The sequence below is a fragment of the Psittacula echo genome (genome assembly GCF_963264785.1).
Source record: "Psittacula echo genome assembly, chromosome: 4".
Taxonomy (NCBI): Eukaryota; Metazoa; Chordata; class Aves; order Psittaciformes; family Psittacidae; genus Psittacula; species Psittacula echo.
The window spans coordinates 116,439,590-116,564,581 of NC_137738.1; the positions used below are offsets into that span (position 1 = coordinate 116,439,590).

At 47.1% G+C, this 124,992-nt stretch overlaps 2 protein-coding genes across 2 annotated transcripts; one reads left to right on the forward strand and one right to left on the reverse strand.

Moving 5' to 3' along the window:
* Nucleotides 1-51,576: 51,576 nt before the first annotated feature.
* PAK5 (p21 (RAC1) activated kinase 5) lies at nucleotides 51,577-103,603 on the forward strand (the record flags this gene model as incomplete). Its single annotated transcript, XM_080616674.1, has 9 exons — nucleotides 51,577-51,635; nucleotides 63,085-63,299; nucleotides 85,412-86,209; nucleotides 92,498-92,989; nucleotides 94,678-94,811; nucleotides 97,382-97,508; nucleotides 100,311-100,436; nucleotides 102,744-102,878; nucleotides 103,448-103,603. The coding sequence occupies exons 2-9, from the start codon at nucleotides 63,096-63,098 to the stop codon at nucleotides 103,601-103,603; spliced, it is 2,172 nt and encodes a 723-aa protein (XP_080472800.1). The 5' UTR covers nucleotides 51,577-51,635; nucleotides 63,085-63,095.
* An 8,779-nt stretch (nucleotides 103,604-112,382) lies between these two features.
* On the reverse strand, nucleotides 112,383-121,287 carry LAMP5 (lysosomal associated membrane protein family member 5; the record flags this gene model as incomplete). The annotated part of the gene is made up of 6 exons (XM_080616702.1): nucleotides 112,383-112,561; nucleotides 118,764-118,952; nucleotides 120,295-120,400; nucleotides 120,486-120,617; nucleotides 120,819-120,991; nucleotides 121,248-121,287. The coding sequence occupies 6 exons, from the start codon at nucleotides 121,285-121,287 to the stop codon at nucleotides 112,383-112,385; spliced, it is 819 nt and encodes a 272-aa protein (XP_080472828.1).
* Between the last annotated feature and the right edge of the window lie 3,705 nt (nucleotides 121,288-124,992).

Genomic DNA, 124,992 nt, shown 5'->3' on the forward strand with positions numbered 1-124,992 from the left:
TTGGATCTAAGGAAGAAATTCTTTACTGAGAGGGTGGGGAGGCACTGGAACGGGCTGCCCAAAGAAGTGATAAATGCTCCATCCCTGGCGGTGTCCAAGGCCAGGTTGGACAGAGCCTTGGGTGGCATGGTTTAGTGGAGGTGTCCCTGCCCGTGGCAGGGGGGTTGGAATTGGATGATCTTAAGGTTCTTTCCAACCCAAACCATTCTATGATTCTGTGATTCTATGATATTGAGAGAGAGGGTTCCCTTTACATAGCAAAAGCAGTCAGTGCCAGAACTTAGGAGTTACGTATATGGTTTTGAGCAGCTCAGGTTCTGCTTTCAGCAGAAAGAGATAAAACCAAGGCCATAACAGTGACTTTGCTCTTCAAAATTCAAATATGCAGGGGCAGAACAGAAAATGGAGCTTGGATGGAAATGTTGTTGATGAAAGTGTTGTGGGCATGATAACTGAGCATTCACTACCTCCGGAAAAGCAGAAAGATAAAGAGGTGCCTCTTCCTTCCCATCACCTCGGTTGGCTTCCAAGAAATACCCCCATCACTTTGATTTATTGGCATGCTGGGAAAAGGCAGGGAAGTTTTACAGTCAACCAGCCCTGATCTTCTGAAACAGAAATGAAAATGGAGCCTCCCCATCTCATGTATGTGGGGAAGGACCAGTATTTTCAAAGCTCCGTTGTATGAAGATGCTCTGGGATTTGGGATCTGACCGTTGCTTATTCTCTGCTTTGGGGTTGTGGCTGACTCTACCCAAAGGGCTGGAGCAGATGTAGCTCCTCAGGAGGCTTCACCAGGAGATCTCCACAATCACAGGGTTAAGCCCATGTTAGTCCCCAAACCCACCATCCCCGGGCATAGCCCAGAGGACCCAGCTTGGAAGGCTTGAGCCCTCATCCCTCATCCACAGCCATTGTGTGGAGGTGATTGCATGCTACCAGAGGCTGCAGGACCACTACCAATGAGTGACCAAACAAGCGTTGCTGATGCTTGTTTGTTTGAGGAGGCCATGAGGATGGAGGAGCACCTCCCATATGAAGACAGGCTGAGAAAGTTGGGGCTGTTCAGCCTGGAGAAGAGAAGGCTGCGTGGAGACCTCAGAGCAGCCTTCCAGTATCTGAAGGGGGCCTACAAGGATGCTGAGGAGGGACTCTTCATCAGGGACTGTAGTGACAGGACAAGGGGTAACGGGTTCAAACTTAAACAGGGGAAGTTTAGATTGGATCTAAGGAAGAAATTCTTTACTGTGAGGGTGGTGAGGCACTGGAATGGGTTGCCCAGGGAGGTTGTGAATGCTCCATCCTTGGCAGTGTTCAAGGCCAGGTTGGATGAGGCCTTGGGTGACATGGTTTAGTGTGGGGTGTCCCTGCCCATGTCAGGGGGTTGGAACTGGATGATCTTAAGGTCCTTTTCAACCCTAACTATTCTATGATTCTATGCCTCAGCAGTTGTTTTTGCACCATGGCTACAGAGCGAGAGCACATGGGCTTTGGTGCCTTGTAGGTTTTTGCTCTCTGGGCCCATAGATCAGCAGGAGATGGTTTGTCTCATGGTGAGAAGCTGAATGCAGGCCAGTTGGCAGCCCCTGCGCTGGGAGGCCTGCGCTAATAGCAGAGCTGGGGTTGATGCACGGCGTCGCTGAAGCGGATTGACAGATTTACAGAGAGCAACTTTCATGCATCCCATATGTTGCTTGGCTTCCTCTGGCCGACTTAAAAAGAGGTGAAAGAATCTTCTGCTGGAACACACTATTTGTATAGTTGGCTGTTTTCAAGCATCTCTTTTTTGTTCCCCCTTGAGCTTAACCTGATGTAGTCAAAAAAGAGAAAGGATCTCGATGAATCATTTTAGAAGTGTGCACAGTGTAAAGTAAGTAGTTTCCTGCAGCCCTAATAGCAGGAACAGCAAAGTTTCTGTAAGATTTGAGAAGTTCTGCTCTCCGAGGTCTAAGCCCTGACTTATATTGTCAAAGGGATAACACTGCGAAACAGCATGGAAACTGCTGGGGCACTCTGACTGACTCCTGACCAATTTGGCTTCTTATCTACAGCAGAACTTCCCAGCAAATATGAGATTTCACCTTGAGGTCAAACAAGAACTTTTCAGATCAATGCTATTTCTGCTTCTCTCTGTTTCATTGAAGCAAACACGTGCAGTACAGACCATCCTGATGAAGTGCCATGGTTTAATACTGAAAAAATGCACATTTCATCTCGTTTGCGTTTCCTAAACTCTGTGTTATTGATTTGACAATATATTTTTCCTCACAAAAAGGAATATCTGCAGTTATTTATTCATTCTTGCCCCTTGGAGAGCTCGCTACCATCTGTTTTTCTTGGCTTTGTATCACCTTCTTTTATTTTTTCACTTGTTCTTCTCCCTCTGTGCACCACTGAAGGACTGTACTATACATTATCTCATAGCCAAATTATGCAGGGTATTGTAAACATGTTGTAAACTTTGCCAGCTGCAAAGTCAAGGGCTATGAGAGATCTCGCTAAGCACTGGAAATGCTCTTTGAAGAAAGAAGGCAGTGTTTTGGAAGCGGATTTGCAGGGCAGCGTGACACAAAGGTGTGATACTGCTCTTGCAAATTGTTGGGGGAAGAAAAGGGGCAAAGAAAGCTGTTCTTGGGACTTCAGATCTGATGATCTGTAGCTTTATCAACGGGGCCAAGAAGTTCCTGAAACAGTCTCTGCTCAGCACCCAGTGACAAGACACAGCAGGCCTCCTGCGTGCAGATGCTGAGACCTGAGGGCTCTGTGCCCCAGTGGGTGGTAACAGGGACTGGAGCCTGATATAGCACCAGAACCACCATCATTTTGGTCAGGACAGGACCATGCTCAGGACATGTTGCAGTACTGAAGCCCCTGAATGTCCCAGGGCTTGTCGCAGTGATATCCTGCAACCAGCATCCTGGGAGGATGCGACCACGGGGCATCTCATGCTCTGCATTGCAGGGTTAGGGGCCACTGCTGCCCTTTAAGTGAAGCAATTACGAGTGTGTGAGGATAAGTGTGTGTAAATCTACAAGAAATATCCCTAGTTATAGATCTTCATTTATCTTTTGATCATTGCACAATAAGGATATTGGCAGAAACAATACCAGGCATAACAGAAAACATGCCTCAAAAGCATACAATAACTTTAAAACTACCTTTATATGGTTTAGTACCTGTTCCCTCGGTCTTTTGGTGATCGATCTTAGTGCATTGAAGGTCATCCTTCAGGCTTTCATCCCATGTTACGCTTCCAGAAAGGGCAGAAATCTATCTGGGAGACACACAACTTGAGCCCAGGAGCTGGGACTGCAGCATGGAAATAGAGGTTAGTGCCACGTTTGCAAATAGAGGGAGAGGCCATGAGGTTGTACTGATGCACTCTGCCAGGAGCAATCCCAAGTTCCCTGAAGTCAAGAGGAGTAGGAAGCCAAGTGGATTATATGACCACATACATTGCTTATGTGTTTGTATTTATCAAACTTCACTTTCTGGTCTGTAGAACTTGTTTCAGTGGATGCTGGCCATTTAAATACCTGAATACATGTACAACTCTCAGTGAAATGCAGTTTTCTGCATTTGTTATCAATTCATTAAGAGTGCTTTTGTGCTTGGATTTTGGCTGATAGAGAAGACAAAGACATCTTCAGTTTAGAGATCTGAGGTGCAGTTATGAGAGTAACTGTTCTGGTACAGGAGATGTTGCCCTTAAACAGCCTTTTGGAAAGAAGCCAGGGTCTGCAAAGGAGCACCATGGTGCTTGGGGTGGCATGCAGCATCCTTCAGCCATCCTTGACCTCCAACAGCTCGCAGCCCTCAGAAGGGAGATGCGTATCAGGACAAGACATTCATCTGCAGTATTTAGGGAATTCAAACCCATCTTTTAAATTATTCCAGCAATACTTCATCTTCCTCTCCACCCGTGAGCGAAAAGGATCACAAGTTCAGTTGTACGCTCATAATGCGGCTGTGACTATTCTATGACTTACTGCCCTATTCCTGATAGTTTTACAGGGTTAAGAGCTTAGAGGAGGAAAATTGCTTAGCTTGGCAAGACATATTACTTTTCCAAAGCAAGGATGATGTTCTTCCAGCCCTGAAAGTATTCTTATGGAAGCTATTCATTCTGTGAAGTCTTATTGCTATTATAGGCTTATGTTCATAGGCTTGCACTCGCATTAAGGGGCACTGATTCAAATGGGGGGCTTTAATAAACAACTCTTATCATGATTTAAATCAGCTAGCAAGAAACACAAAGCTGATTATTGAAATTCACCTTGTTCTTCATTTGTAGTTTTGAATTATTTTCCTTAGGAACAACCGATGAGTCCTCGCTGGAGCCTACTGCTCTTTTTTCACTTGTGAGCAGGATATGCCATTAGCATATCTATGTAAGAATTTGCATGCCACGTTGAAAGTTACTTAACGTTTTCCATCTCATGTGCCAAGCTGATGACTGACACCTCTGCTACATGACTAATTTTAAGGTTAATTTGTGTCAAGGTGCACTGCAGAGCAGAGTAAGAAACATACATTCGTTACTGTGCTCTAATTTAAATCACATGGTAATCTTAAACATGATGGACAGGTGGGGCAAAGGGAAGAATACAGTTGTCAAAACTCAGTCTGCATTTGCAAAGGACATTTTGAGCATGGGAAATATTACCTCTGAACAGCAGGCTGGGCTGTTTGTAATCATAGGATCACAGAATGGTCTGGGTTGGAAGGAACCTCAAAGCTCATCCAGTTCCAACCTCCTGCAGTGGGCAGGGACACCTTCCACTAGAGCAGGTTGCTCCAAGCCCCTGTGTCCAACCTGGCCTTGAGCACTGCCAGGGATGGGGCAGCCACAGCTTCTCTGGGCACCCTGTGCCAGCGCCTCAGCACCCTCACAGGGACGAGCTTCTGCCTAAGAGCTCATCTCAGTCTCCCCTCTGGCAGGTTAAAGCCATTCCCTGTTGTCCTATCTCTAAATGCCCCTGTAAAAAGACCCTCTCCAGATGTCTTGTAGTCTCCTTTCACCAAATCCTCATAAAGACCCACACAGGGGAAAGGCAATTGCCTGTTCTCCCTTTGTTTTCAGTCCCTGATGGGTTTCTCAGATTTGAGTGAACTGAAGGGAAGAACATCTTCGTGTGCATCCCAAGGAGAAATAGGTCTGTATGTAATGGTCTCAGTGTCTCAAGAACCTCCTGATCCAGCTGGTTCAGCCAATACTTCAGTCACTACAGTGGCCTGACTTCACCTAAAATTTGCAGGGTTTTGTTTTCTATTTCTTACAATATTACAGCCACCTTGTTCAGTGCCACCGATTCAGTTTTATTAAAAATCATTGCATTTTAAGCAATTAATATAGATAAAAAATAGTAATTCAATGCTCTGCTTTTTCTGGGAAAAGGACATTTTGCATTTCTACCCTCCTTTCGTTTGCATCGGCGCTAGCTCAGTACAGCTGCAATGAGCTGAGGGGCTGAGTTTCTGATTCATCCCGTTGTGCACAAGAATAAGGCAAAAGCAAAATGAACCTTTTTTGTAAAGCTTTGGGGTATGTGTATGGATACACACATCCATTTTTCACATTGAAGGGATTACATCGTCCAGTTCGTGCTTCAGGTAGTTCAGTTGATTTAACTGGAGAAGCTCCTATCCAAGTTAGAGATCTGATTTCTTGTTGGCTTCAATGTCGTGGCAGAGTGCAGAGCTCTCTAGGAATGCACAGGATGGGATTTTCCAGTGCTGATGGATGCGTCCACGTGCCTTCAGTGTGAGTCTCGGCAAGGTCACGTTACTGAGCTGCTCTGCCACCTCCTTTGATTTTATCTGAGGGGGAGAAGCCGCAGATCATTGCTGCCTCCCTCCCTTGACCCTGTCAGTGGTGCAGTGCCTCTTGTCTCTCTCCTCAGCCCATTTTGCCAATTCACTGGGACGATTTCCTCCAAATCACACTTGAGACTAAAGACGGAACAGCAAAGGCTTGATTTCTTTTTTCAACCCTGCCAGAAGCCATATGTGTCGTGCCAGGATGCGATGTGCAACACCTCATGTTACAGACACATGTCATTCATTCGTGCTGACTCAGAGCAGGGAAACCTGCACCACCTCGTCCCACGTTATTTCTCGTTTGAGGCACCGGGGAAAAGCTTCAGCTCTGCGGTGAGGTCTTTTTGCTCAAGTTAAAGTTTTAACCTGGATTGGGGGTTTGGGGAGCTGGTTTGCTTGTTTGTTTCCAGAAGCATGAACATCTTTCAGTGGCCACGAACCCCAAATGCTGCTTGTGGCCACAAACCCCACTGCAAACCAATGGAAACCAGGAACAACAGAGCGACTTCAGCCCTGGCACCCACTCAGGGGGCCCCTATCAGTCTGCATCTGAATTCCATGTTCAGGGGTTGAAATTATGGTCCAGAGGTTCTGAACAGCTGTATTTTTGACTGTGTCTGTCCGTGTTCAGCCCCCTTCCAGCAAGGAGAGTGCTCAGCTCCTCATGCTGGTGCTGCTCACCACCACCATGTCTAGGTTTGGAGGCTGGAGCAGGCACTTTGCTGTCTCAGCCAACACTGAACACTGGGTGCTGTCAGACCAAAGGGAGGTCATCTCACCTCCCAGCATTAGGTAGAGCAAGGATTGAGGGGAAAATGAAGAAGGCATAAGCAAACATTATGAGTAATGGGAAAGTACATTTCATAGAAGCACAGAATGGTCTGGGTTGGAAGGAACCTCAAAGCTCATCCAGTTCCAAGCCCTTGCCACAGGCAGAGACACCTTCCACTAGCCCAGGTTGCTCCAAGCCCTGTCCAACCTGGTCTTGAGCACTGCCACGGATGGAGCAGCCACAGCTTCTCTGGGCACCCTGTGCCAGCACCTCAGTACCCTCACAGTGAACACTATCTTCCTTGTATCTAACCTGAATCTACCCTCTTTCAACTTAAAGTCATTCCCTGTTGTCGTACCTCTAAATGCCCTTGTAAAAAGTCCCTCTCCAGATTTCTCGTAGTCTCCTTTCACCAAATCCTCATAAATACCCATATGGGGGAAAGGCAATTGCCTGTTCTCCCTTTGTTTTCAATCCCTGATGAGTTTCTCGGATTTGAGTGAACTGGAGGGAGAACATTTTCCTGTGCATCCCAAGGAGAAATGGGTCCGTATGTAATGGACTTAGAGCTGTATCAACCAATCCAGCTTCAGTTTTCTTCTTCCTGGGGATCTTCACCTACAGGTGCCCCCAAACAGCTCTTTGCTGTCCATGCTCCATGTTTCCTGGTAGGGGTGGTTTATGGTCATCCATCAGCACACACTGCCACCTCCCTCCTGATTTTGCTGTGGAAGGACCAATGTACCTTTATCATATGGTTGTCTGTATAAAATACGTATATAATGACTGTGGTCCAAGTGCAGAAGGAAGTGGGTGGATGCACGGATGCATGGGTGGATGGATGGGTGTGTATATGGGTGAGTACACGGGGGGGCTGATTGCTGAGTTGGGATGCAGATGGGAGAGTGGCTTGGTGGGTGGATGTGTTGGGAAATGGGTGCATAAATTGGGGTGCTTTTGGCTGGATGTATGGGAGATGGGTTGGTGCATGCATGGGTGGGCAATATGTGGGTGCAGGAGTGCAGGGTTGGTGCACAAGTTGGTGCATGCATGGGTGGATGGGTTAGTGCATGCATCTGTGAGTGAGTGGGTTGGTGCATGGATGGATGGGTTGGTGCATGCATGGATAGATGGGTTGGTGCATGCATGGATAGATGGATTGGTGTGTGCATGGATAGAGGGATTGGTGTGTGCATGGATGGGTAGGATTGGCGCCTACATAGGTAAGTGCACAAGTTGGAGGGTGTGTGCATTGGTTGTTGCATGAATGGATGGATGGATTAGTTCATCCATGGATGGATGGATTGATGCAAGCATGGGTGAGCACACAAGTTGGTGCATTTATGGGTGGGTGCATGGGTGGGTGGATGGATGGATTGGTGTGTGCATGGATGGATGTGTTGGTGCACGCAGGGTTGTATTCATTGGTTGGTACATGGATGGATGGATGGGTTGGTGCGCACAGGGGTGGGTGTGTTGGTTGGTGCATGGATGGACAGATTGGCTGGTGCATGGATGGATGGATTGCCTGCTGCATGGATGGGTGGATGGATGGATGGGTGTCGTGGTTTTAAGCCAGTCAGCAAGTCAGCCACACAGTTTCTACTCCCCACCCACCCAGGAGAGATGGGGAGGAGAATTGAAAGAACGTAACTTCCACTGGTTGAGATAAAACAGTCCAGTAACTAAGGTATAACACAAATCACTACTGCTACCACCAATAATAATAATGATAAAGGAAATAACAAGGGAAGAGAATACGATACCACTCGCCGAAAAACAAGCCCGACAGAGCAGAGAGCGTGTCCTTCCGGGAAACTCCCAGTTACATCCCCGGTCATGACATGCTGTGGTATGGAATACCTCTTTGGCTACTTTGGGTCAGGTGTCCCGTCTCTGCTTCCTCCCAGCTTCTCCTCCTCCCTGGCAGAGCATGAGACTCACAAAGTCCTTGGTCAGGGTAAACATCGGTGTTATCAGCTCTGTTCCCAGGCCGAAAGTCAAAAACACAGTGCTGCAACAGCTACTAAGAAGGAAAAAAACTGACTGCTACTACTAAACCAGGACAATGGGTTGGTGCACACAGGGTTGGGTGTGTTGGCTCATACATGGATGGATGGATTGGCTGGTGCATGGATGGATGGGTGGGCTGGTGCACGCAGGGTTGGCTGTGTTGGTTGGTGCATGGATGGATTGGCTGGTGCATGGATGGGTGGATGGATAAATGAGTTGGTGCACACAGGGTTGGGTGTGTTGGCTGGTGCATGGATGGATGGATGGGTTGATGCATGGGTGGATGAATGGATTGGTGCGTGCAGGGTTGGGTGTGTTGGTTGGTGCATGGATGGATGGATTGGCTGGTGCATGGATGGATGGATGGATGGGTTGGTGCATGCAGGGTTGGGTGTGTTGGTTGGTGCATGGATGGATGGATGGGTTGATGCACGGGTGGATGGATGGGTTGGTGCATGCAGGGTTGGGTGTGTTGGTTGGTGCATGGATGGATGGATGGGTTGATGCACGGGTGGATGGATGGGTTGGTGCACACAGGGTTGGGTTTTTGGGCTGGTGCATGGATGGGTGGATGGATGGATGGGTTGGTGCACACGGGGCTGGGTGTGTTGGCTGGTGCATGGATGGATGGATGGATGATTTGGTGCGTGCAGGGTTGGGTGTGTTGGTTGGTGCACGGATGGATGGATGGATGTGTTGGTGCACGCAGCGGTGTGTGTGTGCGGGTGCAGGGGTGTGTGTGTGTCACCGCTGTCCTCTCGGAGCCCCCCCCCCCAGCTGTTACGGCAGATGTTGGGGGGCGAGCTCGCGCCCCGCAGCGCTCGCCCCGCGCGCGCAGGCACGCGCTGGGCGGGGCGCTGTTCCCGCGCAGGGGGCGGAGCTTCGCCCCGCCCCGGGCTCAGCGCGCGGGGGGCGGGCGACGGCGGCACCTGCGGGCCGGGCCGTGCCGTGCGGAGCCGAGCGGCGGCCGCGGCCCGGATGTAGCCGGCGGGGGAACATGGCGCTGGGGGCGGCGTGACGGCGGCGGCCGAGGTAGGGGCGGCGGGGCCGGGATCCGCGCAGGGGGAGGCTCGACCTTGCGGGGCCGGGGCGCGGTGGAGCCGCGGTCCTGGCAGCCGGTGCTGGGAGACAAAGGCACGTCCCTGGCATCCCCTCGCCCACCTGAGCGGGGCGGGCCGAGGCGCTGAGGGCTGACGCCGGGCGAGCGGGGCTGCCCGAGGGTCGGCGGCGCTGACTGCGCGTTGAGCACCTCGGCGGGGCTGTTGGCCACAACAATGGCTTTTGTTGTAAGAGGCGTTTCGGTTGGTGCCCGTGTATTGCCAGAAGTTGCTCCCAACTTTCCGTGCATGCCGTGTGCCGTTGGGTCTCACCCGAGCGCTCGCCATGCACCCGTGTACCTCTGACCGCTGGTGGGTTTGCATATAGCGGGTTAGAAACGCCTGCGGTCGGCTCCGTTCGTGTGTCTGTGTGCATTAAGCCTCAGAGCATCGCAGCTGAATAAACCGAGCTGCAGAGGGGCTGCCGTGCTGGAATACTGCTCCAGCGCCAGCCCAGGTCTGGGTATCGATGAGACCTAGAGGATTTCTTACCGCACGCAGGCTGCCCGCCTTCCTCTTTGTTACACACCAGCCCTCTGTTAGCGTAAAGAAACAATGGGCATTTTATTTCTTCCCAAATAGTCAGTGTCAGACCTAATGTGCTGTCATTGCCGTTAGGATACAATTCCCACTAACTCGAGAGGGGCCAGCAGCGAGACCACCCCGCTGGCAGCGTTTTCCCTTCATTGTAGGATTTGCTTTCGTATGCTTCAGCATCTGCAAAATGAAGGCAGAGAGTTGGTACCTGTGGTGAGATAGAGCTGTGTGGTCCTTGCTGCCCAGGCAGCACTTAGGGAATCATCGCTCCAGATTTATTGCCTTTATTGTGCCGGGAAACTTCAAATGCCACTGCTGAGGACTGGAGTAGGAGCCATGCTCCTCTGCCCTGTGCTGAAGGTGTTGGTACAATGCTATGAGCATTGTACACCTCTTGTGTGCAGGATGCATTGGAGCTCTGGGGAACCGCGCTGGATGTCTGCTGAGGGTGATGCTTCTGACACAGAGAGCGGGCTCAGTGTCACTTGTGGGGCTCCCTGGCTGTCTGCACCCCCATAGCCAGCTTGAGCAGAAGCTGTGGAAGCTTTTGTTCCCATTTGAGGTTCACAAAATGGCCCTTTGCATTGCTGCTTTCTTCCTGCTGAAGTGTTGCTGCATGGTGGTTACTGACTTGTCCAGCCCCCTACGGTGAGCAGTAGCTCGCCTGTTTGTAGGTGGGGATGGAGGGACCTGTGGGGCAGAGCACTGGTGTCAGAGGTGCCGCTGCTGCAGCAGGTACAGCTTCTGGAGTTACTGTGATTTGCCTTTACTGGCTGCGGGTTAGTCAGGTTTTGTTTGTAGCTCCTCTCAGGTTGATGGAAGGTCTTTGTTCAGTGTGGGATTATGGTTTTGTGCTGTCAAATGCATGGATTTGAGATGAACTGAGTGAAAACATGGCTTGAATCAAGGGAAAGACTCGCTTTCATGTTGAGCGTGATGAAGCTGAACTTTCTGCTGCTTCAAACGTGTTCACAAATGAGCTTGATCCAGGTGAAACTGCTCCTTCAAGCAGAGATTAATTTCATCAGGGGGTGTTAGACCAGTCTGCCCTAGTCCTGCCTTCCCTTGGTGCAGAAGCTCCAAGTGCTGTTACTCCCTTTTGCAGTCTTTTAACCTTATTCTGAGGAAATGAGGGGTTACCAGTGACTGTGTGTTGCTCAGCTGAGGCAGCTGTTGATCCTCTTAACAGAGGGGGCCAGAGTGGTCAGTTCTGCACAGAGAAGTGATGTTGTGAAGAACCCCCTTACAAGTCATCAGCGAATCCCCTTGGCAACACACTCACAGAGCCAGACCCGGTAAATCCCATGGCTCATTCCATGCCCTTGTTACTTTGGCCACCCCTGTTTGCTTCTCAAGAGCTTTATTTTCCCTCTTTCCTGGACATCTTCATCAATCACAGATACTCACAGCAGGTGAATATCTGACTTTCAGTGAAGTCTGAGCACCCCAATGACTGATTCTAAAATGGAATTGCATAATGAGCAAGGTTCTGGGAAAGCGTTTTATTTCCCAACTGTTATTTGCCAAAGTAACAGTTATTTGGGCAACTATTACTTGGAAAACTAATAATTAAGAAGTAAAATGACCCCAGATTTGCTGCTGAAATAAAGGAGGCAAACTGTTCTCTTTGACATTAGTTGGGGCACGGAGTCTGGGTTTAAAACTGAGTTGAAGGAGACTCCGGCTCACGTGGCTGAAGCCCAGGTGATGCTGGCACGGATCTGTCAGGGTGCTGCGCTCTGTCGGGGAGGTATGGAAAACAGAAGAGGAACAGGAGCGGAAGAACACCTGCATCTCTGCGCCTCCTGTCTGATCACACTCGACACTTAAATCCAGTTATTGCTTTGAAGCTGCTCCAATTAAGGATCTGAAGTGTTTGGCATCCTCTTGTTCCAATACATAAACTCGCTCCGGTTCCACCGGTTTGCTCTGTGGAAGCTACAAGCAGAAGTGTGCCGCATGGCATGTGTTGGAGCTGCTGACAGGTGTCTGTGGGTAAAGCAGCTGAGCTGTGCATCAAATATGCATAAAGCTCAAACAGCAACCTCCTGGTAAAACACCTCCTCGGGATCCCTGCTCCTGGCGTTAGAGTCTGTGGCTCCTGGTGCTCTTTGGCACCACTGCAGTGGTGCTGGAGGTGTTTCTGGGGCTGTTTCTGCCTTGCTTCTCACTGATCTCAGTGGAGTTGATCTGTGGGGTCTGCTGTGGGGTTTGGCCATTTTTCCTGAGGTGAAACCAAGTGAACCTTCTCTCATCATGGTGGGGTGGGATGGGCAGTGACTGCAGCCAGGTAAAACCAGAAACACCGAGATGGAAACTGCATGTGGTTTATCATGGAATCCCAGAGTGGTTTGGGTTGGAAGCGACCTCAAAGCTCATCCAGCTCCAACCCCTGCCACAGGCAGGGACACCTTCCACTAGAGCAGGTTGCTCCAAGCCCCTGTGTCCAACCTGGCCTTGAACACTGCCAGGGATGGGGCAGTCACAGCTTCTCTGGGCACCCTGTGCCAGGGTCTCAGCATCCTCACAGTAAAGAACTTCCTTATGTCTAATCTCATGTCAGTTTAAAGCCATCCCCCTTGTCCTATCGCTACATGTCATTTCATCCCTCACACCTGGAGGACATACACTTTTTACTATTTTCCAATTATGCTCTTATGTTTTTCCATCAATTCTAATCTATTGAATGTTTCCATACAATCTTACTATTCTTAGTAGGAATTTTGAAGTATGAAAGGTGTTTTTACACAACTGTTTGCTCAAAAAACAGATGTCATGACCAGCAGAGCCTCGGTCCAACCTTGCACCTTCTCCAGTGTCTGATACAGGTTTGTCTCTTCCTCAGTAGGAGCTTTGTAAGGTACCTGCCTTCTTTATAAATACAAAGGTTGATATTTTGAGATGATTTCCCCCATTCAATTCAGCTTTGGTTAGTGCTGAGCTGCACTGGCGCGCTCCCTGATGCACAACTGCACCGGCTTCATTAGCAGGGGAAAAGAGCTGAAAACTGGAGTGTCTCAAAAACGTGAACAACAGGGCAAAAACCCCAGTTAGTTACGAGGCCATTTAACAGGCGCCTCCCCGCCCCCCTGCAGAGCAAGTTTCAACACTCTCTAATGATATTTAATGTTCAGGTAACTCTAATTAAGCCTTTAATCCATTAGGCCACGGAGATTCACTGGAGACGTGCTGTTAGTGCTGGTGTGTCAGCTGCCTGTACCAAGCGCAACAGTGCTCAGGGTTGTGCTCAGAGGGCTGGCCCCACAACCAACACAACAGAGTATTTTCTATCTAAATGAATGTTTAGCTGCTTTTTCCTTTCTTTTCCTGGGGAGAAGCAGCTCCAAGGGCAGAACTGTGGTTGGGGCTTCAGGGCTGAGACCTGCTGCAGAGTGTGGTTCTTGCATGGTTCAGCCATGCCTATTGAGAGCAGCCCCAGCACAAAAGTCAGTGTTGAGCCATGTCTTGTGCCTTAAAGGTTCAAGGAGCATCCCTTTCCGAGCAGTGCCTGTGATGTGAGAGGCACGTGCTCCCGTTGCATCCTGCAGAGCCAGCCATGCCATACCAAGTCTGCTGGTTTGCCTCTTTTCCAGCTACGTTTTCCTTTTCCTGAGCCATGTACAAGTGTTGCCACTTGTGGAAGGTGCATCTGGTGGAAGTACAGAGGTTTCATTGCAGACAGAGCTTGGATGTCTTAAAATCAAGCCAACAAAACAAAACTGTGTGAATCGAGTTGTGAACTTCTACAGGCTGGGCTGCAGCTTCCTATTTCTGACCGTTCTAAGCAAAGCTTTTATTAAAACACGAGCTGTATATACAAATTAATATTTATATCTTGCACACCACCTAGCTCAGGGTCCTTGTGGGCCGTAAGAACATGTAGTGAGCCCTGTTTTCACCCTGCCATAAGGTGCACTCTGTGCATTGCAATGTGCTGGTATTAGAATAGCCAAAGCATGGAGAAGAGTGGCGTGACTCACTCAGGGGCACGCAGAGATGGAGAGCACAGGTGAAACCCCAGCTCCCATCCTTTTCCTTGTGGGCTGTCCTGGGTTTGCGCTGTGCTGGCTCTGCTATGGAGCTTGCCGGTGGTACACGGCTCTGCCTGCAGCAGGACACGCCGCTCCAGTGTCACAGGGGTGAGGGGTTTGATTTTGCTGAACAAAGATGCTCATCCAGAAATAGGTTAAGCCAATGAATGTGAGTGCCGAAAATAGCAATAGAGGTTTTCCGTTCACCATGTGTGTGTTAGATTTATTGTTCCCTGCTGGAGGCAGCTGGAAGAGTAAGAGAGGTACTGCAGCTGTAGGGAATAGTGGAAGGAGGCATGCATGGTCACCTCTGATGGAGGAAAACCCCACATATTGGATATCACTGTTACTTTGCATTACTGTGTGTTTCTACAATGCTAATAAACGCGTGCAACATCACTAAACCCCTCCATTAGCAAAAGTTCTGCTGTTTGCCTAGCAGTGAAGGTACCCCAGAAAGGGAATGATGGAGAGATCCCCGGTGACAAAGGAGAGGACAAAAGAAATGCCAACAAACAGAAACTGGAACAAATAAATGGCACCTAAATGATCCTGGTGATAGCCCCTATAAACCCTTCATTGTGACATGCTCTGCTGCCTCTGAATGACTGACTCTTCCCAAACTGGAGGCAGTAAAAACTGCACAGTGGCTTTCCCCTCTGCTTCAGCCAGGTTGTTTGGGCAGTAGTTATTAAGATTTATTTCCTGGCATTCTCCACAGGCATTTTCATACCATTAAGTTAAACTCCAGCTTCCCCATTCCCTGAGTTGGATGCATGCGGAGAGGACAGCGCTAATTCCTTGCACTGCAGCTATTTAAGGCACTGGGCTGAGTGTGGAGTCAGGAGGCACCGTGGCTCTAATCTGGGCTGTGCTGCTGGCTGAGCACCTCAGGAGGTTACTTAACCTCTGTGTCCTGCTGCTTCCTTCTGGGGAACAGGAGGGATTGTGGCAATTGCTTTTGGAAAGCACTTTCAGGTGTTTCATTTTAGCCCTTTTTCCATAGATGCAGAGCTATCCAGGCCAGGATATCCATCCCAGGAGGTTTTTGGTACTTTACAGGATTATAACACCAATGGTTAATGCCTTGTTGGGTTGTTTGGGCCACATAAACACACCTAAAAGATTTATCATGACTCTCCTAGCCACTACTCACAGAAGGGCTCTTAAGATACACCTGAAGGACATAGAAATGACCCATGGTTCTGACCATTGGTACTTCATAACATGTAAGTAAAATGTAACAATGCTTAAATGGTTTCATTCGTAACCAAATCATACCTTTGCCACAGAAACCTCGGTTTGCATCTGTTGAACTTGTCCGTTCCTTCAATGTAAAGACCCCAAAAGCAACAGATTTGCTGCTTTTCTCATAGGCTTTGGAGGATATTTGAGTTTGTGCTTTACAGAAAGCGGTGTGAGGTGTCCCTGCCCATGGCAGGGGTTGGAACAGGATGATCCCAAGGTCCTTTCCAACCCAAACCATTCTATGATTGCCTAGGCTGAAGAAGAAGGAAGGTTTTCCTGAGAGCAAGGTGAGCACAAAGTAAATGCTCCCCGAGCTGTGCCTGTATCCCAGACTTTGAAGCTTGCAGGAAGGAATAATGGTGCATGGCTTTATCTCTGTTGCACACACTCAGCTCCTCTCTTCCAAACAGCAAAACTTCTTCCCATTTATGCTTTGTGTCACAGGGTAAAAGTAATGACAGGGCAGAAAACCCCATTGCTGAACTGCAGCTGAAACCAGCGCACGGATGGAAAAGCTTGTTTGTGGAACACAGTGCTGTTAGCGGGGAGGCACCATCCACACCATGGGATGTGCGGGCAGGCTTTGGGGAAGCCACTTTACCAGGCATTTTTTGTTGGAAACATAAAGTTTAGTGTGCTACTGGGAAGTGCTCCAGTGCCAAGGCAATGGCTGTAATCTAAGCCATCGCCTGCTGTAAGAAACCTCTGGGTGCTCTCATGTTTTATGCAGGAGCTCAAAATGATGCATCTTAAAGCCAGGGAGTCTATTGCATCTTCCCAGCACGAGGGATATGGGCTCTGTAAGCACGTGTTGAGAGGCCTGGCTGCCAAAATAGTTCAGTGTTGCTATGGTGGTTGCAGGTGGTGATTGCCTTTTAAGTTCTTGCTCTCTGTTCTGACGTTTTTAGGGCAGTAAATGAAGGATGGGAAGTAGAAAAGCAAACAAATTGGAAAAATCCCATGTCTGGATGTCTGTAATTGCATCTGTGTGGCTCAGTGGAGACAGCCCCATCCTACTGGAAGTTAGGGAGGGATTGGCAGTGAATGCAAGTAGTTATTGGCAATAGCTCTTGTGCCAAGACTGAGTTCTGATGATAAGGCTCAGCTTAAAGCAGATGGTGTAATACATACCCTGAAAACTGTTTTGGGGAAACGTGCAAACCCACGTGCCTTGCGTGCTGTGGAGGGTTTACTCCTAGGGGTGAGGCAGGAGGAACCTTCACTTGAATGGAGGTGAGAGTGGAGACCAGGTGCTGGGAAGCAAGAGAAACGCTCTTTTGAGGCAAGGCTCTTATTAGGGGCACAAGTGTGTCCTCAGTTTTCATTCTATTAGAGATAAAGTACCAAAATGGAACATTCATCCCACATCTGTGCTTTCCCTGCCTGGTCTCTTTGAGGACCAGCTCTTAGCACTGTCAGGATTCACAGGGAGAGTAAGTAGGACTTTCCAAGTGCTTAAGAAGTACAAGGCATGAGGTGAATAATTTAAACACTGATGCAGAGCATTGCCAGCTGAAAAGTGACTTCTGATCTCTTAACAGGCTGATAGTAAGGGGTTTTTTTTCCTCTTTTTGGGAAAAGAAGCATGGAATGTGCCACCCATCAGCAGGGCTGCTTCCTTCTAAGAGAAAGGTTTGCTCTAATAAGCTGAAGTTAAAGCCTTTAAAGGGCTTCTTCCAGTCTGAATTTGGGCATCACCAGTGCAACAGCCCGCTGGGATTGTTATAAGGTGGGAAACCAATACCCCTGTGGCTCATGTTTCTTATAAACTCCTGTTTGAAGAAGCGTTTTGACTGTTTCCTCACTATCTGGTAGGACTTGGTCCATAGTATTTTGTTATTGCTTTTTTTTTGTGCAACAGCCTTATTCTGCTTTTTGTGAGGGACCTTGAACTGAGGGCTAAAGGGTTTTGGGGTGGTTTTGTTCTATTACTCTTACCATTTTTATTCTAATACAGTTTATCTTCCTGTTTACTTTGCTCTTTGGTGTCTCTCTTTTACTGATGTAACAGCATCTTGCTATTGCTCTTCAGTTTCCAATTGTGTAAAAGAAAGGAAAACAGTCAACTCTTCTGATTTAGCTAGAAATTAAACTGCAACTGGGTTTTTTTCCATGGGCTTAATGGGAAAATTGGTGATAATTGTTAACTAGTGCTTTTAAAAGACATTTTTTTTTTTCCAAATGGGTGAAAGACTGTCAAGCTATCAATCAAGATAAAGACTGGATAATGCTCCATTCCCCTGACAAGTTTCCTTTATTATATTAAGCATCTGCTTCACTCTGTAAATCTGAGCTGCTCGAAATTTGCCCTTTAATGTTTACTTTCCCCATCCTTTCTCAGTATTACTTAAGTAGCTTTGGTATAGCTGTACAGCATAGTCAAATAGCTGTAGTAATCTAAAAGAAACTAACTCAAAGGTGTGAGTAACTTCATAATATCATGGTGGTCTTGAACGTTTTCCTATTCTCTTTCCTTGTCACTCTGCGATGCTCCCATCAGCGCTTGCTGAAGCCAGTGACCAGCCTTAAGTCAGGCTTTAAGATGGCAGAGTCTGGCTTTATGGTGTATTAAAGCCAGTGTGATGCTTCGAGTTACATGAACATTTATGGTCCTTATGGACTTTGCTTAGAACACAGGGCATTTAATTTTCTCTTTCTTTCCTTTTAAAGCAAATTTGGAGAGCAAATTGGAGGTTTTCTTGCAATCCCCTGATTCCAGAGGCATGGGGTTTTCAGAGAAACTGTTAAAAGAGGGAGATTTATAATAAAAGCATATCCTGGGCCATGCTGAGTAGCATTTCTCCACAGTACTGCCTGCTCTTTTCATGGGCCTGGATATAAAGCAGCATGAAACAGAATTTATCTCCACTTCAGGCAGTGCTGGCATTGCATAAAAAGCACCATGAATGTACAGAGCCGGTGCAAAGCAGAGCAGTCTTCCTTCCCCAACCATTCCTCCACCTCCAACAGGATTTGCATGTTGAAAACCATTGCTTCCCACCAAGAAGGTGTGGAGTTAGCATGTCTGTAACATGATCCACTGCTCAGGCTGGGCAGAGAATGGAAAACCACTCCAGCAATGTTCCCATCCTGCTGGGAGAGGAAATACCAGTGCCAGCGCTGTGCAAGGACCAAGTGTGGTATTGATTTTGTCATAAATAACCCTAAGAATTGCCATGATGTCACAGCAAAGCATTGCAATCGTCATGGCAAATGATGAGGAAGAATACGAATGTAGAAATAACATCTCCCTTGGCCTGCAGATAAATCAAAGCTTTAGCCCTTGATCTCCCATTGCTCACTAGCCTGGAACATAAATCTGAGGGTTTATCACTAAGCTTAACGGGTCATAAAATCTGGGCTATTTTGGTGGTAGTTGCAGAGATTTGCAGTCCAGGCAGAGAGCGGGCTCTAAGCCGCTGGCTCTTGTGTAACTGGGTAAATAGCAAGCTTCAAATAATACTATAAAGCTATCAAATGTAATAACTAATGCAGTCAGGCAGGAGTTCAGGGAGGGAGCCTCCCTCATGACAAGCTTCCCCATAATGACCATAAGAGGCCCCACTTCAGAAAGACCTTTTGATACCACGATTAAGCCCATTTGCTTTACCGTAAGTCATGTATGCGCATCCAGTTTGGTTCGCGTGTAGCACTTTATCTTCTGCACAGCAAGACTTTCTTCACCGTGGGCCCAAGGGAGAAAGGAGCAAGAACCAGGAACAGGGGAGCAAAAACAGCTCCCTTACTTTGTCATCACAGTTTAAATATTTATTCCAGCACTTCACGGTGAGCTGGTAAATACATGATAGTATATTATGTAATAGAGTTCTACACGTAGGAGCCTTCACTGCTGCCCATTTGTAGTAAATCTTCTGTGCCATCCAGAGCAAGGCCATGTAAAGGCTATGCCTCTTCTTTTCCCCTCCGTTATTCTGTGTAAAGTGGGAATTAGCTGTTTACTGCTGTTTGTAGTCACGTGGGGTTTAGAATTGCTCTTCATCTCTTAGGCAAGATTTTGGCTAAGAGTCCTGTAAAAGTTGATGGCTCTGAGTTTGTGGTGTGTGCAGGGGAAGGGATTTGGACCATCTGTTGGGTTACTTAACAGTTCAAAGTAGCTTTTGTAAGAGTTGTAGAGTATTAGAGTATGTAGCGTATCCCATTTGTACTGTGCTGCTTCAACGAAGGGGGGTCTCAGGAAGTTACGTGCAAAGTCAGTTGTGCCTGTACTGAGGATATCTGAGTTGGACTGAAGTTTGGGATGGGAACATAGTTTCCTTGAGACTTTACTGCTAAATGCTGACCATAAGGACAGAAATCTCCTGTAGAGTTGACTTTGGGACAAGTAAGGAGGTAGCCCTGTCTAGGAAACGTTACGTGTTTGGCTGTTGCCATGATTTGGGTGACATGCCGTGGCAGGACAATGCAGGTCCCTCCCCTGACCATGATAGCCTGTGGTGATCCATGCTGCCCACAGCTAATGTTGGCCAAGAGAGGTCTATGGCTTGATCAGCAGGGCAGTGTAGAGGTTTCCAATTGTATGGTCCCAGATTTCAGTCCAAGGATCAGTTCCTTGAGTTATTTTAGCATAAATACTGGAATTAAATTGGAGTTATTCTCTTAAACAGAGGTGTGTGCATTGGTGCTTTAATGAATCAAGGAGAGATTCCCTTCACCCCTCCCAGTGTTAAAGACAGTGGGGATGTGTGGCTAGTTATAGTTCAAAATTGCAGGAAAACCCCTTAGAGTTAAAGGAAAAGTAAGTTAGAGATGATTTGTGCTTGCCATGCGAATGCTATATTATGCCATGGTGGCTTCCGAGTAGTACTGTATGTGCTCGGGAAGACACTTTGGGGGTGTGTGCCAATAAAACCCAGCCTTGGAGGAACATTGTGTGAATGGATGAGGAAACAAGCCTCCAGCACGAGCACTGAGCCAGCGGGTAGCAGGACCACGGGTGGGTGGGAGGCAGGTCCACGTGCAGGGGTTGAGTGTGTGCAGGACTTGGGTAAGTTCTTTGCATGGTCACAGGGAGACGAAGCGTACGGCAGGTACTGGATTATGTGAAGTACACCCGTGTGTGTTCGGAGGAAACAATTGCAGGATGATCACAACTATTGCCTTAGTCTTTACCAAAGACATCATAAGGATGCCAGGTGGGGAAGCGAGACCTGCCAAAATCGAGAAGCAACAGTAGAAGTTGCTGACTTTATTTTGAGCCTTTGCATATGCAGGCAGCTCTAATTATGTGTGCTGTTTCATACACAAGATTGAGCACGGGGCAGCAGTTGTTTCTTCATTTATTGTCTCTCAGTACCCACTGGGGGAAACTTCCAGTGCCTTGGCTGAGCGAGGCAGGAGTGCCCCGACCCACAGAGCAGCACGGGTTCTTAAAGGATGAGACACAGACAGGGTCTATCAGCTCCCACAGTTCAGTCTTTCCCTAATGCCACATTTCTGGAGGCTAGAAAGTCTGTGCTGGAAGGTCTGGTGATGTTTTAGTTCATTTGATGCAGTTTGGACAGCAGAAGCTGTATTGGGGCGTGTGGCTTTGCTTGGGGGTGTTCTTGCTTTGACCATGGTGCCTCTGCCCAGTAAAACTTTGGTCTTGGTGCAGTGGTTCTGCAAACACTCTACTTGGATTCCAGACCTCAGGAGGCCGTAAGAGTCCTGCCCTTTGTGGGATCTGGACCTGAAAATTCCCTTGTACATTTGGAAGGGTGGCGGGATGGGCGTACCTTGGGTTTGAGTTTGGTCCATGGGATGAGCTGGATCTCACCTCCCTTTCATATTGTATCTGTCATCTCCAAAATCCCCCCAACTTTGCTCTCTCCCTCTTCCCTAAGAAAACACTGACTGCTTCTGAATCCTGCTGCTTTATATAGGCTCCTTTTCCTCCCCCTCTCACCACACGCTGCCTCTTCTCCCCCGCCCCAGTTACTAAAATCTCCTCTCCCTGATGCATCATCTTCGTCGCAGCTCTCTTATCATCTGCAGGCTGAAAGCAGAGCACGCTCGAGGGAGAAGAATGACCCTGAACCCCCCTTAAGTTTTCAAGTGGTTGGAAGTTGTTTGATCAAAGGCTGTGTGCGGGAGCCTCTCCTGCTCTTTGCTTCCTCCATCCTTTATCTGGCTGTGCTTTCTCCTCACTCCCGGCTTTGCCTTTCCAGATAAGAGGCACTGCCAAGTGCACCGGTGTATAAATACAGACTGCAGAATTCCTGCAGTCAGGGTGGTTGGTGCCTTCAGGAATGTGGGAAGCACTTTGGTAGGGAGAAAAGAAATAGGAGAGTGAGGAATTTTGGAAAGATGGGTAAAACAGAGAGGGAAAACGCAAAATAATGAAGCTCAGCTGAGTCGGCTGGTGAGAAATAGTTATCTTGATTGCTGCAGTAATCGAGTCGTGATTGAGGGATTCCAGAGGAGGCCATGAAGATGCTCTGAGGGCTGGAGCAGCTCTGCTCTGGAAACAGGCTGAGAGAGCCGGGCTGGTTCAGCCTGGAGAAGACTCCAGGGAGACCTTATAATAGACCTCCAGTACCTAAAGGGAGCCCACAAGAAGTCTGAAGAGGGGCTTTGGACAAGGGTCTGTAGGAACAGGACAAGGGGGAATGGCTTTTACCCGCCAGAGGGGAGATTGAGATGAGCTCTTAGGCAGAGGTTCTTTACTGTGAGGATGCTGAGGCGCTGGCACAGGGTGCCCAGAGAAGCTGTGGCTGCCCCATCCCTGGCAGTGTTCAAGGCCAGATTGGACACAGGGACTTGGAGCAACCTGCTCTAGTGGAAGGTGTCCCTGCGCATGGCAGGGGGTTGGAACTGGATGAGCTTTAAGCTCCCTTCCCTTAAGGGGCACAGGGGCTGCTCCAGCTAGGGTAAGTCTGAGACACTGGTCAATGTTTGGAGAGAGGATAAAACCAAGCAAAATATTTGGGTCAATGCCCAATAGAAGTATTAGGAGTGACATGGCAAGTTTGTTTTGATGTAATCTGGGCTTAATCACTGGTGCTGACTGTATTGAAAGCTTCCAGGTCCAACAAGGGGGTTGATCTAGATAAATGTATTATTTTCCTGTTTTTCATTTCCTGTGGATGTACATACTGGTGTAGCTTAAAAGCACATAAGAAGGAAGAAACAAAAGGAAGAGGACAAATTAAGTGACTGCTGCCAAATTAATTATTCCATCGTGTCTCAACTCGTATTTTTAAACCTACAACTTTGAATGGGGACATTCAAATTTATCATTGCAACGATCATCTTCCCATCTAATTTAAAGTCATTCAGCTTTACAAGCAGCAATTATGCTCCACGCTAACAAATGAAAAGACATGGCAACATCAGAAAAACTGATTATTCAAGCAGTCTTTCTTACATAAAATAGCTAACTAATCTCCCAGCCTCAGTCCTTGAGTGCTAGTGCAAATATCCTCCTGTGAGATAACTCTGTATGTTGGCAGCCTGCTTCTCATCCCTGATTGCTCTCTCTGTTGTCACAGTGATAGTTTGGGGGTTAAGAAATGGTTTTCTCTTTTGTCTCTGTAGCTGTTCTTGCAGTCAGTGCTGGTTTTATCCTCTTCTTCTGTGAGCAGTGAAAGTAATGGGGTTGGCATCCTGCTCAGGAGAATAAGGACATCTCCAGACTTACTGCTCTTCTGCTACTCCAGCCATCATCCTTGAGGCCATCACGTCTGAGGTTCTGGGGGAACCTAAGTGTCAGTGGGCTTTGTTGCCGGAGAGGGGTCTGCATTTGAAGGTGTCCTGGTTTATTGGCATGGAGGTGTTTGATGTGTCTTGGTCCAAAAGGAAGGGATCTGCTAAAATATAGGAACTTTAGAAACATATGATCAAAACCCCAAACCCTAACACCAAACCCGATTCTCGGAGTTTAAATGTTCATTTTAAGCTTGCCAGTCGCTGTAATCAGTGCAGCGTTGCACTTGAAATCTTGTTATGAGCAATAGGAAGTGCATCTTATTTGCAAAGCCAAGAATGTATTGTTAGTGTAATTGAAATCTTAACCCCGTGAAGAAACGGTTATTGTTAGTCCTACTCATTACAGGAAAAGAAAAGGAAAATAAGAAATCCAACTACAGAAGTAGTCCCAATAATAAGTTAAATGTTACTAAACACCATCTGTGCCTTTCTCTGCTCATCCTTCTACTGCCCCTGCGAAAAAGTAAGGTGACACAGGGGTAAGTTTTTGGTTTTCCTCTTCTTTGGCTCCCCTGCAGGCATGTCTGGCTTCCTGTATGGTGCATCAGAGCCTGCCCAGAAACTGAGATGGCATCAGCAGAAGGTCAATTCTAATTCAACCAAACAGACCAATTTTGCAGGTGGAAATTGCAGTCTTGTAGAGGTTTTTTATCCCCCTTTAGCCTTACCAACCCTTGTGTACATTCAGAATGCCTCTTCTCCAGTAGAGCATTTCTGCTTCTAGCCCTGACTGCTCTTCATTTCAAAAGCAGCAATGACAAAAAGGCAGCAAGTCCTCAATGTCCTGCGCTGCTTCCAGGAGGAGCACAATGCTGAGGGTAGTATTTATTCTTCCTTGCTGGGAGAAGCAGGAGGTGGAGGTTGGTGGTTTCTTCCTCTGGTCTCTAGGATCCACTTGGGATAATAAATGTGTTTATGTTTTCCTGCATGCTTTTACATGCTCTTTCTTAGTCTGCATCCTCATCTTTTACCCATGTTTACTGTATGCAGAGTGTCTTAAACACATCAAATCCTTGTTCCTTATTCTCTCTGCTACCCGTAAAACTGATTTGATTGAGATCTGCATTTTTTGGCTGTTGGTGAAATGTTTATGGGGCTCATGCAATGTTGCCTGTGGGGAGTCCAGTAGCATCCTGTGCCCCGTCTTCAATCTTCCCATGCCTGCCCTCCTCTGCAGGGCATCCTGTGCCACTGCTTGACAGTCGGTAGCTAGTTCATACTGTGCTGCTATTCCTCTGCACCACCTGATGGTGCTGGGATCATCAATGTTTCATGCTCCACAGAATACCTGCCTGTTACAGCTCTGTACAAGCATCACGGTTATGTACAAGGGTAAGCCCCTGGTCAATAGAAGAATTGCTGGTACAGCTGAACGAGCTGCAGCAAAGCCCCAGGCAGACGCAGCCAGAGCCTGACCCTCAGCAGAGTCAGTGCCTCAACACACACTGATCCATCAGGTTATTTGCTGGTTTTAGTCCCTCCCTCTGCCACAGAACAGCTCTTGACTTGATATTTTCATTTTAATTATTGCAGAACATTAGGCTGATGTTTATAGGGGATTATTTGTAAGGTTTTCAAGGTTTCTTTCCTGATCTTAAAGTTGAGAGGCTGTTGCTGTGCCTGCAAAGTGAAGGTCGCTGCCCCTGCCCTGTGACTTGCTTTGTGTTTCCCAGCATTGAATTGAACTTGACATATTAGAAGTATTTTTGACTGAGAAGCAGTCGCTTCTGATGTCAGGAGGTTCAGTCTGTACAGCCGCCGGCCAGCACCGGGAGTGCCCGGTCAACGCTGAAGTCACTGGGATTTTCCTCTTCCCTGTGAGGGTGCTGAGGCGCTGGCACAGAGTGCCCAGAGAAGCTGTGGCTGCCCCATCCCTGGCAGTGCTCAAGGCCAGGTTGGACACAGGGGCTTGGAGCAACCTGCTCTAGTGGAAGGTGTCCCTGTCTATGGCAGGGGGTTGGAGCTCAATGAGCCTTAAGGTCCCTTCCAACACAACTCATTCTATGGTTCCATTCTTGATGCCTGGGAAGGAAGAGCAGACGAATCAGAGGTTCAGATCACAGCCGCACTGATACATCTCTGCCATACTGCTGGGAACTGGGCATGGCATTGCAACTGGCTGGGGATGTGCTCATACCATTAGCTCACTTTCTCCTGGAGCTTTGAGCTTTCTTGGACACTGAACACTGTCCTTGCTCTGTCATTCCTGTGTAATCTGTGCTGTATTGTTAACCTTTTCCCTAAAAAGTTGTGCAGTACCTATCTATCCATAGCCTGTTGTAACAGTAAGCTGCTTTGAAACGTTCCTGATCATCGCTTGGGTTTTGGGTGGTGTACCACTTGTCTAAAAACATGCATCTCTTCAACCCTTGGCTGCTTCACTGTTTTACGTACATACCCTCTTCAGTGGGGTTTGCTAAGCACTGGTTTTCTCTTCTTTTGCAGATGTTACCGAATTCTGACCTTCTTTGATTTCTAGGGAATTTTGTGATCTTCAGGTCCTTTTCCAGCCCTAACCATTCTAGGATTCTATGGCATTCACTCCTGAAGGAAGTGTTATCCTGAGATGTGCTTTTCATTCAACCTGCAGGGTCCTCTCCCTCTTTATACTGCTGATACCTGCATGGACCGCAGCTACCAAGTCCCTCCATGGCATTGCCCAAATGCGATGTATCCCAAAGGATGCAGAAGATTGTCCCAGATTAAGGTTGTGGTTTTCTGAGGCTCATCTGCTCAGGATCTGTTGAAGCAAATGGAGTATTCATAATTCCAGCTAAAATTAAGGGGGGAGGAGGGAGTGGTTCCACATTTTGAATGCAAACATTTAAAACAGATGCAGCCTGCTGGGAAGCGTCCCATTAAATTGCATGACTTTTAAAAAGGAAAGAACATCCATTTCACTGAAGTCCACAATATGAAAGATGAGGAGTTAAGAGACATTTTTCACCCACTTTGAAAGTAAATGTACTTTAAATCTAATTCTTCTGTGCAGCTGCTGCTTTCTCTCTGGAAAGCCTTTTTCATGCTTTGAGCGATGCAGAGATGTGGGCTGGGTGCTAATCCAGTTTAAAATGCCAAACTTCCTTGCCACTCATGAGAGGTTTTACCACCACCACCACCACCTTTGAGATAAATGTAGGGCTGTCTTTTACTGTAATCCACCACTGGTTTGGGGAGATCTGTTGATGATTCATTGTCTAAGAATTACTTGTGGAGGGAAAAGTGAAGGTTTCATGTTATTTTAGAGTCGTTACACCAATGTAAGATGGTGTGGAATCAGCTGGTTTGGGGTTTTCTCCTTCTATATAAGTATCTGGTAGTGTCTGCACTTAAAAGAATAAGCCAAAACAAACCAGGACCTGTGAAAGAGGCTCATGGCACTGAAGATGCTGCTGGGTGGTGTTGATGGGCAACCAGGAGCTGTGGCAGGATGCTCCCGTTAGCTGCTCTTCATGGGTAGGTATTTGTTGGAGTTACTGCTGCAGCTACCACTTATTTGGGGCTGGAAAATCATCCTGCACTAAGGGTTAATCTGAAGGTGCTGGTAAATCAGGTATGCCGAAATGCTGTGGAGGCTCTAGTTCCCTGAGCTTTGTTACCACCCATTTGACCGATTTCTGATAGCATGCAACACCAAATACCAGTCTTGAGGGCATAGCAGCAGGATTTTGCTGTCTCCTTGCCTCTGCTTTCCTGATCCAATCTGCCCCAGAGACTTCCTTCTCCCAATTCTTGCTGCTTTCCTTTGGGAAAGATACCTATTTGAGGAAAGCCCTGGGCAGAGCCTCCTCCTTTCCTATTCCTCTGCTCTGTCTTCCTGAGAGTGTGTTTGGGAGATGGAGCTTGCTGATCTTGAGCTCATTAATGCTGTTATACCATTCTGAATACATCAGCTGTGCCCATAATACGCAGTCTGAAGCCATTATTCTCTATTCTCTAGAAGTGATCTTCCTTTTTTAATTACTATTAATTTTATACATGTGCTGCAGTCTGAGCGCTTTTCCAATAGTAACTCATATTCAGTGACTTATTAAGGTTTATCCAAGTCACAGATTCCCAGTGGATGTTCTGAGCTTGCTTCTTATTTAAAAGCATCATCTAAATTCAAATCAGGAATTAGCACAGTTCTGCAAACGACATTCACCCCTCTGCAGAAGGACCAGTGTTAATCCTATGCATTGCAGCAACAGTATTTCAAGCCTTGTTTGAGGGCTTTAGTGGGTCTTAAACAAGCCTTAGGCAAAGCACAGACCTCTGCAGTAGTGTGGGACTAACTGCTTACTTTGGGCACTAAGCTTAAGCATGTGTCAGAGGGGCTGTATTAGGAGGTGAGTTCCCTTTATAGCCAGGGCAGAAGACAAGGTGCTCCACAGAGACTTCTTGTGTCACCTGGTGCTGAAGTTAGTAGCTGTGGACAACATTTTCCTGTGATCCTGTTCTTAAACCATTGCCTCACTGCTGGAATCCCTGCCTTTGCCGGGAGAGGGATCAGGCCCTTGCTTCATAGAACTGAGGGAACTGATGTGGTGCTGGCAGAAACAGCAGGATCTTTAGGCTGGGACTTTCAGCTCCTAAAGGAATTCAGGTCAGGTTGAACTGCTTCCTGTTGGGCTTTCTGGAAATCCCCACCTTAATGTATTACTTTTATGCCTCCTTACTGGTTGTCACCAGCAGTCTGTGGTGTTTGCATTGCTAAAGATCCACTAAACTCATTGTGCTGAGTGTATTGAGTGGGTTGGAGAGCATCATCCATCCATCCATCCCTGTCTCTCCAGGGTAGAGCATGTCCTTGGCATAGAAATGGTGAAGTGATGCTCGCAGTAGAAGAGGAAGCTGATATACTCGCTTCTCCAGCACCCTGCTGTTTGGAAAAAGACAAACCCAAAGCAGATGTGTCATTAAATCATTTTGAATCATTGCAAACATTGCAGGGGTTCAGCGCAAACATCCATAGCTTTAAACCACCTCCACAAAGTGCTCTGTGTCTCTGTCATGAAATTTGGATGAGCTACACTGGGTAAACTGTTTTTACCGTTACCTGATAGCCACCTACCTTTTAAAGTGGAGATTTACAGGGGAAAGACAGCAATGCATTTCAGTGCACTGTGAGAGCTCACCAGAAGAGTGATGGGATTTCTTGGTCCTCATAAAGCTGCTGCCAACATGGGGAAATCTCTCCCTTTAATTCGGCGAGCAGGCAGAGGAAGCTGTCTAGTGTCTGAGATTAAAGTATATGATAATTTAATCACCAGTTAGTTAGTGATAATGAGCAAGTATTTTGCCAAATGAGCTCTTAAAATGAATCTCTAAACACGGATCCTGGTGCTGCACTGCTTAAATTGAGTGCAAGGTGCAGCCCTATGAAAGGCTCACTCATCGGTGCTCAGCCTCAGCCTGTGTTGGTGGCAAACCTGCTGGTCAAATGACCAAGCAACACGTGTACCCATGTCAGGGGCAGGATGTAGCTCCAAGAGCTTCTTAACTCATAACTGATGTTTCCTGCTTCACTGAGCTTTTCCAGCATGGATGTGTTCCTACTTAATTGTTGGACTTCTGAGAACGGCTTGACGGAAGAGCAGCCAAACAGTCTTGTTTTCCTTTTTTAGATATCTTTATTTTACCTGGATCATTACCCAGCATCAAAGAGCGCTGCTATCGCTCAAAATAAACATGTTTAAACATTAATAAGTAGCATAAGAGGTGCTCTTTTTGATGCTGTGTGGGAAAACATCGGCTGGTACTTAGAGGAAAGGTAGCATGGATGAGTTTTACCTGGTGTGTTTTAATGTCCCTCAGTAATTACTTTGCAAGTGATAAAGCAAAAAAGGGAAATTGCTGCAATCAGCTGCCCAGAACAGTGCCTTGAGACGAACCCAGCTGAGCCAACAATGCACAAGCTGGTTCCCAGCAGCAGCAAAGAGGTTTGTGAGGGTGAACTTGGGTCTGTCTCATGTCTGCCTAAAGGTACATGGAAGGTTGCTGGGAGTCTGGTGACACTGAAAGCAGTGCCCTGGACCTCTCCAGCGGTGAGTTAGCCCTGTATTAAGGTAATTTAAGAGGATACAGAATCACAGAATGGTTTGGGTTGGAAAGGACATTAAGATCATCCAGTTCCAACCCCCTGCCATGGGCAAGGACACCTTCCACTAGACCAGGTTGCTCCTTGCCCTGACCAACCTGGCCTTGAACACTGCCAGGGATGGGGCAGCCACAGCTTCTCTGGGCACCCTGTGCCAGCGCCTCAGCACCCTCACAGTAAAGAATTTCTTCCTTAGATCCAATCTAAACTTCCCCTGTTTAAGTTTGAACCCGTTACCCCTTGTCCTGTCACTACAGTCCCTAAGGAAGAGTCCTTCCCCAGCATCCTTGTAGGCCCCCTTCAGATACTGGAAGCTGCCCTGAGGTATCCACGCAGCCTTCTCTTCTCCAGGCTGAACAGCCCCAACTTTCTCAGCCTGTCTCCATACTGGAGGTGCTCCAGTCCCCTGATCATCCTCGTGGCCTCCTCTGGACTTGTTCCAGCAGTTCCATGTCCTTTTTATGTTGAGGACACCAGAACTGCACACAATGCTCCAAGTGAGGTCTCAGGAGAGCAGAGTAGAGGGACAGGATCACACTCATCTTGATGCAGCCCAGGATACTTACTTATTACCTACTACAATTTCAACTATGTTGAAAGCCTCAAAATCAGAACATAATGATGCTGCCCATTTTTCCAAATTTATTAGAAACTGGCTTTTGAAAGGAAAATTTAGTCCAGTTTCATATGGCTGAGCATGTTACAGTGCGTACCGTGCTGCTCCCTATCAGCGTGAGATGCTGAGCTGGCTTTCATCACGAAGACTCAGAAGGTCAATCCAGAAGGGACTGTTGAGTCATCTTTGTCCGTGCTCCAGCATTTTGTGAGCTGCTGTGTTTCCACCTGCTCATCCCAGCACAGGGCACGCTGTGTCTGACCACACTTTTCCTGTGCAGGAACATGTCCAAGCTTCACGTGGCATCTCCAAGAAATTAACATGTTTGCTGCTCTATTTGATAGCCTGTTGGAGAGATTAATGATTCATAGGATAAAAATACTTTCCTTGTTGGCTCTTTCTTGCCTTCAGCTTCCAGCCAGTGATTCCTTTTATTCCTTACTGCAGAGATACAAAGCCCTTATTTTGCACTGTGTTTTCCTTTGTGAAGGGCATTTTATGCTATAATCAAGTTGCCTCTTGGTCTGCTTTAGACAACCTGAACAGATCAAGCTCCACATTTCTCATTATAAGATGGTTTTCTCCTATCTAGTGATTTTTACGGCTGTTTTTGCATATCCTTTCCAGTGTTTCAACATCATCTTGCCAAGGTTAACCCCAGAGCTGTTCCAGGATCCAGCTCATCAGCTGCAATGTATGGGAGGGGGCAGGGGGTTACATTGCCTCCTGGTTTGCGCGTATTGCATTTCCATTTGATATGGGCAAGGCTTAAGTGGAATATCCCCTGTGACATGGGGAGGTTGTGCTCAGGTCCCCTGAGTATTGTCACAGAGGTGTTTTGTTCTGTGTTGTGGTCCCAGTAGTTTTCTCTTTTCATTGCTTTTTCAGTGGTTAAAAGAAGAAAACAGTTAGTGCAGAGCTGTTGCTGGAGAAAGATGAGTTACTCGCTTCATAAAGCAAGTATTCCCAATGCTTCCTTGTTTTTTGGTTTGGCAGCTAAGCTAAAGATCAATTAAATGTCTCCAGTCTTTGCTGCAGGGAAGGCTGGGGAATCATTTGTTGTTTTAAATCTCTTTACTTTTCAATTGTCCAATTCAGTTAAGGGTGAGCTTATACTTTCATTGGGAAAGGGCAGCAGCTATAGAAGACCCAAGGACCTGGGCTGTTCAGGATCTGTTGAGGGATTGTGTTTTCAGTGCATCTTCAGAGGTTTTGGCAGTAAATGCAAATAGGTATTCGCTTTGTCTTAACATATGGAGAGTTACATGTGTGTGTGTTTGTGCTTTGCAGCCCAAAGACAGAGCTCAGCAGCATCCACCAGAGCAGTGCTGGAAACCTGATTTTAGCCAGTTTGCACAGACTGTGCCTTGCCCCAAAGCCATTGAAAGCAAAAGGGATGTTTCCAGGGAGCCCAAAAACATATGTGAGGTTTTGAGGTTGGTTTTGTTTGTTTTAATTTCACTACATCCCAGAAACAACACTTCTTCAGAATCTCATTTGTGGTTATTTTCCTGTCTGTTAAAGGGGGAAAAGGGGCTTGTGCATTCATACATCAAAGCACATCCTACATAAAGGTTATGGAGTGCTTTAGTTCCAGAGGTCCCATGAAAGTACAGATGTAGTCAGGGGCTTTGTCAGTCACTGATACAAAACCAAGTAACAAATGTTGCTTGAATTCATCCAAAGCCACTTCCTAACCAGAGACTTGAGGGTTTGTGCTCTGTACCTGGCTTCACAGAAGGAGAACTCCAACATAACACACTGTTCTCAGGCTGTCAGGATTTTCTGCTGTATAACCTGCTTAGGTTTCCTTACAGCCCTTTGCAGTTAACTTTGAGCTCTTCACTAGTCTGAGAGCAGATGCTCTTTCTCACTTGCTGTCTTCATCCTCTCTTCCCCTCCAGCTAATGGTGAGAAGTATATTTAAGCACCATTGCACATAGATCTGGGAGGCTGAACGACTTAGGAGCCAGCTGGGAGGATGAATGTGTCATTCCTGGAGTAAAACATAGATTTGGGGAGTTTTCATGGTTGGGTTTTTTTCCAGCGTTGCCATTTCAGGTGGCCCAGCAGATGGAACTGCCCACGAATCCGTGTTTATCCCTGCCAAACCAGCTGCTGCAGAAGGCTGGGGCGAGGGTTCTGTGGACTCCTGTGCTTTGGAGAGCTTGTTACGATGGTATCAATGCCCCTCTGTTTGGCTTAGCAGTGATCTCCAAATCGGTGTTTGTTCTGGAAGTTATGTGAAATTCCCAGTTTGTTTATTCAGGCCAAATTACTTGGGTGAGGTACTGGAAGATTGTGTTTGTTCCTCTGAAGAAGACAAAAGGATCAGAGCAATTTGGGGGTGATGACGTCTCACCAGAGGATATCTGGTGGCATCCACTGGCATTCCAGGAATTAAAGATGTTCCCCATTGGTGTGGATGTGTTGCTGTACCCTGGCTTCCCCATAAAAGCATGAATGTAGTCATTAAAGTGAGTGGCAATAGTCCTTTAGGCATTTAAAAAAGTCATTGGAGCACCTCTCCTGTGAAGACAGGCTGGGAGAGCTGGGCTCGTTCAGCCTTGGAGAAGAGGGAGCTCCAAGGGGACCTTATAATAGACTCCCAGTACCCAAAGGGAGCCCACAAGAAATCTGAAGAGGGGCTTTGGACAAGGGCCTGCAGAGATGGGACAAGGGGAATGGCTTTAACCTGCCAGCGAGGAGATTGAGATGGGACATTAGGAATAAGCTCTCCCCTGTGAGGATGCTGAGGCGCTGGCACAGGGTGCCCAGAGAAGCTGTGACTGCCCCATCCCTGGCAGTGCTCAAGGCCAGGTTGGACACAGGGGCTTGGAGCAACCTGCTCTAGTGGAAGGTGTCCCTGCCCATGGCAGGGGGTTGGAACTGGATGAGCTTTGAGGTCCCTTCCAACCCAGACCATTCTGTGATCTGTCACTGGTCCTGAGAGGTCATGGAAAGGCAACAGCAGCCATTGCTACAACCAGGAGCACCCAGGCCAGCAGCAAGCAGGCACTGGGCTGCACAGGGATTCTGTAAAACCTGTGCCTGCTGGGAAACCCTTTGGAAATGAATATTTAATAGAGAAATGAAATGATTATATGTACGTGTAAATGCTGTATTTATCTCCCTGCAGGCCTATAAACTGGTAGCTGTCAGCCCAGGAGGGCTATAATAATTATGGCTTCACTAACTTGGCTAATAACGTATCCATTCCATTGGGATGATCTTGTGCTTTCCTTAATGGGAGGTGTGGGAAGCATTATTCCCATTTTAAGAAGCCACCTACAAGGAAAAGGGACTTGTCCTGTGTCCAGCTTTCCCCAAAACTGGAAACTTCTGAAGATGCTGTTTTTAACTAAGCTTCAGCTCTCCATGTGGGAGCCGATACTGGGGCTGAACCCAGGAACAACTGAAGTCTTCAGTACATGCTCTTATATCAACTTTCTCTATTACTCGGGGTCGTGTTGTCTTGTTTCCTAGTGGCAATATATAATTTGTTCACTAATAGACTGTCCCATTTAGACAAATTAGACCTTTTAACACCAGTCTTATTAATTGGTTTTGACTGCACTGCAGTAATTACAGCAGGGATTGGGACATTGTAATTGCAGAGAATTGTTCAGACGATGCTCGGCACCCGGTTTCCATGCGAGTTTGTTAACTCTCTATTTAAACGTGGTACTTGAAGCATTAACATGATCTTGGGGTGGCTGTAATTATGTGGATAAACCGGTGGGAAGGAGTCGTAACGTGGCATCAAAATAGCACTAGGGAGTGCAAACTTGGTTTCACAGATAGCATAAAGGAAGGGATGGAGATGGGATGCCAACGCTGCTGCATCCCGGGGCTGGCGTGGATGGTTATTGTGGTTTATATTGAGTATTGGTGGGTACTGGGTGTTGGCATTTCCAAGCATAGTCCCGCATTCCCTATCCTGCCAGTGGGAATTTGAGGTTAATTGCCTGTTTAAAGTGGCTGGGAATTCATTGAAGGCTTTGAGCAACACCCACCGCTGCCTCTGGGATACATCTCCCTGGTTGCAGCATTGGTTGCAGCAGGAGCAGCCTTCCTGCCCAGCAAGATCCTCCATTTACCTTCATTTAATTCCATTCCTCCCATTTCCTTCCCACCATGCTGATGGTAGAGACTCTTCTCACAGCCCTCTGCTGAAGCTGAGAAGACCCAGACCTGTTGGAGACGGCGTGAGCCCTCACAGTGTGCCTGATACTGAGCCGGATGGAAAGACTTTGCTGCCCATGTCCACATGGACTGCAGTAAGCAGTGCACACCAGAACGTTGGTTTCCCAGAGCTTGTCTGTAGTATTCTGTGTTCTGGTGCTACTAAATCACTATCTGTACAATGCTGCAAGGATGCAGCACCCGAGAGAGTTGGGCTTGTTCATCCTGGAGAAGGCTAAAGGGAGACCTTAGAGCAGCTTCCAGTGCCTAAAGAGTCCTACAGGAAATCTGCAGAGGGACATTTTACAAGGGCCTGTAGTGACGGGACAAGGGGGAATGGCTTTAATCTGACAGAGGGGAGATTTAAATTAGATATTAGGAAGGAATTCTTCACTATGAGGGTGGTGAGATACGTAGTACAAAGGGTTCATTCATTGCTGCCCAAACAAAGCCACTGATCCCCTTACCACCCTGTGCCTGTGCTTGAAACCATCTTAATGCACTGTATCATGGCACGTTAGAAAGTCAAATCTCCTTTTAGCCCAACTTCCTAAGGAGGATTATGTGCTCATGCTGTTTATATCTTCATCCTTCCATCAAGAACTTTTGACCCTGTGGGCCCAGATCAGCCACGTTTATCAGCTGAAGGTGTTGATGGTAGTAGGGCCACAGGGGGGGGTTGGAGCCAGATAAAGTGGTGACACTGAAAGGTGTCTGGGTCAGCTCACTGATCAGGCATGATGTCCATGGGAGAGGCTCACAGGCACCCAGATATGGGAATTGCCTTTTTGCTGAGCCCCACTGTGTGTCCTGCAGCAGAGGTGCCTCGGCAGCACTGGGGCTCGCAGGGCTGCCCCATTGCTGCTCCCATGGGGCTTGGCCATGCAAGAGGCAGTTGGGCTGTAAATAGCAAGCTTCAGTAAACAGGTTTTCTGCAGCGTTACCAAACATGGCAAGATTTGGGACAAACAGAGGAAAACCTGAGTTCAGATACTGCATTGGAAGCATTGAGGTTTTCCAAAGCTTTGTGTCTTGACACAAAGTGATGGGGATCTCAGGGTTTGGATTTTCACAGAGGTTTTCCTGCACTTCTGATGCCTGAGAAGATATTGAATGAAGCCAAGTCCATAGGTTCAGACACAGGGAAACTTATGAAAGCTGCATCTGGTCATGCACGTGTGTGTATACATGCATGTGTGTGCATTTATATGGACATATGTGTGTGTATATATATCTGTGTCTATATATATCTGTGTCTATATATGTGTGTCTATATATATGTATATCTGTGTATATATCTCTATACATAGGCACATGTTATGCAGTGCTGTGTATTTTGAGCCATTCTAATGGCAGACTGAGATTGATTATTTTTAATCTCAAGCTTGAAAATACAGTGCTAAGAGAAAATTCCAGTGGGGTCTCATGCTGAGGGGCAGTCCAGGTGAGTTCGGGGTACCCTGACAGCTGAACTAGACTTTACTGTGCCCCCCAAACCCATGAGCTCGTTCAGGTTTTGCGCCTTTTTCCTGTGGACGCAGGAATGATTCCCTGTGGTCTCACCTGACTTGAGTAAAACAAACCCCACTTGCAGCGCTGTGTGCAGTTCTGGTGTCCTCAACATAAAAAGGACATGGAACTGTTGGAACAAGTCCAGAGGAGGCCACGAGGATGATCAGGGGACTGGAGCACCTCCAGTATGAAGATAGGCTGAGAAAGTTGGGTCTGTTCAGCCTGGAGAAGAGAAGGCTGCGTGGAGACCTCATAGCAGCCTTCCAGTATCTGAAGGGGGCCTACAAGGATGCTGGAGAGGGACTCTTCATCAGGGACTGTAGTGACAGGACAAGGGGTAACGGGTTCAGACTTAAACAGGGGAAGTTTAGATTGGATCTAAGGAAGAAATTCTTTACTGTGAGGGTGGTGAGGCACTGGAATGGGTTGCCCAAAGAAGTGATAAATGCTCCATCCCTGGCAGTGTTCAAGGCCAGGTTGGTCAGGGCATGGATCAGCCTGGTCTAGTGGAAGGTGTCCCTGCCCATGGCAGAGGGGTTAGGAATAGATGATCTTAACGTCCTTTCCAACTGAAACCCTTCCATGATTCTATGAAGTGCACACCCGCTGGGTTGTACCTCACAAGCAGAAAGCCTGCATACACTGAAATCTCTCAGCAACAACCTCAATAAAGTAAATCCTTCTCGGGGAGCAAGAGGTAATCATACAAAGAGGCTCAGTTTCCCCCCTGCTGTGCATCTGTCAGTCAGCACCCGCAGAGAGGGTGGAAAGCTGCTGTGCTGCCCATGGGGAGAGATGGGACCAGATGGGTGCGGGATTACATCTGTGACAGCAAGAGGGGAATTGGGAGCGCCGTGCTGACAGTTCTGTCTGCAGGTATGGGGAGGTACCCCCCACTGCAGCTGCTTTGATTCAGTCCTGGGGCCACATCCAGCCCTCCTGCACAGAGGTTTGAGGCACGCACTGTTGTTTGTGTTGGTTGTGCTGCGGGCTGCTGAGGATGCTAATCCAGTTCTACTCAAAAAATGATTGCATTTGGGACTGGAAGGTGGAATTGAAAGTGGTTATCCACTAATCTGTAATAGCTTTTTTCTTTTCCTTAACTTTTAATCTTAGATTTAAAGCCGTGTCTTGCGGTTTTGATGGGAGTAAGCTCTGTTTCTGTTTCAAATCAGTGTTTGTCGTGACAAAGATTGTCTGATATCAGTGTGTAATTGTGAAGTTAGCGCAGGAAAAGAATGCCAATTAACCTTTAGTAAGTAGGGCTGTAACTTCTTGTTCCTAATTTCTAGGACATGGCTCTGAGCCTGCTGTAAACACAGTATTTTCTGGCCACTTGAATCACTGCTTTCCTCAGGAATAATTAAAACACCCTAAAAGAAATGGCGTGTAACATCAGCAAAAAGGCAGCGAGCAAAACTCTCAAGTGCCTCGGTTCTTCTTAATCTCCTCTTATTTTTAGCCTCTTTGTATCTTCTGGGATCTTAAAGCTGAGTTCCTTCCATGTAATTCTCAGATACGTTTTGACCACGCTCTCATTGCAATATTCATCAGGGATATGTTGCATGACTCGTCCAAATGTCATTTAGGAGGAAGACTGCAGGAAAGGTTCTCCAGCAAAGCCTGTATCATCTCTCTTTTTTGCCTTTAGTTATTGCCACATCATCTTGTATCCTTGGCTTCCAAAGCATTTTCTTCCTTACTGCATGAATCGTATTTTCAACCTTTACTCTTCAGCCTTCATGAAACTAATTACAAATCTCCAAATTTAGATAGTTTTCTGCTTGGAAAGTCTTTGAAGCTTGAGTTTCTGCAGCCTTCATTTTCCTGCTGTTTACCTGGTAGCCTTTTGCTTGGATGGACGTGGGTCTTCAAGTACCCTGTTCTTCTACCAGCACATATGCCAGATGTCAGTACTTTAATAACCATATTACTGACTCCGGGACCTTTGGACTGGCTTTCTCGTTCATCTCTTGTGGTTTATTACTTGTGGCCTATTAACTCTGATAGGTGGTTAAATTTAATTATATGAAGTTGACCTTGATTATTTAATGTTAATTAAACCACTCTGGGTCTCCATTCTTTGAATCTCTTGAGAAAGAATTACAATATTCCCTTTCCAGTATAACCTACATTAGGAGCATCAGTTAAACTTCTTAATACTGAGGAAGAGAGGTAGATCTCCTTGGTTTCCTGAGGTCAACATGATTAAAGCCTGATGGTCGAGTTTGATGTGATGGAGATGTTCCCCATCTTAAATATTGGGCAGTGTTTCGCCATAATAAAAGCTTGTAAATAGGACTTTATTTCTTAGGGATTTTCCTCTTCCTTTCAAGAACAGCGTTCCTGGTTATGAATTGAAGAGTCTGCTTATATCTCATCCAAGAGATACAAGCCTGCTTATATCTCATCTCACACCAAGTGTGTGAGACCTTTTCCACAAGTGTGGTATAAATCACAGATGAAGTAGTAGGGGCTGCCTAATTTAAACTTACAGCCCATCTTATTTTAACCAGGGGCCTCAGAGCTGACTGTTAATAAATACCAACCCAGATACAGAATCAGTTGTAAAAATATCAGTTATAAAACAGTTAGGGTTGGAAAGGACCTTAAGATCTATTTAATTAAGTGTAACATATAATGATGTCCTAGATTGATTTGGGAAGGATTGAGCAGTTATGCTACTTAGATGTTCATCTGTTTTCTGTTTATGCGCCTTCCTATGTGGCATATTGTAGACAGTTCTTACGAGATACTTCAACTCTTTGCTACTTTGATTTAATTACTTCAAGTGAATGATCCATCTTTATTGTGTGGAACGTGCAGCAATTAATCTACCTTGATGAAAGAATTAATCAGTGAATAAAGCTACAGGGCTTGGCCATTTGGAGCCCTTTGGTGCTTGTTCAAAGAGGAAAGTAGATCCAGATCTGGAAAATAGAGCCACATAGACCTGCAGCCCCTGGACCTGGTCTGGGAATGCTTTCTGTTATACTGGTGGGGGCTTTTGCATTTCTTCCATTCCCAGCCAGCATGATCAGGCATCCTCCCACCTGCAGTGCTGCAAAATACAGCTTATCCAGAGAAAAAGCTGGGCACCAGCTGACTGGATTTCTAGGATGCTCTGAAGCAGGTTTATCCATAGCTATGTACAGCTCGAGCTTTCTCAGTTCTGTTTCTGGTACCGGTTCTTCAGCTTATTCTAAGTGTTTCCCAGGTGTCTTCTCTAATACTTGCATGAAATTCACTGCTTTTCAGACACAGCTGCCACAAATTCTCAGGCTCATGTATCCCAAAGAAACAAATACGAAGATTAAGTGGAGCATTTTGTACCTGGATAGATGCTACAGAGATCCTACCCGGCTCTGACTCAGCCTGATCCCTATCTCACATAGGAGGGAAATTGGAGATTTACAACAGATTTACGAATGACTGCATCCCATTGCTGGGTGATCACACTGGATTTATGTTAGCCTTGGGGTGCCTGCTAGAGAGCTATGCTTTGTCTGACTTGCAGCATATATACGTTGTTCTTAAAGTAGCCCATCGCTTATCAGATAATGAGGAAGTGATGTAAAATGTATGACCGGTTGGTTTGCCAGTCGAATAAGAAATGGTTTCTGGAGGCCGTGGATTATGCGCTGAGTTATTTTTAATATTCATTTTATTGGTGCTTTTTAAAGTGGCTCCAGCAGTGGCATTTTGAGAAGATTCCAAATAGAACCTACGGCAAAGAGCAGCTCTGAGAAGGTGATTACCTCCCTGAGAAAACCAGTGGCAAATTAAGCTACTTTGTGCCTCAGAGGAGAAAATCAGACTTGGGTCCTGTGAGCTTTGGTACCTGTTTTGCTTTGAGCACAGGAATGGTCTCGTTAACCCTTGTAGGACCAAACAGCAGGAATAAAGTGTGTGTAGGATGAAGGCTTAAACCCCCCTCAGCTTCAGACCTGAAGCTTGTGGTTTCCCAGGGAAACACTCACACAAGGAGAGGTGGACTCAAAGGTTTGAAATCAAACCCCGCCTCTGGGCATAACGTAGGCAAATCACCGTGTGGTCAAATGGGGCTTGTCCCTCCAGGCTTTTCCTGCTCTGCCCTTTCCGTGTAGTCAGCAGGCCCTCCCTGCATTATATGTGCAGCAGATGCAGCTCTCACCTGGTACCTACAGTCGTTATAGTAACAGGGATGAGTTTGGCTCTTTGACATCAGGTTCAGCCAAAGCCCCTCAGAAGAGTTAAATCAATGTAATTCCTTAGCAGAGCTGGGGATGTTGGTGCTGTCTGGTTTAGAATTGTATTTTGCAAGCACATAACCAAGTAAGAGGTTTTCTGGGCCAGATTTTGCAGTTACTTGAGCTTCAGTGATGTGCAAAGCCTCGTGTCAGCTCGAGATCTCTTCCCTGTCTGCACTGGTGGTGTTTTTAACAAGCGTTCCTGTTTTTTTCCCTGTGTGTGGAAATACCATTGCTCATTGAATGTACTGTTGCTGTTGAGGGATTGAGTCATCTGTGAAACTCTCTAAGGCGAGATGCCAAGGTGTAATCAATGGGGCCTCATCCTGTGGTGTGCGGAGGGCTCCTGGTACCCAGTGCAGCAGTGGCTGGTGCTGGCAGATGGGTCTTGAGCCTCATACCGGTGAATGGCATAAGACCTGTTGGTTTTGATCCTGCCAGAGGTACTTAGTCTTCCTGTTGGCTTTGGCAGCTGTGAAGTTTGCTTCACCATTCCTGAGTTTGGGATTGTGAGCAGCAAATGTGGGAAGGATGGAAGCTTCCTTGGCAGAGAAGGAGAGAAAAACCTGAGCTGCACTGCTGGCGGGTGACTGACCTAGGTCCCAGCCTCAGTGTTTGGAGGAGACACTGAGAGTTCCCATTACCAGAGAGTTTATAGATGATGGTAAGGAAACTCCTTCTGAAGATCCTCTGTTAGATCCCTGCTTTGAATAAGAACTTGAAGAGCTCTGGACCAGCTTCTCCCACCTCAGCTGAGCTGTGTAGCTGAATAGCCTTTTGGCATAGGAGCAGTGTTGTCTGGTTTTCTTCCTTAGCAGCTGTTTCATGAGCAATCCCTGCATTTCTGATGAAGACAAGGGATGAATCAGTGCACTGAATTCAGCCCAAGTCCATAAGTAACTTCAGATCCTCCAAAACAGTATTTATTGACAAATAGGCCATGTCCATTAAAAGTAGGTCTTTCAGTTTTCATGTGACACATGGCTGATGTTTCTGTTGGTCTCAACATCTTTTCCATACCTGTTTTAATCATTACCAGCAGGATGCTTTCCCTTCCCAGCTGGATCGAGTGATTGCCCTCAGAAGATGTTTCTTCAGCCTGCAGTAGCCATGAGCCCCAGCACATGTGGGTCCCCTGAGTCTCAGTATCATGGGATGAGACCTATTCAGCTCAGCCCCAAGGTGGGTCCATGCTCAGCCTTTCCTTCATGAGCTCCCCAGGGCCTTTGTGCTGTGTTTCTCCTCCTTCACCAGCTCTGTCCTTGCTTGAAGGCACCCTGCAGATGCCAGAGCAGCCCATGATTGCTGGGTATCTGCTGCTGTAGGTGGTGTTCCTGTGTTGAAAGGGAAAATATTTAGCAGGCAGCAGAACACTTGCTGGTGGGAAAGCTACAGCATCTGCAGTCCCTGGTTGTGTTTATGTTAGCAATTTCAGCATCTTTGCCATAATAACAGTAATTTAAACAGGTGCTGCTGACTGAAGGACAATTAGGGATTGTTGAGTTTCGCATTTCCCTAATATTCAACCACAAGCATTCACCAAGCCCCATTCTGCTGGTATTTATAGTACTACAACTGAGCAGCTCCTTTGCTGTCTATGGCAGTAAATCCAGGTGTAACCAGAGGAGCACTGGGACTGGCACCGTGATGCTGTAGGAGGTCACAGCACTCCTCCTCCTCCTGCAGAGATTCCTACACAGCTGCTCTCCCCAGCAGCCTGATTTATGCTCTGGGATTTATGGAGCTGAACAAATGATGATAGAAGATCTATGTGGTTTATTACACTTGGGCCACTTTTCCGAAGCCAGAGGGCAAATCCGCTGTCTCTACCTGTGCTCTGGTTGTGCAGCTGCCGTGCATCCTCTTTGATAGTCTGAAAGCTGCAGATTACAGGATTCAGAGGCTCAAAGGAGTAATTCATCCTCCTTTGGAAGCTGGGCCCAGGAATGGAGTAGGTGTTGCTGCAGTTTGCCACCACCCTTAGAATCACAGAATCAACCAGGTTGGAAAAGACCTTTAAGCTCATCAAGTCCAACCATAGCCCCAGCGCTGCCAAGGCCACCACTAACCCATGGCACTGAGGGCCTCATCTGCATGGACTTTGAACACTACAAGAGATGATGATGCCACTACTTCCCATGCAGCCTGTCCCAATGCCTGAGCACCCTGACCTTGCTGGGGGGATGCAGCAGGGTACAGGGGGCAGAGCCAGCAGAGCACACGTGGAAGCAAGCTTTTCAAAGTGAAAATTGCAGGGAGTTTTAAAAATTTCATTTACATTTACTGGATGCTTGGTCTCAGAGCTCATTACAGGAGGGAAACTGAACGCTTACCTTCATCTCCATTCACTGCTCCGGTGGCCTAGGAACTGCATTAACGCAGCCAGAGTTAACCAAGTGTGCAAGTTAAAAGCTTTGTCTGGTCCCTTTACTTCCTCAAGCATCCCTGAGGCCTCCCTTGGCTCATTCCTCAGCAGTTGGCTTGCACAGATGTGGCCAGATGTGGGATCTGACCCACTGAAGCTTCACTGGTGGTGCCCAGCAAACCAGAGGAGACCTGGCTGGGCTCTGGGATCCCGGCCTGAGGTTTCAGCATTTAGAATCGAGAAACACAGAGTTCCATGTTTGATCTGAGCCCATTGAGCCTGGAGCTTTGCCAGCACCACAGAGTAGCTGTTTCCATGGAGGCAGCTGTGCAAGCAGATAGTTCCTTTTAAAGAAAGGCAGAGCATGGGACAAACCACATGTGCTCCAAACGGGTGGAAGTTCTTCCCCAAACCCTGCAGAAACACACTGGTACTGATAAATCTGTGCAGAAACAAGTCCCCTTTAGCTGCTCCTGTGTAAATTAATAACCTAGAGGCCAGCTGCAAGCATGTTTTTGCAGAGAGCAAAGGGTTCCCCACATGTGCTGAGTGATTTCTGACGTTCCGGAGGCCATGGATGGAGATGGGGTGCTACTGATCTCTGAAAGTCCTGCTTGCAAAGAGCCAAGGCCAAAGGAGTTTTATGGATGTGTGAAGCCCTCCTGTTGGGGGAATGGAGCTGTCAAGGCTGGGTCTGTGTCTGATTAACTCAGTGCTGAGTGATCAGAGTGCTGGGAGAAGTACACAAGGGCAGACCCAGCAGAGGGAACTTGCAGCCGTGTAACACCAGGCTGAGGGTGCTGCCATCCCTATATCCTGTGTAAAGCATGGCTGCTCCAGTCTTCCTCCCTGTCCTCTAAGAGCCACTCAGCTGGCTTTCCCCTTCCATTCTGGATCAAGTCAAAGCCACCCAATTGACTCAGCTCCTTCTCACCACACTTCTCCTTCCTTATTCTATTTTCTATTGCATCTGCCCCCCTCCAGCTCAGCCTCCCCCTCTGCCAGCCACTCACATTGATACCTCTGTGCTGATCCCATCTTCCCGGAGAAACCCAATGGGATTTCAACATTCATGCCCTCATCACTCCTGCATTTCCCATTCCAGACCCTTCTCTTCACTGTCAACCTGTTGCCAAATGCATGGTTTACCTGTAAGGATTGTCCTTGTGCCCTTGCTACATGTGGAGGAGCTTTCTCTTAAATGCTGGGAGCATCCTTTAATGCAGTCAGTGTCATGGCAAATACATGTGAAGTGATGCTTTGGCTGGTTGGGGGTTGTCAGAGTGTGGTGGTGGCTCCCCACCTTCCCCATGAACATGCTGAAAACTTCCTGCAGCTTCTTCTAGTGTTCTGTGTTGGGGAAAAGAACTTGGTGCCAGTAGGCACTGCAGAAAACTATACAGGGATGACTCTGGCAATGGATAATGCTGCTCTCCCTGTTCTCTGATTCAGCAGGATAAGCCTTTAACAGACAGAAAACCTTACCACAAATATCACATACACCGCCGAGCGGATGCGACATGGGGCGAGGAGGAAGGTGTCAGTGGGAAGCAGATGGGCAGCACTGTATGTGGTTTGCCTGGCATTTGCTGCTTTGCTATAGGAAGCTCAGAGGTGAGTTACAGTGGGACCAAAGAGAGAGCAAAAAGCCATTGAAACCGATCAACATTCGGAAGAGCAGAAGAAACAAATATATTGACCTAAATGACCACTGGTGACTCAAAAGCTTGAGGGCAATAAATGTAAATGATTAAGGTGCCGTTAGGAGAAAGGGAGAAGGGGCTGTGAGGGCAGAGGTGTGCAGCTGCTGATTCCTGGAGGAAAATGGAAATCGGTTCTTTGAGGGTCCGCACACTTCTGCCCTGAGCACAGGGACTCTTTCCAAACCAGACTTGTAAGTTAAAGTATGAACTTCTACCAAAAGCACTGCTACCTTCCTCGCAGGAGAGTGTTTCTTTGGGATAATTTGGGGAATAATTGGGTCTGAATCATCTCCACGTGATTCATCCATATGAATTGCAGACTGATTGCAGTTTCTGCCTGTGCCTCTCCCAGCTGAAAGCAAGCTGACCTGTGGGTTTCTGCTCTGGTGCATCCATAGGAGAATTTTGCTTTGCTGGCCTAGCGTCATCTTTCCCTCATCCCAGACTTTTTTAGATAAACAGAAGAGATTAGTGTGAGTGGAAGGCTTGATTGACCTCTTTCAAACAAATCTCTTCCCTGGAGAAGCTTGAATTAAACCCCCACTTCTATTCCTGCAATTTAACTGACTGGTGGTATCTCATCTGTGGAACAACATACTCTGATTTATTGAACTCTTAGACTTTCAAAAGCTGATTTTGTAGCAATACAGAATGTGTAACACCGCTCTTGAAACCTGCCATAGTAATTTAGTAATGTTCTGTCCTGGTTTTAGGCATCTGGTTGTGTCTTTTACATTTGTTTTTGCTTTTACTCTGTGTCCTTGTAACCATGATTTGGATGTATTTCCTATCTAGTCCTTGCAGTGCCCAAGTTTGCCTCTGTTTTGCCTTGTTGTATGTTTATTAATTTCAGTGCATGATGATTTTAAGGAAAGCCCTTTTTATCTGCCGTGGTGAGAAGCTGTTCTGCCAAAAGCAGTTCCTTGGTCTCGTGTTATTTTGCAGCAAACATCAGGAGTCGAAAAGAGAGAGTGCAGTAACTTTGCTCTCAATAACCCGAGGTGACAGTGAGGGTAGGGATGAAGGAATGGTTGGTGATGAAGTTGGGTTTAAGATGGAAGTTTGGAAGGTTATTGCGCATAAAAAGGTAACAGAGGACTGGTGCAGGGAAGGATAGATAGGAGGTAGTCCTTTGCCCTTGGCACAGGGAGCAGGAACACGGCAAAACTGAGAGCCCAGGAGAAACGGGTGACATGGAAGAACTGCAGGGAGTCCTGGCTCTGCTTGGGAAGTGGAAATGGAGGAAGCTACTACTGAGTCCCTTTTGTGCACTCTTCAGATTTAAGTATGCCTGTAGCCAAGAGAGAAAAAAAACATAGTTCCTCCTCCCCCCGATCCATAATTTCCTTGCTCTGATTATTACCAAGTGTGGAAGCATTTGCCTCTGCACATGTGATGGATGCCAGCGGCACTGGAAAGCTGTCAGTGGCGGGGAAAGAAGAAAGAAGTCTTCTCCTCTGTTTCCTGGGGCGGAGTTCAGTGGAGCATTTCAGATGCTCACATTCAGATTATTGCTCTTCTGCTTTGCCTTTTCCTCTGAGTTAGAAAACTGCCTATTAAAGACATGATAGGCGAGTAGTTGCATGTTAAATAGCAGCATTGCTTCATCCCAGTGGGACTATACATATATTGGTAATGAAATTAGACTTTATTTATAAATATTGGCTTGGAGATTTTCCAGGTTGGAAATTCCTGCCTTTCCTTTCCTGATGAACATAAACTTTGCTGGATTCAGAGAAGATAACATGCAGGGCAGCTCGTGTCCAGCTTTAGGACAGAAAAAATTGATGAAGGGGCACAGTTTGAGTTGCTGAGCTTTGGTTTCCATTGAGACATGGGAGATAGTGGCAGCAAACGGGAGGGAGGGAAGCATCATCTCCTCTAGCCTGTGTTACAAAGACAAGGGAATAGAAGATAAGCTTTCTCAAATAAAGTCAACCATGCTCCCCCTCTCCCTCCTTTTAAATGTGCTGTCACCATGTACGGTTATTTTTCTCATCCTGTTATCAGCAGAAGGAAATGGAGAAGAGAGTGGCTATTTCTAGGGTCAGAGACCTCCCACTGAAGCTGACAACAGTTGAATGGGGACCCAGATGATGCTCCAGAAAGCCCAAGACTGTGATGATACAGCTGTACACCAGGCAAAAGATAAATGGCATTTGAAGATGACTTCTAGTGAGGTACCAAACATGCTGCAGTGGGTACACAGCTTTGCTCTCATCATGTACAGAGGAGCAAGATTAGTCCTAACAGATCTGATAGTGGCCCTTAGGATGAAGTCTGAATTTTAGAGTTTCCTTTAAGTTTTGAAACTCCAATAAGTCAGACTCTGTTAAAGAAACAGTCACACCCCCTGGTAAATATATATATATATATTTCTCTGTAAAAACCAAATGCATATTTGTCACTTAAACAACTGAATCAGTATATACTGAATGAACTGGTGTTGTTAAATGGCACCAAGGGTAGTTAAAGGCTGCGTGGCAGCTCCTCTGCAGATACAGCTTTTCCAGCCTGAGCCCCCACTAGTGAGAGAGAAGCAGCTCACATGGACTTGGCACTGATTTATTCATATCACATCTCCATGTGGGCGAGCTGAGCCTTCAGCTTTTGGCGTCCTGAGCGTTGGGTACTTTCAAGGACACGCCACAAGTAAGAAACACAGGGGGGCAAGATGATGTTATATGGTTCTATTTCCATTTAAAACATTAGCCTGTATGTAATAAGGAGAAAGAATAGTTCTAATAACATGATTGATTACTGTCAGAGTACTAAAAGGGAGGTGTATTGGAAAAGGTATTATACAGCCCACTGTGCTTTGCATAATCATTTTAAAAGATATCTTCCTGCCTTTATCCGGAAAAAGCTGGAAATGATGTGGAAAGCCAGGGTTGTCAGAACGGCTGAACTCGCGACTGGGCACTGCACACGATTACACACACGGGTGGGTGCCCAGGGTGCAGCCACGGGCTGAGTCAGTAGCATGTGTGGAGTGCAGAGACTAACTTAGAGGGATGTGTTGTGAAGATGCTCCTGTCATTCGTTTGTGATGGCTCCCATAATTGGAGTATAATGGCTGCCTTAAAAACATCTTTCTAAAACCTTTCTATTGCCCCATGAAGCACTCAGAAAGCGATCTCTGATGCCCAGCCAGAGCACAGACAATTTTCACATCAGCTAAAATAAAAAATAGCAGGGAATTTATTGAATTGTATGCCCAAAAATGTGAGGAAAAACCTAAGTTACCATTTTGGGGACTTTTATCTTAAATAGCTTTTGAGGTTTATGTGATTCCATATTTAAGAACAAAAGCAAAATGGTGAAAATGAAAGATTTCATAGGACAAGGCATTTCATTTGACCAGAAACAATAACTTTGTTCTGGTTAGAAACTGTTTCCATTAGGATCTGAACTCCTTCTGCTCACTTAATTCTTATCTCAGCCAGCAAACTTTGCAATCCGAAGTGCTAACTCCGGCTCCCACCACGTGGCATTACCCGCCTGTGTTTCCTTAATGCATTTTTTTGCAGTCGCTTTCCCAGCTCATCTTTGATTTCCCAGTTGTATCCAGCAGCTTTGCTGGAGTCATTCTGGAACAAAGTGGATAATCAAAGAGAAACGAATCTCTCTGCCTCTGGAAACAGCAGTGGATGCAACCAGAGTCAGCAGAAATGTCCTTTTTAATTATGATCTTCTAACTGATGGTGCATTTTTGCTGCAGAGGCTTCAAGAAGGACCTGCAAATCCTTTCATCCCAGATGCAAATATGCTAAATATGTGTTTTCCTGGGACATAAACAGAGGACTCATGGCCTGCTGGGCCCCTGGCACCATTTCACTAAGCAGGATGGGAGCCAAGTTCTTCACCTCTGCATAGGCTCAGCATCTCCCCCTCTGCAGTAAATAAGGTTTCTCATAACATACATGGAGAAGATCTTGCCTTCTCTCACAGGCTCCCTGTTACCAGCAGGTTGAAGGAAGTGATCCTGCCCCTCTGCTCTCGTGAGACCTCACTTTGGAGCATTGTGTGCAGTTCTGGTGTGCTCAACATAAAAAGGACATGGAACTGTTGGAACAAGTCCAGAGGAGGCCACGAGGATGATCAGGGGACTGGAGCACCTCCCGTATGGAGACAGGCTGAGAAAGTTGGGGCTGTTCAGCCTGGAGAAGAGAAGGCTGCGTGGAGACCTCAGAGCAGCTTCCAGTATCTGAAGGGGGCCTACAAGGATGCTGGAGAGGGACTCTTTGGTAGAGACTGTAGTGATAGGACAAGGGGTGATGGGTTCAAACTTAAACAGGGGAAGTTTAGATTAGATATAAGGAAGAAATTCTTTACTGTAAGGGTGGTGAGGCACTGGAATGGGTTGCCCGGGGAGGTTGTGAATGCTCCATCCCTGGCGGTGTTCAAGGCCAGGTTGGATGAGGCCTTGGGTGACATGGTTTAGTGTGGGGTGTCCCTGCCCATGGCAGAGGGTTGGAACTGGATGATCTTAAGGTCCTTTCCAACCCTAACTATTCTATGATGGTGTTTCCTTGATGTAACAGTCTCCTTTGGAGCTGCTTGCAGAATCAGTTGGTCTGGGCTGCGGGCTGGGGAGGGATGGTGCCGTGTTGTTTGTGTAGGAGCATTTCTGCTGGGAGAGAAGACAATTATGCCAACAGAAGTCTCTTAAGAGGTTGAAAACTGAACCAGCTCATAGACAGGGTCATGGGGCAGCTTCTCTTGGTGTTTCCAGACCAGTATTTCTGAGAGTCATTTTAGCTGGTCACTTGGCAATCTCCTTCCCTTGTCCTTTTGGGTCATTTTAAATGAACCCCCTCATCCTGGAGAGGCAAAACAGCATATGAATGGGCCCCGCACAGTGCAGCGACTCACATTTGTGCATCCAAAGGAAGGAATTGGAGCCTCTTTCTGTTGCAGCATCAATTCTTGGGAGGTGCTCATGGTGGCCATCCGAGATGCCATAATTCCTCTTGGTGCTCAAAACCTTCCTGCAGTCAAAAACTGTCTCTATTTTTGTCGTTAAAAAGATGGAAAACAATATAAAAATCACAGTAACATTCATCTTTCTGGATTTGCACTGATTGCCCAGACATAAAATAGTGTGGGTTTTTTCATTCAGTTTACAGTGTATTACAGTTTTGGTTTGCTTTTCTGTGGCTGCTTTCAAGTCTTTCACAAGTTTCACGTATACAGCATAAAGGGCCTCCATTTCTCCCCTATAACTTTTATATAAGATATCTTATGTCTTATATAAACAGAGATCAGGTGAAACCCATCTCTTCCAAACTGGTGTTTGGAGGTGACAAAATGCACTCTGCATGGCAAGGTCGCTCAGCTCTGAAAAACTCAATGTTGAGGAATTACTCAGTTGCAATTGTTGGTCATTAGGGGTGATCCAAAGGGAGGAGGATGGGGCAGACATCACTTTATACACATTCAATGTTCTGTATGAAGAGCTTATGGTAAACTCGTTGAAGGCGATAATAAATAGTAAGCTCCAGCAACCCCTTCAAGGGATCGGTTCTCATTTTTAATACGGAAACAGAGAATGACATGAAAGCAACTCAATAGGATAAGAATTGACTTTCAAACCAGTTTTTCAGTGCAATGCAGAGTGAGGAAAAAGACCAGGAAATATGTAAGTAAAAATTTCAAGTAGAATCTGTGCATTTCTGATTTATTGCAGACTATGGAAATGTTTTCCCTTCAGTTCTATGTTAGTGATAGAGAGCAAAACCTGATACTAAGGTAAGAAACCACCAAGTGATAACAAGAAGGCAGGATTTTTATCTTCCAGGCACTTGCTGTGGATACATTAATCTATGGGTATGTTTATATTCTAAAGTTATTTTGACATATCAGATAATCTGATTTGGTTCCATTTTTGGTAAGCACAGGTCAGAAGATGTGTTTCATCTTAAAGAATATTCTGATCAGAGGCTTGCCATTAATAATGCATTAAGAAGCATTTGTTTCTGTTGATCATTCACTGGAAAGCAATCTTTATTACAAATGTTATGGTAATAGAGCAATTCCTGAGGGCCAGTGCGGCCTGTTCTGGTTTGGAAGTAAAATACACCCAGTTAATATTATTATAGAAGAAAAAAATCAGTGTATAGAATGCAATCATAGCAGTGAGGATTTATGGCAGGAGGTTGGCTCTAAAGCCCCCTCCTCATTCATGTGTCTCAGTAGCACGTGATGCTGTCGCAGACACACATCCCCGTCTGGTCCTGTTCCTGCTCATCCCTGCCTGCCTCGTGGCACTCGTTGGGTGCTGTAAAACAACCTGTGCTGGGGCAGGCACCTCCTCGATGCCATTTTGGTGTGTTCATGGATGCAACCAACACAGGATAAACTGGTTCTGAGACCTAGAAAGCATTTTGAATCCCTTTTTTAAAATAAAAGCTGTTTTTTCTACAAATTATAACAATACATCAATAGTAAATACAGGGCACTTGTGACGAACAGTGTGGTCTTGTGATTAGTCTGAAAAGCCTAACAGACTTTCATCTTTGGTATGTTTGTAATGCTGTCTTTACGACTACCATCAGGCATTGGGGAGGAAACTCCATTTCAGAGGGTTAAAACTAAAGCTTTACATGCCAAACCGAAACAAGACACTTCATGTCCCCTTCACTGTGCTAGAAGTTGGTGCCAATCCAGCTTTGCTGAGGGTTTGCCAGCAGAGCACTGAGGACGCAGTCCAAAATGCAACAAGGTGTATGTAACCTGGTGCTTTGCTCAGTCCTTTCTCTTGACAGATGTTAGGATTTCATATCCTTGCACTCCTTATCCTACAGCCACCCCAACCTATAGGAATAATACTCAGAATTAAGAAATATTGTGTCATATTGCTGGGTTTGGTATTTCCTGCAGGCTTTCCTGTCTTCTCTCCCGATACATCATCACTTTCATTCTTGATAGGATTTCCTTTTATTGCTTACTTTTTTCTAACTCAAAGCATAGATTCAGAGTATCTACATCCTTTATAACGTTTAACTCTCTATTTAAAAATAATAACAGTATCAACTCAGAAGAATGCTATAACTGCTTTGAAGTTTCAGATTTGTGGTGTCTCAGTTAATGGGTGACTTGTTTAATACCCCCTCCCTGTGGGTGTCCAGCATTTCCTGCAGAGTTAATGCCATTCATTATCCCGGAGGACTGTTTGTTTCTGCAGATCTGGAATCCTTTCAGTCGCTAAGGATAGAAATGATTTGTGTTACCTCCAGGGGCTGGTGGGATTTGGGTTGGCTTGTTTTCCTCTTTCATCTGCCCAGAGCTGTTGCAGACTGATTCCTCTGTCTGTACATTGCTATATATGTGCTTGTGTGTAAAATAATAGAGAGTGACTGACTACAATGCATGCATTTAAGCTACTCAGCTGAAAATTACTGAGCATTAAAATCCACTGGGAATCACAAGACTTCTAAATTAGGAAAGCACATGTCAGTCAGTGTGTGGAAATGAGTCCTCGTACAAGAGTAGCTTTCAATAGGAAGAATGAGTATTGTTCCCTGGAGTACATCATCCTAGTTTGGCCACTCGGTACCAGCTTTTACTATTTCTCTGGAAGCATGCATTGCCTTTTGCTATTATTTTTTCCCTGTCTTTTGTTCCACTGTGCATTTCTATTAGATATGTCTCACGGGCCAGCTATCAAGAGACACCCTGCTGTGCTGTGACGAATGAAGGCATTTTCAACCATAAACAAGGTATTGTGGGATTGAAAGGAAACACGGACAATGACAAGTCCTGGACAGCTTGTAATTGTTTAACTGTATTTTTATTAGATTGTGCAGTGACACAGGAACACTGAAAAACGGGTTGATCTGACCTAAGGTTGAAATGAGCAGAATGCTGTCGGGTAAATGGGGGACTTCGGGAGCGATGGCACTTCTGTACGTGTCAGGTGTGGTCCAATCCATCAGTATATATTTTTCCATGATTAAAGCGTGTATTTTAATAGTGTTTAAATGACTTACAAGTCCGTCCTATCTCAAAAATAGAAGGCACCTAGGAAATCCATGGGGATGAGTTGAGTCCTATTGACCATCAAGCTTTTTTATTCCTGAAACTCCTGTGGACATGCATTGAAAATGGTATTTCTGTATTTTCTTTGAATTAAAAATGATACAGAATTTGTCCTGAAAAACTATTTGGCCACAGGGGATTAGTTCGTCATCAGTGACACTATTTATGTCTGGAAGAGCTTAGCAGGGTGGTAGAAGACTCTCAATATTTGGGCTGTGTGGGCTGACTTAGTTCATTCGGGATTTGTAGATCCTTTCTCTTGCTGCTAGAGAGTCAGTGTTTAAAGTCATCATCTTGATTCATTAGTAAGGTATGCCAGAACATTATCTAAGGGTTTATTTTATCATTCCCAAGTTGAAATGCTCCAATCACAATGGGTAAAGGCAGAGGGCTAAGCAGGGATCATGGGAAATGGGGTCTCCAGTTAGATGAATCAACCTGGTATTCCCCTTGCACAGGGTGTTTGTCCATCCACATGACAAAACAGTATCATTCTACGAGGTCTGAAACTACCTTGTTTCTAAAGTAGTAGTGAGATGTCTCTCTATATAAGACCAGTAAATGAATTAATAAACACAAGGCATGACCCACCTACTTGCAGTTTGAGTGTGCTCTGTAGGCAGCTGCCCCTAGTTCCATTCATCTCCATCCTGTACATCCAGGAAGATTCTCTGGGAATTAGGGAAGTATTTAGGAGTATCTTATCTGGGAAGTCAAATAGGATATCTCCTCTGTTCCAGAATCACATTGGTGTGTCAGGCTTACCTGAAACCAGTGAGGTTTTTAAGAGCCTTTCCATTAACTTTATGGAAATGGCTTTTCATTTAGTCCACTCTGCTTTTCCAGGTATTGCTTCTTGATTCATTTCCTGGAAAACAGAGTAGTGTTCTCTGTATGTTCAGTTAAAAATAGAAAAATAGAGGTAAGTTCTTTTTAAAATGTATGCCTGCAGTCAAGACATGGGGGTTTTGTCTTTGCGAAGGAAACTCATGCTCTGATTGCAGCCAGCAGCAAATGGTCCCCACTGAGAAGCTTAGAACCATCCTTAAAGCGAACAAAAAGGAAATACAGAACTAAACTATTGTTGGTGCTATCCCATAAATAAATAAATACGCATCTTCCTCCTTTTTATAGCTATGGAGATACACAGATATATGTTGGTCTCCTTCCATTTGGCTCAGCAGCAGGGACTTACACCAGTGTGAGCTGAAGAAGAACCAACGTCATTTTTACGTCTCACACCCTATTTCTTTGCAATTTATGCTGCCATCAGTCCCTACCAGACATTTGCTTTCTCCTCGAGATGGAGTATCAGCCCAGCTCCCATTTATCTGGAGCAGTGGCTACGCAGGCTGGCTCGACACGTTAATTCAATTTGTGCTTCTCAATTCATACTCTTTCATTTACGATCAAATATCAGGAAAGGTTACAATTAATCAGAGCACGGGAACAGAAGCTGGCGAAGCTAATGATGTATTGCTGTGCGTGGCTGGCTCTGGAGGGGAGTAATTGAGGTCCTTGTGCTACAGAAAACTGTTATTAGTAAAAATTATCAAAGGAAAGCACCCTGCACCCATCTCCCATTCTGCACTCTCTGTTTTCTTTAAAGTTCTTAAAAATGAAGCATTTTATTGACACTCTTGGCTGTAACAAGTTGTTTTGGCTGGGTGATGGGACTGGGGGTTTGCAGATGATGCTCAGTGTGCATGAAGGCAATTTTTAGATGCTAATAGCATGCCATCCCCGCGGGAAAAGGGCTCTGCTGCTGGTTTGCTCAGCAGAGAAACCACAGGGAATCCCTGCAGACAAAATACAGGCTGGTGGACTTAACACAGTGTGCGCCTCCTAATTGAGAATGAACTAATTGCTGGTTGTTTCAAAAGCAAACATGTTGCTGGGCTGAGGCAGACAATGAACTCCGAGTTCTCCCTAGGGAATATCTATAGCCCAGCTACGTGCTCGAGCAGCAGCAAGGTGTGCATAAGAAGTACTTGCAGGCTTCCCAGGATTATGCGGCGGCTGGACGCAGATGATCTCCTTGAGTTAATGGGACACAACATCTGGCTGCTGGAATTCTGTAATTAAAAAATATAGGGCTTATGTAGCTATGCTAAACAATCATTAAAAGGTTGGTTTTCAGTTAAAAACACCCATCTCACTGTTATTCTAGTTACTAACTTTATATAGTAATTGTATGGTTTTATGTATAGCTGAATATCACAGTGCTTTGCTCAGTGTTAGTCTGTGGGTTCATCTGAGATGGCAAGTTGAAGTGGTGGTGTCAGTGCTTAGTGGATGCATTTGGGACTTTGGTAGGTTTCAAGACTGCAGTCAAAATAAGCCTTTCCAACTTTCCTAGTTGGAAATCTAAATTCCCCTTAACCTAAAATAGCTACTGAGAGGGGAAGAAAAAAGTGGCTCTGACTTTCTCATTGGGAGCAGAGTCTGGCACTGAGGCGGAGTTGAATAGACTTTTATTTGCTGGCTTGACTGAATTGCTCTTATTTAGGATATGATAAAAGATATAGAATGCAATTAATCTTAGGATTGAAGGCATCCTTTTTTCCTTTCATTCCAGCTGCCACCCTCTTGCTCCAGGATAGGGCTGTAGGATACTTCTTGCTGGAAAAAGATACCTTCATTTGTGGTTGGGAGGCAGCACGATGGTAATGCAGTAGCTGGCAGAGTGGATTTACTTTGCTGGTCTATGTCCCACACTTTGCACAGGCAATGTCTTGGACACAGGGAATTATCTCTGCATGTGGGGACCTGATCTGTCATTGAAAGTCATGCGTGAAATTTGGACCAGTGTGGGAGTCCATGGCTCTGTGCATAGGAAGGAGTGAAACGAAAGGGAGCCAAGTCTGGGATGGATCTAACAGGCAAGGTGTGCTGATTAGTGTGTAATTCAGTTTGTTAGGCACTACAGTAAACAGCGTTAAATGCAAAATGCAGTGATTGCTCCTGAGAGCACCCTTTCAGCATTACCTCGTTCCTGCAGCAGCTGGATGGAGCTGTGTTAGAACTGTTCAGCAGGCACCAGCAGAGCTGGTGGTGCTCCTTTCTTGGGCAGAAGCTGCAATAGCACCAATATCACCATTATAAAAAGGTTTTGGGTAGCTGTCTCTGCAGAGCATGGCTCACACATTTCTCCTGCTATCCCTACTCCTTTCACATTCCCCAACGGCACAGCTGGGACCAGCACTGCTGTGGGTTGCGCAGCTAATGTCAGCAGGAGAGGTGGTGAGACAGTCTGATTTTCCCCAGCAGTATTGGATTTTCTCCATAATGGCTTTGGTAAAGCAAGTCCCTTGTGCCACGGTTGGACTGTGGGTTGGAGGAGCCCTTCAGCATCGCAATCCTGAGCTGAAAACAGACTTATCTCCTGGCTCTCCCACTCAACAACAGACTTGCTTTGGTCTCATGCTGTTGCATTTATTAAACTCTTTGCTGTAGCTGAAGGACTTCCCCCTTCAAACCCCCGGTTTACAAACAGAAGGACTGTGCTGCATCAGTTCAGCGTAAGACTTGGTAAAGTCTTTCTATAGAAAAACCCCATTGAAGCCTTGTACTGATGAGTCCTGGTTTTGATTCCCCTTGCAGCTAGCTCAAGCCCACTGGCATCAACAGCCGCCGTAGTTAGAACAGGCTCTCCCAGCCTCCTCGTGTTGACTGTCACCTTATGCCACATATGTGGTGTTGAAGTAGGCCAGAGCATTCATTGGCAAAGCACTTGCACAGGACAGACATCCTGGTTGTGCTCATCCCCTCGAAAATAGCAACTTGCCATGAGCAGGATACCTCTAATTTCCTCTTGTTCTGTGGGGGTGAGCACAGGAGGTGCTGGATGGAGGGATGGCATTTGCTGAGAGATGTGGCACAGCCAGCAGTACATTGGAGGCTGTCAGGAGGAATTAGTTAAGGATGAGTACTCTGGTGTGGGGAGGATGGCACATGGCAGCTCTGCAGAGCTTCCCTTTGCCTCTGCTCAATACAGGCAGTTGCCCTGTTGTCTGTAGGACGTTTTCCTAACTAATCCCATTATGAAATTAGGGTTTCTTAACTACTGTGAGAGGATTGCTGGTTTGTGACAGGGAGTGAATGGATAGGTGCCTGAATGAACATTAAGTTCATAGCATTTTGTGCTCTTGATAGTAATCTCGTAACACTTTTGTTGCACACATGTTATCTGGCATCCTGGAAAAGTTCATCATTTTTCTTCAAAGCGCTCGGGTACCTCTTATTCCTGAAAGTATCTGATGAGCCTTAGAGAACGTCTTCATTTATTCACTTGCCCAGGATGTTTTCTGCTTCCACACCTGGTTAAATGAGTAAATGCTGTATTTTTTGTATTGTAGCAATGAAGCTATGGCAAAATGAAATAATTTCTTCTTTCCTGAGGCCTGAGAACCAAGCACGTTAGTGGGGACTGAATCAGGGCTTTTACGAGCCAGGAGCAAGAGGTTTCATAGGCTTGGCTGCCCCAAACCCACATCCTCACACAGATAAGGAAAACAAGGAGCATCATTCCCATTCTTTGGGGAAAGAAAATGAACTTTCCTTGCAATTGCTGTGTGTATTAAAGTTATGTAGAGGGACCGTGGTAAAGAGAGGTCAGCTTTGCTTTGCAGTGGAATGGAGAGACCTTGCTGGCTGATGGAGCAAGGCGACAGTGCACAGCATTTAATATTGATACCCTTCAGAGCTGGTCGAGGCTCTGCTCCTTTTGGTAGGACCAAGCAACTGTTTGCAGAGCTGATAGAGAGATAGCACAGCCCAGGAGGGCTCCTGCTCTGCTCCCGTGGGCCTGGGGCTGCTATTGCCAGGTTTCCTGGTCACTTTCCACAGGCACAGCCCCACAGGAGATGCCCTCTAGCCACCGAGATGTATAGCATGTGTGCATTTGCCCCCCCGGCTGTGTGAGGTGCCAGTGTCCCTGTCTCTCCTGCTACAGCTTCATGGTCAATTTAAGCTGATCTAAGCATGAGCTGCAGTCAGAGGGGGGCAGGTCTCACTGCCCAGACGTCAGACACCATCCCAGTGCAAGACTGGGGCCTTGGCATCCAGTTTTAGACTGAAATATTCTTCTGAGAAAGTAAAGGTCCTGCTGGGCCAAATTTCACATTTGGTATTGAAACGAGAGGGTACAACGCATCAAAGCAGTTTAGAAACAGGAGTAATATCTTACTGAGTCAATTGTTGTATGTTTCTAAAAGGCAGTACCCAGTGTGCCAACTGATGTGCTTTTACTTACCTGATGTTGTCTGGGACTCTGGAGGACTTCAAGCATCCAACACCTGCATTAGGATGCAAGTCCAGTGGGAAACGCTATGAGTACTGGCATCGATCAGATGAAGAAGTACATGTCTGGAGCTGATGGTTTCAAATGTGACTCCGATAGTTCTCATAGATTCACATCCCAGAGGGTGAATGAAATCAATCCAGTGCCACTGATCTGCAGCCGGCTGTGATTTGTGGAGCCCCACGGGTAAGCAGGGAATTCAACAAAGTACTGACTGAACTGACTGAACTGCTGACTGCTTCTGTTTGAGCTTGAAAATAGTCTTTGGACAGAGACCAATTGTGGTGGCTTTGGGTTGGGTTGGAGGGTATCCGACATGCCACCAACAAGGCAAATAAAAAGATTATGATGCGGGAAGTGGAAAAAGGGCCCCATACCCAGGTGATGCTAAGAGGTTCAGGAGGGGAAGGTGAGGAAGATATGCAAGGTAACATAGATAGGGAAAGACTATCAAAAGGTCAGGAGATTTGGAGTTCAGAGAAAGGGATAAAGCAGAGGGAGGTTTAGAAGATGAGACCTGAGAAGAAAGGCCAATGGGAGCAAGTCTGCTCCATGTAAAGACGATATGCACAAGGGGACTTTAAAACAGCCAGAAGTTAATTCTCAAATAATGGACTTGATCTTTAAATAAACCAGTAAAAGGGAATGAGGGTGGAATAAACACCGGAGTTATCATCCTGCCTTCTGCAGCAGCAGCAACACAACCGTATTTCCTTTCATGAGCTTCTCCTCTCCACCTCCAGAATCATAAAGTCAGGGCAGCACTTTTACAGCTGGGTCTCTGCTGTGATACAAGAGGTTTGACAGAGCTGCTGCCTCTTCACTCAGCTGCTGTTTCAGACAGATGCTGCTCAAGGGCTTGTGAAGTTCTGCTTGAAATGGCCACGAGATCAAGGTGGAGAACTATCTTGAGACAGCAGGCAGGGGACTTTTCCAGGACAGGATGGTATTCTGTTGCAAAGCAGCAGGACCTCCATGGGTTTCCCTGGGACCAGGAAATTCTCTGCGCCTTACGCAGCAGGTGTCTGGAGTCCTTCAGAAAGTCAGTTCTGAATTTGCTTTAATACAATCATTAGGCTCCACTTGTTAAGGTCAGGGCCACCAAACCCAAGGATTAATTGAGATTGTGAGTGTTTTGGCTATTTCCTGTGCCAATAGAGTGAACAAATACCTTTATCCCTTTCAGTTTGCCTCTGAAGCCTCTCTTGCCTTGCCTGTCAGCCTGTGCTCCTTGTGTCCTGCAAACCCTCCTGCTGCCTTCCTCAGGAGGGGATAAAGCAGACTGGAGGAAGGCAAACAAAGCCACTCTTGTCAGGAAATAACAACTGAAGAGTTGACCACAACACTTACTTTGTGTAGAGTAAGTGCTGTAATGATCAGCTTTACCAGGCAGCCGGTGCAACCGTGTCTCTCCTGTGATGCACAAGCTGCTCCCATTGCCTCCAACAGCCTCCAGTTCCTTGCTTGTACAGCTTTGGAGGGACTCCTCCATGTTACCTGCACAAAGACCAAAGGAGCTGATCCTTCCTTCTGGACCTTACAAGGGGTGAGGCTGTTGCTATGATGAGTCCTACCTGATTCTGCTGGTGGGGACCTAGCGAGCTGTACCCACCCAGGCTCAAGCCCAGGCACTTCAGGCATGGGGCTGTCACAGCAAATCATTTCTCTCCCTAGGAAGAAGTCACACCATGTAAATGTGATGATGATAGCGACTGATACATGGTATTGTTTTTCAGCAGGACCCTTTATGAATGAAGATAAAGGCCTTTTGACCAGGTTGGAATGAGATCTGAGCTCTCTGTCTGTCTGCATCTCTGAAATAGCACAGGAATAATCCCCCTTTCACTGCAGTTGGGTGAGATCTAGATATGATATGCAGAGTTGACCCTCATCATAGGGAAGTGTGTAGTCTGCCTGGAGCCCGGATCAGGGATATCACCAAGGCGCTCCCCAGCCTGGTGCGCCCGACAGACTACTACCTGCTGCTGGTCTTCCAGACAGGTGGGGGGGAAGCTGCTTCCCGCAGTCTGAGGGGGATGAAGAAAGACTACAGGGCCTTGGGGCGGACGGTGAAAGAGTCTGGGGCTCAAGTGATCTTCTCCTCACTTCTTCCATCTTCCGGTGATGATGTGGGACTGAATGGGAAAATTCAGTCCGTAAACAATTGGCTATGAGACTGGTGCTTCAGGCAGGGCTTTGGGTTCTTAGATAATAGCTGGTTTTATAAGGCTCCAGTCTGGATGATGGCACGTGGGAAAGGTTTATCTCACAGAGGCAAAAGGATGCTGGGGCATGAATTAGCAGGGCTCATTTGGAGAGCTTTAAACTAGATTCGAAGGGGGATAGGGTTGTAACTGGGCTTGCCCCAGTGGGGCAGCACTCTAGGATTGATGAAGACTGGGAGGCCTCCTATAATCCTAGGGTGAAATTGGTGAGCTCATCTCCCTCCTTGAAATGCCTGTACACCAATGCGTGCAGCATGGGAAATAAGCAGGAGGAGTTGGAGACCTGTGTTAAGTCAGGAGATTATGATCTGGTGGCAATTACAGAGACGTGGTGGGACAGCTCGCATGACTGGAATATACTCATGGAGGGCTATGTCCTTTTCAGGAAAGACAGGCCAGCCAGGCGGGGTGGTGGGGTTGCTCTTTATGTGCGAGAGCAGCTGCAATGTACTGAGTTCTGTCCAGGAACAGGGGACGAGCGAGTTGAGAGTCTGTGGGTGAGAATTAAGGGGCAGGCTGGCAGGGGCGATACTGTTGTGGGTGTCTGTTACAGGCCACCAGATCAGGGTGAGGAAGTTGACGAGGCCTTCTACAGGCAGCTGAGAGCGGCCTCACAGTCACAGGCCATGGTCGTCGTGGGGGATTTTAACTTCCCTGATGTTTGCTGGAAGGACTACTCAGCAACCCAGCCACAGTCCAGGAGGTTCCTCCAGTGTATGGATGATAACTTCCTCATGCAAATGGTGGATCAGCCAACCAGGAGAGGAGCGCTGCTGGATCTCATCCTCACTAACAAGGAGGGTCTGGTGGAAGCAGTAAAGGTTGAGGGCTGCCTCGGTTGCAGCGACCACGAGATGGTGGAATTCAGGATCTTGTGTGGTAGGACCAGTACAATAGCAAGTAGAATTGCAACCCTGGACTTTAGCAGGGCAAACTTTGGCCTTTTCAAGCAATTGCTAGGGGAAATCCCATGGGCAAGGCTGCTTGAAGGTAAAGGGGCCCAAGATAGTTGGTTGGCATTCAAGGATTGCTTATTCCGAGCTCAAGAGCAGAGCATCCCGACACGTAGGAAGTCAAGGAAGAGGGCCAGGAGACCTGTGTGGCTAAATAAGGAACTGCTGGGTATGCTCAAGTGGAAGAGGAGAGTTTATAGGTCATGGAAGGAGGGGCTGGCCAGTTGGGAGGAATATAAGGCTGCTGCTAGAGGATGTAGGAAGGCAGCTAGGATGGCTAAGGCCTCCTTAGAATTAAATCTGGCAAGAGGGGTCAAGGACAGCAGAAAGAGCTTTTTCAAATACATAGCTGATAAAACTAACACCAGAGGCAAGGTTGGCCCACTGGTGAACGGGATGGGTGCCCTGGTGACAGAAGATACAGAGATGGCAGAGTTATTGAATGCCTTCTTTGTCTCTGTCTACTCTGCCGGAGGCAGTCCTGAAGAGCCCTGTACTCCTGAGACCTCAGATGAAGTCAGGTCACTGGAGCAGTTTGCGTTAGTCGACGAGGAATGGGTTAGGGACCAGTTGAGCAATCTGGACATCCATAAATCCATGGGTCCAGATGGGATGCACCCGCGGGTGCTGAGGGAACTGGCGGAAGTCATTGCTGGACCACTCTCCATCATTACCAAGTCTTGGGAAATGGGAGAGGTGCCTGAGGACTGGAGGAAAGCAAATGTCACTCCAGTCTTCAAAAAGGGCAAGAAGGAGGACCCGGGTAACTATAGACCGGTCAGCCCCACCTCCATCCCTGGAAAAGTGATGGAACACCTTATCCTTGATGCCATCTTAAGGCATGTCAAGGATAAGAGGGTTATGAGGGGCAGTCACCATGGCTTTACCAAGGGGAAGTCATGCTTGACCAACCTCATAGCCTTTTATGAGGAAATAACATTGTGGATGGATGATGGCAGAGCGGTGGATGTGGTCTACCTTGACTTCAGCAAAGCATTTGACACAGTCTCCCACAGCATCCTCATAGCTAAACTGAGGAAGTGTGGTCTGGATGATCAGGTAGTGAGGTGGACTGCAAACTGGCTGAAGGAGAGAAGCCAGAGAGTTGTAGTCTATGGGGCGGAGTCCAGTTGGAGGCCTGTATCTAGTGGAGTGCCTCAAGGGTCAGTACTGGGACCAGTATTATTTAATATATTCATCAATGATTTAGATGAGGGAATTGAGTGTACTGTCAGCAAGTTTGCTGATGACACTAAGCTGGGAGGAGTGGCTGACACGCCAGAAGGCTGTGCTGCCATCCAGCGAGACCTGGACAGGCTGGAGAGTTGGGCAGGGAGTAACTTGATGAAATATAACAAGGGAAAGTGTAGAGCCCTGCATCTGGGCAGGAACAACCCCAGGTTCCAATATAGGTTGGGGAATGACCTGTTAGAGAGTAGTGTAGGGGAGAGGGACCTGGGGGTCCTAGTGGACGGCAGGATGACCATGAGCCAACACTGTGCCCTTGTGGCCAAGAAGGCCAATGGCATCCTGGGGTGTATTAGAAGGGGGGTGGTCAGTAGGTCGAGAGAGGTCCTCCTTCCCCTCTACTCTGCCCTGGTGAGACCGCATCTGGAATATTGTGTCCAGTTCTGGGCCCCTCAGTTCAAGAAGGACAGGGACCTGCTGGAGAGAGTCCAGCGCAGGGCGACAAAGATGATTAAGGGAGTGGAGCATCTCCCTTATGAGGAAAGGCTGAGGGAGCTGGGTCTCTATAGTTTGGAGAAGAGGAGACTGAGGGGTGACCTTATTAGTGTATATAAATATATAAAGGGGGAGTGTCACGAGGATGGAGCCAGGCTCTTCTCAGTGGCAAACAATGATAGGACAAGGGGTAATGGGTATAAACTGGAACACAAGAGGTTCCACTTCAACTTGAGAAGAAACTTCTTCTCAGTGAGGGTGACAGAACACTGGAACAGGCTGCCCAGGGGGGTTGTGGAGTCTCCTTCTCTGGAGACATTCAAAACCCGCCTGGACACATTCCTGTGTAACCTCATCTAGGTGTTCCTGCTCCGGCAGGGGGATTGGACTAGATGATCTTTTGAGGTCCCTTCCAATCTCTAACATACTGTGATACTGTGAACATAGCGGGGCCAGGCTCTCATCTGCATGGGTGGCCCTTTCTCCAAGACCTGGTGTATAGATTTAAGATGGAAAGCTGGGTGTGCATTTGCTCTTGTGGTGTGTCAGAGTACACTCACCACTTACACCATGTGCTGTCCTCCAAGCAAAGGCATGCATTGCTGCTAGTACTGCTGTGAGCTCTCACAGAGCACAACTCGGAGCATGAGCAGATAGCGCAGAGAGGAGCAGAAAGCAGGACCTAGGGCTTTCTCTCCTTGGAACAGAGTCATTTCCTTGCTCCATAAGGTATTTGGAGCATATTTTGAGAGTGGATTAATATCTCAAACTCTCAGATCCTGTGAGAGGAGGTCAGATATGTGCTGTCCTTGCATAGATCTCAAAGCCAGTATGTGTGGAGTAAAGTTCATGCAGGTATTTGGCTAATAACATCTACTAAATTTTTCTATGCAGTTGAGAATGCCTCCAGGTTGCAACAAAGCGTAAAGATGGATTTTCCTTTCCTCTTTCCCTGTGGCTTCTCCAGATCTTTCCACCATGTTCGGGAAGAAGAAGAAAAGGCTGGAAATTTCCGGGCCCTCCAACTTCGAGCACCGGGTTCACACTGGCTTCGACCACCGGGAGCAGAAGTTCACGGGACTACCTCAGCAGTGGCACAGCTTGCTGGCAGACACGGCCAACAGGCCAAAGCCTATGGTGGATCCCTCATGCATCACTCCCATCCAGCTCGCTCCTATGAAGGTATTGTGCAAAGTCACTTTTGAACTTCCTAACCTCCCTTTAATTGCATGTAACTTTAATGAAGCGACACAAATAGTGGCTGTCCTGGGAGACAAGCACGGCTGGGGGGTGTGCAAGTACAGCAAGAGCTGTAAATCCAAATATTTAATAGTAGAGCTGCAAGGAAAAGGAGATATATATATATATAGAACTCAAAGGAATGTCCCAGAAGACTGTGAGTCATGGGTCTTGCAGGGCTTCATGCTGCTGGGCTGCAGAAGGAAAAGCCACAAGCCCTGGTGGAGGCCCAAACCGATGCAGCATAAAGCTCCTTGATAATTAATTTAGGAATGGTGCTTTAGGCAAAGGCAGTTTTGGAGCAATGGAGAGAGGGAAAAGTACACCAGAGGAAAGAAATGAAATTGCTTGTTCAGCCGGGCAAGGAGCTCAGGGAGGGATCTCATTGCCACCCGCTGCTGCCTGGAGCAGTGATGGTGCTCAGCTTCTCACTAGGTGGTAAAAGGAGGGGAATCAGCCCTAGTTTGTGGCTTGGGAGGTTCAGGCTGGACAGCTGGGAAAGAGAACTGGGCTTGGAGGACAGGGCACCAGAGTGGCTCTGGGATCCCCATCCTTAGAGGCTCAGGATTCCAGTAGACAGATTTGCCCCAATTTAGTGGTGTTTCTGGGACTGTACATCCTAACATCCCACTAAACCACACCTGTGTGATGGTGGTAGCCTACATCCCACCGTCATGCAGCTGCAAAAGAAATCTAGGATTTCATTTTCATGTGGGTTTTTCTGCAGCAAGGGAAAATCACATAATCCTGGGAATGCAGACCCTGTACTTGTATTTGATAGCGCTCTTTGCTAGATTTACGTTTACTACCTCTCCTGAAGGATGCATCACTTCCTGATCAGGACTGCTGGGTGTTGCTACAGGACAAAGGGATAAAACCAAAGTCTTGATTTTTTGCTATAATAAAATATCTTACTCTATAATAGAGGCCCACAGTAATGAGGAAGAAAAAGCAGGCATATCTTTTCCTGCTAGGGGAGGAGAGTGACTTTGTTCCACAGCCCTCCTTAGCATCAGAAATATCCCTAGATGTCTTTTCCGCAGTTCTAGAGCCACAAATTCATAAGCTTCAAAGGCTTTAAAACTTTCTCTGCGCCATATAGGCAATGCAACTCTGGGTCTCAGCCTACAAAATCACATTTAGAGTCCCATTGAGGCACTACACACTGCAGGGTATGAAGGATCAAGCCCTAATTGAGTGATTGCCACATTTTGAAATGGAGAAAATAACTGTCAGTTGCTTCCAAGACATAGTCAATTCTTGCTTTTCTGTCTGTATATCAGGGGTCTATATATGTGCATATTCCAGGGATGCACTTCTGAACTAATACATCCTGTGCCAGGAAAGGGCTGGGACCAGGAGCCAGAATGCAGCTCCCAAGCTGAGCTTATTCTTCCAGTGTGGCCTTCAGCCATGGTGGTCCTTGATGCAGCCATGCATCCCATGACATCTTCCCAGGATGCATGTGCTGGGGACAGGATTCCTGCAACCTGGTACCCATCTCAGCAGTGGCCATGGGGCTGAGCACTTATGGGCCCATCTGGTAGAGGCACCAACAGGGAGGATGTTCTGCATAGATGGAAGGTGGGAATTTGGAAGCAGATCACCCAATGGCAGTTAATTGCGTGCCACTGCTCCAAAGGTATAGTTAGGCAAGGAAACGGAGTTCCTGAAGGAATCAAGAAAATGTGCTTTCACCCTCCAGTTACTTTCCCTATCTGAGTCTCAATTATAGCCTGTTGAAATGGGCCTCCATAATAGTGTGAGAAAAGACAGGTTAGTTTTAATAGCAACTGAGAGGCATTGACTGTCATCTGAGAACTTGCTTTTAACTCCATTGCAGGATACCGTTTTCCTGTATATTTAATAAGAATTGACATGCCTTGTTTTGATATAACTTATGGAGAGAAACTCAGTTGCAGCCCCTTCAAAACTAAGAACATCTAATGTTGTTAAACTAGTTCAGCGCAATCATTCGATTTAGATGGAATCCTTTATGTGTGTTTTCAGCTTTTCTCTTTTCCACCCGGCAGTTGATAGTTTAATTAACCCACTTGTGAATGCACTGAGGTGTAGCAGAAGAAGATTTGTAATCGCATCCTGAGTCACACTATTAAGCCAGGCTGAGGCATTTGGCCAGAGTTAGTTCGTGCTGTGGTTTCAGGTCATACAGCAGCTCTGTAACTCCCCTGTTGTGCACTCCTGAATTATCCTCTATTCAATTACTTCAGTATTGACTACCTGTATGGTGTGAGGCAGCAGTGTTCCTGCTAACAGATGCTCCTCCATGCCTGAGGAGTTGCACAGATCATAGAGGTGGACTTTGAGAGCACGAATCTTGTTTTTGAGGCAGAACTGGTGTTTGGTTGCTTTGGGCTTCACCCAGAGCTGAAGAAGGGGAAGGGAAAGACTCTCTTCTATAGGTTTTGCATCTTTCGTGGTAAGCGGTGTTTGTCTGTTTCTCAGTCTGCAAAGCAGATAGGAGCTGATGGTACATAGTGAATCCCTTTGGGTAAAACCAATAAATGATAAGTATTCTCACTGCTCCATCTGTATTCGAAGGCAGCAGCAGTTATGATGAAGAGGCAGTTCCCTGGCCTCCCTGATATCCTGGGGGAAGTCATTGCCATGCCTCTGCATTCACTGGGATGAAAGGCTTGTAGTGCTTTTGCATGTGGTAGGTGGTGGCTCGTCATGGTAATACCATCGTTTGAATCCAAGCCTGAGCTGACTGGACAAATCCATTCATTTCAAATATGAGCAGAGACAATAATGGGATTCCCCTGCTCAGTGTGGGTGACCCAGATACCAGCAGGCTATTGTGTATTTCAGATTCTAACCCGAGTCAGTAAAACACAGCAGAAGACATCATGAGAAATGGAAAGCAGCAGTGATCTCCATAGGTTTGGCTATGGAGGCAGGGAAGCTTGAAAAAAGGCTGATTTTTCACTGAAATGACTACAGGAAAAATGTGAACTGCATCTTCCTATACTTAAAACAGGCTTCATGAAGCCTGACATCCTGATAGCAGGCCTTTCAGTCCTCTTGCATTTAATATGCTGTAGTTGTCCCATGTACCTGGAGCTCATGGTTTGGATGTTTGCCCTCAGCACACAATATGCTTGGCCTGTCTTCACCATGACACTACGGAGGAGCTTCAGTTTGTTGCCACCTTTTGATTTTTGGAAAGCTTCAGAATCAATAACTAATCAAATGCATGGTCCTGAGGCAGCAAAACTTCATGGTTTCTCCACTCTGCTCCAAATATTAGGAAAGCAAACACCAGAACTCTTACTTTGGGGATTTTTGCCAAAAGAGCTTCACATTGGCTTTGTAAAGATGCTCCGTTAAGATGCTTAAATGTCTGCTGCTGCCAGTGGGAGCAGGACTGCACTGAAGATGTGTTAAAATCCCTTCTCGTGTTCTCAGTGCTGTGAACAGCCGAGTGTCCTCACTCCTGCCAAGTTACTGGAGGAAAAAATACCATTTTCTTCTGGAAACACACCATGCTGGGTTTATTCGTCAGATGGGGGACGCTGAGCATCTACACAGAGCCATGTACAGTGGTGCCAAGTGACCAAAGACCTCAGAGAGAGGAGATGAAGATCCCTTGTCTGGGCTTGAGCAGTCAGAGATGTCCAGGTGTCATTAGATAACCCCCAGCCCTCTCATCCCACGTGGAATTGCACAGGGGAGATGCCTAACCAGCAAAGGGAGGGTTCGGAGATAAAGAGCTGCTCAAAGGCTTTGTCTGCTGCTTGGTGTAGATGGACAGAATGGTGGTTGTCCTGAATTCTCTTCCTCACCCTCCCAAATTACCTCTTCTTGATAGCTTCTTCTTTTTACTGATTCTTCCATGGTACTCTGTCTTCCATGGTACTGATTCTTCTCGTGGTACAGTCCCACTCTGTAGGTAGGACTGTCTGAAGTTGTTGCTTGAAGAAGGTTGGCTCCCATCCCATCCCACAGCATTGCTCTTTCTGGGACTGGACCTGGAAGACTGCTGACATCTCGTGGGCCTTCCTTGTAACCACATCATGAAAATGCATGCTTAAGAGCTCACGTTTCCTAATTACACACTTTGCAGTCGCACATTGGGCCTGGTGCATGCTCAGCAGGGAGAAGGTGCAGGGGGTGCCTACAAACAGAGCAAGAGCCAACACATTGTAGCATAGGAAATCCTGGGTGGAAGGAAAATGTTCTGCCAGCAAGCATGGTTGAGTGGTAGGACAGCAGCCTGCAGGGACTGAGGGATCTCAGGCTTTCATAGAATCATAGAATCAACCACACTGGATAAGGCCTTGAAGATCATCGAGTCCGACTGTTACCCAGCACTGCCAAAGCCACCACTAACCCATGGCACTGAGGGCCTCGTCTACACAGTGTGTGAACACTTGCAGGGATGGTGACTCCAGCCCTGCCCTGGGCAGCCTGTTCCAATGCCTGAGCACCCTTTGGGGAAAGAATTGTTCCTAATATAGAGTCTAAACCTCCTGTCACGGAGCTTGAGGCTGTTTCCTCTTGTCCTATCACTTGTTACTTGGGAGAAGAGACCAGCCACCTCCTGGCTCCATCCTCTTGTCAGGTAGTTGTAGAGAGGGGGCAAAACTTGAGCAGTGCCCTTAGCAGCCTGACTGGACTTTGACTAGTCCTGCTCTGAACAGGAGGTTGGACTGGATGACTCCAGAGGTCTCTTCCAGCCTAAGTTCTTCTGTGATTATCTTCTCTGTGAGTGGTTGTGGTCAGATTTGCAGTTATTTGCAGTTCTCTACTGTGAGGGTGGTGAGGCAGTGGAATGGGTTGCCCAAAGAAGTGAAAAATGCCCCATCTCTGGCAAGTGTTTAAGGCCAGGTTGAACAGAGCCTTGGGCAACATGGTCCTAGGGTGAGGCGTCCCTGCCCATGGCAAGGGATTGGAACTGAATGACCTTAAGGTCCTTTCCAACCCAAACGATTCTGTGATTCTATGATTCTATTCTGTAAGGCAGCCCCACTTCCAGTTAATGTGATCACTAAACAGGAACGTGTTTGTTGCTACATGGAGCCAGAAGAAACTACTGGAACTTATTTAAGTAGGTTTTTTTCCAAAGGGATAATGCTTTACTTTTGACAGCTGTTTGATTTACCAGGTTTTTACATGACAATACTACTTCAGTTAATATCTATGCTCCCTTGTGCAGATACAATACAAATATGCCACCTAGTGTCCATGGATGTGTCTTACTGTGACTCACTGTGTGAGAAGAGCCAAGCTGCCAATGTTGTATAATCTTGCAGGAAATCTATCACTGTACAAGTAAGAAAATCAGCCACAGTATAAATAAATGGCAGAAGTAGACAGCTCAGAAGTTTTGTATCACTTATATCACTAGGTTAATATGTTCTCGTGCGCACTGGATTGTGCAGAGGGAACTTTTGGTGTTATTTCTTATTGATTTCATAAAATTACAGGTTTTTAAGTAAGCCCTTCAGAAGAATATTGGTGCTGCCTGTCAAGTTGAGTTTCACAAGAGAGAAAATGCCTGAATAAGAGAATAAGACATTTTTTCAGATCAGTAGTTCGTTTTATGGGAAGTGCAGTTTCACTGTAAGGAGTGTCAGTTAGAAGAGATGCATTTTGGAGATCAGAAATTGTTTGTATCAGGTTTTGCTATCAAAACACTGCCCCAGGAAGCAGCCCTTCTACAGCAGCTTCTCTTTTGATACCACCATGGCAGGAGCTACCAATGGGTCCTGGGCCAGAGGGCAGAAGTTAAGGGACAGGAGTGCTATTGCTCTACTAATAGTAGTTTCTCCTTTCCTTGCACCCTCCTCAGGTCTTCTCCTTACCCATGTCACGTACATGCACTGACATTAATACACCTTCATCTCTGTCAAAAGTACATTAAGTGGTGTATGGGGTTTTTTACTACAGGGTCACATTGCCAGCCCAGAGTCATCATAAAATGAAGCCAAGCCTGTCTGTGTTTAAGAAGCATTTGGACCATGCCCTTAATAAAATGCTTCAACTTGGTCAGCCCTGAATTGCTCAGGCAGTTGGACTGAATGGTCATTGTAGGTCCCTTGTAACTGAAATATTCTACTCTATTCTATTCTAAGGAAGCACCTCTTCCCATAGTGCTTTTAACTGATGCATTCTCAGCTCTTCTTTACAGTTTTGAGTTCCAGGCTTTCTGAACAGCAAAGTTCCCGATCAGCTTTCTAGCAGCAGCTCTTTCATTTTCATACCTCTGTGTTTCACAGTATTGAAGCACTTGATCCAGCCTGACTTGAAATTGTTTTTCTAGAGCCTCATTTGGAGAAGAAAAGAACAAGATCTTATCATTTCAGCTTGACTCAAAACACAAAATAATCCTCAGTTTTTCAGTTCAACTGATAAACCAGAAAATCAACTATTCACATTATGTTTCTAACCAAGATACCTGTTTGGAGGGTTTGTCTGCAGCTGAACTGTAGACACAGCATTCAAACAGGACCTGGCCATCCTAGAGAAACACTGAAGTTGCCAGTAAAAAACCTCACCTGGCAAAGAGAATAAATACTGTAAGTGGCAAAAAAGATGTTTTTCACATTCCATTTTATTTCTGTCCTTTAAATGTGCTCAGATGACCCAGGGGCGATGCCTGCAGAAATGTGGTTTTCAGAGGTGATCCCTCTAGCTAGCACAGATAGTACTGGGTACAGAACGATGCTCTGGTCCATGTTGGACTGTGTAGACAAGTTCAGCAGTGAACTAAGGCTTTAAGTGCATCATTTTGCCCCACTGCCTTGGAGGGGTGATAATCTGTTACATGCTGATCATGTCGCTCATTTAAAAGGTCTTTGACATCCTCAAAGAAGCTTGTGCTACTGATACCCTCCTCCTGCAGACACCTGGAGGCAGGCTTGCACCTACACCTGCACAGTCCACCCGAGCTCATTGTGCTCGTCCCTGGAGCAGTGTCAGAGTTTGCTGTCTGCAGAGTGCAGATCTAAGGGTATTGTTCAGAATTCCTTCATTATCTGGGTTCATGTAAGAGTTGGCATTGGTTTGAATTTGTCTGCTCACACGAGAAAGGACTTCCTTTGCCTGTGCCTGCAGCAATAGCAGACAATAATATAGATTAGAGATTTCAGTGGGCAAAAGTCATTTTCTCCAATATGATTAGAAAAGAATGTTTTTAAACACTGTTTGCATCAGCACATTGGGATTTTAAGTAATACTAATGTTGGAGGAATCTTGCAAGAGCAAGAATTAATGAAAGCTTATGTGGGTGCACAGAACTTTGCAGTAGTCCGAGTAAAGATTAGCAGTAAATACAGAGTTCACAGTGTACATCTGCTGAGGTGGACAAGCCTGCTGAAAAACCACATTAACCTGTAGGTCTGTACATGAAAGGGGCAAACTCAATATCAGCATTTCAGAAATTGAATCTGGTCTCTCCTGGGAATACCATACTGGGAATACTCTCCAGGTAGCACTCTATAACCTGAAATGAGCCAGGAATTAGATCCTGAGCAAGGACACTCATAATCAGGTTCTTTTTTTAACATGGAAGTTGGTCCCCAAAGACAAAGCTATAGGAGAGTGTTCCAGTAACTCCTCTCATTGGCTTGCCTGCCCTGAGAAATGAGCCATGCTCCCAGCTTCCTGCCTGGAGGTGACTCTGGCCCCATTGCTGCTAACATGGCTGTTGTTTCCTTTTCCTTTGTTTAGCCAAGCTTTTTGCCTCCAGAACTTTCCCCACACTGACCCAGAAGATGTCTGGGGCCAGAAGCAGGGCTTGGACACATGAAGGACCAGGCAGGTGGTGGTGATGCTTCAGGGTGGCTGCTGAAGCAGTAGGATGTTTCTGGTGTCTGTCCCATGGCAATGACCCCCTGAGCAAAGCGTGGAAAATGAATGGTTAAATAAACAAAGTAATGCTGCTGGAGTGGAACACCCATGGAGCATGGGAGGTTTCTTACTCCATGGGCTGGCTTCTGAACCTCCACTAGTGCTGCTGAAGTCCCTCAGATGCAGTTCTGGTGTCCTCAACATAGAAAGGACATGGAACTGTTGGAACAAGTCCAGAGGAGGCCACGAGGATGATCAGGGGACTGGAGCACCTCCTGTACGGAGACAGGCTGAGAAAGTTGGGGCTGTTCAGCCTGGAGAAGAGAAGGCTGCATGGAGACCCCAGAGCAGCCTTCCAGTATCTGAAGGGGGGCTATAGGGATGCTGGGGATGGACTCTTCATCAGGGACTGTAGTGACAGGACAAGGGGTAACGGGTTCAAACTGAAACAGGGGAAGTTTAGATTGGATATAAGGAAGAAATTCTTTACTGAGAGGGTGGTGAGGCACTGGAATGGGTTGCCCAGGGAAGCTGTGAATGCTCCATCCCTGGCGGTGTTCAAGGCCAGGTTGGACAGAGCCTTGGGTGACGTGGTTTAGTGTGAAGTGTCCCTGCCCCTGGCGGGGGAGTTGGAGCTAGATGATCTTAAGGTCCTTTTCAACCCTAACTATTCTATGATTCTATGATGTTAGGAATCTCTTCTCACTCTGTCGATGGGTAACACTAGGTGGCAGCAAGAAATCTCTGGAAGTTCATGTCCCTGCGTGTCAAAAGCAGACCCAGACAGCAGAAGCAATGAGAAATCTGCTTGGGCATCCCAGTGGCATTTGTTCAAGGCAGAGATTTTAGCCCACTTCAGAACAGGTCTGTGGAGGGGATTTCCATGCAAAATTGGTCACGCAGTATTTGCACTCTGCATCAGCACTAGGGCAGTGTTTGCTACTTCCATTTCCATTTAACATGCAATGGCAATAATCATTCAGTAACCACACATTCTGCGTGATATATTTGTCTGCTAATGAACTTGATGTGGTCCGTTGTAGTCCAAAACAGAAACTATTCTGGTTATAGTCCCATTAAGTTACATTCCGTACTATAACCAAACAACCAAATTTATTCGATCCCAGCAGAGTTTAGCTCAAAAGAGTAGTAGGATCAGGGGGAAATAGTGTTGCCAAGCAGCTCACTTACCTGTGGAGCCAAAGCTCCAGGAGTAAATGTGTTTCTTCTATCTCCTGCTCCGTCGTGATTAGATCTGGGCTTTGGTGGCTCTCTAGGATTTGAAAGTGCATTGCTGCTCACCCTTTCTTGTCTTCCCCTTCACGCAGGATCCAATTACATGAGACAAGTACATGGGGAACAACACTGCATCGCCTGCAGATACTTTTAAATGCCTTTTCTGTTGTCTGTGGGATGAACTGTGTGGGCCAGGAAAAAAAAGATACAGGTCTTTGGAGAGAGAAGAGTGAATAGGAGTATTTAGGATGAGCATTTCTGCTTTTTAGTTGCCAGGATCAGATCCAGCAAGCTTTAGTTAGTTACCAGGATCACACAGTTAAAAGAAAAGCAAGGGATTGTGGATTTTACATTTCTGTAGAACAAAGCAGTAGCTGCTATCTGTGTCCTAGTTTGCATTTTGTAATTCCCATCAAGCACAGCACAAGTGAAGATCCTCACTGCTAAGGCTTAAGCTTCCATATGAAGTAGTATTTGCCAGCATCATTGGATATATAGGCATAAAAAACTGGTTAAACACACTGGCTTATATGCAGCACCCTGGGAAAACACTGTGGGGTGGGACATTGGGTCTGACTCCCATCCCACACCCTGGGTCAGGGGGACCAGCCCCATTTCTCTGTTATCAGGATGGCCCTTCCCCTTCTTCCCGACTTCCCGTGCTGTCTGGGGGGCTGGAGGAAGGAGAGGGAGCAGCACTTTGTCAGGCAGATTCATTTATTAAGCGTGTCAGGCCCAATCTGCCGCTGGGGACAGAGTGCACTTGGCGGCGGCGCAGCCCAGCAAATCGAATCAAATCGAGATTACCCTCCAATGTTTCTCATAAATGAGGTATTGTGGTGCTGTGCTGAGCATCGCCCCTGTGAGCTCTGCTGTGGAGAGAGCACCCTCTGAAGTCTTCTGGTTTATCCTCATCGAGAAGGTGTTTGATTTGCACTTCTTGTTTCCAAGAGTGGGTGATTAAACCGTCAGCTCAGTAAGCGTCTCCTGTCCTTGCTGTCACCTGCCTTGTAAATGTGACCTAATGGTTAGATTTCTGCTCAGGAGCACTCTTTGCTCAATGTCCATGTGTGCAGGTGAGAATCGCTCAGTGAGAGTTAGTACCACGTACTTAGGGCATTCCTGTTGCCACACTTGCCATTTAATAGCTATCTTTGAAAAGGAAGACTAATATTCTTCCTTGGAAGAAAGAATAACTGCAATTCACTATGCACATGAAATTATGTAGTGTTTTTATTTTGCTAATACAAAGAGTGAGCTTTCAGGAGAAGATGAAGGAGCCCATAATACTATCGATCTGCAGAGAACAGCGCTTGGGACTGAGGCACTCATCAACATCTCCTTCCGCTCCCTGCCTCCGCCTGGTGATTTATGAAGTGGGGAAGGTAATTCACAACCCAGCACCACGGCTGGCAGAGCACAGGGAGATCCTGGAGCTGGCCTCTGTACACTGAAACAGGAATGTTGACTTTATCTTCAAGCATCTGCCGTATAGAAAGCCTCTTTCACTGTGGTAAAGCACTGCAAAAGGTAATACAGTTTAAACGGTTCCTTCTAAATTATCACACTGTCAAAATCTTCATTTTAATTAAAAGTAGGGAGATGACTGTGACCACAGTGGAGCGACCCAAGAGCCCCTGCCCTCCTAAGCAGGTGCCCCACTGCCAGAGCTGTCAGATGAAGGCAGTTACTTCCCTAGCGTAAGATTTTATCACATTGGAATTTACTTAGGTATTTCAGAAAGCTCAGTCAAACCTCAGCCAGAGATCTTTCACTGAGAGAAAAGCACTGGGATCATTAATTGGGTTAATGTTCCATCAACCTTGCATTTGTTAATGGGCATGTTGGGGGCACGAGGGGAACGTCATCCAGGGAAGTGTCATCTGAGCTACAAAGACGATTTATGCTGTGATGCGACTTGAAGGATTACGGACTGTCCCTGTCTGCAGGCTCTTTGAATTGGTGGTGTTGGTTGAGAGCAGACTGCATTCTCCACAGTGACAGTACCCTTGTGTTGCTGTGGTCATTACAATAAATGGTAGTGAGGTTGGTGGTGAGCATGGTGTGCACGACTGAAATGATGGGGCACTCTTTTATACCACCCACACTACTTTGAGGCTCCTCTCCCCATGAAAATCCCACAGCAACGCCTTGCTGGCCCCTAGAATAAAATTTGCAAGTATAAAGACTTCTTAATGTGTCTTCAGCCCTGGAAAGACTCACACAATGTTGGGTGCCACCAGTTCCCAGTGCTAATCACATGCAGATATATAATACTGACTGCCATAGAAGCAGTGTCGGCTGGCTCCTCAGCGTTAGAGACACATGTGAACTGTAGAGGTGGGTTATCAGAGCTGAAGTATTTGGGAGGAGGTGGTTGAGTGTTTGTTTAATTCTTGCAGTTTCTTAGGCTTTTGTAGAGAAAAGTGGGTTTTGTTTTCCTCACACCTCCTCCACATAAAAACCTGGGAAAATAGCAGTCTAGGCTGCAAATATTAGCTGATGGACAACGGGCTGATACAAGATTAAGGTTGATGACGATTGTCTTGGACTTCAGAACACTCTACAACCACTTCAGGTTTGTCCCAAGCCCCTTTGGGTCCGCTGTTATCTCACCACCCTGCTGTTCCTCTGCTGATGTGAGTGAGTTCAAGGCAATGGGCAGCAGAGTCAGTTCACACCTCATTTAAAGTGCATTTTTGCAATGTATTTCACTTAGAAAGGGGTGATGCCAGAACTGAAAGAGGCACCAGGATGGCCACCACCCCTTGCTTCATCTCCTGTTCCCTGCATCTGCGTCATGGCCGAGGATGAAGAGCTGTATGTAGTACTTAAGGTGCTATTCCCATGTCTCGCCCGTAGCGCAGTAATCTAGGCACAAACCACTTCCCAAGCCCAGATTTCTGAGGTATCAGTTAGAGACACTGCGGCTTCATTGCTTTATATTAACTGCCCTTAATTCTGCCATTTTTATTTGGACAATAAACCTGTTCAAGTGACACACAGCCCTGCCTGCAGCAAACGTTGGTCCTGGAGCTGTGATGTGTCACGAGTTTCCAGTCGGCTCCTGTCTTGATGTTACAGAACTAAGAGTTGTGTTTCTTAGCTCCCTTGGAAAATACAAAGAAGATTCCTCTAGCACAGAGACACTGGCAGGTGACATGAGAATAAGATACCTGGTCCTGCTGGTGTTCATCAACAGGGCTGGCCACAGGCTTTCCAAGTCAGTCAAGCTTCTTTCCCTGCCAGAAAATGTGAATTTGACAAAATAAGAAAGTTTGACATTGATGGACAGATTTTATCTGGAATGTGGCCAAAAAGTAGTGTCTTTGGTGTGGCTTGATACAGCTTTTTGGCTTAGCAGGTCTACTTTGTGCATTGTTATGCTGCAACGATTGCCGTCAGCCTTAAGAAAATCCAGCAGTATTAAGAGTGCAGTTAACAGCAATTAGTGGTTTTGAGGAATTTCATCTTGTGGAACGTTTTGCTTTTTCATTCCATCTTGCGAGAAAAGACAATTTGAGGTGTCCTAAGTCCTATGAAATAGAAATTCCATGGGTCTGAGTTTTCTCCATCCCTCTCCCTGTGAAGTGCTTGTATAGCTCATCAACAGTACTTACACTAACCTTCTCACTCAAACTAGAACTTCTTTGTCACATTTCACTCTCATTGTTGTGTGTCTGAGAGGTCTGTGTACACATATTGCACACAAAACTGCACATACCTCCTATTTTGAGCAGACCTAGAATGATTATTTTTGACATTTAATATTGTCTAATAGCATTTCAGATGACACCTAACAACCGTGTTCATGTATTTAAAAAAGACAAGAAGGAGAAGTTACAAGAATATGGGTATTTCAGTGGAATTCTTAAATTAAATGTTTTGTTAAAGTTACTGTATTTTAAAATGACAAAAGAATTGCTGGTGAATGTGATTATAATGAAACGTTGCTCTTGTTGGTATGGCAACTAACTTAAAACTGCTGTGAGGGTGACAAATTACACAGTGCTGTTTTAGTTAGTCTTTTTTTATAGTTTTCCATTATTTGGCTTTTGAAGAATTTTAAACAGCTGGCAGTGTGTTCCTGTTAAGCACATTACACCTCTCCCAAACCTTTAGCTGTACCTGTATTTTGATCCATGGAGTAATACATGTTTTTCATTTCTACATCATCAGTGTAGATCATCATCATCATGGAACAGGGTGCCCAGAGAAGCTGTGGCTGCCCCATCCCTGGCAGTGTTCAAGGCCAGGTTGGACACAGGGGCTTGGAGCAACCTGCTCTAGTGGAAGGTGTCCCTGCCTGTGTCAGGGGTTGGAACTGGATGAGCTTTAAGGTCCTTTCCAACCCAAACCATTCTATGATCATCAGCTGCATCTTTCAATAGTTAATGTGTGGCCATGCCAATGTTCTCCCAGCTTCATTCCCATCCTGTGCTGTTGGCAGTTACTGAGTTAATGAACGTGACAGTGTTGGATGTACATTAGATGAAAGCTGAAGGTTACCAAGCTGAGCTCTCTGCTCTTCAGTGACTTTGCTGTGCAGCAGTGCACTCAGAAATGTGGCTGCAATGTAGACAGGCATGTTTCAGAGGTCTCAGTGTAGCTGGTTGGCATCAGCAGGAACCTGACGACAGCAGCTCATCTGACCTGGTTAGTCCAGCCTCTATGGACAAGCCCCAAGAAAACAGTAAAGTCAAGGCAGCTGCATCATTTTGTCAGGTAACACTTGCAGAAGCAAGAGGGAGATACTTTTGTACAGGTGGATTAATAGGAAGGAGCCTCTGGGACCCATCCTTTCTCCAAAGGAGAAGTTGTGAAAATTATTTATTCTTTTACTCTATTGAATTAAGTAAAGAGATGAGGGCACAGTCCTGGAGTAATAGAGCCATCAGATAGATAGCCCAGCATTATGTTCCCTGGGCTCAGCATCTCTAGTCTGATACTAAGGAAAGGAGAATGGTTCGGAGACTTCATATAGAAAAGGTAAAACAGCCTCTCTGAGGGAGGCATTTCTGAACTGATGTTACCTGCAGTGACCTTCTCCCCTTGGAAAGCACAGCGTTACCTGTAGTGAGGTGTTGGTGCGAGTATCAGTCGCCTCTTCTGTCATAACACTGAACAGAAACTGTATGCTCTGCTGCTGTTAGCATCTGTCAGGAGGTGAAAAACTTGTCAAAGGGTAGTGGGTGGACAGAGCAAAACCTGCTTTTTCATATCCAGTGATGTTTGAGTCAGCTTTGGTGATGAGCACATCCCAGTCACGGCACATCCTGCAGCACCCCTGGGCTCATGTCTGGGAGCTTATGCCCTCCCATGTAGCAAAATCACAGAGGTGGACTTGGCTGGGTTTTACCTGGGGAGGGGGAGCATTTATATTTCTTTTCTCCTGTGAGTGGGAACGGTTCTAAGAGCTGTCCCAGACAGGAATTTCTGCATCTCCCAGAGAGGGATTTGTCATGGTTTAAACCCAGCCATAAATCAGACCACGCAGTCTCTGTCTCACTCCCCCCCCTTTCCCCCCAGCTCCTGGAGGGATGGGGAGGATAATCCAAAGAATGTAACTCCCACGGGTTGAGATAAGAGCAGTCCAGTAACTAAGGTATAACACAAACCACTGCTGCTACCACCAATAATAATAATGATAAGGGAAATAACAAGGGAAGAGAATACAACTGCTCACCACCCGCCAGCCGATACCCAGCCCAACTGAGCAGTGATCTCGCCTTTCTGGATAACTGCCCCCAGTTCTACATCCTGGGCATGACGTGCTGTGGTATGGAATACCTCTTTGGCTAGTTTGGGTCAGGTGTCCTGTCTCTGCTTCTTCCCGGCTTCCCCTCCTCCCTGGCAGAGCATGAGACTCACAAAGTCCTTGGTCAGACTAAACATTACTTAGCAACAACTAAAAACATCAGTGTTATCAGTGCTGTTCCCAGGCTGAAAATCAAAACCACAGTGCTGCACCGGCTACTAAGAAGGAGAAAAATGACTGCTACTGCTGAACCCAGGACAGGATTAGAGAAATTCATAAGATAGGATCATGGCTCATGTGCTCAGATACTTCAAGAGAGGGGGCAGATGGCATGGTTTCATGTTCCTCGTTTTGCTGGGTGACCGTATGGTTAAAGTGCATGTTTGGTCCAGGGAGCAGAGACCCAGACCTCCTCACTCAACTGAGGTGTCCAACACTGGTGGAATTTGCAGAACTCCTTCCCTGAGGAGGAAACTGTGCAATGCCAGAAACAATTAATGGTTTTATTATTAATTATTTCTATGGGAGAATAAGAATGTATGGCATTGGGCAGGAATTAATAACAGAAATTATATAAACTCTGAGGCTTCCAGGCGTAAACCAAGCTCTAAATTACAGGCTTCAGGAAGAAATGTTCTGACATACTTTCCTGTCTGTTGTATATTCCTTGTGACTAACTCTGAGTAATAGCCATTTTGTAGTCAGATCGAAACTGGAGCAGATCCCATAGGACGCTACTGGAGAGTGCAGAGTGATAAATGGCATCTCTTTCCATCCGGCACCCTTTCTCACCACATATCCGATGAGTTCCTCTTGCAAAAGACATGTTTCCAGGGTACTGCTGGACGGCCCCAGCACCCTGAACTTCCCACTTAGATGAATGTTTTATATTATTTATAGAAGTATTATTATCTTTACAGTCTGAGAAAGTTGGGGCTGTTCAGCCTGGAGAAGAGAAGGCTGCGTGGAGACCTCAGAGCAGCCTTCCAGGATCTGAAGGGGGCCTACAAAGATGCTGGAGAGGGGCTCTTCATCAGGGACTGTAGTGACAGGACAAGAGGTGATGGGTTCAAACAGAAACAGGGGAGATTCAGGTTAGATATAAGGAAGAAGTTCTTCCCTGTGAGGGTGCTGAGGCACTGTCCCAGGGTGCCCAGAGAAGCCGTGGCTGCCCCATCCCTGGCAGTGTTCTAGGAGAGGGATGTGACTTCAGCACAGTCCCAATCCTTAATTCTGTCTCCAAGCTCCTTTTGTCCCAAAAATATAGACAGGACTCATGCATTTTCTTTTAAACATGGTCTTTTACCTAATGTCCAAGGTTGATGCACAAGCTCATCTGCAGATGGCAATGAAGCACTGGTTGGGTGCATCTACCATGAGTGTGAGAAGTACAATGTGCCATGATGCCATCATGAGGTGGAGGAAAGAAGGGATGGAGATACGGAAATGTTTGTTAGTCCTTTCTCATTAATTGCACCTATTTGGGTGCAATGAAGCATTCACTGGAGCACAGTAGGATCACAAGGATGGCTCTGATGCCATCATTTGGAAAGGCGACTCTGAACTTGTCCTCAAGTGAATATTCAGTGAAGAAAAACCTTAGATGAAACAGTGGGCACACTTGCTTGGAAACAGCCATCCTGCATCCCAGCTGAGCTTCCCAGTTGATGGGCTTTCAGCTGCTGGGGCTTTTTCTCCTTCATCTAAGTCATCCATTTGAGACCATGGGCAGGTCCTTGTCTCTCATCTCCCATCTTTCCCTTTCAGCCTGGTCCTTGTGTCAGCCCTCAAGATGGCAGCTCAGACTTCAGATTTAGCCTCACAAACAAGGGGAAGGAACACTTTGTGCTGGCCCTTGGCTGCAGGGTTTTCCTGTACATGTGGGCATCTGCAGGGGTTTTGAGGGTCTCCAGCTACTTTGAGGTCCTCTAAGGACTGTGCTTGGTCTGAGATCTCACAGCCTCTTGTCAGGTGAGAACAGATCAAATGCAGACCCCTGACACCTTTTACACCCTTGGCAGCAGCTGTAAGACTCTGTTATTTACAGGGGAAGCCAGAGTTTTCCTTCTGACATGATGACAAGGATCAGATTTTCTCCCCAAGGTAGTTCTGTTCACATTTGCTTATGCTGAGGAGTAAAATGTGGTGTCATGAGCTCAGCTTCATGTACTTTGAAGGTCTTGCAACATAAGAAGATAAATTACCAACACATCCATCACTTACACTTAGATCACTTTCACCTGCTGTGCTTTATCCACCTTTTCTTGAGAAAAAATTGATTTTCAGGTATGCATAGGCTGTGCTTTTAGTTTCTGTATACTGCAGATGAGGGAAGAAGCGAGCTAGAAACAAAATCAGTTTCAATTGGCTGTTTATAAGGGTGATATTTCTTATAAAACCCTTTTTTTTTCATCCTGCACATCACTGAGATTTAGAATCCTCATTGACTTCTGAAAGCACAGCTCAGAGAGGACAAAGGATGATATATTCTTAACGAGTGTGTGAAGTATAGTAGTTCTAAAGACAATAAATGCAAGGTCATATTAGGGCAAAACAGTTAATTACCCACTTCATTATTGTCAAGGTTAATACAGCATTTGAGCGCAGAAGCTGTTTTTCATCTCCTTTTGGAAACAAGGCAAGACAGCATTTCTTACAGACAGATCCATTATAGCTTATCACCGGAGGACAGACCACTGCAGAAATGCCGTGAAGGATGTCTACTGTCACTGGGCTCCAGAGCAAACACCAGACGTGTCCAGAGAGCAATGGAAATGAGAGCTACAGCTTCAGAGTACTCTTCTTTAATGCACAGAGATTGTGCCCCGTTGATTTTAATGTATGATGGTAATGGCAGCGTAAAATTCCCTGCATCCTTCATCTGTTCTAACATTGATCCCTCCTAAACTGCACACCGCACTGAGAAACACCCTTTCATAAACATGGGGTATCGACTGTGGCAAATCCCATCTGTCTGTGGTGAACCCAGTGAAAGCTGCATCTTGGTGGAGCGGTAGGACCATGTTGTTCGTGTGTGCTGGGATGTGGTGCAGGTTTCCATTACTTGGTCTCAGGAGTCAGAAACAAGAACCTCCTTAAGCTTAACCCATCAGCCTTTGTGAATAATGTTTTGCTTTTAGCTGCTTCACCTGCAGCAACTATGAAAATTCCTCAAGTTTAAACATTTGGAGACCAGTAGGTCATTAAAAAATCAGTAAAAAAATCTGTATAAATAGATACAGTATATATATAAAAATAGAATTCCCTCCTTATAGAATCATAGAATAGTTTGAGTTGGAAAGGACCTTAAGATCATCCAGTTCCAACCCCCTGCCATGGGCAGGGACACCTCACACTAAACCATGCCACCCAAGGCTCTGTCCAACCTGGCCTTGAACACCGCCAGGGATGGAGCATTCACAACCTCCCGGGGCAACCCATTCCAGTGCCTCACCACCCTCACAGTAAAGAATTTCTTCCTTAGATCCAATCTAAACTTCCCCTGTTTAAGTTTGAACCCGTTACCCCTTGTCCTGTCACTACAGTGCCTAATGAAGAGTCCATCCCCAGCATCCTTGTAGGCCCCCTTCAGATACTGGAAGGCTGCTCTGAGGTCTCCACGCAGCCTTCTCTTCTCCAGGCTCCGAAAGACATTATTCTTTTCAGTTTATAAAGCCTTTAAAATCACAAACCTTAGTCTAGCTCCTATGAAACAAACTACCAGAATAACTGTGTTTATGTCACTTCCGATGTAGCCTATTTCTGTTGCATTTTCTTTTCAGGTTTTTGTTTGCTTAAGTTAGAGCTACAGTTTCCCATCTCCTGTAATTCCTGCTGTTGTATTTCAGTCCCAGGTTTTACTTCTGCTCACCAATGCAGCATATAGCCTGGTGGTGCAGTAACTGAAGTCTGCATTCCCAAACCGAGACCCTAGTATCAACAATTCATTCCTTCCACCTTTGAACCTGCTGGCCCTGATGCAGGCTTTCAGGTTTGGGAATGTGGGCCATGGTTATGGCAGTTCTCAATCTTTGGCTTCTTTCTGCCAATACTGTGCTTCCCAGGAAAGCTGTGGGTGCTGGTGGGGCCCCAGCACACATTTTCTCTGTAGTAAATGACTTCAGGACAGGTTAACATGGTTCAATGTGTTTCATCCTTCATAACATCATCTTTGATTTTATCATTTAATTTTTGATGCTCTGTGGGCATCCTTATACAGAGCAATTACTCTCACTATTATAGAATGATACCTACTTTGGGATATTAATTTGGTTTTTAAGCCTAGTAAATTGTTCTGCCCACAAGGAAGGCACCCACTGTATTCCAGATTTGTGTATAAACATCTTAGGTTCTATTCAGATAGAAAAATACCTGACAATATAGCATATTTCATGGACTGTCAGTGGAACACTTCCCAGATTATCTGCTCTGTGGACACTAGTGATCTTTTAATAGGAATAACACTAATAGGAATAATAATAATAGGAATAACACTAAATGCTTCCTTGGGAAAAATCAAGCTTGTATAGGCTTTCCTCTCAGCCAAAGAGGCATCTCACCCGGTCCTTTCGTATAAGGGAAGCACTTAAAAAGAAGCCAAAGTAAATACAAATACTGTTTTTGTTGTTAATAATAAATTATTACCATAACTGATAGTATTGATAATTGTCAGTACTAAACCACTGACTATTCTGTAGGAAACATGGCTCTGGAATAGGTAACTTTTATCCTCCCTTTGCACTGGCCCTTTTAATTTACTCATAGAGAGGAGCCTGAAGCAAATGGGAATTACAGCCTTGCAAGTCAGTGGTTGCCAGTGGTCGTCCTCAAAGTGCTGGGAGAAAAGGGAAGGATTTTAGTTCTTAATCCCTTAATTTCACCAGTGGGGATGAGGCAGCACTGAGGTTCCAGCACTAACCCAGGCTGCATCATCAGACTTGGGGCTTTGGTGGCAAATGCTTTTTTTGGAAAATCAGTGTTTCTTACAACAGCATTTTACTGTTAATAGGTTTTTTAAATCATCCTAATCCCAAGCATGCACCTGGCTGCAGAAAATCCCTAAGCTGCAGGGGTTTGTCATCAGTGAATTCCCTAACACATAAACCCTCAACTCCATTCTTCTGATACCTGAAAATCCTCCTTCTAGAGAGCATCTGCTTGGAGGAGCAGAGGGAAAACTCTTTCCCGTATCCAGAGGCTGCTCTGCTCCCATGGGCTCCCTCTGGCTCTGAAGTCTTTTTGTGCAGGCACAACGGAGGCTGCTGCATGAAACCTCTCCTTTGTGAAGGCCAGTCCCACAGAGAGTATTGAATTGGTGTTTTACTCCTGTGCATGCATTTGCTCAGGGGAAGCAGGGTGGCAGTTGGGTATTTCAATCTTGTTTTCAATTATAAGCATTTCATTGTCAAACATTGCTGGTTTATTATGTGATAATTAAATATGAATGATCGTGCAGTCATGCTGCCAAGAAGGCTGCAGCCGAATGAAACCAATTCCTCTTGTCTCGCTGAATGGCTTCGTGGGCGAAAGGAGCGATCTATTTGCTGTCCCTTATTTTTGCTGTCCAATTGTTTCAGTATCACTAGCTTCAAAATAGCAAACTAGGCAAGCAATTATGGACATAAATCAGAGCAGGGATCAGTATGAGGTCAGGACTGCTTTGCTTGTAGCCTGGTTTTTCTCGGCTGCTTTTTGCTAAATAGCAGGGAAGTAAATTAATGTTAGTGACGAAATGCATATTTTGACAACGTTTGAGCCGTGCTTTCCATCAAGAGTTGAGCAGCAGAGGAGGACAGAGCAACTCCTTTGTTGGTGTTACAATGTAGGGCCAGTGGCCAGGCTGGACTTCACAGACAGCATCCAATATGCCACGGTTGGTGTGTGATAGGCCACAGTCAGCATCTGATAGACCATGGCTGGCATCTAATATACCACAGCTGGCAAGCAACATAGGGAGGCTGCTGCTTACAGAGGCAACGTGGTCTAGTGTGAGGCATCCCTGCCCATGGCAGGGGGGGTTTGACCTGGATGATCTTAAGGTCCTTTCCAGCTCAAACCAGTCTGTGATTCAATGACATCTCCTTGGGCTGACCACAGTGACTTTGTTTAAAAACTCATCAAGTAAGATACAGCTGTAGATATTTAGCCGAAGTGAATCAGCAGAGTAAATGTGTTTTCAGTAGAGCTGCACTGATTGATGACTCTGGCCCTTAATCTGTACATCTCATTCTTCAGAGGTGTTTATAAATGTGAAGCGGTGCTCAGTGGGAGTCAACTGCTGAAAAATGGATGCAACCACATGTTACAGCCTTCCAATGGTACTAGCTAAAAATAGTCTTTCTTGAAGGGGAGCTGTAACCAAGCCCTGCTTGCATCCCATCCTGCCTGGAGCACCAGTGTTTTGGACAGAAAGGAGTAGGGGTGGGCAGGGGGTTGTGGGCATTCAATAGGAACAACTTCCTATCTGCAGTGCTTGTCATCCATGGCTGGGGGATCTGTAGAGGACTTTGCAATATTAGGATGCAAACAAGGACACCAGCACTGCCACCGCATGGCATCTGTAATGCGGATGTCCCAAAGCCATGGTTGTTCACTGAGGTTTGCTGGAAGCTGTCTATTGTAAGAAGGAGATGTAGTTAAGTTATTTTCCCCTCTTTCCCAAGTGTCTTATGCCAAGTTACCTAAGAAGCAATCCCCAGTGGTAATTCTGCTACATGAACATAGTCTTTTGCAAAAATCAACCAAACCCAGTGCCTACTCGCCTGCATGCTGCTTTTCATTCCAACAGTTTGTAAAGATAACATGTAGAAGTGACCACTGAATGATTTTCTTTTAGCTTTATCCATACCCTGACAGATTGAGCCCACCAGTTTGGCTTGATGTAGGCAACTGAATGATAACAGATAACAAGAAGTAGTGTTTTTAAACATCTCTGCTGTTGGCTGCTGAACACCCACCTCTTAAACTGGGCTTCTTTTAGAGCGTCTTGGGGTTGCATGCCAAATCTCAGCTTATGATGTACACCGAATTTAAACTCTCGCTGTTTATTCCTTTCTGCATGTCCTGTTGTAAGTATTTACTGAGATACTCTTTTCTAGCAATGGATTATTCTAAGGTATGGGACTGAAGAACATGACACATCCGTATGGGTATTTTGGGGGGAATCTCAGACTTCCTTTTCGCTGGTTTTCTTGGTCAGCTATGAATGGAAAATCAGTATTTAATCAAAGCAATTTTTCATTCCCAGACTATTGTTCGAGGGAATAAGCCTCGAAAGGATACTTCAATCAACGGCCTGCTGGAAGAGTTTGACAACATCTCAGTGACACGATCCAATTCCCTGCGGAAGGAAAGTCCTCCCACCCACCACCAAGGAAACGCAAACCATGTGCCGAGACACCAGGAGGAAAATGGTTACATCACGTATTCCCAGTACTCCAGTGAGTCAGACACTACTACAGACTATGTCGTGGAAAGGTATCGAGACAAGACTGTTTACGGGGAAGAGCTAGACAGGTACTACAAAGGGAGCTATGCCGCCAAGCAGAACGGGCACATGATGAAGGTGACTTCCCGGGATGTCTATTACTCAGAAGTGACACCCCTGCAGTCAGACCTCTCTAGGTTCCTCCCAGATTACCATGCACACCTGGAGACAAAGCCCAAACCACTGGAATATGGCGGCCTAAAGCTGGAGTATCAGCGGATCCCCAGCGGATCCTCCCTGGACTATAGAGATCCCTTTCCTTACACCCCATCCCGAGCGTCGGTGCAGAGCGAGTGCCCCAAGGAGAGGCTGGAGTACAGCGACAGTGACTGGGGACATGGCCTGGGCAAGGATGACTACGACAAGAGACCAAAGTCATCCTACGTGGACCCAGCGAGCCCTCAGCCAACGATGAGGCAGAGGTCCAGATCAGGCTCTGGTCTGCAGGAGCCCGCCATGCCCTATGGAGCAAGCGCCTTTAAAGCACACCAGCAAGGACATTCCTACAGCTCCTACACCTATCCCCGCTTGTCCGAAACCGCAGCAGGCATCCCCAAGGTAAAGTGACATCCCCAGCTTCTGGGGGTTCTGCTTGGGATTCCCAATAATCCTAACTTCTTTGGCAGTTTTTACAGCATTAGGAGTTTGGACGCCTGTGCAGATCTCATCGGGAGCTGAGAAGCTGCTTTGGTTTGTATATCAGATACTTTTGTGTTTCAGTTGTTACTGTGCAAGGCCAAAACCTCTGTGTTTTAATACTTACATTGTCTTTATGCTATATTTATATTGCAAGGTTTATTCACCCTTTGCTGCTAATGACAGTAGGGGTTTACCCCTCTCTGCTTTAGAATCATAGAATAGTTAGGGTTGGAAAGGACCTCAAGATCATCCAGTTCCAACCCCCCTGCCATGAGCAGGGACACCCCACACTAAACCATGTCACCCAAGGCTCTGTCCAACCTGGCCTTGAACACCGCCAGGGATGGAGCATTCACAACCTCCCCGGGCAACCCATTCCAGTGCCTCACCACCCTCACAGTAAAGAATTTCTTCCTTAGATCCAATCTAAACTTCCCCTGTTTAAGTTTGAACCCGTTACCCCTTGTCCTGTCACTACAGTGCCTAATGAAGAGTCCATCCCCAGCATCCTTGTAGGCCCCCTTCAGATACTAGAAGGCTGCTCTGAGGTCTCCACGCAGCCTTCTCTTCTCCAGGTTGAACAGCCCCAACTTTCTCAGCCTATCTTCATACGGGAGGTGCTCCAGTCCCCTGATCATCCTCGTGGCCTCCTCTGGACTTGTTCCAACAGTTCCATGTCCTTTTTATGTTGAGGACACCAGAACTGCACGCAATGCTCCAAGTGAGGTCTCACGAGAGCAGAGTAGAGGGGCAGGATCACCTCCTTCGACCTGCTGGTCACACTCCTTTTGATGCAGCCCAGGATACAGTTGGCTTTCTGGGCTGCAAGCTGCAGCTTTGTTTTTAAGCAGTGAAATTAAATCAGAGGAGCTTCTCTCACCCAACACATTTTAGATGTAGTTAAAAAAAAAGGGTTAAGGTGCATGAAACCATTTCAACCATGATATCTGCAAGCAGCTCCTCTGCACAAATCTATGGCCTGCTCTGCCTTTTCTAAGTCACGTATTACCCACACAAACTGCCCTGCCCTACTTGCAACAGTTTGCTGTAACTATTTGTTCAGAGAATAACGCTTTTCCTACACATCTAGTCACATAGCTACAATGATGACCTGCTTAAACTTCTAATACTCTGCAAGGGATGTTTTTCTTCAGTGTAGATTGCATTGAACATCATTGAGTTCCCCTAGCAACGGGCACCAAGATCATAGCTCATTTTTGCGGGGCTGAAACAGTGTTGGGTTGCTGTGACTTACAAAGGGGCTAAAGTAGGTAGCTTGTTAGGTGTGAGATCCACTCTGCTGTTTGATGATGACGTGAATGGTATATTTTCTTACTGGCTCTGTGCACTTAGAACGTGGTCCTGTCCAGCTGCAGACCCAGAAGAAGTCCCAGGTCTCTGCAAGTCCACGATAGCCATATGCCTTGCTCAGGCTTTGGCTGCTTTAGTGATCCTGGGGTGCAGTTATCATCAGTGCCCCGTGGTAAAGGGAGGGCGGTGCATTTTTATTGCACATCGCATTAAAGCACGGAGCTAGGCGTTGGAGGTCGAGGGTAAATCATGGAGGGAGTAGGAAAGCTACCAGGTCTCTTTGTGCCTTTCCTGAGCTCAGGGAGTGGTGGGAAGGATACATGTGCATAGGTAAGTGTGCGCCAGAGTGTGGCATTAAATATGGATTCTGGAAGTCGTGCAAAAAGCCTGGGGTGGGCCGTTTCCTTCATTGAGAGCAATCATTTTGTCAGAGTTTAGAAAAGAGGACTAACACAGTAATTCATGGACTCTCTTGTGCCTGGTCCTGCCAGCTTTACAGCATTCAGCAGGGCAGAAGACAGAGGTGTATTTTACAGGACTCAAAGCACTCCAAACACTTAGAAAAATATCCCATTAAAAGGCACTAACAACTTCCATAAAAAACAAGAAGATGCCTCCGTGCAAGATTCACTGCGAGCTGTTCCTCTCCTGAGAGCATCAAAAACACTCCCACAGCCTTGGTGTACTGAAACTTGATGATTCACTGTTAAATGCAGCAGTTTCAATTCCCAAATCCATCCACAGCTCCTGGAAGCGAATAGCGGTTTCTTGTCTTGGATGATTGCTGAAGAATCTTCTTTACAAGGAGGCATTAGTAAGATAATGGTTCATCAAATGGGCTTACTAAATGAGGGTCAGGTCTCAGATCAGATATTTTACAGGTGAGATTGGCTCTAAAGTATAATTAAAAGGAAGGAAAAAGTAAGCAGTGAAAAAGTCTGCAGGCACAAATGCGTGGCTTCAGAATGCGTTTAACAAAGATGTTCAATTTGGCTTGTAGCTGTGAAGAGCGGACTCCAGTGGTATTAGCAGGTGAGAGATGTCAGATAAATCAGATGTATGCTCTGTTTCATTGTCAGTGATTTCAGAGGTTTTACATCAGAAGACTTCCACTGTGCCGGGCTTGGCCACTGCTGTGCAGTGAGACCATGGAGGGGCAGGAAGCCGGAGTCTCAGATTTGGTTCCCTCCAATCCCACCCCATGTTACCCACCTGCTCTCCTATTCCTTCAGGCTAACTCCGGTAATGCTTACACGGAGTCACAGCATCTGCTACATTACCCTCATGACAGAGAGAGAACTCAACATCCTCACACCATTTCAAACTCATCCCACCAGATCTGCTTTTTTTTGGACACTCTGTACCCCTTGTTTCTTGTTACCCTCCCCTTCATCACAGGCAGCCCTCTTAACTTTTTGCACCGACTCCTATTATTTCAAAGCTCCTTTCGCTGTCGTTTTTCAGTAACAGCATTCCATGACACTGTCCTGTCCCTCATCCAAGGGGCTGTGATTTCTGCTCTCTCCTTCACTACCTTGTGCTTCTGTCACACAGCAGGCACTGTGTGTGTTCTGCAGACACTTTGAGCCAGGAGAGCACTTCCAGCCTGCTGAAGGCAGAGCCAAGCCTTTACTATCAGAAATCCTCTCCTGTTTTCCCTGTTTTCTCATTCACATGCCAATCGATTCCCATGAATGCGTGGAACAGAGAGTCTTGGAGATTTCCACTAGTGAAACACTCCAGAGTAGCCATTCTGTTTGCAATCTCCATGTGATTTACAGACCATCCCTTCAACATATTTTAATTGGGCAAACTGAAACCTCATCAAACAGAAATCTGTTTTATGTTTACTGAAGGGTGAGCCCATGTCACCAAGAGGCTTGCACTCCTGTAGAGAGTATTTGCTGTGTCTGCAGGGCTATGCCTGCTGTTTCTGCTGCAGTCCCACTGCAGAGTCCACAGGGACACACGCGTGGTTGAAAGGCTGCCTTGAAGAGAAGGTACCCCTTGAGAACAAGCAGTTGTGTTTCCTCCACATGCAGAACAAAACAGGCATCGCTGTCATCACAGTGAAAACCAAAATGAGTTTAAACGTGGTGTTACATCCACTTTTTAACAACAAAATGACCCGGCTGCTAACGCAGCAGCCAGCAGCAGCAGGGTATTGCCTTGCACCTGCGGCACCATGATGGATGTCATGTCAGAGGTTCAGCTGCTCCTTTGACCTGATCTTGAATGAGCACAGGGCTGGTTTCTTCTTTCCTTCGTAGGATGTAAAGAATTCCCTTTCAGTAGGTAACTGCATTCGGTAGCAGAAACAGAATTAACAGTAGGATAAAGTGTGTTCGATTTTGCTGTGATGTGAAGCACTGCGCCAGGACACAGCCTCAGAGGAGAGGTTCAGATGGTTTACTTAGTACAGCTCCTGATTTGTTTGTAGGACTTCAGGGGGTTAAGGATGTGAATAGGCTTACATTGCACAGCAGTGCTAACCCCGGCAGTTCTTAGCAAGCACACCAAACCCCTGAATTTTCACTTTAAAGTTTCACTGCAGAATCCACTTTTGCCAGTGCGTTAGGCTCAGAGATATAAAGCATGGGTGAAAACTCAAATAATTCATTGGTGTGGATTAATCCAGCTTGAATTTCTAGACAAGGCTTTCCCCATCTCAGTAGTTAAAAGAAAATGGTGAGTTTACAGCCAAAGCAATAATTTATGTGTCCCTACGTGCACAGATATATAGGACAGGGCTAGATTGAGCTCCCCTCCCTCCACCAAACCATCTGAGCACTTTCCCATGTTAATTAGCTTGGCAGATGTAATGTCCTTCATGAAATTCATTATGTCTCTGACTCTTTTCTATTTTACGGCTACCCCTGCCTAAGTGGAATTATGGCTGTAATCATGGATGTTTTGCTTAAACAAAGCCAGCATCCTAGGAAGTGGCTGTACAACACTGGTACGTGCTCGCAGGATACTCCACATGGCTGGTAGCTGTCAGCGTGCGAATCTCAGACGGAAGCAGACTCCAGCTTCCCGTCTCCAAGGGAAATCTCTGAGCAGCCCCTCTGGAGAGGCATTCCCTTTTCCCTGCTAAGCCTCATGTGGAATGAAGAGACAGGCATGCCTGGCTCATGCATGAGGTAGGAATAATGCTGCCCTCGGAGGCGACTCCAGCTCGAAACTCCTCCTCGCTGTGCAGCAGCCTACAGTGATAAATTGATGCTGCGGCAGATTTTTGTTCTCTTTTTTTCTGCAGTCTTAGCACAAAATGGTCAAATGATGTTCCACCGCAGAATTCAATTTCACAGTTCACTTGGGTCCTTGATTACACTGCCAAATTCAGATTAATGTGCGTTTAACTAACATGGATCAGGGACTCCTGGCCGGCGGCCAGCAGCAATAGTGGCAGCCGTGAGCTGTGTAGAGTTTGCTGCTCTGCCCACCCCTGTGCTCCACCACCGAAATTGATTGATTAAATGAACTCGTTGCCATAATTATTTGTAATTGTGCTACATCATGAGCCTGTGTCAAACCACCCCCTGCCCTGAGATGCTCCACTCATCGGCAGAAGTCACATGTTGTATTACAAATGGGGAGATGCTCTTTTCCAGGGGGAAAAGAAATGTGTTTTGGTTTTGGATGGGGTTTTTGGTCTTACATCCTGTTTTATTCTCTTGTTTTCTGATTTGGAGAGAAGCAAACTTACATCTGTGAATGTGAACTATTCATTTTCTTTCAGTCTAAGAGGCTTAGAAAAGCTTGGAAAATAAAAAGGAAGAAAGGAACCTACAAATTAAAAAGGCCTCCCATTGGGATAATTTCCTCTGCGATTGTCTCTGATTTTGGCTGAAAATTAGTGGTTTTGTGACACTGCAGTTAAGTAGTGTGTCACTGTGGAAAGTGATTTAAGGAATGGCAAATTGAATTAGGCTCCTCATCATACTCATGCATGCAGTCACTCAGGCAGCAGCCGGTAGCAGGGCAAGGCAGGAGATGACGGGGGGTTTCAGGGTACCAGTCCTTCTGAAAGAAGAGGTTGGGTCATCCCTGAATTGCTGGAGAAAAGCATAAGGAGAGGATCAGGGCTGAGAGTCAAAATGCAGGAACTGGTATTGGAAAAGAAGGACACAAATTGATCTCCCTGTCCCTTTAATGCTTGCTTCTGTTGGGTGCTGTTTGGAGACTGCGAGGAAGGTACATGTTCATACAAGACTGCCCCATGTCGTACAGCTTCTGGAGGTAACAAAAGGGTAGATTTAGACTAGACATTAGGCAAAAGTTGTCCCTATGAGGGTGCTGAGGCGCTGGCACAGGGTGCCCAGAGAAGCTGTGGCTGCCCCATCCCTGGCAGTGTTCAAGGCCAGGTTGGACACAGGGGCTTGGAGCAACCTGCTCTAGTGGAAGGTGTCCCTGCCTGTGGCAGGGGTTGGAACTGAGTGATCTTAAGGTCCCTTCCAACCCAAACCATTCTATGATTCTGTGAGACTGGAATTTGCCAGAAGGCTGCTGGTTGTGAAAGGGTTGAATCCTTGGATGAAATGGCCCAGGGAGCCTGCAGGGCACTGCAGAAATGGAGCAAATGCACTTTTGGAGCTTACTCTTTCATTAAACAAAGATTATTGTATCTACAAACAGGTACCTGGGCAGAAGAATGGAACTGAGATGCACCAAAGATCTTGAGGTTTTCCCTGGCCTCATTTTAGTGCTGATGGAAACACAGCAGCCCAGTGGTCTAAAAGTCTCTTTTCAGATACAGGGCAGCAGTGTCATGCTGAGAACAGGTACATGTGCCAACACCACTGAGGACCTTCGGGAGTGCCGAAAATGAACTGAGATGGACAACAAGCAGATGTGTGTTTCACCTGTGTTCACTTGTCTGCTTTTGCATTGCAGGTGGATTATGATCGAGCGCAGCTTGTCGTTAGCCCAACCCTCTCTGGATCAGACACCTACCCCAGGGGCCCAGTAAAGCTACCTCAAAGTCAGAGCAAAGTCAGCTATTCAAGCAGCAGCTACCAGTACCCTCTGGTCTACCACAAAGCATCCCACTATCACCAGCCACCTCTCCAGCCCGGCTCTCCCTATATTTCCACCGCCTCCTACCCCAGCTCCCCAAGTATCACATCAAGTGCTTATCCTCCACCCAGCTGGGGATCCTCCTCAGACCAGCAGCCCTCCAGGGTGTCCCATGAACAGTTCAGAGCTGCCCTGCAGCTCGTGGTCAGCCCCGGCGACCCTCGGGAGTACCTGGACAACTTCATCAAGATCGGGGAGGGCTCCACGGGCATCGTCTGCATCGCCACTGAGAAGCACACAGGGAAGCAGGTCGCTGTGAAGAAGATGGATCTCAGGAAACAGCAGAGGAGGGAGCTGCTCTTCAATGAGGTGCATTGTTCTGGGTGCTGGGGTGGGTTTTGTAGGTTCAACAGGAGATGTGGGCCAAATGGCAACCTCAAGAGTCAAGTTAGTACCTTTCTAACAAAGGTGGTGAGCCTCACATCTGTGCTGTGTAAATACTGTAGAACCAGACCAGTTTTAAATGAGCTACATCTCCTCCTGGCTTTAAACCATAATGCGGTGGGAGGTCACAGGAAACAGCTAAGGAATCTGTCGGCTGATTCACACATCTTATCAGGTGCTGCCTTTTCCTCACCTTTTGCTGATATATTCCTCCAAGATGGAAGATCTGAACTAACCAGGCTACTCAAGAAGCCTGTGCACTGTATACTGGCCTATACATGCTTTTTGTTTCCTTCCTCTCCTAACCATTAGCAGTCCCTTTGCTTTCTTGATGGTTCCTAAGCAAAGAGCTGACAGCCCCTTTTTCATGGAACCATCTGTGTTAATTCCCACATCTCCTTCCCTGGGTGGTTGCAGCCAGTTCAGTGCCCCTAGCTGCTTATGGAAGATTGTTTTCCCCATGTATGTGATTTTAAACTTAAAAAGCTGTTTTTCAGGGGCTGTTTTTTCATCCAGTTTTTTGATGCTGAGAGGTCCTTCTGCAACTCAAAGAATTTCCTTTTTTTTACTGCTTACTCCTTAAGGAAGCTAATGGTGTGCGTTCTCTGCTCCCTTTTTGGGACCACTTCTGAATATGCTGATCAACACCAAAACCACTGCGGGGCCCTAGGGAAACCTCTTGTAACAACTGACCTTTTGATTCTATCATTTGTTTCCTGTATTTCAGCTATAAGAGGATCTTCCTTCCTTCAGCACAGGACAGAGTTTTCCTTAAAACCCTTGAAAACTTAGCAATTTCTAATAAAAATATTGGTTTTTAACAAACTTCAGGCAGTTCTTCACACAGTCCATGACTGTTCTGGGTATTTTGGCTTGGCTTTGCCTTTGCTGGAAGACTGCTCTGGATTGCCTTGAGGTAGCTGTAACCAAGCATCTCTTGAACAGTAACATCTTGAAGCAGGTCCTACATGCTGTGCAGGACCAGGCTGCTTCCCTGACACGCTCCAGTCACTCGTGTCATCTGAAATTCCTCTGCCTGTAATGAAGCCTTCCCTGGCTGGTGTTCTCTCTGCTGATCACCTTTCTGACACCCCTCAGTACAACATGGTCATGGTCACCGCCTTGGCTGGGCTGCCATTACTGTGGTTCTGGTTTTGTACAGTCCCTTTTAGATGTGGGATTTGAGCATCTTAAGAATGTATTACCAGCTTTCTGTTGATATTCTGTGCCGTGTACTGGTTGATTCACGATGAAGATGACTTTGATGGGTTGAACAATTGATCAGGTAAAACATATCTGTTGTATTGAAAGGAACTGGCAATAAAAAACAGTGAAATAAACAGTCCTGTCCCTGCAGTCTGAAAAGAACACCCCAGTTATCTACTGCGCACACTGCACCAACTGAAGATTCTTCCTAATGCATTTACAATGGCTGTTAGTTTTATGTAAATACATTGATTTTGTTTATGCGTTGGCACAAGGATTAAGGAGGATGTGATTCATAGCAGCACCTTTACTAAGCACAAAGAGGAAAGCACAGTGAAAAAGAAGGTCAGAACAAGTGTCAGATCATGCTTGTAGCAACTCACATAGCTTCTCTTTCTTCCTCACAGGTTGTAATCATGAGAGATTACCATCATGAGAACGTGGTTGACATGTACAACAGTTACCTTGTTGGCGATGAGCTGTGGGTTGTCATGGAGTTTCTGGAGGGCGGCGCTTTGACAGACATAGTGACTCACACGAGGTGGGTTGGGTAGGGTAAAGCCCACAGCAGGAGCCAGGCAGGAGAGAGATCCTGTGGTTTCCTTCGTGGATGCCTGCAGATTGTGCCCTCCAGGCTCACCTCCTGGTGAGGGAAGCTGGGTACCTCCTGGCTCTATATATGTGGTCTCATACATGTATATGTTATTTTTGTATATACATACACAATGCATATATACAAACATAAAAGTACATACAATATACATGTTTGAGAAATACGTGTACATAAATACACATATGTAAATATGTGTATAGCTATATATGCATGTGTGTGTATTTGGAATCATAGAATGTTTTGAGTTGGAAAGGACCTTAAGATCATCCAGTTCCAACCCACTCCTTCCACTAGAGCAGGTTGCTCCAGGCCCCATCCAACCTGGCTTTGAACACTGCCAGGGATGGGGCAGCCACAGCTTCTCTGGGCACCCTTTGCCAGTGCCTCAGCACCCTCACAGTAAAGAATTTCTTCCTTATATCCAACCTAAGTCTCCCCTGTTTAAGTTTGAACCCATCACCCCTTGTCCTGTCACCACAGTCCCTGATGAAGAATCTCTCTCCAGCATCACTGTGGGCCCCCTTCAGATACTGGAAGGCTGCTATGAGGTCTTCACACAACTGCTGCCTTCTTAGAGCAGCCTTCTTCTTACATATATGTTATACACATCCTGTGTTACGCTCACTTTACCAGCATAAATCAGCCAGTGCAGATGAATTCCTGTCAGTACCAGCATTTATTAAATAGAAAGGAAAGAAATACCTGACAGGGCTTGCTGGTGGATGGGGATTTACTTTCTCTTCAGGAGGTAATTTAGCAGCAACACAACTTACATCCATTATTACTTCCTAAAATGGCAAAAAAAAATCTTCCTGAGCCCGTTTGGAGGTCTGTGGTGTTGGTTTTCTGTCATAACTACGTCAGTTCTAAGGGTGATGTCTCACCATACCGTAACCACACTGTCAGAAATGCTAACAGCAAACCAAGCCTAAAACATAATAGGAAAAGTGGGGTTTTGTCCAAATATTTGTGCTTATGGTAGAGCTCATTCCCATATTTCAGTTAATAGCATACCTTTAAAGAAAGTGATTTGCCAGCACAAAAGCTATACTGTCTGGAACCGTCCTTCCTTTTCTGAGTGGAGACATTAGATTCTGCAGCCCACTTTACATCTGCTCTTCACTCATCTTTTCCTACTACGTAGGATAAAGTGAGATGGGAAAGAGGAATTCTTTGTTTCATTTCTTCCTCTTGAAGAAAAAAGATTTCCATACCAAACCAGTGGGAGAATATTGTGGGGAGAGAGGAGAAAAGCAAGGAATAGTACATTAGAAAACCTGCCTTCTCTCATAGCTTAATGATGCCTTTAGATCCTAGCAAAAGCAGAGCTCTAACATGGAGGTTTATTTTTTAGCGTTGCCTTAGCTGATGTGCTGAAATAAATCACAATATTGCAAGTCATTTGTTAGCTCCTGCTCCCTGAAACATTCAAAGCCCTATCTTAGATACTTGTGACAGGAGTTTAACCGCAAACAGATGTTCCCAGGACACCACTTCTTAAGAGCTGTCATCTCTTTTTTAACTCAGATACACTCTTTCCTTAATCTTCTGGGCTTTTTTTCACATTGCGTGACCTTCCCTCAAAGATTTTGCTGAAATACTGCAAATGGCACACACTCTTCTTTTCTGCTGGAGACATCCAGCTGTTCCAAGGGGAGGTTTAGATTGGATATTAGGAACAATTCCTTCCCCAAAGGGTGGTCAGGCATTGGAACAGGCTGCCCAGGGCAGGGCTGGAGTCACCATCCCTGCAAGTGTTCACACACTGTGTAGACGAGGCCCTCAGTGCCATGGGTTAGTGGTGGCCTTGGCAGTGCTGGGGGAATGGTTGGACTTGATGAGCTTAAAGGTTTTTCCCAACCTCACTGATTCCATGATTCTGTGATCCAGAGATGGGGCAGTGGTACTGGGGTGCACAATCCATCCCAGCCATCACCATCATGCTGTGGCACACGGCTTCTTCCAGGATAGGGTTTTGCACCCATACACAGAAATGAGGACTCTTGCTGTTCATTCTTCTGCTGAAATACCCTGAATGCTTTTATAGGAGGCATAAAAGCAAAGAAGTGCTCTCAGAGAGCTACACCACAGGCCTGATGTTTTGCCTGCACAATTAAGAGTGTTTTTTCTCATATTTACTCCATGCCTGTTCCCATCCTAGCAGTGATTTTCCCTCCTTGGCAAGCAGTGAGTTTCCTGTAAATAAGGCATTTCCATTATTTCCCAGAGGAAGCAGGCTCACTGTAACAGGCTGCATTCTGTAGTATTCTGTGCTTTTCTAGTGTTGCAGGGAGACTTACCCACACCTTGCTGCAGAGCTGTTCCTCACCTCTCATCTCCCCTTTTTGGACAGAAACAGGACCAAAGGATCACCCCACAAAGCCACTGCCTGAAAGATCTGGCTGGCTGTGAAGGGGCCCTTATGCCTGTTCCCGCCAGCTCCACCTTCCCACTGTCTTCCTTAACACTCAGCTCATTTTTCCACCTTGCCATTCCAGGATGAATGAGGAGCAGATAGCCACGGTCTGCCTGTCTGTCCTGAGAGCCCTGTCCTACCTGCACAACCAAGGCGTCATCCACCGCGACATCAAAAGCGACTCCATCCTTCTCACAAGCGATGGGAGGGTGAGTGCCCAAAGTTTCCCCTGCCATCTCTTGGGGCTGGCATGAAAGAGCTGTGCATGGTCAGCCAGGTGTGTGAAACCAAGGGATACGACCTGTGAGTAACTTGTTAGAGAGCTGAACCAGCCTGGCTGGTGATGGACATCCACACTGCTGCCTGTGGGGGATCAGAGCCATCAAAAGGCAGTGGCAGAAGAAACTATGCCACATGGATGATGGTTGGGTGACAGCAGATCTTTTATGCTGCACCACTTCTCCTCTGATTCCTCTCTAAAGTATTTTCTGTTTACTACGTTTAGTTATCCCTTAGTTAGAAAGCTTCTGTATATTTGCTCTGTTTTCCCAAGCTAGTTAGAAGGCTAACATCAATCTATATGAATAGAAAATAAGCCGCATTACTGCTGAAACACTCCCCTTGATGATGAGATTAGCTCTTACCATATACCATACTTACAAGATGCTTGGTAATACCTGTGCCATGCTTCCATTTCCTTGGATGGGATGCTGCTCTCAGTGAATTGGTTTTTCTTTGTGGTGTTAATGAGTGAGCAGAGAGGCAGAGAAAATACTGCCTGTGACCTACTCAATAAGCAAAATAAAGCTTGCACACAAAAAAGATTCAGTGCTCCAGTAGTGTTTGGTCCTAAGGAAATTACTATTTCCTTACAAAGAGAAAGGTGGGGTTGGGCAGTGGTGTTGCTGGGTGTACACAGACATAAAACCTGAGGCACCTAAAACTTGGGGCACCCAAAGGCAAATCACTCTGAAATAGAAGACCTGAATTTCTGCTGGAATCAGGCACCACTTTGGTGTCCCCACTGGGATAATTTGAGTACAAACAAGTGCACTCATGGGCAGTGAGTCCCATAAGCTGGGCTGTCAGGGTTGCTCCACTGGCCTTACACACCTGTGTAAAGCAAGGCTTAGTGGGTTCAGCTGAGCCCAAGAGCTCACCATTAGGCTGGAACCAAAGCTGGACCTTCTCCTTCAGCAGGTAAAGCTCTTGGCTTCCAGGCCTGGTCAGATTCCCTATCAAAGCCTTGTCTAAACTTGATTCCCACTCCACCAAAGGAAAGGGATTTTCTTCCTCCTAATCCTTTCGGGGGAAGAAAACTCCACGTGTGTAGGAGTTGTTCAGTTGCGGTTTCAATCCGTGTTGCTGAATTAGCATCTGATCTGCTCTCAGGATCTGCATACAGTGCCTCATTACCCTCATTACTCCAGTCCTGATTATCTGCATTGCAGATTTCTTCATGGCTGTGTGCTGCAATTACCTTTTCTTAGAAAATCCTCTTCTTTTGTGTACTCAAATGAGCAATCGATGTGCAAACCCTCTTGTGCTCCTACAAAAGCAGATTAGGCTCTGCTTCCAAAATATGCATCATTTTTGCCATTCTTCATCCTGTAAACTGAGAAATACATTGAGCACGGAAAGCTTGGCTATTATTGGCTTTGTTTTAGAAATACCAACAATCATTTTAACACAATTCTGTTAAAAATAATACCCTTAGCTTTATGAAAAGCAACGTCTGCACTGAATCTAAAAGAAAACAAATCACTGCTGATAATGAAATGCTGGTCCACACAACACAGGGATTTATGCAACTTCCCACTTGTCCTGGGGCTGTTTGGGCTCACAGCATATCCCCAGGCATCAATTGCATGATCAGACACATGGCTTATGGTCACTGTTGGATAGCTGAGGATGCTGGGGGTTAGGGTCATGGCCACAAAAACCCTTACGAAAGCTTCTAGGCCTCCAAATAAATACTTGGGGTGAAAACCCACAATACTTCAGGAACCAGCTGTTTCTGGAAGGGGGTGATGCCACTGGCACTCAGCTTGTTTGGGCTGGGACTGGAGGAGGTTTCACCTTGGTGTTGTGCAGCGACAGGGAGGGGGAGGTGAGCATTTTCCATGCTTTTTGTTGTAAGGCAAAACCAAGCTGGCATAGAAGTTTCAGCAGGCACATGATGCACCAGGAGCTGCTCTCTGGAGTGCTCCTGTATCCCGTTATTGCTATTTCAGGTCACTGCCACAGCTAGTCAAGGACAGAACCGCCTTTAATTCCCACATTCCCAAGCAAAGGGAGCAGGTGCCTTTATCTCCTACAGACATTTTGGAAGAGTCTTGTACTTCCCTGCCCTCCCTCCCCAAATTAGCTCCCTTGCTCCATACAGAAGACAGTTTCTCTAGTGTTAGTGCAGTGAGAGGTCCTGGTCCTGAAAACACATTGGCAAGGGCATTGCTTTCTGCAAGTGGTGGATCCTGCTGTCTGTGGTAAAGGAAAATGGAGTGAACACCACTTGTTCAGAGTGGTTTCTGGCCTAGCCATGGATCATGCACTTGATGCAAATAATAGGAGTGGTGTGTATTGCTGAAATACGTATGTTATTGCATATAGTACACATACCTAGACTACACAAATTATATACATATAAATGCAATACTAGATACATTATGAAACTGTGACTTCAGGATTTTTTGCTTTCCTTCTGGTTTTTAGACATTATAAGCCATTTATTACCTCCACATCTTCTGCTGGTGGAGAGGAAATGAGCTATGACAGGCGATCTTAGCAACAAACTGCTGTCTCTTACATCTTTCCCTGGCCTTCATTTGAATGAGCTGCATGTTCCTGGGCTCTGTTGCCATCTCCAGCCACACTTCCAGAGCCACTCTGCTGTCCTGGCCCAGGGAAACATGGCAGCTCCATCCCTGTCCCCCCAGCTGCAGCTGGAGATGTCTCTCAAAGGATTTGCCTTGTTATTCAAAAGGGGCTTTTTCCCTTTCTTTACTTTCCAGATAAAATTGTCTGACTTTGGGTTCTGTGCCCAAGTGTCAAAGGAGGTCCCCAGGAGGAAGTCACTGGTCGGGACACCGTACTGGATGGCACCGGAGGTGATATCCCGCCTACCCTATGGCACTGAGGTGAGCACAGCACGGACCCAGAGCGGTTGTTTTCCCTCCTTATGGTGCCTTGGCCAACCCCACTGAGCCTGCCAGAGCAGTTCAGGTGCATTTACACAGCTGTGCTCAACAGTGCAGTTATGTTTGCCCAGAGTGCTGCATCAGCCTTGCTTTAAAGTATTTCTCCAAGGCCAGGTTGTTCAGTAACAACTCCATTTGGTGCACTAAGCAACATAATGACTACAGATCTCAGCTTGGGGTGCTGTATTAAAGGAAACTGGCATCATTTTCACATCATCAAAGACCCTTTGATGATCTTTAGTATTAAGCTGAAGCAGTTACAGGTGTCTACACCTGCATGTGCCAAACCAGCAGGCAAATCACATGCCTGTACCACACAGATCACATCACAGATCTGCAGACAGAGATCTTCTCTGCTTTCACCCAGCTGCAGCTTCAGAGCCCCTTCCTCCAGAGGGGTGCTAGCAAAGGCACAGGCTTCCTGTAGGATCCCAAAGACAGGAGCCAGCTGGGTGGGTTGGATCGCCACCCTCTATTGCAGCATTACACTGGCTCATTCCTTGCAGTCATTGCTCTTATTAGTTGAGAGACAGAGGGAAGGAAAAGCCGATCTGTAGGAGCTATTTTAAGCCCTGCCAAATGGTCTGACAAAGGCAAGAGTATTGGAGCCCTGCAGGTGAGAGCAGCGAGGAGGGAGCCAGCAGCACTGCAATGCTGTACCCCATCCGTTAGAAGCTCTGAGTCACAGCACTCGTGCACTGCCAGCCTGGGAAGAGCAATCCCCAGTCCTGTGCTCAGCCGTGACAGTGACTCACGGCTCCCAGCCAGAGGCACGGCTGCGTTTGCCTCCTCTGCGTGGTGAGGGGAGTCATCTGCTTGGTAGTGCCTGTAGTAGCAGCTGCAGAGAGCAAACCTGCCAGACACATACAGACATAGACTTACACACAGGCACACATACATATACACACATACATATATACACACATACATATATACGCGTATATATACACACATACATATATACACACACGTACATATATACACCTATACATATATACACATACATATATACACATACATATACACACATACATATGTACACACATACATATATACGCGTACCATATACACACATACCTATATACACACACACATACATATATACACACACATACATACACACACATACATATATACACACACATACATACACACACATACATATATACACACATACATATATACACACACATATACACACATACATATATACACATATACATATATACGCATTCATAGACACACATATATACACATACATATACACACATACCTACACACACGCACATATACACACATACATACACACATACACACGTAGAGGGGGAAGTGAGCCAAGGCCTGAGACAGGAGACACTGCACTGCTGCTTACCCAGGGCATGTGGTGGTGTAGGAGACATTTCAGGGGTAATAACAACTATTATTAGCCCATTAATAGCACTGAAGGGATTAGGAAGTGGCTGAATTTACGGCTGTGATAGCGCTCCCCACCAGAAAGGAAAGGCAAACAATAAAAGGAGTATTTAAGGTGAAGGGTAGTGTTGACAAAAGAGCAAAACTGCATGAACTGGCCTTGGTGCTGTTTGGGCTGGCAAATGGGAGGAATTACAGTCATCAGAGGATTGGGATTCTGGAGGAAAACAAGGAAAAGGTGTGGGGGTTTTTAAGTTGAAGCTGAATCCCTTTCCAAAGGGATTTTATACGGAGTTACCTGTGCTGCCTGGAACCAGGCCTGGGCGTATGAAGTACTTGTGCTTCTCTAAGGATCTCAAATCCTTTTTTCTTCAGGATGCAGGGGACACAGGGTCACTGATTTCACAGCAGCTGAACCATTCTCTGCTCACCCAGTGGCTGCACCTTTCTGCAGCACTGCAGAGCCACCCTGGGGTACCTACTCAGTGGGTGCAAAGCAGTGCAGCTGGGATGCAGAGCAGGAGGTTGCAGCCAGCCTCTCAAACAAGTATACCTTAGCAGTGCTTCCAGTGGGCATCACCTGAATCAGCTCCGTATTCAGGTTTCTAACTTATTTCTTCAACTCATTCACTGCTCAGAAGAGAGAACCTGGTGTCAGCTGGTTTAAAAAGGGCAAGATTCATGGTGGTGGCTCACCAGGCTGCTGGCTTAGACTGGACACAGCAGGTAGGACAGTACGAGCCAGCTCAGAGGGTGGCATGACCCTAAAGTGTGGAGCCTGTATCCCCCTCTCTGCACTACCAGTGGTGTTTAGGGACGGATGGTGTGTTGCAGGTGGATATCTGGTCCCTGGGCATCATGGTGATAGAGATGATAGATGGTGAACCCCCCTACTTCAACGAGCCGCCGCTGCAGGCCATGCGCCGGATCCGGGATAACTTACCTCCACGGGTGAAGGACATGCACAAGGTCAGACTTCCCATAGGTGACGAGGTTTAGTAAAACTACACAGTGCATGCCCATTACAAGGTACCACCGTGAGCAGTGGGTCCTACATAGGACTCATGGGGAGGATGCGAGGCAAAAGCCATCAACAAACCATGGCCTTCTATGCCCAGCCCTGGATTTGCTTTGGCAGTGAGGGACAGTGAAGGGAGCTGGGCAGAGCCTCGTGCTCCCAGCGCTTCCCACCCTGCCTGAAAGTCAGGACATCAGCCCTGCTGCAGATGGGTTGGTACATCCATGCCCGGTGCCAGAGCCTGTGGGTACCTCCCATTTTGGATGTGCTGCCAAAGTCAGACCTGAGCCCTTCAGTGAGTGTTAATGCTTTCCTCACGCAAAGCTGTGCAGTGTGTGCTGTTCTGCACCCCACTGATGCCCAAATACCACATTAACAGCTCATAGAAGACTCACGGCCCTTCAGCTCAGTCCATCTGTTGCCATAGGAAATTTCAGGGTGTCCCTTGCCTTCCCACAAGACCCAGCTTAGGCTGGACACGGGTGTCTTTGCCCACCCTAACTCCAGTGCGATGTTGCAGGTCTCCTCGGTCCTCCGGGGCTTCTTGGACTCGATGCTGGTGCGGGAGCCCTCGCAAAGAGCCACAGCACAGGAACTGTTGAGACACCCCTTCCTCAAACTGGCTGGGCCCCCTTCTTGCATCGTGCCCCTCATGAGGCAGCACCGGCATCGCTGAAGCGGCGACTTTCCGGGAGGAGCTCGGTGTCTGGATATCGGCCGCGCAGGAGTTGCAGCCGGCAGGAACTGCGGGCAGGGACCAGCGAAACCTTGTGGAGGAAAACCTGCCCCACAGAACCACCATGGTGTAAAACCCCAGGAGCTGCTCCCTGGGGCTGCAAGGGGCTGGGGTGGCCACGCTCCGCCGCGCGTCGCTCCCCAGTGCTGTTGTCTTCTCGGCCATCCATGAAGGCAGAAGGCACCAAACAAGGTTGGGAGGGTGACTGGTGGGGGATAGCCCAACCAGAGCAGAACACCTGGGTGTCATTGCAGGCTACGGCACTTCTGTTTGGGAAGAACACTTTTCTGACACAAACAAAAAGCACTTTTTCTCTCGGTCATGGCAGCGCAATGTATTTTGCAATGAATTTGTAACTTTCTGTACAGAGCGTTTTGATAACTTGCAGTACTTTGTCACGTACCCTTGTGTTAGTTGAAGTAATAAGTGTAACTTAGCAAGGATTTGAGAAGTTTCCTACTTTTATAACCCTTTTGAAAACAGGAACAAAGAAATCCCAAACCCCACCTTTAGGTAGTTGGAAGGTTTTGCAGAGTCTCCATTGGGATGAGGTGAGCGCTCATCCCACTGTCGAGGAGCCGGTGCTCACTGATGCTCGTGGGAGCACTGGTTGGGTGGCTTTGGGCTCTGCCAGTGCTGCTGCTGTACATCAGCCATCGTTGAGGTCTCCCTCCCTGTTTTCCATGGTGGGAGCCCACGGAGCCGATGGACCTTTGCTCCAGGGCGATGTCCTGGCGCCACGGTGGTCCCTTCATTATACCCCACCGCAAGGCCAGTTTTGTTATCACATCATCTCCATTGCTTCTGTCCTGCTCTGGAAGTGGGGAGGGATGGCAAGAGCCCTCCCTCCATCGTCCAGAGCCCCAACAGCCCCTTGTGATGTGTGACGTTTGCCATATAGAAGAAGTCGTGCTGCTGTCTAGACCTTTTTGAATGTTGATGCAACAGTTGACTACTGCGGTACAGTTTGTGTTCTTTGTTGGATGACTTTGCATGTTGACTGTTAGGCCTGAATAGCTTTGCCTTTAACATTTTTAGAAGTGCTTCATAATTATTTCAATGAGAAATGAGTTTTATTTATTAACAATTCGTTCTTTTTAATTCTGTATAATACAAAAGCCATGTTTTGCAAGGGTTTTGGGTTTTTTTCCTCCTTACTGACCTCATTTTGCGGTATCATTAAGAACCACGAAGCCAGTTTTGTGGGAACACAAGCTAGTTTCTTTCTTATTCTGGAATTTCATAGGGAATAAATTAATTGTTATTTATTGCAGTAAATTATAACCAAACAAACAGCTGAACCCGGCAGGAGCTGGTTCTTAAAGACAAAAGAGTTGCCAATAGTGAAGAAGCTCCTTTAGTCCTGCCCTTAAAAAGGTAAAGAGTATTTGAGGGGAGGGAAATGATTAAGACTAAAAAGAGGAGAGGGGATGAATCTGAGCTGGAAACGGAACCCATGTTCTTACATCTATGTCTTACTCCTCGCTGCTTCCTCTTCTTAACCCTGTTTGCACATTGGAAGAAGACACTAAAGAAACCGCGTTTGGCTCCTGCTGCCCCGCGCCCGGCACCTACCACAAAGCAGCACCCACCACAGAGCAGCACCCACCACAAAGCAGCACCCGTCAGGCACCCACCACGCTCCGGGTGCTTCTGTTTCGTAGTCTTGACAACTCAGGAAAAGAGGCTGCACCAGGCAGGGCAGTGACGTGCTCAGCCAGAGCCACTGAGGTCAGCTTTTTTAACCATCTTTGACTAAAACGGGGTTGGGGGGGGGGGGTTCTTCAATATTCAGCACATTTTAGGCTGTGCAAGTGAAGAATTTTCTGCAACTTTCTTACCAGGAGGTACTTTAAGCGGTGTCCATGGAGTTTACTGGGAGTTTGTCGATCTCAAAGGGGTTTTTGTGAACACCAGTGACTGGTGAGACAAATGCACACGCAAGTTCAATAAATTAATGAATAAAGCTTTCCATTGCAGTGTGGTTTTTGCCCTCCCGTGCCTTGCTGCTGGCTGCTTGATTTGACTCACTCACACAGTACTGGACAAAGTAAGTAAGAAGAAACCAAGAGGGTTTGTGTCTGTATGTGGGATACACACACACACATGTCTAAGTATCTAGGTAGTGATTTATAGAGCTGCCTCAGTGATGTTGAAGTGGCAGTGGTTGTGCCTGTGTTGAAAGGCTCACTCCTGCTCCCTTGGTGCTCATCCTCACTCCGGGGTGGGGAGTTGCTGGGACAATCCAGCCTTAGTGTTGGTCACAGGGGCTGAGCTCCAGAACTGTGAGGGCTTGGGGTTGGGAAAGCCACTGGATCCAAAACAGAACCTGTGCCCATCTGCCAGCCGTGGGAAGCTGATGGTCAGGAGTCAGGGGCTGTATGGTGCAAGAATATGGGCTGGTTTGTGCTTCTTGTTTGTGTGTGTTAGCTGAAGATGTTTGAGAGTGAAATGATGCTGTCCAGGTAAAATTTTCCCAATTAAGAAGGCAGGAATGACACCTTGAATGAAGAAAGAACATCTCAGTGTCAGTAACTGATGGCACACACACTGCATGTAGAATTATAGAATGGTTTGGGTTGGAAGGACCTTAAGATCATCCAGTTCAAACCCCCTGCCATGGGCAGGGACACCTCACCCTAGACCAAATCACCCAAGGCTCTGTCCAACCTGGCCTGCCAGAGATGGGGCATTTACCACTTCCCTGGGCAACCCATTCCAGCGCCTCATCACCCTTACAGTAAAGAACTTCCTCCTTCTATCTAACCTGAACTTCCCATTTCAGTTTGAACCCGTTACCCCTTGTCCTGTCACTACAGTCCCTAATGAAGAGTCCCTCCCCAGCATCCTTGTAGGCCCCCTTCAGATACTGGAAGGCTGCTATGAGGTCTCCACGCAGCCTTCTCTTCTCCAGGCTGAACAGCCCCAACTTTCTCAGCCTGTCTGAACTATGGACACAGGTAAGAACAAGACACTTGAGACCCTGACTGTGCCTCCATCCAAAATGAATAATACTAGGAAAAAAACATCACAGTTGTCCCAAGCACATCCAATTGAACAAACAGGGATCAGCAGCTTGGGAGGGACAAAAGAGCCCCAGTGTGATGGGGGGGAGGGAGGGGAAACATCTTAAATTTGCCATACGGCGGCAAGTGCAGAGGCTCAGGGTTTGCAGAGCGATGGGGTGTGACAAAACCAGGCAGCTTGTGTGCAAACACCCCAAGTACATCACCACAACATAGCAGTGAGGGAGGCAAATAACGGAGAGACATCACCCTTTAAATCCGCACCATCAGCCTTTGCAAACCTTGGCATGGGGGACACCTTGTGCCTTCCTGTGACCTCCCCAGCCCTGAAGAGGCCGGTCCTGGTCAGGCCCGGAGCTCCCACCCTGTTTGTCACCACCACCCTCCCCTCTTCTCCCTGCACAGGAAGAGACTTCCCCATGGCAGAAACCACTGGTGGGGTGTCAGCAAATGATGTAGCTAAAGAGTAATAGAGAAGCATCAGTTTCAACCCAAGATAACATGATTTGGGGGTTGGAACTGGATGATCGTAAGGTCCTTTCCAACCCTAACTATTCTATGATTATATGATAGAGCCCTTCAAGAGTCCCCAACCACACACACAGACATACGCACACCCTTATGTTAGAAAAATCCCATTGTGGTCAGTCATACAGTAGAGACAACTTCGAGCTGTGACTAATGCACCTATACAGCTCTGCACGTACTGTGCACTCCACAAAGACCAAACCTGCTGAAACCTTCCCACCTTCCCTAAATAATCCTCTTTATTATTGTCTCACCATTCAGCCCTGGTGTCAACTGAGCCCATTCCTCCCAGGCTCCCCCATAGCATCGGGCAGGTAATGAATCTACTCTGTTTTTTACTCATCTTCAAATCTTATAATGAGGTTCTATGTTAATTTTGGCTGCTGACATCAGTAAATGTTTCAAAATGCATTAGTTACCACTCAAAAAACCCCAGAAATGTTCCACTTCAGCTGTTTCACCCACAGCCCTTCAAATAAAGCCTGGAACAACCACAGCCTGTTCCCTTGGCCTGCACCATTACCTGAGCTGTGGTCTGCACCCTCTCTGCAAACTTCCTCCTTGGGTAACCTCTGTAGCATCTTCCCAGGTCTTGTCCATGGCTCTGGAGTCCTTATCCTGGTCCCTGTGATGTTCACACTGCAGAAGGTGTTTCCTCCATCACTGCCACCTTGGGGGCTGCAAACCTCACCCTGGGTGGGTGTCTCAGCAAGAAAATACACCCTGCAGTTGTAGGGTTTTAGATAGCAGAGTTGGGAGGACCCATTCATCCAGGAGACATCACCTGCTGCAAGGGCAGAGGCCACGCTAAATGTGTGTCCAGTCACTCCAATGTATTTATTCCTGCCTGTCACTAAGGAATGGTGCCTTTTCCTGAGGTCACCTGTTAGAACAATATCCATGTCCATTAGAACAATACCCACATCCTGGCAGCAGAGGCCGAGGCACTGGCGATGCAACTCCCCCCTGGGCAATACATCAATAATTTATAATTGAAGTTCTAACCATAAGGACTGTGTAAGTCATTAACAGCTGCTTTAGTAAGTGCTTAATTATTACAGGCCCTGATAGGACTCAGTAGGGTGATAAGTTTCTTGTATTTATCCGCCTTCTACTGATGTGCTCATAAACACCTATAAAGCAAAGTGCTCAAGCCTGCAGCTTGCTCATAGTGCGTCATCGATGAATAGAAGGTAAGTACAAACTGAAAATGGACATTAAATGGAAGTGCTGCCATCCTTAAGCTGCAGCTGGAGTTTGATGGGAGAGAAGTCAAAGGAGGGCTTTCTTCACCTCTCCCATAGGGTTGGAAAGCTTAAATTGATGGAAAACTCAGCTCAAATTCAGTAAATAATGGTTAGCAAAAGCATGGGAAGTATTAGATGATTCAAAGGGCTTTCTTTCAACATCTTGAATAACTTCTTTAGACAAGACACACCAGTCTGGGGTTCAATGCAAACTGTCACTGAGCTGAAATCACTGTTGCTATTTCCTTTCTTCCACAAAACAATGAAAGGAAAAGCCTTTCAGTCCAACAAGAAATTACTTCCTATCTTAATCCAGAAAACCAATCGATTTACCACTGTATTCACACAACTCTGCTCCCAGCAGCTCACACACATTTGGTCCCTGAAGGTGATGCTGAGCGCGACCTCAGAGGTGTGAACAACACCCAAAGGTCTGAAGGTGAATGGGTGCAGAGCTACAAGAGCTGTTGAGGGCTGTCCTCTTGTCAGAGGGCCAGCGCCGCTGCTTCAGTGCACTGACCAGTGCTCGAGCAATGGGACCAGTCAAGGACAGCTTCCTATGACCAGTGAAGATTGGGTTTTCCTTGGCTGGCTCTGCTGTGGCTGCCCTGACAGGGTCACTGCAGGTTGAACTGAAATTAACCTGCAAAGTGACCCATAAATCAGCATTTTTCCATCTCAAATACGTGCAGATGATTGAGAGCATCTCCCCATTACCAAGACACCTCTTGCTCTCTGTCTGCAAACAGGGAAGCCACAACATGACCTACAAGGGGCTAAAACCCACCAGCAGCTTTACTTGAACAACAGACTCCTGACTGCTCCAAAACCCAGCCTGGAGATAACATCCAGCCAGCAGCTCCATCCACCTGCTAAGACCAACACTAAGGCAGCTAAGCCAAGCCTCAGGTTCTGCTGCCTTCAAACAGCCCCATGCAAACCCTGAACTGTAGCTTCCAATGGAAAATAACAGTTCATTCACAAGTAGCCCATCCAAGTGCTGCATGGGTGCAGGGCAATGGGTTTCCCACCTCCCACTCTGGTTTTGAGAAGTATCTGTCAACCCCTCACTGATTATTGATGATCCTGCATCCAAACCCACCCTGCAAAGCAAGCACGATTTCTGTGGGATGTCAGAAGCTGCAGTGCAAATGGGATTGGCACCGAACGTTGTGTGAGGAGCCATCACACAAGGTAAAGCAGGAGGCTAAAAGGAAGGTTGTATAGTTTGGAATAGTTGGTGTTTACATTGCCTCTGCACTGGCCCCAGTGCAAGGCTGGATGCACCCTGGGGTCATGGAAAGCGGCAGAGACAAGTCTACTACTGGTACCATCATCCCTTCATTGGGTTAAAAACTGGGGACATCAAAACTCAGTGCATTGCCTTAGCTCGGTAAAGCTTCTGCTAAAGGGAAGTCCAAGGGCAGAATCTCTTCTGTCACATCGCCCATTTGAAGGCTCAATATCCAAGTGGACACATGACTGACCCAAGTTTTGTAAGGGGAAAGTAAAAGTAAATTAAGCGGGATAGGTGCTGATGAATGTGGAAAGGGGGAGGGAAAATAAGCCCTAATGGGCTCTCCTACAGAAACAGATGGCATAGTGGGAAACCAGGAACATCTTCCTTGTTTCCAGCCACAAAGTCCTTCTCTTCCCCTGTTTTTCCCTGACCATGTCCCAGCTCTTTTATGTCTCTTGATTAGAGATTAATTATACCCAACCAAACCAGCAGGAATTGCTCCTGCTGACACCAAGGACTTGAAGCTCACTGGGAAGAACCCAGCCGGGGGGGGAGCAAACTGAGATATCTCTGATTTGGTGCAGTTTCCATCCGTATCCCACCAGGGTGTCCTGCCCCACCACTGCCGACCTGGCTCCATCACCCCAGGCCCATAGGTTGCTCCTGCAGCTGCCTTGCCAACACGTGCTCTGCAGAGCACAAATGACCATGGACAATGCGGCATCTGCACATCAGCCGTTTGCTTCCTTTTTGATGTCATTTTGGGGGGGTGATGTCAAATACAGGAGCAGATGTTCCAGGCTGATGGATGCTGGCTGGGAGAGCCTTCCTGGCTGGAGGGCAGGCAAGAGCAAGGCAGGACAAGATGATAACTATGACCCCTTCTCTATTAAGGATGAACCTTTAATCCTTTTACCCACCCTTCTGCTGCCGATGGCTTCTTCTGGTTGTCTCTAAAAGAACCTTTTCTTCTTTCTGCCTTTTAAATAACAACCAGCTCACTGTGGGCAGTGGCACTCGCTCAGCCAAGCTGACTGGGGTTTTAAAAGGGCAAAGCCATAACCATCAGGAGCACAATAATTTTGCTTCTTACATCCAAATGAGAAGACAAAAAGCTGAGCATAACATAGAAATGAGTCCAGGAATGAGACAGGACTAAAGGAAGGCTCCTGTTGCATCCACCTTCACCAAAACCCCCATAAATTCTGAAGGAGGCTGCAGCATTAAAAAGCAGTTAAATTCTCCTCTTGCGTCTCTCAACATTGAAATTGCTGTTTTTCTTTGCTCATTACCCTGTTTCAAGCTGAAGGAGGATGCGTCTGTGTGAGTCCCCGTCTGGATCAAATCAGTTCAAGAACAAGAAGGTATTTTCCACACCTTAAACTAACACCAGGTGTGGACTAACTCCTGCTGCAGTAACAGTGGAGCCAAGGGTTCAGCAGGAACTGGATGGGACCAGTGTGAGACACACCATTGCCCGCAGAACACATGAGAAAGGAACAGCCAAGAGATGAGGAGAACACTGGAAATGACCAACAAATCACAGACTCCTGAAGCACCTCTACACCAAACCATCTGCACCAAAACCACCGCTAGAATCAACCCTGCATCCAACATCCATTCAGATGATGTATTTTTGCACCGATTCCATTAGATACCATGGAGTCAGTAACAAGCATGATGTCAGTTCAAAATAAGAAGGCAAATCAAGTATCACATATGTACCTGTTTTAATTAATTTTAAAAATCATCTACATTTAAGGATAGATTTCAAGGGTTCCCGTTTATTTCTGTTCCCGTTACATTAGATTATACCTGAATAATCTGCATAGTAACTGTAACATCTCTGGTTTAATCTTGTTTGTTTCGCTGTGAAAACCCCAGTTGCAGGTAGCAATGTAACATCTCAACCACAATCACAATACGTGCAGGATGCCCAGCCAGAAGCAGTTCCCGGTTGACTCGCAGCAGCACGGCACTTGATAACTTGTGTTTCAATACTTGATTACTATTTTCAAGGTTAGTTCAGAAGTGGCTCAAGAAGCAAAACCAAACTTTCTTCACTCAGTGTCAAGCTCCTCAGCTGGAGTTACTGCACTTGATACCAGCCTGAGGGTCAGGCCTTTATTGTCTTCAAAGCACACCCATGTTGCCTTCATGCTCTCCTTAACATGAGTGCAATCTTCAGGAGTGTGGTTTGAGGCCTTTCATTAGAGGACCTTAATGAAGTCTGTGCAATGGCTCTGTCCCCCAGCCCTGCTCCATGCACAGACGTGAACAGAAGGCTGAACACTGCCAAGAGCAGCGGTGGGGAGGGAAGAGCCTCTTGAGAGGGGGGAAATAAATAAAGGAAAAGAAAGAAGCAATAGCTTTGCCCCCAGTGTTGGACTTGGACATGTGAAGCGTTTCTGTTTCCAGATGATCAGCCCAGCTGCTTAAGAAGGTATTCATACCACCTACTGACACAGACTCTTAATACCAGATGCTCTGAGTTTCCTTACAGAGACAGCAGTGTCTCTGCACTGACTCTATTAAATCCTTTTGTCTCTCCAGGGAATACCCCCCATCAGGTGTTGTGAATACCGTCTCTTGCCCCCCCATAGCCTTTCCTCACCCATAGAAAAAAGTGCTTTTGCTTTTTCTACCTGATAAATACTTGGGCTGCTCGATCCTGTCCCCTATCCCATGTGTTTGTACTGAGATCTGTCCCGAGGGATTTGCACTTGGTTGGCTGTCAGCTTGTGGTGGATGTGGTAAACGCAGAGGGTTATCACGATCACCAACCCCAGGATCAGGCCCAGAATCAGAGGCAGGGTTTCTTCTAACTGCTCCCTCTGGTCCACCGGGCACTTGTGTTCTGCAGAGAGAGGAAAAAGGAAGAGGCAAAGACAGAAATGAATGAGACATTTGCACATCTGGACTCCTGCTGCGGTAATGAACCGACTTCTCTGGAGTCACGGCTCCACACCAGGGGTCCCTGTGCAGCGAAACCAGCCCCAGCAGCACGGAGAGACAGCGACTGCCATCGGAGTCCCAGGGAGAAGATCAATTGCTCTGGAGGAAAGGGAAATCACAGTCACAGCGTGGGGTATGGAGCGAGAGGTAACATCCATCAAGCCAGCCAATGCGAGGGGAAAACACACTTCCACACCCGTAAGCTCCTTCTCAGGCCTCTCTGGCACACCAGGACAGCAATGGCCTTGTTGGGAATGGGACAGTGAGAGTACAAATTTCCTGACTGTGGCTGAAGATTTGCTTTCATTATCAAGTTATGGTGTCTAGAAGTGTTGTATCACAATATACATCACTAGGTCTTTAATCCTGCATCACACTTACTCTGCTCATGGTCTAGAGATTCTCCCCCTTTATCTGCAAGTTGACCAAGATCCAACAGCGTCTTCCCACCTCCCCATGAGCTCTCTACAGGGAGTTTACCAGCACTGGCAGAGCCCATATGTGCGTGGTTAAACAGCATCCCGGCACCTCATGGCTGTTTGTCAGATATGGCAGAGGATGTGCAGGAGCAACATGAGCCTCCCCTGTGTTTTTCTAATAAATAGTCTAATAAACCACTAGAGCACAGCAATAACCAGCTACAATGGGAAAACCCTTTTCTATTTAGCTTGCAGAGGCCACCCAGGTTAGGAAACACACTATGCTGGTAATCCTGGTTCAGCTCCCTTCCACTTCCAGCGTCTACTGCAGAGCCTGAATAACAGGATAGTGATTTACTGCTTTCCCCAGGGACCGATGCTGATCTGTGCTGATGGGCAGGCAGAGCCGATGCTGCTGAGATGGGGCTGCCAGGCCAAAAGGAAGAAAATTAACAACTTTGGGAAAAAGAAAGAGGTTGAAACAGTTATGGGTTCAGAGGGACAATGCTCTGGGCCTGGATCATCACCTTCACAGAACTGCACTGACAATAATAAAACCAGCGATTACTTTCCAAAGCAACAGTGGGGGAAAAGAAAGGCTGCATGTGAGATGAGACACAAAGGGCACCCCTAATTCCTCCATCACTAAAGACCATCCGGATGGGATCCCCAGGCAGCCAATTGTGAGATGCAGAGATGTGTGATAACCATGAGTGGCAAATGCTCTGCAAACCTAATGGCATGTGGCAAAGAGCAAGAAAAACCCAGAGCCCCCCTTAGCCCGGGCAGGAGGTGACAGCAGGGACCCATCTTCACTGGTGCCGACACCTCTGGGAGCTCCATCGCCTTCTCCCAAGCACCAGGCTCCCAGCGATGCCATCGGGAAATGCTTCAAGCTGTAAATGACGCGAAACAAACAGAGCCAAAGTGAAATGTAGTCTAACAAGAGATATGTCCTTTTCGGCTCCAGTTGCTCACTGTTTCACCAGAGGAGTGATTAATCACCAGGACTGTGTTACAGGCGATTCAGCAATGCTGCAATGCAGGGGTTTTCTTTGTTTGTATTAAGGGGAAAGGGAAAAAAAGAAATCCTGGTTATTATTTAGCTCCCAAATTTGGTTTTTCAGAGCTTTATCAGATTCTTCCCAGCTCAGGATGCTGAGGCCTGACCAGACTCACGGTGCCAAGGCAGAGGCACAGCAGCAGGTTGGCATTCCCGGACATGACTGCGGGAAAAGCCACGCAAGGAGCAGTGCCACACGGCTGGGGTGCTCTGAACCCCCAACCCCACATCCTGGTACAAAGCAGCACCCTTCCTATGGGAAGGATCCGTGCCAGAGGAGCTCATGTGCATTCACCATGCGGCTGCAGGCAGCCCAATGGACTGAGGCGTGCTGACGTGCCCATCAGCAGAGTTCCAGACCAGTCGCTGCAGTCTCCTCCTGTGGGCACTGATTTCTGCTTTTAAAGCAGTTCACCTTAAACTCTACAGAAAACTGAAACAAGGCGGCTGTAACCCTGCTGCGGGCATCCCCCTGTGCTCACACACGACAGGTTTACCCTGTGCCTCTCCTTGCACAAGAGCGATGCTGCTGCACTGCAGGAGAATGGGGTGAACACAGGGGCCTGCTGCCAGTGAAGGCGGGGAAGCTAAAAGCCCCAGTGCTGCACTGCAGAGGACTGACCTAACTCTAAAGCACCCGCTTGCAACACCGGAATCCCCAGTTACTGCCAAAGCAAAGTAGCTGCAGAGCATGGCATGCACCAAAGGACACGGCGAAAGCTCTGGTGCCCACAGAAAGCCACGGCTGTATTTAAGTGCCTGAGTCACAACTCAAAAAGGTGTCAATTCCTGCAAGCAGCCGAGGCAGACAGCTCTTTATCCTGACACTTTATAAAGAGGATTAAAAGCAGAAGCCAACAGGGAGAAGGCAAAGGCAAAGCTCATGGTCTCCAGCCGCAGCACACCCACAAACAGGGCTGCTCTCCCCAGCTGGACCCAGCAGCACCTCCCAGGGCAGAAAGTGCTCTGTAACCTCATAAAGCAGCCACCTCCTGCCTTACCAACACCTTCTCCCCACCAGACACATCCATGTCCTCCTTTTGGAGCAGAACGCCAAAGTCAGGGCTCTTCTGGTGAGCATAGAATGGGAATGGAGGCACAGGCAAGTGCTAAGCACAAACATCTGCAGTAGAACTAAGGCTCTCCACATGCTGACTGTTAGGAGGATGAATTTTGAATTTTAACATTAAAATACATCATTTTACAGCAAATAAAAATACTTTCGCATTTAAAACACCTGTTAAAATAGCATTTTTCACCCCAAAAGTTCAAAGCATTGCGTAGGCACTGATGTCCACTACACTGTGGGGAGGCAGCAAAGGCAGATGCCAAGGGGGTGTAGGAGGGGAGAAGGGTTTGCATAAAGCCCCCAGCAGACACAGATTCAAGCCCATCAAGCACGGTGCGGGCAGACGGGCTGGTTGATGCATGACAAATGACACATTGGGAATGGCTCTGCGTTTTAAATCAATGCCTTCAGCAGGAAAACAGCCCTTTCCATCGAATCTCCCTCAGTATTTTGCTTCAGGTCCCAGGGATCTCGGCATTTCCCAGTCACTGGATTTACCCTCCATCCAGGAAAGTAAAAAGGTCCCTGGCAATTCTAAACTATGTGAGAAGTTCAGGTGATGCCGGGAGTTTTGCTGCATCCCAAACCTGGTAGGGTCACCCCACAGACCCAATCCCTGCCCTATCAAACAAAGACCTCGGGCATATACAAAGGAGACATTTAGGTATGTTCCCCATTGTTCTTTTGTGCTGCGCTTCCTCCAGCACCCGCAGCACCCAGGCTCACGTACCACCACGGTTTCTATGGTGAGTGCTCATCCAGTTCAGTACTAGGCTACAAAACCACCTCGCAGGCCCATTTTCCTGTTTCAGCATCCCTCTGCGGAACAAACAACAGCACAGCAAGAAAATCAGCGCCTTCCCGCAGGCAGGACCGCGAGCCTGAGCCTGAGGAGCGGTGCAAGGGGCTGCTGGAAGGGATGGGAAAACAGAGCTCAGTTGTGTCTGGCATCACAGGGTGGATTTCTGAGGTTTTGAGAGAGGTGTTTATAGGTGATTTAGCTCAAAAAACCTAAATAAATGAGAAATCGAATGGGTGCTTTTGAAAACGTGGCTGCCCGCCTTGCAGACAGGAGCTACTTGGTGCCAAGGACCCTTGAGAAAATGTGGCCCCTGTTTGGGATGGCTCAGAGGGACATGATCCCAGGATCCTGATTCCTAATTCTTGTCTTTGCATCCCTTTGTATTTTGTGTTATTTTGGTAAGCTCATCGTTTCTGTGGGGTTCTTTTTAAATGTTCTCCTCGCATCCTCTTGATCCACCTCTTTTTTTACGGATCTTTTAATAGGAAAAATGTATGCACATTTTCCCTATTAAAAAATACAATTTCCTAAGCTCTGAATGAAAAAAAATCCCAACATTCTGTTGCTTCTGTATGGAAAAAGGTAAATATATACATATATATTTTATATATATGCATATACTGGTGCGGGTTGGAAGCAGTGCCTTCAGAAAGTGGATTAATCTACCACACAAGTTTAAGCATTCACAAAAATCAAAGTAATCCAATCACTCCCTACAAGGTTTTCAATCTATCCCAGATAGGACAGTGCCAGGACTAATGATAAACCCCTTCCCCCTATTTCTTGGTGGCAAAAGGACCTGTCCTTCCTGCTTTACAGCGATTCTTCTGCTCAAGCAGGTCCCTTTCTGTATTCTAGACTATTTTGAAGTGTTCTGTGGCTTGTTCATAATTGATAGGAATTTTACCTAATGGGGAATTAATGAACCAAAAAGGAGACTGCTAATTACTGTAATTTCAGATTGGCAGCATTTCCCAGACCCCACAAAGGATCATGTTTTGCCATGCATGTGCCAAGGACACGCGGGTCTGCAGGACTGGTGGGGAGCAGCGGCAGAGCCCCTCTTGGGGCTTCATTGATAAAGGGCCTCTCGTGCATCTCAAACCATCCTCTCCAGGTGCTCTTTGCTGTTTAACTTCCAGGGGAATTCCACAAAAAGAACTGGATAATGAGCAGTAACAAAAATAGAGAGCTTGACAAAGAGAGAAACCCAGCTTTCCTCAGGAGGAGGAATTCCCCACACATCGGAATTGCTAAACCCACCAGGATCTCTTTGTGTCCTGGAGGAAAAAAACCAACACAGACAAAACCCCCTCAAACCTACAATAAAAGAAGGAAAATAAAGGAATTACTGCTTGATATGAAGGAGCATGGCATGAATGGCGGGTGAGCCCTCAGCCTTGACAAGTTTGGCATCACAGAGACACAGCAGCTAAAACCGAGTCCAGACTTGTGTGTTTTATATATGCTTTTCTCATATTCCAACCAAACCGTGAGTGCAGGAGCCTGGATCAACAGGAGGAGGGAGAGGATGAGGATGTGCCAATGAACAAATACAGACAACTATTCAATTCCACCTTTTTCTCCCTTTGCAAAATGTGGCACTACTTCAATATGAAGCAAACCCAAACCTATTTGTGCCCAAGGATAAAACCTACTCTCTACTACACTGTCCTTGCAATGAGTAATTCAGCCATGCAGAGCTCTGGCAGAGCCAGTGTACATAATAGCATGTATTTACTACATCAGTTAGGGAGAGGAATACGAGTCGTGAGCACAAGTGCTCAGCTCTGTAGTCAGTGCTGAGGTTTTATTGTGCTCTAAAAAGATTTCCCACATGTAAAATAATAAAGCCCCGTGTTCTTAATGCTAAGCTTGAAAATAACACCACCATTTTCCAGCCTGATATTCAAAGATTTAGCTATGACACATTTTATATGCATCTTGATTCAATAAAGGAGTTAACTGATTTGCTAAGATGGCACTATGAAAAGCGGACTAGTCTCAAAGCTCTAATTCAGGTGAGCATGTTTGCACTCCCTCATTCAACCTGATGGAAGAGGAGCACCACGGGTTCTTTGGGATAAAGGAAAGCAGAATCTGCAGGAATTCTGCCCCATGGCAGTGTTACTACTGACTTCAGTACTACCCTTTGACGCAAACAGCACTTGTTAACTCGCATTTTCTTTTATCCACAATTAACATTAAAGAACCCCAAGAAGAGGAACAACATCCCATGCCTTTGGCACTGCACCGAAGTCCCTTTCAGGCTCCCTTCGCCCTTGCTACATGCATTAAATCAAACTGAAGCCAGCAACATGCATCCTAAGTTATTTCCTGCCACCGCAGACCCAAGCTTGCTTTCACGTGCAGTGGCCTTACAACCCCCCTCCCTGAGCTGTACAAAAGCTGCTACTTGCTGCAGAGGAGCCACCAAAGCCTTGCAGGGCTCCCCAAGGATCAGGTAGTCCCAGGGCTTGCTGGTGACATAGCTAGATGAATCCTTACAGAAGCCAATGTACATGCAACAGCCTGTGTTCTGACCAAATAGCAGCCTGTAAAGGCTTTTAGGGGACTACAAAAGCAGGGAATGGGTTGGAGAGACTGCAGAGAGCACTGACAAACCCACTGGAAGGAGGAGAAGATGCTCTGATAAAGGTGGGACCCAAATTCCTTCAGTCCATTGCGACACCTCCAAAGGCCATGGCAGCATCTGAGGGATGCAGGACACACCTTCACCCTGCACCTTACCTTCACTGAAGACAAAGTCCGCGGTGATATCGAAGGGCTGGAGGCGCACTTCCGACAGCAAGAGCTGCACAGACTTCTGGTGGTCACTGGAGATGAGGGAGATGGTCTGCTGTGCCTGGCACTCATAGGACTTCCCAGCCGGGGTGACCAGGGCAGAGAGCCGGTGTGAGCTGGCCGTGTGCTTCCCGGCTGGCCAAGGGGCAGAAAGAGCAGTGGTCAGGTCCTGTCTCTGGGGGACCGGGGTCACTTCATTAACACAGCCAGCGACTCAAACGCAAGGGCACACAGAGGGGTGCAATGCGGCGGCCGCACGCTCCACTGCTCCTAAAGCAGCTTTTTCTGCTCCTAAAGCAGTGCTTTCTGTATGACAACCCCCCATAACCAAAGCAGATCCTGCACTGGGGTTGCCTGCCCGCAAGCAGGAATGGATGGCTGTGGTGTGCAGTCCTGCTGCTGCCAGATGTGCTCCTTTCAAGGGACTTGAAGTCCTTGAAGTCAAAGGAATGGATTCTATTGATGCATATGCAGGTTTCAGGCTTGGAGTACGCTTACACTCCCTACATTTGGGAAACAGCAGTTCCTGCGGCTGTACTTGGGCTCTGAATGCAATTTGGGGACCTCACTGCAAAGCAAAACAGGCCATCATGCCTTTCCTGCAATACAACATCGCCATTTCACCCAAGTATAAATTGTGAGAATATATTTTCCTTATCACATCAAGCCTGTTTCGTAAACGAGGGCCGAATGCGGCTTGGTAAGGGAATGAGGGATGCCTTCCGCCTCCCACTCTTCCACAGCCCTTTGTTCCCCTCCAGCAGCACAGAAAGACAATCAGGGTTTTGCATTTGCAGAGGCTGATGAGGCATGGCCACCACCGTGTTTTGGGGACACAAACATCAGAAACACCAGTGGGAAAAATAACTCTGCATCCGGAGTGTCTAATGCCACAAACTCTTAACGCACCTTACACTGGAGTTGGAAAATCTTGAGGAAGAACGACTTGAAAATTTCAATTTTCGATACAAGGCTACTCATTTCTGAGCAGAAATGAAATAAAACCTAAATGAAAGCCAAAAGAAAGGAAACCCACGGAGAAAAAGAGGAGGCTGTTGCGTATGGAGGCGTGTAGGGGTATGGATACTTATCGCTGCCTTGGAAAACCACTGCTTTCCCACCTATTCTCATCAGGAGATGAGTAACCTTAAAAAACATCTCCTGCAGGAAAGATGGTGAATTTTCCCTGGACACTCCTGCCCCGCTGCCCATCCCCAGGGCCCTGCGTCCCTCTGGGAGGGCCTGGGGCAGCAAACAGGCAGAGACCGGGCTCTGCCTCCCAGGGCAACGGCGGGCATTAAAAACAAGAAGCAAGAATAAAAAGGGGTGACAAAAAGAAATTAACCCGCGGTTTAAAACCGGGTCTCGGCTTTGTCAGGCGGGTTTGAGGCTTCTTTTCCCCCTCTTTAACTGCATTTAAGCATCTCTTGCCAGCCCCCGGGATCTGCTCTCAACCCCGTCCCTCCGGGGCGCTTACGGCTGACGGCGTCCTTGAAGTAGGTGCGCTCGTTGGTATCGTAGGTGAACTGGATCCGGCTGAGCCTCCAGAAAGCCTCCGGCCCCCGGGACGTGTTGTGCCCCTCCTGCCGAGACAGGGCCGGTGAGGACCCCGGCAATACCGCCCTGCACCCCCAGCCCCCCGGCGTGCGGAATGAGGGAGCCCCGTACCTTCAGGAAGTAGAGTTTGAGGGTGTACGCTTGCTCCAGCCAGGAGATCTCCAGCTCCGACTCGTTCGTGCCACACTTGCCCTTCATCTCGGCGCCCCGCGACAGCGGGATATCGGCTTGTTCCGTGATCAGCTGGAGACGGGGAGCGGGGCTCAGGGGGGCGGCCCCGGTATCCCCCCCCCCCCCCCAGCCTCAGTGAATATCCTCGGAGGGAGTAAAGGACTTTCCAAAACTACCGGCGGATCCCCCCTCCCGCTCCTGCCGTGACAACGTGCGGCGGCTGCAGCGCTGCGACCCCGAGCCCCGGCCCCCCTCGGCTCCGACCCCACTCACGTCCACGTAGTTGCTGGCCCACACATCGTAGGGAACAATGAACTTGGCGGCGAATTCCGCCATGAGACAAGTCGTCCGGTTTTCCCGCACCACGAAAATGTCCTTTTCGGGGTTAGGGGAGAGCCCGGAGAGATTCTCAACTTCTTGCTCGGCAGCCAGGCGAGCCGCGGCGTCTGCGGGCAGAGAGAGAGGAGCTCAGCGGCGGGCCGTTTGCCCCGAAACACTGCTGGACCCCTTAACACCCTCCCCGAGCCCGCTGGAGTCGCGACACGGAGTCCCCGTCGCGATAGAGCAGGCAGCGGAGATGGGCCAGTCGGTGGCGGTAAAGCAGTACCGCTGCTATATAGCAGCGCCGGGTCTTGTCTCAGCGCCAGCGGCTGCCTAGTCGCGACAGGGCTCCGTGTCGCGATTCACCGCTGCGATACTCACGCAAGAGGAAGAGCAGCCCCGGGAGGCGCCCCCCGGCCATCCTCCCTGCTCGGCCCCGGTGTTCCTGCGGTTGATGCTGCTCCGCCGAAAGGGTCCGCTCCGGAGGAAGGAAAGGGGGAAAACCAGAAATGTTAGAGGGGAAAAAAGGAGGAATAATAATAACAAAATAACCTGGACCACCTCCTTCCTCAGGAGCTGCAAAAGCACTAAAGCACTCTGCTGCGGAGCGGCGGGGAGGAGGGACGGGGAAGAGTGTGGGTGTGCGGAGAGGAGGAGGAAGAAGAGGAGGAGGAGGAGGAGGGAGATGCCGGCGGAGCTGATGAAGGCGCCCACGCCGAGGGACGGGGCATACGCCGCAGCAGGGCGGGGAGGAGGGATTCCCTCCTCCTCCTCCTGCTGCTGCTGCTTCGGGGGCCCCGCCGACCCCCGCCGAGGGGGTCTCGGGAATCCCCGCGGGGATCCCAGCGGAGGGACCCGGGGTACCCCAGTCCAGCCTCGCCGCCCCAAGTGCCGCTGGAGCGGGGCTGAACTGCGCCGAGGGTCCGCTGCTTCCCAGGGCAGGGCAGGGGATGGATCGGGGCTGCACTCTGGGGCGAGTCCTACACCGGCCCGGGCACACGGCATCGCCTTCCCTCGGTCCTGCCACCCTCTTTCGGTGCTGTCCCGCGGGATAGCTGCTATCCCGGGCAGCGCCGGGGAGACAAACGGCCGGGTAAACCGGGACAGGCGGGATGGAGGAGGGGTGATCTAGTGCAGCGCCGGCTGCTCGCGGAGCGTCAGTGATTACGGTGAAGGCGAGCAGCTGCTTCGTGTGTTAATTTAGAAAGAAACGTACAGCAATTTTTGTGTGGCAAGGTCAGAAGCGAACTCGGCACCCTCCTGCGAACGGCCCTCAACACACCTGAGCTCTTCGCTTATTGTGACACAGCCTGAAACGTAACCTTAACATAAAAGATATCACCACGTAGCAAGGGGAACGGCCCCGACAGCACCGAGGAGGTGCATTAGGACAATACAGGCCGTGCCTATGCGGAGCAATGTGGAGTGCTCGCGGGCGAGCTGTGCCGGGTCTGTCCCTGCGGGCTCGGGACATGGGGCTCGCAGGCAGCACGGGGATATCAGCAGCGGTCACCTCTTCCCTGCTGGCTATGGGGAGGAGGAGGGCAGGGGGAAGCTGCTGCCTGCCCCAATAAAAGGGCAATCCCCTTTATTCGCCGTAAAACCGAGGGGATGAAACGACCGCACAGCTTATCGGCGAAGGGCTCACCGGGAGGCGCATCGCGCTCACAGCCCCGAGCGCTCCGTTGCCCCGGGAGGATGGAGGCACCACCGACAGGATACGGAATCCCCCGCGTTGCCCCAGGGTTTCCCCTTTCCCTTTCACTGGGCGATGCAACGTTAAAGTACCTTCTCCGCCTCAGATCGGGAGCTTTTACGGCCCTTCAATGAGCGGCCACACTCACCCCGGTAGGAAGAGCACATCCCAGTGTTCACAACGACACCGGTCCCGGGGGCAGCGGTATCAGGAGCCCTACTCCAAGGATGTATTTGTTTTTAATCAAAGGAACAGCAGCTATTCGCTGTGTGGCGTTTCACGGATTCACTGGCGATTCGCATTTCTAGTTCAGGAAAAGGAGTCTGGAGGAAATGGTCCAGGGTTTTGTGAATCAAGGTATTCCCAGGTGAGTTATGATTGTGGGGAGCTGCCCCTCCTCTGCCAGAACACACCTGCAGAAAGGGGGGGTCTTGCTGGGAAAGAGCTCTTTAGAAATAAAACCAGTTACTACAGGAACACATTGATTCTTGTAACTATTCTGTCGAAATTCCTTTTCTGCTTGCTGTAAATAGTGTATTCCGGCCATTTCCACTCTCTCCTGTTCATGACAAAGTGATTCCTGTGCCAAAATAGAGCCAGACCCGTGTCAATAGTAATACAGGACTAACCTATGACAATAGTTTCCAGGGACTATATAAAGGAGAAAAATACCATCTTCTACATGAGGCTCTTTGCACCAGATAATTTCAGTGGTGATTTCAGTGTCTGGCTTCCTCAGATATTCCCCAGTCTTTACCTAGCCTCTATTTCCTCGCCTAGTCCCCTATTTAATTTCCACATTTTTTGAGGTTTCTAGGTATTTGCTAAGCCTCCAAATAAATACTTGATCCTGAGCAGCTGCCCCTGCATCCAGCCTGCGTAGAGGGAGCAGCTGGGAATGAGCATCTGATACCCTGTCAGCCACACAGCACAACAAAAAGCCTTCAGCTTCAGTGACCATCCCCACTTCCAGCCTGCAGAGCTGTGGTTTATCCTGCTCTCCAGGGCAAAAAAGGGAAAAGCCTAAGTTTTCCTAACACCAAGAAAGCCCCAAAACATGGACGGATCAGAAAGGTCTCACCTGAGGGAGCCAGCGCAGGCTTATTAGTGATCTGGATCAATTTATGGTCACAGATTGGATCTCCTGGAACCAGCCCTGCAACCTGTCCTCAGACCAAGGTGTGGAGATCGCCCATGTACCTCTGCATGCTGAATCCCCCTGGCAGCAGTAACTCTTACCAGCCTCTTTGCAGGGAGCATGCAGTTTTCCAGCCGAGCAGCTCTGGGATGCATTTGCCACTGAAAGCTGGTTTTGCAGGCAGGCTGTGGGTAACAACACATGGAGTCTGCAAGGAAATCTGCCCCCGAGGGGTATTTGTCTCTGTCAATGTGGTTTGACTGGAGTGGGGTGGTGGTTAAACAGATCCCCATTCTGAAACAGTGAAGCTAATGACCAACCCCCAAATTACTGGGAGTCAAAGAGCATGCTGCCTGTGAAACCAGGGTATCACAACTCTCCTCATCACACTGCACTGAATACAGCTGAAGAGATGGAGAGAGGGAGAATCTGCTGCTTCCCTCGATGAAATTTCACTGAAGTGGAATCCATCACCCTGGCAGGGAATGACATTTTAAACTGCTTTAACTCAGTATCAATGTTCAAATTGATTAGCCTATTTCATCTCAATGGAAATTCTCACCTCATTACATTAGCGGCCAAAACCTCAAATACTTTTTGCATCAAATACTACTTAAACAGTATTTCAAAATACTTAGCTGACAAAATTCATCACAATTTCAAATTACTGTCTGCATTTCATGCTAAATTGTCAATGGATGAAGTACGTAACAGTTCTGGGAGCTGAGCCTGGAAGCTGAGGCTTCCCAGCTCCGTGGTTTCACAGAAGCACATTTTCTCTCTGATTTGATAAATGTCTTGCTCCTGGCTGAGCAGCGAGCACAGACTCAAAAGGAGGCTGCGGACAGTATTTTTCTAGCCTTCCAAACCGGTGTATTCCCTGACTTGTAAGATACTCACCAGGGAATTAAGACAGGCAGGTTTGATTTTCCTCAGGGAGGATGTGAGCTGCAACCAAAGCCCTCCATTTCCAGTCATTTCTTTAACAGGTAGGGCAGCGGTTAACAGGCTGTGAGTCTTAAAACTAGTAACATTCAATGCTTCACCATCCAGTTCCCTCCTTATCTGGTGTCACTTGCTTCTCCCGGAACAGGCACCTTCGTCTGAGGTTTCTTCTGAATAGGCACCACAAGTTTGTTTCAATCCTGCCTTAAACACCTAAAGGCTTGACTGACCTGTCTCAGTTGCACACTCAAAGTAGTGCTGCTACACTGTACTCAGGCTGCTGCATCTCAAGGTAGCGCTGCTACACTGTACTCGGGCTGCTGCATCCTAAGGTAGCGCTGCTACGT